Genomic DNA, 113,542 nt, shown 5'->3' with positions numbered 1-113,542 from the left:
GAAAAAGAACAAGAGGCTGCCACACTGACTGCAGAGGAGTAATGAAATGGAGGCAAAGATAAATTAGGAGCCATTCATCAGCAACTGACACGAATGCACCGAGTTTGCTGGAGTTTCAGGTCTGGGTGTGGATCCATCAAGTTTGATGCTGAAGCCCAAATTGATCTGCTTAATTCTCTCCCCGGGAGTTTTTTCCTCCTTCTATTATTGAACCATTCTATCTCTGTTTGTTTCAGTTACCATGATGAGTAACCTCAATAAACAGTGTTGTGCAATGCAGCTGGAGTATAGCATAACCTTCATTTTTCAGACATGCTTGGTCTGCTTTCTCTCTCTATTTTTAATGCACTTATTAGTAAGCTTCTAACGACTCATAGAGGTGTTGCTTCCTACTTTCAGATTTTAAAAAAATGTACCTCTAGTCTTTTATTTTAGTGCTGCCAGCGTTAATCTCGTTAAAATGACGTCAACGCATTAGCACGGTTAGCTCGTTAATGCGTTAACATCGTGCAGCCATAAGCATGGGGCGATCTGCGTTAACTCGCTAACGGAGATTTGCCGTGTTAATGCGGCGTTAACGTCATTTTAACGAGATTAACGCTGACAACACTAGTTTATTTATTTATTTATTCATTTTTGATGGATGGAGTTCTCTCATTGGACGAGAGTACAGGATGTAGTGTAAAATACATTGAGTGACATCCCTTTTCCTGGGGTTTAATATGATCTTGTCCCACCCTTTACAGCTAGAACAGCTTTAACTCTTCTGGGAAGGCTTTCTGCAGGTTTAGGAGTGTTTATGAGAATTTTTGACCGTTCTCCTGGAAGCAAATTTGTGAGGTCGGACAGTGATTTCGGTCAAGAAGGCCTGACTCGCAGTCTCCAGTCTAATCCATTCGAAAGGTGTTTTATTAGGGTTGAGATCAGGACTCTGTGCAGGCCAGTCAAGTTCTTCCACACCAAACTCACTCATCCATATCTTTATGGACCTTGCTTTGTGCACTGTGTGATAGAAAATGTGTGCTTCACCTCATCTAACCTCTGTGTACTATTGATATGTATTTGTAACTTTCTTGTACAAAGTAAGCGTGTATGTAGCTGGGGAAACAACGCACTGTAAACTTTGCTCAAGGCCATGACGTGGTTCATTATCAGGCTGGTGCCCACATGATGGTGAGAATTTCACTCCCAACCGCTGAATAGACAAGATTGTATCCACACGATGGATGGATGTAAAGGACATGTTGTAGTTCGGCCTTTTTGTAAATTCTGGTATGAAGAACCCCTTTTGTGTTGTATTGATCCATCTGCAAATGTTTTAACTTTCTTTCAGTAAATCTCCGAGAATCTTTTTGGTTTTGAAGCTCAAATAATTTTTCCACAGCACACTGGTGTGCAGCCTTGCTGGAAAAGGGGGCATCCCTAAACTGTTCCCACAAAGTTGGGTGCATGAGTTATCCAAAATGCCTTGATATGCTGAATGAAGCATTAAGAGTTTCTTTCACTGGAACTGAGGGGCCGAGTCGAACTCCTAAAAAACAACCTCCTCCTAAAAACCCCTGCTCCATCAAGCTTTACACTTGGCACAATGCAGTCAACAACAAGTTCCATTCTCATGGCAACCACCAAACTCAGACTTGTCCACTGATTTGCCAAACAGAGGAACATGATTCATCACTCCAGAGAACACGTCTGCACTGTCCAGTAGCAGCATGCTTTACACCACCTCTTCTGTCATTTTGCATTGCATTTTGTGATGCAAGGCTTGGATGCAGCTGCTCTGCCATTGAAACCCAGTCCATTAAGCGCTCTACACACTTTTCTTGAGCTAATCTGAAGGCCACATGAAGTTTGGAGGTCTGTAGTGATTGACTGATTGCTGACTGATTGATTTTATGTGGCTCTGGCTGATTCTCAATCACTTCCACTTTGTTATAATTTCGCCAATCTTTGTAGAGGCGGTCTGCATGCTTAGGTGGTTTATTTTATACACCTGTGGCCATGGAAGTGATTGGAACGTATTTTGAATCATTTGGATGGCTAAGTGAATACTTGGGCAATACAGTGTATGTTTGTGTTGTGTCATATTTTCCACAGACCTATATGACAACTTACACAGCTCTGACTTCAATCATGTAATGCTGCTTTGTTTTTCAAACCAGCATTTTGTTTTAACTTAAAACCACAGAGGAAGGTATTTTATAAAACCTGAATCTGTGGAGTACATTCACTCATGTTCTTAATCTGAGGAGACTAAATTGTTCACCTAGAAGACTGAGATCCTTTACCAAATAGTTACCAAAGTATCTCTATGTATAAAGTTTTTATGTGGGACCTCTAAATGAAGGTTCATGGGGGGGGGGAAAAACGGGGGGAAAAAACCCAGTACCATTCACAGAGAGTTGGGGAATGGCTGCAATCACAGCACTGTAAGATGGTGAAAATGTACCCTTAGGCCCCCTCCTCGATTCAGAGATGGTCTTTCCCTTTTCACATGATCAGTGGTTATTGGTCAGTGGCAGTTTAGCCACTCTCCTTTGACCTCTGATATCAACAAGGTATTTTCATCCAGAGACTTGCTTCTCGGATATTTTCTCTTTTTGAACAATTCTCTGTAAACTCTAGAGATGGTTGCGTGGAACATCTGAGATGATCAGCATCTTCTGAAATGCACCAAGAGCTCATATGCACCAACAATCATGCTACCTTCAAAGTCTCTTAAATCACCTTTCTTTCCTACTCTGATACTCTGTTTGAAATTCAGCAGCTCTTCTTGACCATGTCTACATGCCTAAATGCCTCGAATTGCTGCCATGTGATTGATTTGCATTAAGAAGAGGTTGAATAAGCGCATTTAAGAAAGTGGGCAGTGAGTGCATAGCCTCATGTAAAAATAATCGATGTGAGTCAGGAAATTTATTCTGATGGGAAAAGAAATGTCTAAAGTAACTCTTACCGCAGTCCAAATATTTCAAATATAGTCAGTCTTAAATTAAATGATGTCATCACCAGTGAGACTGGCCAGTGCTTGCATTGTGAAGGGTCTAAATAATAAACACAAATAGCATGACTGAGTATATTAATATGTTATGATGTCCCATAACACTCATGGTAATAGACTTGTTAATCAGCTGTCACTGTTTCAACCAAACGTGAAGATTTGGTGCTAATCCCGTATCACAGAGTGGTAATGTCAGACTGTCAGACTAGCACTGTTGAGCTGCTGTAACTAGAATAGAAGCAAATAGCTGGATGTCCACCCTCTGGAACTAATCACAGTTAATGAGAACAGCCCAATAAAGCAAAAAAAAAAAAAAAAAAAAACATGTTCAAACCAGCTTCACTTTATGTGACAATATTATGTTGCTAAAAACAACATGAATGCTCTGCTTTATCCTATTTGCTATGTGAAAATATAGACATCATGCTTAGCAAGAATCATTCTTACAAACTGTGTCTTCATTTCATCCTTAATTGCAATACTTTATGCAATTTTCTGGTTGCTTATTACACTTTCGAGTGTAGGGTGGTAGGTTTTTTGTTTGTTTTGTTTTATTTGTCAAAAATCCTTTAGTTTCCCAACCTAAAAAACTAAAATAAAGTAAATTATACCTGGATAGTAACTGTTGTGTGGATCAGCTGACACAGTATTTTGGTCTGACTGCGTCAGATATTTGATATTGTCACTGCAGGCAGTGTAGACACTGTTGTCCAAATTCACCCTTGTCCCCAGATTATTTTGGACAATATATGTGCTCTACGGTGTACATTCTAGGACATCGTCAGGTCTCAAAAAAAAAAGTTGTCAGGTATCAGACAAAAAAATTGTCAGGTCTCAGTTGTCAGGAAAAAAGTTGTCAGGTATCAGAACACAAGGTACCAGAGAGAAAATCTTCCTGCAGGTGGCGGTGTTGTCATGTCCCACCCAGTGTTGCCAATTTAGCGACTTTGTCGCTATATTTAGCGAGTTTTCAGACCATCTTAGCGACTTTTTTTCTGAAACGCGACTAGCGACAAATCTGGCGACTTTTTCTGGCGTTATTAGAGACTTATTTATGACGACTTTTTGGCGTGAAAGCGCGTATCGCTCTTACTCTCAATAAGCAGCGGGTGCTGCGGTGGGCACCTCGCTCGTGCCAAAGCGCTCACAGGCGGAGGATAGTCCTCCCCCAGCTGCTATCAGGGCAGGGCTCCCGCACTGACTGTAACGCAGTCAGTTCTTCTTTTACTGTTATGTTGTTTTGTGGACCACAAAGTTTAAAACCACACACACACACACACACACACACACACACAATAACTCCACCAGAGTGCCTGCTTCGGGTCACTTTTGCCGGTCCAAGCCCGGATAAAGGAGCAGGGTTGGAATTGTGACATTAAAAAAACAATAATTGCTAAAAGAAATTTAATTTGTAGTTCTAAATAAATTCTAAATGCATTTAAGACGTTTTTTACTGACTTTATGTCTCTTCCACGATGTTATTTCTCTCTCCAACAGCGTAGGTTAGAATTACATTAGCATGACCAATTATGCAAATTAGGCGATGACATCATTTTCGCTAAATGATGTCATTGCCTAATTTGCCCGTCCCATTTGGTTCTTTAGCCGTCAGAATTGTTGTCTGAAGACCAACGAGGATACCCAATGGATTTATTTTGCCAAATGGATCATCGTGGCATTGCCGTATTGGTCCATTTGATCGACCTTTGTTTTTATTATTTATTTTATTTTCAGCTGTTACAGACGGGACGGACATGAGTGAGGGATAGGAAAGGGAGAAAGAAAGAGGAAGGAAAAGAAAAACAGAAGGGGAGAGGGAAAGTGAGAAAGGGGGGAAAAATAAATAAATAAATAAAATAAAATCTCCTGGATCACCTGTTGAGAGAGAAAGAATCGAAAACAAGCAAAAAAAAAAACAAAGTAACATACTAAACACAACACCATCGCATTAATCTAGCTAAGTGTAAACAGCAGTAAATACTAAATATTCAATGTTGTTGTGCAGCACGCAGGACAGACAGCGCACAATGTGCTTTGAAGTAGCAGCCAAGAAAGGTGTAATTTAAGTCTACGAATAGTGAACACGCGTGTGCACACCTGTGTGGATCAGCGCGCTTGTATTCAAATGGTTTCCACATGTAATGGTCTGCAAGAGGGTGTAGAGAGCCATAGCCCTGTCCCCCAGGGCATGAAGCAGGCATGGAGGAGATCCAGGCCCCAGACATCCAGAGTGCGAGAGCCCAAGGAGGACCACCGGAGAGGCATCCGTGCCACCTTCATGGGAAGGGCTAAGGATCCCCAGACGAGGCGTCACCCAGTAGCCACCGAGCAGAAGCTAGAGGGGCTGCACCGGCGTGCCCGCCGGCTCTGCCGGCAGCCAGCTGTGCCAGAGTGAACCGAGCCACAGGCCTAGAGGCCGGAGGGCTGAAATCGATTTCCAAATACGTCATCAACGTGTGACAGCGGGAGAGCGTAAGGTCATTGACCTCACCGGAGTTTTACTGCGGTTCAGGCTCCTAACGACACAAGGGCTGTATCCCAATTCAGGGTCTGCAGCTTTAAAGTGCGCAGCCTTAACGGTCCACAAGGGCCGCGTACTTAAAGGCCGGAAGTGAGAGGCTTGTGAAATGGGACAGTCTAGCCTCCGTCGCGCTGCCCTGGATGCCTAGCAACCATGATACTAACAGCTGGAAACGTTTCATACAGCTTTGTTTGACAGAAATGAAGGAGAAAATCTTTTGTTTGTTTGTTTGTACATGAGCTTTGATTTGATAAGTATCTGAGGCTGACTGTGAAATCATGATTATTGGGCTTCACGTCTGTACTGAACAGTCATTTAAGATTACCTAGTAAATAACAATTAGCTAATGTTGTTCATGAGACTAAAGTCATCTCACTTTGGTAATGTAAATATAATATGGCCAATATTAAAGTTATAATTTCAATCATTATTAGTTATTACAGCAGTGAATGAACTCTGTTTCAAATACTGAGCTTCAGTAAAGATTCAAGCTGCATTTATTTATATTATTTATATTTCCTGTCACCTTAAATCTTCACTCAAAGACAGGTTTCTTTGACACAGTATATATAACTGTGTTATATATATGAGAGACAAATATTGTTCTTTTAATATGTTGGCATTACTAAATTTGTCTCAGTGCTTAATTTAAATATCCATAAAATCATCACATTCTCTGTAAGATTAAGGTCAACTATTGAACAGCGTATATTTTAAAGTAAAGGCTTTAAAACCAAGTTAGTACAAACATCACTAATGTCACATAACTTTGCCGACATTTGGCCAACAGTAATGTTTTAATGTTCTTCGTTATTAAACATTCGCACATAAATAAGTAACATAATATTCAGTACTTACTTTTAAAAGTTTACTCTTCGGTTGCCCGTCTTCCGCCGTTTTTTTCCCCGGCAAAATTATCCACACCCACCGCCGCGCTATGCATTCTGGGATATGTTGGGCCACGAAGTCTACACTGCCACGGCCTTAAAATTCAATGAAATGAAGGACACATTTGAGGACCGCATTTCGAGCAGCCTTTGAATTGGGACAGCCTTCGTCGTGTCGCTGTGACGTAATTGGCCTTAAAATGCGGCCTTTAAGGCTGCAGACGCAGAATTGGGATACAGCCATGGTAAGTTAATAAAATTATCTTGGCCTGTATAGAGGCCATCCTGCTACACATGAAACACATCAGAGTCATAATTGTTATTTTAGTCACGTGTTTGTTTATTATCCTTATTGTTTTATTGTTTTAAGCAACAACTTCAAGAGGAGAAAAAACATAAACATGAGGCAGAAAATGAGATTGAAAATATGAAGAAAGAATTGTTGGAAACTCAAAAAGTGTTGGAGGAAGAGAAAATTAAAATACAGGAAGCAAAGAAAGAAATGGAAGATACAAAGAGTTACACTCAAAACATGAAGAAGGAACTGATGAAAGTGCAAGAAGAACTTGCAGAAGACAAAATTGAGGTGAAGGCATTCAAGAAAGAAATGACCGGCTCTGCGGTGACCAGGAAAGACTGCAAAGACGCACTTAAAGAAATACGAAAGCACAAAAAGGAAGCTAAAGAGCTCCTCAAACAGAAAGTGAAAGTGGCCAAACAGCAGCTGAAAGAAAAATTTAAAGATGCCGAGGAGCAGCTCAACAAAACCTTAAAAGAACTAAAGGCAAAAGAAAAGAAAGCCGAGGACAGGAGGGGATTCTGGAGCAGACTGCTGAGAAAGAACTGACCCAGCAGCATCAAGTTTGAGGAGATCAATAGTTTCTTCCTCCTTCCCCCTCTCTCCACCTTTCTTTCACCCCATCCTTCTTCTTGGGACGTTTGTTTGTTTTTTAAAAACTCTAATCTAAATACATGTACTGAAATACACAAATAAAATTGCCATAACTTGACCTCATGTTGCCTGCTTCTTTTCTTGTGTGTCTGTGGATGTAAAACAGTAACACACTTTCTGCTCTCTCTTTAATTGTAAATAAATGCAATATGTTTTCATTTTAAAATGAAGTGCAAAAAACTTCTGCTCTAAATCTTTTTTTTTTAGCAGAAAGCTTTTTTTTTTTCCTGTTGTGGAAGTTTTCCATTTAAATAAAGCCTGCAGATGAGCGGTGAGCGGTAGCTAACATTCTTTAATCAAAACACACAAAGAACAGACAACCAAGCTTGATGAAGTCCCTGCATGACCGCGGGACAGACGGTCAGCAGAGTCTCCCTGAGCCTAGCATGGCTCTCAGTTAAATACCTTCTCCAGGAACAAAAGGCAGTACACAGCTGTTTCACACCTTAACACTAGAATTACTACCCTACTACTAGATTTACTAGCCCTGCGCAAATTTGCGTAAATTCCCCTGGCACTGCGTTGTCTTTACAGTCCCTGGCACAGCAGCTGCAGCAGCTTCAACAGCCTGCGTCTGTGCTAATATTTCCTTGTGCTACATGAATCGGCAACGAAGTTCCTGAGCTAGAAGACTCAGAAACAATCTTCTTTTGCCTGTCCACCCTGTACATGCCTTGTACAAAATGTAGGCATTCACCGCCGCCAGGTCCAGCATATTGTAGAAAACTGCTACTGACCACCTGCGTGTTGCTGCTCTTATGGAATACATCCGCACAAGTTGAGTAAGTTCATGCCAGACTTTATTCACTGTGCCCCATAACGGCGTTTTGCGCTGCAGCAGTCTGTGCGACAGTGACAGTGAAGTAAAGAAATTGTCTGTTGTGACGTTTCTCCCATCATCTAAAAACGGCTCCATCAGTTTCATGACCACGTTCTCTGCCAGCCTCTCTCCCTTCTGACGACTGGGGTCTTTTCCCAAGTAAGGAGATGCACTGCAGACATATTTGGTGTCCAAGTCCATGGCCATCCAGAACTTGATCCCAAATTTGTCTGGCTTGGTTGCGTTATACTGTGTGAATGGACAACGAACCTTGGTAGGGAACAGCTGTTCATCTATGGTCATGTGTTCTCCTGGAGTGAAACTCTTAGCACAGTTCTTGTTGAAGCGTGTCCAGATGTCGGAGATCGCCGCAAATTTATCTGTTTTCACCCGTTCTGCCCGCGTGTCCTTGTCATCAAATCGAAGGTGTTGCATAATTGAAATGAATCTATCTCGGGGCATTGTCTCTTTGATTACTGGCACCAGAAATCTTTCTGACCAGCAATCCACAATGGCACCAACAGGACACATGATTGCTCTTACAAACAGGATTGAAATGAATGCCATCAGTTCATGAACTGACAAATTCCAGTCCGGCTCTATTCTGTGGGCTTGATGGACCGTACACTCCCTGATGGTCTGCAGCATTCCCACGTCTAACAGGCAAAGGAAGCTTTGGAGCACACTTGTAATCTTACGCTGTCAGAAGATAGACAAATAGAGAATGGTAAATTTACATGGACCTCACTCTAAATGGGTTTATATAAATATCATGTGTAATATGGCAGTGACAAACCTTAGCAGACTCTGTGGGTCCAGCTTGTGCAGTGAAGCACGAGCGATTTGCTACTGCACTGGGCATTTCAATGTCCAATGTTTTTTCTTGAGAACTGAGACCTGACAATTTTTTTGTCTGATACCTGACAAATTTTTTCTTGAGACCTGACGATGTCCTAAAATGTACACCGTAGTGCTCACTTACATCTGGACGAGAATTTCCCTAAAATTTGAACAACATTACATCAAAAATGTTATTCTTTCAATACCCTCTATACCGCATATTTATATTTGGTGTCCACAGCTGTGAGTTGTTTTGGTAGAGAATTCATGTTCCCCTTAACTTAGTTTTTTTTCCCCAGAACCATCAATTATTCAATTATTTGTACTTTTTGCCAGTAAACTGGCCAGCATAGCTACATACATTCATTAACGAATTTGTACTTGCTGTTTCTTGTTTTGATTTCTATTATTATGTCTTATAGCTCATAAATGGCTTATAGCCACACTTTGTGTAAATATTTGAATATAGAATATATGAAAGTTTATCATTCTGAATTAAATGACCAAAAAAACCCTTTTTTTCCCCCTATTTTTTTGTGATGCCGTAGTACTTAATATACAGAGTGTATTAAAAAAGAATGGTCCAATTTCAAAGTATAATTGAAAGTGTTTTACAAACAATGGCATTACCTGCTTAGAATTATCAACCATTTTACAGGGAGTGCAGAATTATTAGGCAAATGAGTATTTTGTCCACATCATCCTCTTCATGCATGTTGTCTTACTTCAAGCTGTATCGAAAGCCTACTACCAATTAAGCATATTAGGTGATGTGCATCTCTGTAATGAGAAGGGGTGTGGTCTAATGACATCAACACCCTATATCAGGTGTGCATAATTATTAGGCAACTTCCTTTCCTTTGGCAAAATGGGTCAAAAGAAGGACTTGACAGGCTCAGAAAAGTCAAAAATAGTGAGATATCTTGCAGAGGGATGCAGCAGTCTCAAAATTGCAAAGCTTCTGAAGCGTGATCATCGAACAATCAAGCGTTTCATTCAAAATAGTCAACAGGGTCGCAAGAAGCGTGTGGAAAAACCAAGGCGCAAAATAACTGCCCATGAACTGAGAAAAGTCAAGCGTGCAGCTGCCAAGATGCCACTTTCCACCAGTTTGGCCATATTTCAGAGCTGCAACATCACTGGAGTGCCCAAAAGCACAAGGTGTGCAATACTCAGAGACATGGCCAAGGTAAGAAAGGCTGAAAGACGACCACCACTGAACAAGACACACAAGCTGAAACGTCAAGACTGGGCCAAGAAATATCTCAAGACTGGTTTTTCTAAGGTTTTATGGACTGATGAAATGAGAGTGAGTCTTGATGGGCCAGATGGATGGGCCCGTGGCTGGATTGGTAAAGGGCAGAGAGCTCCAGTCCGACTCAGACGCCAGCAAGGTGGAGGTGGAGTACTGGTTTGGGCTGGTATTATCAAAGATGAGCTTGTGGGGCCTTTTCGGGTTGAGGATGGAGTCAAGCTCAACTCCCAGTCCTACTGCCAGTTTCTGGAAGACACCTTCTTCAAGCAGTGGTACAGGAAGAAGTCTGCATCCTTCAAGAAAAACATGATTTTCATGCAGGACAATGCTCCATCACACGCGTCCAAGTACTCCACAGCGTGGCTGGCAAGAAAGGGTATAAAAGAAGAAAAACTAATGACATGGCCTCCTTGTTCACCTGATCTGAACCCCATTGAGAACCTGTGGTCCATCATCAAATGTGAGATTTACAAGGAGGGAAAACAGTACACCTCTCTGAACAGTGTCTGGGAGGCTGTGGTTGCTGCTGCACACAATGTTGATGGTGAACAGATCAAAACACTGACAGAATCCATGGATGGCAGGCTTTTGAGTGTCCTTGCAAAGAAAGGTGGCTATATTGGTCGCTGATTTGTTTTTGTTTTGTTTTTGAATGTCAGAAATGTATATTTGTGAATGTGGAGATGTTATATTGGTGTCACTGGTAAAAATAAATAATTGAAATGGGTATATATTTGTTTTTTTGTTAAGTTGCCTAATAATTATGCACAGTAATAGTCACCTGCACACACAGATATCCCCCTAAAATAGCTAAAACTAAAAACTAACTAAAAACTACTTCCAAAAACATTCAGCTTTGATATTAATGAGTTTTTTGGGTTCATTGAGAACATGGTTGTTGTTCAATAATAAAATTATTCCTCAAAAATACAACTTGCCTAATAATTCTGCACTCCCTGTATGCTCAGTCCTGGTTTTCAGTTAACTGGACATACATTTATTCCTCTGGCTGTGGTATGGGGCCTCTCTTCAAGTGTTCTTGGCTTCGCTAGATGTTTATTAGAAGTTAATTTTCTTAACCATAGAAATCATTCTGAGATCATCCACTTCCAGGTCTTTTGGTCTTGCTGAGCTGGGCAGCGCATTTATTCTTTTTAAGAAGGAACCAGACTCCATATCCTGAAGTTGGTTTTTTTTTCTATCTCTGTAACAGGTTTATTTTGTTTTTTTCAACCAAATGATGGCCTCCTCATAATTTCATACTGTATTTAGAGTGCCTCTGACATGATACCAAATACACGTTAAACACTTGAACTCTACTCCAGATCTTTTACCTGATTAATTCATCACAGAATGATCAGGGCCTCATCTGGTCAGAAAACTGCTGTCAGTCAATCATGCAATTAGTTTTGTGCCTCTGAAAATGGGGGACTGTGTATAAAAATGTCTCTAAAATAGTTAATCAGATAATAAGACCTTGCTTTACAGCTGAATTGCTTAATTGCTGGAACAAACTGTAGTGGTGCACAGAGACAAAATCACAACAACAACAACAAAAAATCATAAAACGTGTACAGAAACATACAGCAGATGACATACTGTATGTGGTCTCTCATAATTCAGTTAGATTTTAGTGACATTTTCAAAAAAGAAAAAGAATTAAAAAAAACACACAGGGACCACATTTAGATTTCATATATTTTAATTGATGATCACCAGGCTGTTTCCCCTTTTACAATGAATCTGCAGTAGTTCTAGTTTTACCAGTTAGATTTAAAGAGACAGAGAGATATTGAATATTGCGCTGCGGAAGAAACCATAAATTTAATACAATGCAAAAAAAAAAAAATAAAAATAAGAGAGAGAGACAGAAAGAGAGAGAAAGAAAGAATCAAACAGAACTACCAGTACAGTGTCTTTTTTTACATGTTAATAGGGCAAGCAATAAAAGCACAGCCCAGTTTTATATTAGGTCAGTACCAGTTAAGACAATTAGCTTTTTTTTTCAAATATACTTCTTTAAAATAGCATTGTATTTTTTTCATTATAATTATTATTGTTATTATTATTTCAATGTTAAACAAGTACATTCAGGATATAACTAAATAAATCACATGCAGAAAGATTAGATGGACAGATGACACCATACGTTGATTGTGATCATTTTAATGCAGGAGATGAAATCGAACTGAAAGATGCACTTTTTTTTCTTTCCATATCTTATCAGCGTTTTGTGTAGCTTCAGCTGTTTTTGATCATCCCGTCACATAAAACTGCCTAAAATAAACAAGATTCGCTTCTTCGTTGTATCTTTCAGATTTGCTCTTTCCAGAGCGATATGTACAAATCTGTGTACAGCACACAAGTGTGCGTGTAGCATTTTATTGAGTTTATCAATTTTATTAATGGTGTTTTGAGTCTGCATGTGTTTCAAGTCATTTTCAGGAAAAGGAAAAAGTTGCAGCTGCAGTTAGTACTATGTTACTGTGTTACTGTTAATATGTTGCTTGTGGGATCTCAGTTTCTTTCTTGAACCTTCCTCTTTCTTTGGAACAGAACTGAGACTGCAGTATCTGCTCGCCTTCTGCACGCCGTTACATTTATTTCTGTCTAAGTTGGTGTGAATGTTTTTTTTGTATTTGCATTTTTTTCTTTGTTTTTGTCTATTGTTTTTGATCCAGCAGCATTCATATGGTAGTACCAACTCTACATTCAGAAAAATAGATCTCCTGTATAGTGCATTCAGCTTCTGTATAGCAATACAGTTCAGTATTGAGTGATTCACAGCGTTCTACTTAATGCCTCAGGAAAAAAATCTCAAGGCCGGGTATTTGGAATCTGCCAACTTAAAAACATTATTCAAAGACAGTACAACAAATCAGACCATCCATAAAATCTGATTCGCACATTTAATAAAAAGCTTCTTCTTGCTTTGATCCCAGCTCATACAGCATCGAAAGGAGAAGTGAAAAGGACTTTTTGCTTGCTTGATCGGTTCACAGACATTTAAACATGTCTTCAGGGGAGTCATTTTAAAACCTTCATGCTAGGCTGGATATGTACTTGTGCGTACGCAGATGTTTGATATACAACCTGCATCAAACTCAGAGATTCTCTGCAGGTGTGATTTGTTTTAAAAGAAAGGAAAAACACACAGAAGCCATGTCTGCCTCTGAAACAACACAAGCATGGGATGCATATCAAGGCTTGTACAGTGCATAATGGATGAGGGCTATGATGAAAAGAAAAGGAAAACAACATTCAGTGGCAGCTGTGTGAGTTCGCCATCTTTGATTTTAAAACTAAAGTAGAGCGGGCAGAACAGCGAGGCATTGGAAGATGAGGTATAAAGTAAGGAGTCTTATGAGCAGCAAGATATTGGCACTGGTCCCAGGCTAGCCCGAGGTGATGACGCGGTCTAGCCTTAGTTTCTTCCGTGTATTGAATCCAATTGAGGTAAAGGACTGACTAAAGTTTAGCTGTGAAAGCTTTTAATAGCAACATCCTGACAAAAAGGACTTTTTGGGAATCAAAACCAGCCATGCGTCCTCCATCCTGGCCCTCCTTTTTAGCTTTAAATCAGCCAACAAAAGAAACATAACAAAACAACAAAAAAACATAAAATATTTCTTGATTTTATATCTCAAACAAAGAGCAAATTAACCTCTGAAAAGTAAATCGGAATTGGATTTGCTTTGCAGCACCAAATTTAAAGGTTAAATTGTGAATATCTTTTAAAAAACGTGCATATAAATTAGGAAATGAAACATGGCCCAATGTGAATATGAGCTGCTCTCGAGTCTGGCTGTAAACAAGCAGAAAGACCTTTCACAGTGAACTCACAGAAAACTCGCCTACAAAACCAAAACCATGCTGCAATTAAAAACAGCTACTCAGAGCGTACTGTATACTCAAGCACACAAAAAACTACTTCTAAAACATTCCTACAGTATATCTGTGACCATAACCCACATTCATGCTCATTCTCTCTCTCTCTCATATATATATATATATATATATATATATATATATATATATATATATATATATATATATATATATATATATATATATATATATTACTGTGACTAACATCAGGCAATTGCTTCATGTTGATCTCGTCCCTCGCTATTAGCAAGCTCAGTCTGGAGGAACGTCCTGTACATAGTTTAATTTATATTATTGAAAACTTCCTCTCTGCTACTACACAAACTCTCTGTGCTTCGACTTCAAACAGCGCCCCATCCCCGCCTCAGAAAAGTGCATTGCTATTTGGTGCAACACGTTGCTCTCAGACATTCATATTGGTTAGAAAGTAGTATTTTGATATGAGGATTTAATGCTTGGCTTGAATTATACGGTTCCAAAGTTTGAGCAGTGGGAGAGTACTATATCGCAGTGCAATTTACAACTTTAGTGTATGAAGAGATTGGTCCTCAGTTTTAAAGTTTTCTACTTGGTTTCTTTCTTTTTTTTTCTGACTCTGCTTCAAAATGGCTGACATGTCCATAAAACATCCTCCGCTCTCTAAAGGCACGTGAAAGAAGCCTCCTGTAACATGTTTTTGTTGTGAAAAGTACCCCCCTCCTTAATAAATAGAAATACTGCAGTTCCCGCTGGCATATCGTTACCACTGAAGGGACGAGCAGGCAAGCTTTCGTTGCTACATTTGCCACAGGTCACTGCTTGCTGTTGTGTTTTTTTCTTTCCCATCCCTTTGTGATACTAACGGAGACGGTACATTGTAGCTAAACAGGAGGAAATGACAAGAATTAAACCCTCTCACTTAAAACGCTGCGTTCGCCTCAGGATCAAATCATCACAAAATATATAATTTATTCAACAGAAACTCTGTGTTGATATGAAACATTAATCTTATATGCATACTGGAGTACACAGAACCAACAAAGACTGTGATAAAGACTTAAAGAAGAACACCCAGCAGAGATGTGATTACTGTAGAAACGTCGTCCCTTTTGCCTGGCGCCTACTGAAATCACTTGAGCGCAGACAGCCAAACAGTGTAGTAGTCTATCCACACTATACTGCATTTCACACTTGAAAGGCCGGCTAAAGAAAGGTTTAACCCTACGCAGTTCTCTCCAGAAGAGTCCGAGCTAAAACACAAGCAACATGCACCAGCTAAGCTGTGAGAGCCAGAAGAAGAAAGAGTTTTCCAGGCACCTCCTAAAACTTCACCACAAATCACAAGAAGGAACTTTTTTGTTGTTTTGTTACATAACATCAATTTATGCCGTTATCGAGTTAATCAAAACACTACTGTAGCATGAGCTGAATTGCAAAGGATGCATTTTGCTGTGTACGCCGATGGAAAAGAAAGGTTCGGATTAAGAAACGAAAGCTTTTCTAGTCTTATAAAAACACTTTGCGTATGATCTTAAGAAATAATTGATCACGGATTCGTTTAGACACCATTTTGGAGATGATGAGAATTCCTAGTTCAGTAGTGTTTTGGCACTTGTTTTGACCACTTGGAGGTCTAACTTTGCAATGTAATTTGAGTCACCTTTGTAAGAGCTACACGTGACTAATCTTGATCTTTAACTGTGGCATTATTATTCCTTTGTGGGATAATGATCTATGTTTATCTGTCAGGTGTAAATATGTTTTTGAAAAGTATTTAAATTTGTTCCACAACTGCTAGCGCTTCTATAAGAAATGTGTAAGGGCAGACATTTAACTCACAGAAGAAAACAAATATAAAAAGTACGGTATTATTTGCGAGATAGCCCCACTATCACAAAGCATATACCCAAAATTTTGACTAACAGAATCTAGTGTATTGAGGACTGCAGCAAATGGGTCTGAGACTGGTACCATGAGAGAATGAGAAGCTTTGAAGAAGCAGAGTACTGTTCGCTCTCGCTCTAATGTCATGATGAGGAGGGAGGGGTTGTTGGCGGCGGGAAAAGCGGAGCGGTGCCCTCGAAGCTCAGAACTCGATCTTGCAGGCGGGGAAGGACTCATCCTGCATGACTACGGTGCTGCTGGAGGCCAGAACCATGATGTTCAGGTCTTGCTGCCTCTCGTGCGTCTGCTGATACCATTCCCGGGTCACCTCTGTGTCATGGGTCGGGATCAGAGTAACCTGACAGAGATATAACAAAAGGAAATGAGAGGCGAGCTGGCAGGAAGGGAGTAGGACAGATTGATTTGGAGAGGACTCTGGAGTCAGAATTTGTACAGGTCCAATGGCTAGTGTTTTAACTAACAGTACATAGTCTCCAAACCATTCTCCAGACAGATCTACCTGCCAGAGATGTCTTATATCATCAATGCTGTTCATACGTGCCACAGGGCCACTGACTGTATAAGACAGCGTCCAAACCGAAAGTACTACTATTGATCCACTCAGTTACGCTCTGCACTCTTCTATTTTTGACTGACTGAGCCTCTACCTCTAAAACAGTTCTTATAATTCAATTCAATTCAATTTTAGTGATATAGCGCCAAATCACAACAACAGTCACCTCAAGGCAGACTCTGAAATACAAAAAAGAACAACAGGAAACCCTTTTCTTAGAAATACAATAGACGTGATATAAATTTTATTAGCATATTAAAGATACTCCCTCTATATCACCCTTCTGCCTCTTATGGATGCATCATATATTGCTTAGAATTTGGATGAGAAAAGGTGTCCAAAAAATGGAGATTTGTACGTGGATAGTAATCTTCTGACAATTAACCAGTAATCTCAGATATATGAGTTTTGTCAAAAATATTTTCAAAAACATGCAATTAAAACATCTGATATCATCAAAATATAGGCAATGTGAGCTGCCATGATGCCATCTTGGGTACTCTATTCTTCACAATAAGAACAGCCTTGTTTGCTGCATAGTGGTGAATCCAGTACTGACATGTGTGACAGAATACAGATGAAAGGGAGCGGGGACGGGGACGCTTTAAAACCAAATACTTAATCTATTCAAACTAGAACGAAACTGTTAACATACAAACTGCTGATGAGGAATTATATTGCACCAGTGAACATTTCTAACACATGTGTCAAATGTTTGAGGGAAAAGCCACTCTCTTTCACTGTGTATGGGACTATCCTAAATTACAACTATGCTCGAAAGCAGTTGTTTAAATTTTATCAACTGTAAATTTAAAGATTCGCTATCAGGCAATAAATGTACATATTTGGTAAATAACCCAAAATTTTTACTGTCTTAATTAATTTTGGACTGCAGTAGAACAGGAGGCCAAAACTGGATTTACCAACAATACATGCATGAGTCAAAGAAATGGCACGGCACTCTGACGGAAAGACTGACTTAGATAACAAGAGGAAGAGCAGGAGACTTTAAAACACTGTGGAAAACTTTAGCTGAATTCCTTGGTCGTCAAGGTGCACAGTTATTTTTAAAGTGCTCTGTTGCCGAGTGTGTGTTTTCTTAAATATGTTTAGTTCATAAACCATGTGAGCCAAAAGCTCAGGCTTCAGATTGCTCTAAATGCTCAATAGCCTTAATAGGGTCATGTTGTGCACACCATAGACAGCGTATAAGGTGGACATGGCTATCATGACATCGCCAATCGGTTTCTTAAGTCCAGTGAGTTGGGAGGAGCAGCTAATCAGAAGAAAGTTGGCTTAAAAGGAAATGAGGTAAAACAGCTTTTTTTAGACAGTAGGTTAATTGAGGGGCTGCACCAATTAACCCCTGAATTTATCTCACACAATTAACTGTGTGAGATAAATAAGGTTTACTTTGAGCTGTGACTCACACAAAGCTACTCTTATAGGAATATAAGAAAGGAGTCGGAAATGAAAATAGCAAACGTTTAATTTTTTTATTACAATTTGATAATTGATAATGTGCTCACTTGAGCTATAGCTGTCTTTTCTTTAGAGACAAGAATGACGTTCTAGTTATATTTGCTGCTGTGGGCCACAAGGTCAAGTAAATGTACACATTAGGTGCTCTGCAGGATACAGTGAAGTCATCAGCCTTATTATGATTATTATCCTTTTAGCTCAGATGTCTACCAACTTCTTTAATAAGAAAGTGTTGATTCCATGATTGCCATGGTTTCCCAAAGTAATGAATCTATGCTGTGCACTTCATATATGTAATCCAGCGGTCCCCAACCTTTTTTGCGCCACAGACTGGTTTATGTCCGACAATATTTTCACGGGCCGGCCTTTAAGGTGTTGCGGGTAAATACAGCAAAATAAAACTAGTACCGGTACCAGAAAAAGAACATTTATTCATAACACATGGTAAAAGACCCAGGGAAACAGTTAATGATAAAAACGATTTAAAAAATAACGATAAAAACGATAAAAACCCTGAAAACCATAAATTTCACACCCGAGCCTCAACTCTTGCTGATGTAATCTATCCATATATTATAGAGTACATATATTATAGTCATAGAAAACGTGAGAAAATATCAAAAGAGAACAAGATGCTGAAGCTAAGGCAGCGAGGGGATAAATACCTGCAAATTGGAGCCCCACTGAGCTTTGCCTTCCAGCAGGGCATCCAGGACTCCACGGCTAGGCTCTCCACTGCTTGGGTCATTCCCACTCACAACGTAGTATGCAGCCCGCACTCTCTTGAAGAATTCCTGGTCCACATTCTTGGCACTGCAGTGGTTGGGCACATAGGCCAGGTCAACATAGACAGGTGGTCCAGGGGGGACAGTCGAACTGGATTTCTGGGCGTTATTACCTGGAAGTGATCAAGGATACAAAATAAGAATTCAAATATTAAAAATGACTTTCCTGAAAATGCACAAAGGAATAAGCGCTTTCATCAAGTGAGATAATTATCTAATTCATTCATATGACGAAATTATTTTTGTTTGGATTTTTAAATGTGATCCGATTGGGACCTGAACATTCTCCATTTTGTTTGAAGTGCTAATGTTATCACCACCTGAGGAGTTATCGCTTGAAGTGATTTTTCTTAGAAAAGCTTTGTAAGTAATGAGTTCTATTGTTATACAATCAACCTTGATGTCACTGTTTTGTGTGCAACAGCCATAGACTTAAAATTCAAGACAAACATAGCCAATAATTTTTCAGCTGTGAAGCCTCAATTTGAGCATTTTTGCCTTTGTCACTTTGGCTTTTTGAAAGCAGATGCTACAGGTCTGACGAAGCTTGCCCTGCTTAATCATTCTTTTTACTCTGATGAAGGCATACAAAATGAAAAATATGAACATCATGTTTCATGGACCCCTTCTGGCCATTATAAATAATACAGGTTAAAGGAACCTTTTCACTGGCATCACTTTTCAGACCCAGAAGCTATTTCCATCAAACAGTAATACAGCAGGTAAATAAGTATTAAAAAAATCATAAATTTTCTAAGAAAAGAGGTGCAGAAAGGCATAGAAAGTCACGACACCTACTGAAATCTATCAGTAATTAGATAATGAGCTCTCTCAAGACCTTAACCTTATTGAAGAGTTGTCCAAGAGCCAAGGAGTACTTGTGGAGCGTTACAGAAAGACCTGGAATCAGCAGGTACAATTGTTTCAAAGAAAACAATAAGTAATGTATTCAACCGCCATGGCCTGTATCATGGCAATGGAGTCACACAAGACTCCATTGCTGAAGAAATGTTAATGCATGTTAAAGCACATTTCAAGTTTGCTGAACAACATTTAGACAAGTCTGTGAAATACTGGAAGGATTCAGTCTGGCTAGGTGAGACCAAAACTGAAGTCTTTAGATGCCACGATATATGGAGATCAAAAGTCACTGCATTTCACCAAAAAACATCATACCAACAGTGAAGTCTGGAGGTGGGAGGTGAAATCTGTTTTTTAGCATACAGTACTGCTTCATATAACAGAAGGAAGGATAAATGGGAAAATGTGCCAAGATATTCTAGGTATAAATCTGCTGCCATCTACCAGGATGATGAAGATGAAACAAGTGAGAACATTTTAGCAAGACTGTGCGTGTGTGGATTGGATGGGCTGTTACTGACGTCTGGTGATAATTTTATGTCAATAGCACCTTTAGAAGTTTCTTTACTTGGAAAATTGGTGACTTGTTCGATGCTTATTTTACCTGCTGTAAATGTGCAAAGTTCTTAAAGTGCTCCTTCTGAATATGCATTACACAGTAAAGTGAAGGTCAAATATCTAGGGGCAATAATGATAATAACAGCTCTCCTGATTAAATTTGGTTTTCCAAAAGCTTAGTGTTACCGAATGTTAATGATTAACCTCACCTGAACTGCTCTTGATGCCATTGACCAAGCCTTTCCCAGGGTTGAGGATCTCGCTCCTTGAACCATGGGTTTCAGACATTTTGATGAGCCTGGAGCTTCTGTCTGTGTCCTTCCTCCTGAGGGAGGCTGATCGCGGCGAGGCAGAGTCCTTAGACTGTTTCACTGGAGTAGAAGACCTCTTCCTGACTTCCCCCTTTCGAGCAGGAGAGGCTGACTTGGGTTTCCCCTTTCTCAGGCCCTTGGTGGTCTTGTGCTCCTTCTTGAGAATTTTCTCTGTACTGCTGTGATCATTGAGAAGAGCCTCTGGATCCACCATGCACACATCTGGGTGAGGTGGGTGGGGTAGAGGGTCCTTCATCGGAGCGGGAAGGGGATCGTGAGTCTTCTGAGATGACCGTGGTGATGAAGGATGGTGGCCACCACCAGCTCCAGATAATTTGTCCACCGGCAGATGCTCAGCATCTTCGTCTGAGTCCAGATTTCCCTCTGCCGTTATTGATGGACACTCCTCAGTTTCTGGAGGGACATCAGAGTCGGACTGTGACGGCAATGACTCGCTCACTGATGTCGGTGGTGTCTCCTCACCAGCTAAAGTCACAGCCAAACCAGATGACATTGCACCAGGCAGCTGGCCTTGTCCCTGTCCGGCATCTCCATGGTGACTCTGAGCATGGTGGCGCCTCTGCTTGTGTGACCTCCTTTTCACAGAGTGCTGCTCTTGATCATCCTCACCCCCTTCCTGGGAGTGGCCACTGCCACAATCAACTTCACCCTCATCACTGGAGAGCTGGTGAGGGCTGGGGTTGATGAAGGATGGAGAAAGTTCGCCTTTGCGATGTTTGTATTCACAGGAGGAGAATCCTGGCGGGGATTCAGAGGAGGAAGTTGCTCCAGTGTTCAAATCCGAAGGGCGATCAGTCTTTACATCTCCTTTGCTGGATGTTTCTGTGTGGTACGTGTCTTTTGAGGTACTGTGGGCACTTGCCATCCACTCCATTCCTTCCTCATCATCATCACCATAACCTGGAGGGGGGGCACTTGGAAAGTCGTCCGGCCTTTGTAGAAGCTCCCAATCAGATATACTGCTCTTTCTCCTTACCTCTAATCTCTCAGACGGCATCTCCAATAAGCTTTTCTCCTCCGCTATTTCGGCCTCCCTTTGTTTCCCATCTTCTACCTTTTCACTCAGTTTGGGATCACAAGTTACTTTTTTCTCCTCTGTGATGTCTTTAATGCTCTTTTCCTCTGGTTTCTTTTCTTCTATTACCTGTTTGAATTCAGTGTCTTTCATTTTGTCTGCCTTTTCATCTTTTTCACTTGATTCTTTTTCTGACACCTTGGCATCATCCTTTAGTGGTGCAGTATCCCCAGCACTCTTTTCTTCTTTTACCTGCGATTGTTTCTCTTTCACCTCTTCTGATTTGGGCAGGTCTGTTACGGCACATGAGGTTTTGGTAGTGTCAGTGTCACTCACCGGAGTGACCGATGCTGCCTGTTGAGCTGTTTCCACCGTTGCATCAGGTTTAGACACAGCGGTTGCAGAGGTAATGGCGACTGTCTTTGTTTCTTCAGAGGATGTTGTACTCTGTGCGACACATGATTCAGTTATCAATGAGAAAGTCTGTTTTTGCTCAGCTACTTGGATTTTTTGACATTCGATACGACACGGTAGGGTGCCATCCTCCATTTCAAGGGTATCAGGTTCCTTCTCTTGGGACTGTTTGTCAGAAGAGTCAGCCCTTTGGAGGGGAGAGACATCAAAGCGTGCTTCTGATGTGGATGAACTCTCCTTAACGTCTCCTGTAGTTTGTAAAAATGGTGCTGTTGTGGATGCTTTTAACACAGGTTCAAGCATATGAAAGCTGTCAGTAGAAGATTTTGCGTCTGGCTTTACAGAACTACTTTGATCTTCTGGCTGCTTGGCAGTAGTAGACAAGCCTGGAGATGATGGTTTGCTCTCTGCAAACTGACTGGGCAAGGACTCTTTTGTTTCAGGTTTTGTCATTACCTCCATGTACTCGTCTCTTTGAAACCCTCCAAAGCAGGAACTTGTTGACGCTGCCGCAGTTGATGGTTCCTCTTTGGCCAAAGATACTTCAGAGGTTGATAATTTATAAGGTTCATCTTTGCCTCCCAGCTTTTGGCTCAGATGGGTAGACCCTGAATATGAATAACTGTACGATGTTGAGGAGTACGTCGAAGCGGAGTATGTTAAGCTTGTGTATGGGCAAGGTGATGAGGTAGAGTCCTCGTGTTTTTCTGTGATACCAGAAGTACGCCTCACATCTTGACTTCCTTCTTGGACATCTCTTTGGCTTAAATACTTATCCTCACTTTGCTGGGAGGCATCTGAGAGCACAAGGGTGTCTTTCCTGTCATCCTTCAATGCTACTCCATTCTCTTCACTGTAGTAACTCTCATACCTACTATGTCCAATATCAGCATAGCTACCTGTTAGCGGTGAGGATGGACTGGACGTAGGCTTTGACATAGAATCAGTTTGGTCTGTTGCCAAAGAGCTGCCAGTTAAGCTACTCGTGGATGTCGGATGACAGGTTTCCTTTGATGAAAGACTTGACTCTGGTGATGGAGACTCTTTATCTTCAACTCCTTTTTTTGATTCTAGTACATCAGATGAAGAAACACCCTCTGCTGACGACAACCTCCTCTTTGTGGATGGCTCAGGGGACAAATGCTTTTTGTCAGTATCCTCTAATTTTATTTCTTCAGTATGTTTGGGTGTAACTGTTGGAGCAACAGAGCTTTCATCTATTTTCTGCGCACACGTGTCTGTTGATGAAGTTGTTCTGCCTTCGTCTTTACTTGCTGCTTCAGGAGGTTTGGATGTGCTTGTATCTCTAGCAGTGGCCTCCTCTTTAATTGGTTTTGGTTCAGGTGCTTTTTTACTTACATCCTGGACTTCTTTATCCACGGCTTTAAAAGCTGAGGCATCATCAGGTGTCATCTTACATACAGTCTCCTCTTTAGTTGAGTCAGGGACCTGTGACTTTTTATTTGAGTCCTCTACCTCTGCTAACCCAGCACTGTCACCAGAGCTACGTCTGCACATTTCCTTCTCAGACTGTTCTCTCGCACCTTTTTCCATATCTATGTCACTTGACTCTTCCTCTTCTTCATCCTCCTCCTCCTCCTCATCTTCATCTTCGTCATCATCAACGTTAAAATCCTCTCCCTCAACAAGTAATCTTTTGTCTATCAGGCTCTCTTTTCCTTCAGCACAACTTAAGGATTTAGATGTAGCAGAACTGCTAACTTCGCTATAATCAGATGCCAAAACATTATCATCAATTTCATGTCCTATAAATGTGGCCGAAGAGGGACTCCTTGAATCACTCGATGCATCCTCTCTCTCTAACACCGATGGCTGCTGAGGTAAAATGTCTTTTTCTGCAGGCGAGTACCGACCAGATGGAGATCCCTCTCTATGGTCGCAGGAGTCAGTTTTGTCTTTGAGTGACTCCTCAGATTTTTCTTTGTCTTTTTCTGTTGCTTCCTTTTCTCTGAATTCTCCAAAAGGTGAAGCAGTACCTGATGCTTGTTCACCAAGATCTGTCTGGCTCCATGAGGGAGAGGGTATTTCTTGTCTTACGCCTGCTGATTGAAGAGCAGCACTGCTGGACTCTAAATCACTTTCTACTGGTGCCTGTGTTTGAAAGGCTGCTGCAGCACCTTCCTTTATGTCATCTTTCTCTTTTTCTGACCTCTCTGGTTTGTCTTCTTTTGGAGTGAAAGAATAGGCCTCAGCAGCTTGAGACATTTTGTTGTCTTGCACCTCTAAAGCTGAAAAGCTTTTGTCAACATATGGTGTGTCTGCCCTTTCTTCTCTCTCACTCTCTTCCTCTTGGCCTTTCTCACGGTCTTCATATCTTGGGGAGTCACTTCGACTGTGGTGGCTGCTTCGCTCGCTCTCTGTGAGGGAAACTGGGCTGTAGTCGACTCTGCTGAATGAGAGAGGTTCTTCTTTGTACTGCTCATCCAGGAGGAACATGGCTCCTCCAGCTTCCGCCTGGCTTGATCTTCTGTTATCATCAATACAGATGTCAGAAGCATGATCAAAACCAAGAGAAACTTCTTGTGAGTCCAAATCGTGATCTCCTGGAATAGGTTTTTCATATGGATCGTACTTAGAGGCGCCAAAGCTGTGCTTCTCGTCTTCAAGCCTTCCACTGACAGTCTCCTCTGTGCTCAGTTTTTCACTTTCCACTTTTGCTGGGCCAGCCGTGCGTCTGACATGTTCAGAATCTTTGTCCAGCATAAAATACGAACAAGGTTGTGATAATCCCGGAGACGCCACCTCTCGTTCTCCTTCCATCTCTCTCTCTGTTTCTTTTACTGGTTTCTCATCCAGTTTTGTCTTCTCTGGAGCACTCTGGATTCCTGAGCTCACCTCAGCTGGTATCTGTTTCTCTTGATGTGGCATTTCCTCCACGCTAGATTGGCTTTCAGTACTTGAAAGTGTGTAGCTCATAGGTTGGCTGTCTGTGCTTGATATTGCTGACAGTGCTGGCTTTTTCTCAGATGAGTCTGACACTGGTTCTGTTTTGGCAGAGGTTGTCTCCTTTGATGTGGGAATATCAAAGGATGGCTCGGGCTTAGCGAGTGGTGCAGGTGTAGCTTCTATTTTTGCAATATTTTTGTCTGCTTCAAGGAAAAGCATGGACTCCTCTTTCCCAAACTCTTTGAAGTCCTCATCCATAGAGGGTTCCTGCATTGTAAGTGTAGGTATAATCACTGTGGGCTGTTGAGATGTAGGTGATTTTGTTTGATCACCCATCTGTACCGTTTGGGTTAAAGGCAAACCTGCAGAAGAGATGTCATGGTCAGATTTTCTAGGCTCCACTGACAAAGGTCTGGAACCTGCTCCTCCCATACAAATGTCTTCATCCTCTTCATCTTCTCTGTCTTCATCAGATGACTGAACCACAAATGCAGGTTTGTACTCTAACTTGGATGCCGATACTTCCTCTCCAGAGAGCACCAGAGCAGGTTGCTTAATGGTTTTGTCCATGTCCTTCTCCTGTAATTCCTCTTTCTCCCATTTCTCCTCTTTGGTGTGGTCTGCATCAGAGACATCTTGTTTTTCCTTCTCTGAGAGCTCATCGGTCTTTACGCTGGCAGAATCCTTTTCTTTAATCATCGTTTCGTCCTCTGCTGTCTCTTTCTTTTCTTCTGTGATGCCTTCAGATTCATATGTGTATTCTTTTTCTTGCTCTTTTTCCATTTTCTGTTCTTTGCTCAGTTCCGCAACATGTGTATCATCTTTTTCTTTTCCCATCTTGTCTTCAACACCAATAATGACCCCTGATTCTATATCTTTTTCTTTTGTATCCTTTAAAATTTGGTCAGGAGATTTACAAACGTCATCTTTTACTGACGTTGCTGCCAAAGAGTCTGGCTGCTTTTCGACTGATGCAGCTCCAAAAATATCCTTATCTGCTTCAGGAAGCTTATCAGAGGTCACTCCATGTTTATCACTAATATCAAAAACATAATCTTTCTTAGTCTTCTCCTCTTCCAAGGGCTGGGTCTGTGAAAGACCTACTAGTTTTCCATCATCTTTCCTAGATTCTGGCTCAAGAGGGGAATCATCTTTTATTTCCTTCTCTTCTTTAGAAACTGTTGGAGTGTACACCTCCTTCTCCGGTTCCTGTTTGATAGATTCTGCATCACAAATGTGATGTTTGACCGTATCGATTGTTTCATCCTTAATGGTTTCAACTTTAGATGGTTCTGTTTTTTTTGCATCTGTGGGTTGCTCGTCAGTGGTGTCGGCTTCTTTCTCTTTTGTTGCATCACCCTTAACAGTTTCTTTATCCTTCAAATCTTCCAAAATAGCTTTGTGGTCATCAGTATCACTCTTCTCCTGCTCTTTAGGCTCCTGCTTTATTTTTTGTTTCTCAGAAATGTCACTTTTTTCCACAACTTTGTCATCCTCAGTGGGTTGAAAGTTGGTATCATCAGTGTCTTTTTCCTTCATCTCCTTTATGGGTGCCCCTTCAGAAATAATCTGTTCATCCTCTTTTTTAATATCTTTATCACAAGTTTCCTCCTTTGGTATTTCTTTTGCCTCTTCCTGGATGAGTTTTACATCTGATGGAGCATCTCTAAGTTCAGCCTCCTTTACCTCGTCTGTGAGGGACTTGACACCAGCTGTGTCTTTGGTTTCCTGCACTATGGAGGGTTTTGCATCAGAAATTACATCTTTAATAGCGTCTGTATCTTTTTCTTCTTTCTTGGTGGGTTCGATAGCAACACTATGATCCTGGATTGTCTCTTCTTCCTTGGACAGTTTGACAGTCAGCATTTCCTCCTCACGTGTCGTCTTCCTTTTTCCTTCTTCTGTGGCTGATTCCACAGCACAAATATCTTTACCATTTTCTCTGTCTTTTTCGTCCTGCGCTGCTGGTGTAGCACCAGCTACAACAATTTCTGTGCTTGTTTTGACAGGAGGAATCTCTTTGCTCATCATTGCATCCTCTTCCTCCATCTTGGCGGGTATGGCAGAAGGAGTTACGTCTTTACTCAATACTTGTTCCTTTTCTTCTTCTACAACTGGTTCGACGGTCTGAAGTGTTTTCTCTGTGTCTGCTTCAGTTGGTGTAGCTGAGAAACTATCGACTTTAGATACGGTCAGGTGATCTTTTTCCATCTCGGTAAGTTTAATGGTGGCAGCATCTTTACTTTCCTCTTGTTGCTTTTCTTCTTCACCTGCTGGTTTAACACCAGAAATTTCATCTATGCTTGTAAGTTTATCTTTTTCTTCTGCCAAGGTAGGTTTAATAGCAGGAGGAGTCTCATCTTTACATATGCCCTCCTTCTTCTCCTCTTCTACAGTGGGTGTGAAGATGTAAGCGTCGTCCATGTTTGTTGTTATATCTTTAGCCAGTTCCCTGGGAGCTGTGGTGTCATCACTCTCTTTTTTGTCCTTCTCTAGCTTTTCTGTGGCTGGTTTAGCCACAGAGTCATCTTTACACACTGTTGCATCCTTTTCTTCTGACTTGGTAAGGCTTGGTGTAATATCCATACTAATCTCTTGCCCCTTTTCTTCTTTTATAGTAATGGCTGATTCATCTTTTTTGCTAATACCGTCTTCTTCTTCTTTGCTGACTTTAGGAACAGTAATGTCAAAAATCTCTTTTTTCTCCTCTTTCTGCTCAACAGTAAAGGGCTTGGCAGCAGAAGAATCTATCTTATCCATCTCTTTTTCCTCTTTATTATCTTTGAAGACTTGACTAGTATCTAATGTTTCAGTCTCCTTTTTCTTCTCCATGAAAGGGAGATCTTCTTCCTTTCCCTCTTTCCCCATGTCTTCCTTCTCAGGCTTGATATCTGAAAGGTGGATTTCTTTGACTTCTTTTTCTTGAATCTTAAAAGTGCTACTATGAAGGGTGTCACTCTTTTCTGTCTCTTCCTTCTCCTCCATCAAAATCTTGCTATCAGACACATCCTCCTTTTTAACCTGTGTCTCCTTAACCTCACCTGTGGTTTTGAGGTCAAAATCATCTTTTTGTGTTTCGTCTTTCTGTTTCTGTTCATCTGTAAGTTTTTTGTCCTCAGGAGCATCAGTTTCTACCTCTACTTCTTGGGCCACTGGGGTGTAGTCTTTTTCTGGCTCCTTGTATTCATCTTTAATATCAACAGTCAATGTGTCCTTAGCCACTTCCTCTTTGACAGGTCTAGCATCAGAAGTATCATCTATCACTGCCTCTTTCTGTGTGTTCTCATCTGTGACAGATTTAATGGCTGAAATGTCTTCCTGAATGACAGATTCCTGCTTCTGTTCTTCCTTGATTTGTTCAGCATGTAAAGTATCATCATTTTCCATTTCCCATTCTGCCTTGATGGTTTTAACTGCAGGTTTATCATCATGATCGTCATCATCTTTCTTGTTATCATCATCATCATCGTCCAGGAAACGACTCTCCCTGTCTGGAAATTTACCTGTTTCAGGCACTTTAGGTTCTTTCTCTGTGAGCCTGTCGTCAGATTCCAGTGAATTGCTCCCTAAAACTGGTAGTTGTACATCTGTTACAGGTTGTGCAACAACAGGTAAAGTTTCTGCCTGTTTTCCTTCATCTTTTGGCGGGAATGAAGCGTCTTTTTCTTGGTCTTTGATCACTGGAGCCTCTTTCATGTCTTTTTCAGATAATTTGTCCAAAGATTTTGCAGATTCTACTTCATGCTGATCTGCTTTCTGTTGATCAACCTCTGTCTCAGTTTTTGCATCATCTTTTGCGCCTTTTTTGTCCTCAGTTGTGGTCACTATATCGCCAAATTCCTCTTGCTTTTGCAGCTCCAAATCAGGGAGCTTCATCTTGTCTTCCACTGGTGACTGACGAAGTGGAGAGTGAGCTGCGCTTGAGGGTCCAGACTGCGGAGGAGAGGCCATTTTCACAGTGACATCATCTGGACTGAAGCAACGCTCTTCGCTCTCTGAAGTCACTGAGTCGGATCCGAAAGGTCTAGTAGGCACAACAGATGAAATGTCTTTAGGTGTAACTGCGTCAATATTTTCCTCTTCAACTGGTAGATGGTCAGGTTTGAGGTCTTGTAGAGACTTTTCAGGTGACCCCGAGCTAGCAACTTTTTCAATGTCTTTCTCTTTACCCTGCAACAATTGGGTTGAAGCGTAGCCCTCTTGGAGTTTTTCAAGTGAAATTTCAACATTAGGAGTTTGGTCTTCTTCCTCCTCCTCCTCCTCCTCCTCCTCTTCCTGAGTATCTACAACCTTAGCTGCCATTTGCACTTCTGCAACAGGAAGTTGTAGATCATCAGATGGAGACTTGGACTGTTTGTCTTCTTCCAAAGAAGGTGGTGAAAGAGTTCCTGCAGAAAGTGGCTGCTCTTTGCCTTGAGTAGAGTCAGGCGGAGTGGACAGGGGACCTGGAGTTTTAGGCGGCTCTTCAGATTGAGGTGCTGCAACGGATGCCACCGACTGATCTTCAGCGATAGATGTAGGAAAGGAGGATATTTTGTCGTACTCTGTTATGGATGTTGCAGAAGATACATGCTCTTCTTCTGCCAGAGGAGCAGTGATGATGTTGGTGAACACCGATACTTGCTCTTGCACACCTGGAATAAAACCTTTCTCTGTCATGGCTGCAGCTTGTATCTCCCTCATGCCGTGGATGTTTACAAATGAACCTGTCTGATCTGGAACAGAGATGTCGTAGGCACCGACGTCATACTGAAGATGTGGTATTCTCTCCTCTGCCTCCTCGTGAATCTCCTCATCAGAGATAGTCTGTTCTGTTTCAGAGTAACCAGGAATAGTTTCATCTTGGATGTAGGACATGGGTTCAGCTGCAGCAGCACCTTGAGCTACTGAGGTTATAGGAGCAGTAGCCCCTCCAACATGTGATAGGTAGCCTTCCTCCTCTTCTTCTTCTTCTTCTTCTTCCACTTTGACCTCAGTCAGAATTTCTGTGGTTTTGCTTTCATCCATATGTTCAGGTTTGATCTCTTCATCAGCTATTACATCTAAATCTTCCACCTCCTCCAGTTCAGCCTTCTCCACTGCCTCCTCCTCTTCCCTTGATGGAATCATCTGTTGCTCCTCTTTAGTCACAACCTTGGCTAAGAGAGTTTCTGACTTCTCCATTTCCTCTAGCTCGTGTTTTCTATCAAATGCTTCATCTTTTGCCTCCTTCCATTTTGACTCATCTTCCTCCTCTCCTATTCCCATGTCTTCTTCCACCTCCTCCTGTATTTTCTTTACAGCAGCTGGGGGCTCTTCCTCTTCTTCCTCATCCTCATCCTGAGTTTGTGCTCCCTCATCTTCAAACCTTTGAGCGTCTTCTAGTTCTCGCTCCTGAGTCACTTCCTTGTCTTCGTCTTTAGCTTCAGCTTTGAGTTCTGCGGCTGGTGCTTCCTTTTCAGGGGACTTTGTTCCAGGTGGGATTTCAGACACTTCTTCGTGTTTTCTTTTCTCTTCCGTTCCTGCTTGCGGCTCAGAAGAGACCTTATTGCTGTCCACCAGCTCTGCTGAAACCGTTTTAACTTGAGTCTTTTTAAGTTCTTCAAACTCCTTGGTGAGGTCTTCAGGTGTGGAGGGAACAGATGTTCCCTCAACAGCTCCATTTTCTACCGGTTCAGGTTGTATAACTTCAGGTTTGGACTCCTCTGCTTTGGGTTCAGCGGGTTCAACCTTCACCGTTTTGCTTTTGCCAGTTTTGGCTTTACTTGACACTTTAGCTTTATGTAATGTCTTCCTTACCTCTGGTGTAAGTGGTTTCAGGTCAGGCTTAGTAATTTTTCTTAGCTCAGGTTTGGATGAGTCCTTCTTCTTGTCATCCTTGAACTTTGCATCCTTCTTGTCATCTTTTTTGGCAGAGTCATCCTTCTTCACTTTCTTGATCTCCTTTTTTTCCTTGTCCTTTTTCTCATCCATCTTTGACACTCTTTCCTTGGAATGTTTTTTCAGTGATTTTTCTTTCATGATTTTTTTCTTCTCTGGCACTTCAGTTTTAGATTTTATAGTCTTAGTGGGCTTTTTCTCCTCTTTTTTCTCTGATATGTTTTCTTTCACAGAGTCACCCTTTGCCTCTGTGGTGGCTGACACATCATCCTGCCCCTCGACTTCTTTCTTTGGGGCCTTTGCAGTGGTCTTCGGAGAGGATTTGAGACTCTCTTTGCTATCCGTTCTTTGTTTTAACTTGGTTTGTTTTATAACAGAGGGAGGAGCTCCTGAGGCAATGTCCTTTTGTGTGGCAACAGGATAGCGCAAGAAGTCAAGGTGCTTTAATTTTTCAAGGCCCTCTAGGATCTTGTTTTGTGGCGCATTCCCGGGGAACAGCACCCTAACAATCTTTTCTGTAGGGCTGGCAGGAAGCCATACAACTAAGGCTGTGACTGAAGTCAGGTAGGGCACAGATATTTCTCCTTCTTTCCCGTTGGGCAGCACAATGCCAGTTTTGGCCTTGCTGTTGCCAGCCCACTTCTGCATTAAAAATTGCATCTCTTTACTGTCTTTGACGGGGTTGAGAATGTACATGTCTAACCGGCCCACTCCCATCTTGTGGAAAAGTGTAATGGGCTCAATGGTGTTGCTGACAACTCGAAAGAGAGGCTCCGGCTTGACGCCGAGTTTGTTAAGGTACTGCAAAGTAAGCGAGGCCTCTTCGATGCTACGTTTCACTTTAAGATTAGATTCTGGCATGCGAAGCTTCTCTGGCACGTTGAAGAACACAACACCTAGTTCAGGAGAAATCAGGTTCTTCATCCAGTCACTATAGTTGGTGGAGCCTTGTGACTGCTCCTCTTCCTGTTCTGCTATCTTCCTTTGAAGAAGCCCATTGATGCCCGGGAGATTGTCAGCGCCGATGTGTGTGAGGAGTATTGAGTCGATGCGGTCTAAGTGGCGGACCAGCTTCCAGAAGCAGGACTTTCGATCGGAGCCTCCATCCACTAAGATGTTGAAGCCATTCACAGCAAAGAGAGCAGAGTCTCCTCTTCCGCCCGGAAAGATGTAGCAGCATGGCTTGGAAAGTTTCAGGAAGCCTCCAGAAGTGGGAGGCTCCAGGAGGTCAAAAGGTGAAGGGACATCGACGGTTTCAGAGACGTACTCTGTGAACTCTGTGACACCCTCCATCTTGGGCAGAACAGGTTCAGGGTTTAGTTTGTATTCAAAGAACTCCCGCAGGGTCTGCTGCTGTCCCAGGGAGCTCCAGCCCACCTCCCCGCGGCAGGACACAGTAAGTGTAGCCTGCTGCTTGGGGGCTGATGTGCCCAGCAATTCACTGACCTGCAAGAAAGGCACACCCAGACATGTCTGAGTCAGTGATCATACGCATAGAAACAACATAAACTCTTATGTCAAGGGAAGAAATGACAAAAATGATATTTCAACTAAACGAACCACCAAAACTGCCTAAATAAATAAATAAATAAATAATACAGAAAATAAAAATAGGCAATTGGGGATTTCAGTTTTTAATTTGATTTTGTATTATTTTTGTGTTGTAATGAGATGCTTAGACAATGACTTGCTTAAAATTATTTAAAACTGAAGGTTCAGCTGTGTGTGCATGTATGCTGCTAATTGAAACAGACGGTAAGTCAGAGCATCCACACGAAAAAGTAAATAGTCCTGACTGACTGCACTATTTTCAGCTAGATTAGCTAAGCGCCGCAGCTCTTCAGCAATCTCCCGACTAAAGGAAGTCATTTCTGCTGTGAGCCTGGCATTGATCAACAAAGGTGACACCATGGCACACTTTGAATGACAAGCCCTCATTTCCATAATGCAGAAATGCAAAAAGTGTAAAAAGAAATAAATAAACATCTAAGGAAGCAAACAGGAAACAAAGTGAAGGGTAAATAATTAGCAAACAAATACATTATAAAATACTTTATAATTAAAGTGAACTTATGATAAAACAAAGGCAAATAAATATAGAAGTAAATTATACAGATTTTTTAAATATAAATTAATAGACGACTTTATTTATTTATAGTGCTTTTTATTTAATAATCGATTGACTTATTTCTTCTTCCTCTTCTTTCGGCTGTTCCCTTTACGGGTGTCCTGTCACACTGCATGTCCTCCTTCATTACATCCATGAAGCTCTTCTAAGGTCTTCCTCTTTTCCTTCTACCTGTAAACTTCATCTTCAACATCCTTTGTCTGCACATGTCCAAATTACCGCAGCCTTGTGTCTCTAACTTTGTCTCCAAGCCGCTCAATCTGAAACGTCTCTCTCATTTCTAATCTTGTTCATCCAGGTACTACCCAATGAATATCTTAAGATTTTCAACTGCCACATCCAGCTTGGCCTCCTGTCTTTTCTTCAGTGTCACCATCTCCACACCATGCTTCATAGCAGGTCCCACTATCATCTCAATAAACCTCCCCTCTCACTCTTGCTGCTATCCGTCTGTCACAAATCACCCCTGACACTCGTTTCCACCCATCCAGTACCACAGTTCTTCTCTTGGCACCCTATCGTCTGCTTTCACTAGACCTCTAGTCCTTCTGTCTCCATCACCCTAACTTGCTGCACATCCTTTTCCTCTTCCTTACTGTACAGCCTAACATACAACTCACTACAAGCCTTTCTTTTTGTCACTTCTTTACACCTAGTCTCACTACTTTCTTCATCTCCCTAACTATCCGACTTTGTTTTGTTTTTTTGCTAATCTTTTCCTTTAACTTACTTCCTCATTCCACCACCAAGTCTTCTTCCTCTGTCCAGAAGATCATACACATCAAACACCTTCTTCACCTCTACAGCTGTGTTTTCCCAGTCATCTGGTAACTCGTCCCTACTACCCAGAGCCTGTCTGAACTCCTCTCTGAACTCTGTGCAACACCCTTCTATCTCACTTAATTAACATATTTATTTGTTTAATTTAATTTTGCGAGCTTTGATCTTTTTTAAAAACTGAACGTTTAGAAAGTTGGGACAGGAATACTTTCAATTCTCATCATCTTTTGTGAAATATACAGTTATACATATTGTTTGTCTTTGTAGTCATTTTACAACTGATAAAAATTTGCATTTGTCCTTTGAGAGTAAACAGTTTTTAACCACACACATAACTGTGAATGCAAAATCTGAATGTTGTTATTCGTTTCATTATTACCAAAGAACAGTAGATGGCTTACCCCAGGATCAGTAAAGACACGTGAAAAGGTCTGGGAGGTGAAAACACCAGTTTGAAGGAGGAGGGCACCGTGATCTGAGCTCTGCCCACTCAAGACCAGAAGCTTGTGTCCTGCTGAGTCTGTGACTAAAGACTGGATCTGGGACACACACAGAGGAACAAAGGACAGAGAGGGACAGAGGACAGTTAAAGGGGAGCCAACACAGCCAAGATAGATAGAGAAATACCTGCATTAGTGATAAATAAAGATTCACTTAAACTGTGTCAAGGTTAACAAGATTAAACATTAATGGCCTGATTTTTTTCACGCTTCTTTCCTTTCAAAAGGGACAAAAAGATAATGCCGAATACTTGATTTAAGCAACTGAAATAATTTATTTTGTGTCATAGAAAGTCATAGAAACAACTCAAATTTGTGTGCAATAAAGAGATGAACGTAACTGAGGAAAATGACATGGAATAAAGAATTTGAATTAAGTGTATTCGTGGCCTCACCACTATGCTTTAGCTTTGCCCCAGAACCTTTGTACTTATTCTACCAATTGGGAACTCTAAAGCAGTCATAACCTCGCCAATTCCACACTACATTTGGGTAAACATGTAATATGGCTTAACATCTGTGGAAAGGTCTGCCATTTAAAAAAGGACTTTTAAGAAGAAAACAATCTCCATCTGTTAGCATAGTTTAATTTCAACATAGTTGTTAACATACATCTGCTCAAACATGTCTGAAAACCATCTGAGCACAATGAAAGCAGAAACCTCTGGAGCTGAAAACAAAATGTGACGCTGGTTCCAGAACATAGCTAATCCCCAAAGACTCCCATGTTAAAATGTCCGACTTTACTGCAATAAAAAACTGGCAAGGTTGAAATTTTTTTAAGCGGAGTAAGGGGAGTGGTCATATTGACACGTGTCAGCAGAACAAGCACAAATGCAAATGTCGCTGATTGTGTGTCTGCTAAGCGTCATCTCTGCTAAATGGTGTCGCTGAACTGGAACTCTGTTTTGTGCATTTTTGGAGCCCTTTTAATGGAATTATCAGACAAATAATGTGGCTTCATAGATGCTGACTGCTAACTAAGTTTGCTTGCACTGGCTGGTAGCTTAGGGCTTCATCTTCTCGTCCATATATAGTAACTTCTGCCTCCAAAAACATAGGGCAGCCAAACTAGTCGGTGAAATCACAGTGGGTACATCCATATTTTACATCACCTATGGTTCTGATAAACTATGGAAGGAATAGTAACAGCTAAAACCTAAACCAGAAGAAGTTAAAAAGTTCATGAATGTCATTATCCTCAAAGAGGTTTTCCATAAAATGGTAAATGGCCTGCATTTGTATAGCGCTTTTCTAGTCCCTAAGGACCCCAAAGCGCTTCACACTACATTCAGTCATTCACCCATTCACACACTGGCGATAGCAAGCTACATTGTAGTGTTACGATTCGATGTTGTCAGTGTTTTGTTTTAGGCGTGACTGTTATGTGTTTCCTGTTTTACTTTGAAGGTCTGTCTTATCTCAGTGTGTTCAGATTACGCTTCGTTGTCTCGTCAGTTCTGATTTGCCCCAGCGAAGATGGACGAAGGCCGGACAGGCCCCTCGGACCCTCCAGCGAAGACAGACGGAAGGCCGAAGCGGTCCCTCGGACCCTCCAGCGAAGACGGACGAAGGCCGGACAGGCCCCTCGGACCCTCCAGCGAAGACAGACGGAAGGCCGAAGCGGTCCCTCGGACCCTCCAGCGAAGACGGACGAAGGCCGGACAGGCCCCTCGGACCCTTCAGCGAAGACAGACGAAGGCTGAAGTGGTCCCTCCCTCGGACCCTCCAGCGAAGCCAGACGGAAGGCTGAAGCGGTCCCTCCCTCGGACCCTCCAGCGAATGGATGAGACCCCATTTATGTTACACCCCAGCCCAGGGAACCGGCGTGCGACATAAGGAAAATAAAAATAAGGAAAAATGCCCCCCCACTCCCTGCTCTTAAGGAGGACGAACCAACAAAAAACAGCTACCATGGATTTCACAACAGCCAGTCAGTTTATTGAGTCCCAAAAGGTAGCAGGCATCAGGGTGAGCATGGCCAAAACAACAAACAAAAACTCTAGAAATTAAATGCAGCTGGCTTACCTTCACAGAAAACCCCAAACAAAAATTACAGGTGTCTTACCTGCCTCCCTAACCAAAAACAGGAGAAAAGGTTCCCAAAGAAAAATGGCTTCTCACCCCTACAGCTACCGAGTAAAAACAGTATAGACAACTATTTACATCTATATACAACAAACTATTTACAACACAGGGGGAAATCACGACCATGACAAACTGAAACACAGGGCTTAAATACATAGAGGGAGCAATCAGGGAATGGACAACAGGAGGGAAACACAGCTGGGGCAAATCAGAACTGACGAGACAAGGAAGCGTAAACTGAACACACTGAGATAAGACAGACCTTCAAAGTAAAACAGGAAACACATAACAGTCATGCCTAAAACAAAACACTGACAACATCGAATCGTAACAGTAGCCATAGCTGCCCTGGGGTGCACTGACAGAGGCGAGGCTGCCGGACACTGGCGCCACCAGTAGGCTTAGGTTAGTATCTTGCCTAAGGATATTTGACATGCAGCCAGGAGGCAGCCTGGGATCGAACCACCGACCTTCTGATTAGTGGCTGACCTGCTCTGCCACCTGAGCTACAGCCACCCCCCCATAGTTATAAAGGAAAGTTAGGTAAAATAATTAGGTAAAATAGGACTGCTAAACACAGATGAACTCACTATAAGCATCTCCTTTTCTCACATCAATAAACGTAAACCAGCAAAGAACAGCAATTCAGAACATGCTGCTCTTACCTCTGATAAAACAGTGCCTTCTGAAGGGTTGACGAGCACTACGGTCTCTAAGACATCACTCCTGTGGTGGAGAGTCCTTTGTCCTGAAAGAGAAGATGGAAAACCTTTTAAAAATTTTTTTTAATGTAACAAATCTGAAGAAAGGTTATGGAGGCCCGAAAGGTCGAATGAGGTAAACGACTTGATCGAAACTGCTGGCAGACATTCAGCCATCTGGTTTGAAGACATCCTGTTTGGATTGCATCCAGACCTGATCTGGAAAACCTCTTTGAGTCAGAGAGATTTACTGTACTGCATTCTCCACTATATGTGGGGCAGTCCCTTTATAGAGACAGGCAACCCACTTGTGCATCAATGCAAGAGCAAAAGTTGGAATAAGAAAGAGGTCACAAATGTCTGTTGGGTGAAGTTTAAAATTAAAGCCTCAAGATTTTATTCGTTGTTTCTCTGCGCTCGTCTTTCCTCCCTTCGTTCTCTCCTCACCACAACCTGGTGAGGGAGATGGCTCCCCTCCCTCAGGCTGGTTTTGCTGGAGGTTTATTCCCATTAAAAGGGAGTTCTCCCCTTTTTTCTGCAAAGTTCTCGATTAAAGGGAACTGCTGGGTCATAAGCTTGCTGTATGCAAGTTGCGCTAGGATGGCTAACACCATTTTATGCAGTGCATTACAGAACTTGGGAACAATGTCCGTAAATTGGACATCATTTTTCTCTATTTTTTTGACTGAATAGAAACAGTATTTGGACATGGATTGAAAGTAAACACTAACGCACTTATACATAGAGGACATAAAACAAGCGAAACGCAAGAAAATTGAAAACACTTCCTTACATTTTTTTGTGCATTTAAATTTTTGATATTATGTGTCTCCCCCAAAAGTACACCACAAATTAAAAGTTAGGTTTTATCTCACTTATTAACAGAGAAACAATCAACACTTTAAATTCAAAGATTTAAAACAGCAGCAGCATGTCAGAGTCATGTCATGTTTAGCTAGAAACAAGCCACTACAACAGAGGCTGCTGTCCCATTTTGGAGAGCTCAGCCTAGAGTTTATATTTTAGTTAATGTGCAAAAGTTACATATGGCAAAATTCCTATAGCTGCACAGGGAGTCTATGGAGATGCTGAGATCTCTGTTGCACTGATGTTGATCACAGTCAGCTTGACTATAGTATGAGTTACAAAATCTTTACATGGATGATGAGCAAAATATTGTTTTATATTCGTGCAGATCATTTCATCAAAAGTCTTTGAGTGAATGGGAATGAATGACACAGGGACAGCGGTCAGCTTCCCTGCGTTCTCGTCTAATGTGTTAGGCTGAGGTCTGGCATTTTGTTAGCAACTGACAGCTCTACTCACATGATTGGTAACCAATGTATTGTTTATGTAGTACTAGGTGACCAATCCAGGGCAGGGCTTTTAGAAAGGTCTAGACAGGAGCTAAACGTACAGTATGTAAAAACAAAATGACATTTTAAACATTAACATTTAAAATAAAATAAAAAAAACACTTACTTACTAAATGAGCATAAAAATGGGAACTATCATATTTGTTATATTATGTACATTACTCATTTTAGAGGTGGTGTTAAGCTTTTAATTCCCCTTTGTTTCAGTGCAAATTAGATATCTCAGAGCTCTATTAATAGGAGGATCTCAGTGACTCCACCATCCGCCGGGATCTTCAGTGCATCCCCCGAGTTTGCAGAACTTTGCCTTCCTCTTTGCGATCTGTCACGTGTTTTCCATGAAAAGACTAATGTAAATCACTGCCAGCTTACAATCACTGCCATGCTGCAAAAAGAACAGCATTAAGAAAAAACAAAGTACTGTTAAGATGCAGAGGAGTTTGAATGAAACAAGTAATTTAATACATTAAAGAGAAGCTCTGAAATTATTCCACTTGAATATCAATAATGCAATCAGTGTGATATTAAGTCTAGACCATCTGTGATCACAGGAAGAAGCACTCAAATATTATATTGCACACAATAATCACAGACATATTATCTGTTTTCAGCTGATCTGATTCATCCATTTATATCCTTTTTTTTGTACCAAATGATATTAGTATAATTTTGAAAAAAAGAGTGAGCTGAACTGAATCATTTTGTATTCAACCACATTTTTCTCTTTTCTACAAATCATCTGTGACATTTTCAGAAAATGTCAAGAGTTATTTTCTCTCCTCACAGTGATTCTACCTATTCTGAGATCATGAACTCTTTCACACAGGTGATCTTTTTGTGGTGCGTCATAAGAACTAAAAGCTGCATATCACGTTTTCAATAACAATAACAATGGTTCAACGTAGAGTTAATAAACGTTATATTCTAATTAAGCTCCCACAGTTTTAACACCAAAAACCACAGCATATATACTACTATTATCAAGGAGAAGACAGGCTCTCTGGATATTTACATTAAATTACAGATGTTGGTTGTTACTTCAGGAAGTGAACAATGAACTTTCAGACGGTCTAATTGCTTCTTTTTGATTCAAATGTTGTGGTTCATTAGGAGTTACACAGGGATATGGTTGATGGTTTTTGATATCACCATTTCATAAACACAATATCCTTTTTTTATATTTGATTTATGTCATTTGAGAGTAATAATTGTGTTTAAATTACTGGCACACGTACGTCAGCTTAATCTCTCTTCTGAGTGGTCTTGGAAACAAAAGCGTTTGGACTTCTTTAAGTTTCTTGAAGATGTTTCCTCTCTCATCCGAGAAGCTTCTTCAGTTCACCTCTGAGTGAATGTTGGAATGTCTGAGGTATTTTTTTTACATGTAATTTATGTGCATAATTTAATAAACGAATACATGCCCATGCTACGATATTGGTTGACCTGTTCTTGGAACTGGATAAATGCAAAAACTGAGTCATTTTAGCCCATTGCTAGGTGGTTGCTAGGGAAAATGATGACATCATGCTATCTGATATAGATGAGACCCTTATAGATACTGTGATTTTTAGTTATCATCTATTTCCATTTTTAGTCATGTTGATATATTAAATTGTGTCAGTGTCCTTATATAGAGCCCTTAAAACTGGCTAGTTTAAAGTAGCTATACAAATAAACAAGACTTCTGCTTGCATTTAGCATTCATTATGTTTTGATTCGTTTTAGCATTTTAAGCTAATTGTTATTGTTCATTAAGCTCTCCTGTTACTGGTGCATTAAACTACAAACAGGAAATGTGAGCTAGCAATACTACTACCATAGTGAAAGACTATTTTCATCCAAAACCTCTTGCATCTTGACTGATTTATCACAACTAAGGATGCAAACAGTTTAAATTATGAAACCCATGTGAACCTATAAAGTGGATTTATTTTCATATTGCAATGTATTCTTCATAAGGCAGCATTCTGCCAGCATCATTCAACCAAATTAGAAGATGTGGCTCCCTCTGTTGATGTTACCATAGGAACACACTGCAGACCAATAGAAAGCAACGATTTCTAATCAACTGACAGCTTCATAGGGTGAGTGGCGATGAGAGGTCACTGAAGGATTTAACTGAAGAACGACACCCCTTGCTGGGACAGCAGTCAGAAGTTCTAACACTCCAGCAGATCTGCCCACAGACGCGTCCGGTTTCACAGCACGATGACTAAGCTGCGAGGGTGAGCCATGATTTGCAAGTTTGCTTTGATACTTTAATCCCTGGCAAGAGCAAAACGCAACACCGAGCAGCCTCGTCGATATGGACAATAGAGACGCTGGAACCACAAAGCTGCAGGATGAATTTGTTAATTTGCTCTCACAAGAACGAGGCCCATACACTTGGTGCTTTCCTTTGACCTCCAGGTGAAGCAGATGAGGAGAGACTCCATTAGCTGCTGCCGATGGCTGCCCGCAAGCTGATTGTTCGCTGACACTGCAGACTGGTACGACAAGATACTACAACAACAAAGACACTCTCTGTCAGTGTGAAATGCTGATGTTTCTCCTCGGGGTCACAGCACATCAACAAGCCTCTCAGAGGGCTCGCTGTCACTGCAGGATGAGATTTCTCAGACCACGTCACCTTTACTCCTAATTACTGCTAATGGGGATAATTCTGTGTAGGTGACAGTGGTGCACTGGCAGGTTAAAAGGCCCTCCAACACTCAACTTTTAGCATTTTGTTATTATGTAATTCAGGTGAAGACCCCTCCCCTCTTATGTTTTAACCCTCTCAGGCCCGAATTAATTTTTTTGCTGCTAATGCACAACCAAGTCCTGCAGTGGTACTTCTGAGTAAAAAAAACTCATAAAATATGTATGTGGGATAATCAGGTTGTTAGGTCTTAACTGTTGCAAATCTGCAACGTCTGCCTGGAGAGGGTTAAGGGGATTTAATTAAAAGAAAATGAATTTCAAACAACATTTATAATCATTTCATATTTGGAGGTATTTTTTTTAAGATGATAAACATTTTTTAAAGCTGTCCATATAAGAAAATGTGCAGCTATTTTTTGTTTTAACTATAAAAAATATAAGATTTGGGTGGTATAAACTGGAAAACCTGCGAATGGGGTACAGCAGCAGAAGACACCAGGTCGCTCCTTTCCGCTGAGAACAAAAAACTGATGCTACAGTTCATAGAGGCTCACCGAAACTTGACAACAGACTGGAACTGGTGCCAGGTCTCATGAGTCTGATTTTTTTTTCTTTATGTTAGAATCAACAACATGAAAGAATAGATCCATCCTTCCTTGTGTCAACAGTTTATGCTGGAGGTGGTATAATGATGTGTGGGATGTTTTCCTGGAACACGGCCTCTTAGTACCAACTCAGTATTGTTTAAGATTACAGCCTGCCTGAGTATTGTCTTCCTTAGTCGTCTTTCAGTGACTGCCTCTGTCACAAAGCTCAAATCAGCTCAAACTAGTTTCTTGAACGTGACAGTGAGATCACTGCTTTAAAATGGCCTCCACTGCCACCAGATATCACTTCAGTAGAGCACCTTTGGGATGTGATGCTGGGAGATTTGGATCATAAATGTAGGGCCAACAAATCTGCAACAGATGTTATCATGTCAACATGAATCAAAGTCTCTGAGGAATGTTTCCACAACCTTGTTGAGTCTATGACATGAAGACATTAAGGTAATCTTAATGCGCTAGACTTAACATACAGACATGCACAAGATAAATGTAAAAAATGTAAAACAAGTAGCAGGCAGAGGAGTTTAGATGGTTGTAGGCAAGTGAAGGTTAGGGCACCGAGTTAGTCATCCCTCCTACTGAGGAGCTGGAACATCAGTAATGAAAATTTCTTGTCCTTTAAAAAGACAAGGTATTACTACTACTGCACTATACCAAGTCACTGTTTTATCATTATCTTTATTTATTTATGTTTTTACTTTTTAACCCAATGTGTCCTAATACATGCTGTTTCTCTGTGAATTATAAAAATTCTCTTCACATACACAGTGAAACAACCGGGTCAGCATCATTATATTCCTGTCTCCAAAATAATGATGTAAGCTACATTATGAGCCAAGGACATAATGTATTTCCATAGTGTCATCTGTATCTGTCTGAACATGGGATACATCAATGCATCAGCAGGACTTCTTCAAATAAGATGAAACTGACCAATGGCAGTGGCCAATTTAGCAATGGATAAATGACTAAATCTGAATGAAACCGTTATAATAACGATCGTTTTGTTTCACAGTAAAAAAAAAAAAAAAAAGGGTAATACATAAAAACAAAATAAACACACACAAAAAAGAAATATTGTGAATAATGCTGTCCCAGCTTCCACAGCTATCCAGCCTGTAGTTCACTCCAAAACCACAAATACCAGCATGTTGCTGTACATTCAGGGCATACCATTTACCTTCAGGACAATGTTGGTGTTCTTCATCTAACCTCAGTTTTTCTTTGTACACAGGCAGGCTCAGACCCAGACACCTCGACATTCAACACAAAATGTCAGCTTGCTCCTTTATTTTCTATCCTGTCCTAACTTTTAATTCATTGTCCTGTCATGTACTTATTGTTTTACTTTTGTTTCTCCTCTGTGTGCTTGTCCGTGTCTCCTGTTTTGCAGTTTTAAAACCTCCCAAAATGAAGCTTTTACGTTCAGTTGGGTAGATGTGATCTCTTACATTCTGCCTCTATTCCTCCTGGTGATTCAGGCTATTCCTGAAGCTCTATTTTCTCCCACACTTCTGATTTCCCACGCTGTCAGAATCACCTCATTCTCAATTTCAGCATCACTACTCTTGTCCAGCGAACTTTCTGCCTACGCTCTCCGAGCCAATCAGCACCCACTCCCTGTTCTTTAAATTCATTCTGCGGTAACTCTGCCTTTGATCTATTTTGTATCCATTCTCATCTCATCCAGGTTGTTCAGGACATCCATCATTGATTAATGAGCTCTTCTTATAGAAACTGCTGTTGTCAAAAAGACAAAAGTGTTACACTGATCGGCCACGTGGACTACGAATCTGCAGGACAGTGACAAATGACAAAGTCATGTGCAAGTCCTGCCAAAGTTTCTCACTTATCTAATGAACATGATCAGCATAAAGAAAGCTGTCAAATGCTGGTGGATTTTTCAGTGGTTTAAATTAACACACAATTAACACATATATAAATCAAAATATCCAACTTTCAAGAATTTTCAAGCATTTCCATGTATTTAAAGAAACTAAAGGTAAAAAAAAAAAGGTTAATGACAAACATCATTGTTCATATCAGCCTTTTAACCCAGTGCCCTGTGATAAATTCCTATTGTAATAAATAATGAGACATTTACTGGAAATTACAGCCCGGTGATGTGAGTCAGCCTTGTGGGTCTCAGTACACCGAGAACCAAACAGTGCGAAGCTAAAGGCTCCTCAGGCAGGCCAGCGTCTGCTCCACAGCTTAAATGTGTTTGTTTAAAGAGCCCTATTGAAGACAGCAATGTTCAGCCAAGTTGCCCTCATCTATTCATCCTTGTGGCTTTCTTTTACTGGCATTGCAGCCAGCGAGGAGGCATCATCCTATCACATAAAGTGACGTCCAAGCAAAGGCAGTGAAATGAAGACTCGCGCTGTTCAGACTGGCTGATTTTCACTTTTTTTTTTAAAATTTTTAAATAACTCATATCTCTGCAGAGGCTTTACTGCTTTTAGAAGGTCCCGGCTTTCCGTCTGAGCTGAATTTGTCTTAAGTACTAATGACATACTCGTATCAAATCAGCGCTCAGGCTTTGTGATGTGTCTGCGATTTTAACATCAAAGCAGTGCATTAGAATATCATTGTCACAGATTTTACTAAGTCCACAACAAAGACTGCAGCCAAAGATAAATCTTCCTATTTGTTAGCAGTCGCTTGGTGAGTGTCGAAACTGCAAAGCACAGTTATTTTTTTTAAACAAGAGCAATTATTTTTTTTATCATATATAGTGTAACAACGGTGGCCAAATGTAAAATAATAATAATAATAATAATAATGATAAAGTCAAGTAATCCCCATTAACCAAAAGGTTCAGGCTTCAGGCTGCTCTAAACTCAGTTGGTTTTATATAATGATAATGAGAGTGGATACATGTTGTCACCTCTGGCACGCAGAAGCCCCGCCTAACACAGTGGATGAATTGAGAGACTGCTCCAGGGCTATAATTAAGGATTATTATAAACAGTGAGTCATGCAAAGCTACTCAGTCTGAGCATAAAACTATGGAGATGAAAATGAGCAGATATTGAAGGAAATATTCAAGGAAAGCCTTTCTCCTTGGTGGCCGTTCTACTTAATCATCTGTTAAGCTTCTTTTTAGGTAGACAGTTTAGATGATGCCACCATTGTTAAAAAAAAATCATCTTAATAATCATTTAAAACAATCAAATACAGATAGACTGACCGATGTTGTTTTTATTTCACATTTTACAATGTTACTATTTTACATTTGACTATTTTACTAAAACTGGCCTATTCTTTAAAACGATATATTAGAAGTATAGCCAGTAATGAACAAGATTGTACATTTTATTGTATTTGGTGATTTTTTGTGTTGTTTTTTTTTTAATTATACCTTATCTAGCATTGTCTTTTAACTTATTTTGTTTCTATATTTTTACTTTATTATTACTAGGCTGCTTTATTTGATGTTTCATCTTTGATTGTTAACTGCTGCACATTATTTGTTTTGTTTCATTACATTTCGCTCCATCTGATTATCCGATTGTCACCGTTAATTGCACTAACCTGCAAGAAAGGTGTTAGACAAAGAGTTTGATTAACTAAATTGAAACTCTGCTCTGAGGTTTTTTTTTTGGTTTTTTTGGTTCTTTTAAACAGCAAATACGTCGCAGGGCCAAAGTATTCAAAAATAAAGTTTCCTTTCTTATGAAAACTTTGTGATTACTTGCAGCATCTGGGTACAGTGGTTAATATTCAAATAGGAGCACATTAATTCAGCAACTTCATATTTTTTGACAATGTGTGACAACAGTGTCTCTAAATAAACAATCCATTGAGTGGATTTTGCTTAGAGGGCTCACTGCAAGGTGCAAATCTGTTAAACTTCTGTTTTTCCCTATGTTTGTTCCTTGTTTCACCCTGAACTTCAAAACTGTTACATATAAATTTCATCAGTTCAAAGAAGTACTCGGTAATCCATCGGAGACATTCGTGCTAACACATGTCTGCAGTGGTCCATCTTCTTGACAAAAATAACTCTGGCAGCAGGTTCCATGCTGGGTGTCATCTGTCCTGCTTCCATCGGTTGAGTTTGGGGATCTTGGGAGATGTGAACTCTTCGCTTCCCCTCAGTTTTTGCACGACTCTGCATGTCAGGCCCAGAGGAAGGAAGGTCATTTGTTAGACAGGACTCAGTGTTTCAGCTCTCGACTCTCTCTTCTCAGCTGACCTGCTTGATATAAATATCCACGTCTGAACTCCCAAAATGAGAACGCTCTGTTTAAAGGCGACTAAAACGGAGCACTGATCGACCGAGGCCCAGCCACTGCACTGCTCCATATAGCATGTTCCACATTTACAGCAGCGGGCTGGCGTGAGGGGGGGGGGTTCAAGGAATTTAAAGACAACAGCTTAAAAAAAAAAACTTCTAGGGAGATTGGTCTAACAGAGCTTAGAATATTGGGTTTTATTTATAGTGGAAAACAAACTTGAAAAATGGACCACAGCATTGGATCAGAGGCTTTAAAGCATTCATGAGGAAAAGAGTTGAAAGTGATTCGGGAACAAGGATCGCTACTTTTTTATATTTAAAAAATAATCATAAAATATCTACAGGGAGATATTTTTTAATATAAAACCACTGAGTTTGAGAGCGTACCTACAAACCTTGCTTCTGTACCACCTATGCTATTTTTTTACCTCGACCACGTACATTCTTTTAATCAATATGATACATAAAATTTTTACCAATTAATAAATTAACAACTTAATTTCTATTACTTAACATCTTTCATGCCTATGGCGTTAGAAGAAGTAGCCTCAGTTATTAAGAAATATAATAATGTTAATTTAAAAAGAAAGCCATCACATCATGAGAGAGTCACTGCTGGAGTTATTTTACAGGATCTTTAACATCAGATCAAACCTAGCGTGACTGGAGGTGACTAAGATACCGTAAATTTCAGAGCAGCCATCAGAAAGGTGTGTGAAAATCTGGGATATATACTTTATGTGACAAATTAAAATAAATAAATAAATTCAAAAACAGCACTTGAACCCTACAGTGAGGGGATATGGTGGCTCTGTTATGTGGTGTGGGGTGTGGGGTGTTGGCATTGTTTTGATCCCCTTGTTCCCTTAGCTCAGTGTTTCTCAAACTTTTTTTCTGGCATGCCCCAGTTTCCAAGCCTAAAAAAAGTTCATGCCCCACAAGAGTAACAATCATTAAGGATCCATAATGAATTTCATTTTAATGCTTAGCACAATAACACTTCTTATTTTTCACCTGGTTGTTCCTGGTTGCTTAGAAATTGGTACTGCAAATCACTACAGTCACTGTTGGTTCTGAATGATCACCTTTATCATACAATCAAACACAGGAAGGGAGTAGACACTCAAAGTTCTTCTTTGGATGTTGGCTGGCTTCGATAATAATAAGGTCGGGGATCTGGGGAGGCCACTGATCCTGCTTCATTGCGTGTTTTTCTATCCAGGTATGCTTTTGCTGCACTGACAGTATGTTTAGGATCACTGTCTTGCTCAAACATAAACCTTTCACCATCAGACACTTTCCAGATGGTATTGCCTGGTGGATCAAACTCTGTCGGCCATTCTCCGAGTTCATAATACAATTAATGTAGACAGGAGCCCCAAAACCACTCACTGAAATCCAGCCCCAAAGCATCACAGAGCATCTACAGTGTTTTACAGATGCCTGCAGATATCAGTGTTGTACCTCTCTCCTTACCTTCTCCATGCATATTTATGATGATTTCAACCAAAAAGTTCAAATTCGAATGAGTTCATAAGACCTAGGCTGAAATAAGAATTTTCATTCAGTTCTACAGTAATGTGGCATACTTCAGCTGTTTCTCTCTTTTCCCCTTCCTTAAGAATGGTTTTGTGACAGCCACCTTTCCACTAAGACCATTTCTGTGTTCAGTGAACAGTAGATGGATCATGTGAAGGACCGGATACATCGCTCAAGTCCTCTGTCAGATCTTTATTTGATTTTTCTTCTTAAGGACATGACTATTAGATATTGCTCATCTGCTGTAAATATTTTTCAGGCCAAACACCATTTTGAGATATACCAGGTTTTCAGGCATCACCTTGTTCGTACAGATATACTATTTTATGCCTCTTAGACTGTCCTCTTTGTAATTTTTGTAGATTCAACTATAGAAATATTAGACTGTTAGCAATAAAATGCCAAGAGACAAAATGTAAAATTGGTTATTTGCTAATTTGTCTGTTATGTGGGGAAACAATACTGGTTCATGATTTGAGAACTGGACAGAACAAATGAGTGAAATAACAGCCAATGTCCAAAGAAAAACTTCACAAAGACCTTCACAAAGCCTGAAGTTCTATTGCTTAACACCATTATTTTGCCTATACACACAGACACACATAGCAAGCTAGCTGTATGTGTGTCTGTGTGTATAGCCAAAATAATGCCAAAATAATGGTGTGCTAGCTAGCTAGCTAGCTAGCAACCAGCCAGCCAGCCACATAGATTTCATACTCAAAAAGGTAAAAAACAAGCAGTGGTAGGAAGATTTCAAAATCTGTGACGTGTGTTCATGATTATTTGTACTCCATGAACATCAGCAGAGAGCTGGGTCAAAAAACCAAGCACTGGCAAGAAAGCAGCTGGAGTCTCATTAGCTTAAAATGTTATGCAATTTAAGCAGAAACATTTTTGATTTTTCTGCTAGTTATTTTCTCCACAAACTATCGTTTTCATCTATGAAAAAAAGAAAGATCAGAATTAACAATTTTTCAAAGACCAAGATGACATCTTAAGATGCATGATTTTCTCAAACCAACAGATAGAAGATACTGAGTTTATTATCGTGGAAGATGAAAGAAATCAGCAGAAATTAGCATTTAAAAAGAGTCAGTTCATTTTTGACACTTCTGATGAATAAACGTCTTAAATACTTTGTCATGACAGGCCAGGACTTCTTGCAGCTGTAGGCCTGGACATGATTTCTCCCGAGGAAAATAAAGTTAAAAAATCAACGAGTTAATGAGGAAGAACCGATGCTTTGGGCTTCATCTTTATATCCCTGTCAGGACAGCAGAGGTTGACTGAAGCAACATCACAAAGTCATTACCCTGCTTTTAATCTCATTTGCCTAATGTGAGCTTATTCCTTCCCTAGGACCGAGTACTATTGTCTGTACTTATAGATAAAGAGGTGTGAAGTGGGCTGGAAAATTAAAGAAGTCAATACAGACATTGCTTTTCCCTGCTCATTTCAGGACTGTGTCGGCTTTGAGCAGTAAAGCCATGCATCAACACTACAAGGCCAATCGTCTGTTTTTATCTAAAAGCAACGAGTGACTGCTGAGTCAATGTTGCAGTCTGCAATCCACTGAAACAGAGCTGCTATAGCTGTTTAAGTTTTAGTAGGTTTTCATCATTTCTAAAGAGCGCTAACTGAATGACAGAAATGAAAATTATGGGATGAATACTGATGAGAATAATTAGCTTCACACACACAGATTTGTCCTGTTCTTTGAATCTAATAGCTCAAATCAATGTCATATTTCTACACTGCCGCTTACCGTGTTTAAGCTGACTGTGTAGTTATGACTGCCTCATCCACTGTAATTAGCCCTAACCTCAGCTGCTTTGGGTTGTTCTTGTTAATATTTTCAAGGACATCCAGGCATCAAAGCTAAGGTATCAAACCAGCTCCTCGAACTATAGTCATTATCATCAGTTTACAACAGCCACAGAAAGCCACAGTCTTAGTTTCTGATGCTAATCCAGGTTCTGTGATTTAACATCTGAATGTTTAGGATGATAAGCCAGATAAGTGTCTGTCAGTGACTGCTGGGTGTCAGTGTTGGGGATTCACTGTATTTAATTTGGACAAAATCATAGATATTTTCCACAACTTGCACATTAATGTCTTTAGGTCAGTGGATTAGGTTCTGTTATAGTAATTGTTAATCTTCCTGGAGTCACCACTTTAAAAATGACTAAATAGAAAATAACAAATGAAAATATAGACAAAACTGAACTAACAAAAATTAAACACAGCATAATATAAAATGCAATATTGTGTCCAGGGGCAAAACAGTGTGCTTGAGCATCAGAGCTCAAACTGATGGCTGGACATTCTCCTTCAGGATTTTCTGGTACAGATCAGAATTCATGGTTTCATCAATTGAGACAAGTAGGGATGGGTATCGTTTAGGTTTTATCCGATACCGGTGCCAAATCGGTACTTTTGAAACGGTGCCGGTGCTCAAACGGTGCTCAAACCGGTGCTTAAAGAATGGAGAACACAAAATTGGTCCAAAAACCTCTCATGGTCAGCTGGTTTTTTGTAAAAAGATAACAATGTTAGCCTTTTCTGCAGCTATGGGGCATATATGGTATCACTCTTAGCTGGAAGCAGTGCTTAAACAATGGAAAAAATACAAACTTTGTCCAAAAGCCTCTCATGTTTAGCTGTTTCCCTCTTTTTCTTTGGTCATTTTAGCCTTTTTGGCCAGGGTGAAGGGAGTATCTGCCATCAAACAAGAAGACAGCCGCATGTAGCTATGATGATGTTTGCTAGTTCACCTTACATGCATTAATGTAATAACGTGGTTAGCCTACTCAACGTAAATTACACACGAACAACATTAAGCTACTCACGCAGAGAAGAACGGCTGCTGCTGCCATCAAATACGGCGCATTTCTCGGCTTTTAAAAAAAAACAAAAAACGCTATGCGTCGCCAGGTGTTTCATCGGATTCGAGGTGTTACTTCCTTTGACAGTATCAGCTTAAAGCACTTGTTGCAGGCTGCTGAGTTTGCATCTTTTGCTGTGAAGTACAGCCAGACTTTTGACCGCTTCGCCTTGGGCATTTTTAATCTGTAGCTCTGCATAAAAGAACTCACGTACCTGGCCCCGCCTACTATCCTCGGAAACGTAAAATGATTGGCTAGAAGTGTATCACAGCTCAGGAAAAAAAAGCACCGAAATAAAGCACCGAAATGTGCGCTGCTTTTCGGTCTGGTTACTACCGTTTATGTCAGAACCGGTGCCATCATGGCACCGGACACCGGTACCCATCCCTAGAGACAAGTCATCCAGGTCCTGAAGCAGCAAAGCAGCCGCAGACCATCACACCACTACCACCATGTTTGACGGCTCGTCTGATGTTCTTTTATGAAATGAAAAACTTCCAGAAAGTTTTGCTTTTGTCTTGTCAGTCCACAAAATATTGGATCATGTGCATCATTTTTATGACTTTTGAGACTGTTTATTTTTAGTATTCAGACTATGTTTCATGTATGTGTCCTACACGTGGACTATAAACAGAAACCTAAAATGAACATTTAGCTCTTTGCCAGCAGATTCTTCTCTTGTAGAGAACAAAACTGCAAGAAACAGTACTACAGCACTTAGTAACTGTGGAAACATATTTAAAATGAATGCGGGTGATACTATTTCATATTCTTATATTGTTTGTAGGAGTGGGGTAATGGATACTGAACACAACAGAGTCCACTCAACTTTGACTTGTAATGCAGGAAATCCTTTGCAGCATCTTTTTCGAGTCAGCTGGTTTAATAAGCGGACCGTGTGTGAGCTACCAGATATCCAAATCCCTGCAAACTCTACAGATTTCCCCACAGGGATTCATTAAAGTGTATCTTATCTTTAAAAAAACACTTAAGTCCCACTTGTCACAGCCTAAATATGTGCACAGAAGTGCCAGTATTGGATTGTCTCAAAAGTAATCTTCTACTGAACTCATACCAAGGCCCATTGGTGATGATAAATGGTCTATTATAAAAGTACAAAGCCAGCGCAGTGATGGCTTCAGTAGACTTGGCTTGCTTAAGACTCCAGTCAAACAATAAGCCATGAATGTAGTGAAATGCACCTTTAACACTCTGAAAGTGGTCGAATGCATCACAAATCTGGTTAAAAAAAAGGTTTTGTAACTTCACACGGGAACAATAAATGGCATATGATTACGACAAAATTTTAACTTCAGTTAAAAATATTCACCTGCCTACTGTAACTGTTTTTTCTAAATACCTGCAAATCATTATCACCATATGAGTCACTCCCAAGTCAATAAGGGAGATGAGAACACAAAACATTAGGCCACCAATTGCAAAGTGCTTCACTAACTTTCCCAGTGTTTCTGAAGTGGTGAAGCATTAGCTCACTGTCATTATGTCTGAAACAGTGAAAGGAAGAAATCAGTGGGAAGAACAAGAGGAGACTGAGGTCAAAGAACCATGAAGGAAAGAGACACAGCTCATTGGTGCTTCAGTATGTAAGTATTGCAGCGTTTTGAGTCTAAACGAACTTAGTTTCATACCAGCCTTCCTTTCTGCGCCCTCCTTGAAGGGCCTCTGAGCTGCTTTTGGAAGCCTATCATTCAATCTTTGTTGCTGCAGACTGCCATGGTGATGCCTCGCAGCTCAAACATCCACACACAAACCCAGAGTACCTGCGCCACATGCCTTTATGTGAACACTGGAGTCTGTATACTAAAAGTCTTTTTTTAACTGACATTGCAGATTCACTATCTACAAATACTGTTTTTTATTTAGTAGAATATTGACCATAACACTGGCCTCAAAACAGGCTATACTATTTTATATGCCCAGAATTTCACTTTTTATTCTTGTTACAGAGAAAAGCCTCTGAATGAGGCATTTATAACAATAATTAAATGATGGCTCAAAATAGAAATAATAATAGCAAAGCCCCGAACAATCGCATGCCTAAACAACATACTAAAAATAGCTGTTCAGGGATTAAAGTAAAATGTTTAAATTGTTTACGCAGCAGTGGCACAGCCTGCACAGGCACATGCCAAAACAAACGCTTTAGATTTCAACCTTCAAAGTGAACTGTAGTAATGATGCAGATTATTTAAACCATTTTAATAAGTCTAGCTTGACAAAAGACCTTTAAGGCAGACTTTATAGGACTAACAGAGAGTGAGAAAAACAACCAGGCCAACACGCCAACTGACCACCCTGAAAGTGAGGAGCGGCATGAAAAAGCTGCTGCTAGAAAAGGGCAGCGGGAAGATATTGGCAACGTGTCATCGTCTCTTAGAGTCCAGTCCACAGTGTGCCAACTATGACATCATTGCTACCCCCGGTACTCAGACCATCTAAATGGCCCCAAATAGGTGCTCAAAACAGTAAACGTTCAAACAACATACACACATAAAGAGACACAGACACACACACATGCTGCCAAAAACATCACACCAAAATGTGTCAGTCCATCCTTTTCAGGCCACCACAAACAGTTTCTGTCCAGCAGAGAGGAAGACCCATTCAAACATGTCTGCATTATTTGTCCTAAGTCAGCTTGTGTGGCAGTGTGTATGTTGCAATGCCAAACTCTGGGAATTATAAAATCCAGTTAAATCCAAGCAGCAATCCCAAAGCTGAAGTGATAAAACTGCAGTTCCTACACATGACCACTTGAGGCTGACTCCAAAAGTGAGCCATCATTGACTCCTGTGTTAAAAATGCCAGAATTTAATGCAAAAATGAAAATGTTTGTATCTTGCTACAAAAAGCAGTTCTGATCTGTACAGTGGGCGATTTTTTTTAGGTTTAATGCACTTTGAGTGATATATACCACAATGGGTGGTATATGTCAAAGTAGCATCCACATGGACGGCAGGACCCAAGGTTTCCTAGGAGAACATTGCTCAAAGCATCACTCTGCCTCCGCAGGTTTGCCTTCTTCCCATAGTGCATCCTGGTGCCAGGTGTTCCCCAGGTAAGTGACGTAGATGCAGGCAGCCATCCACGTGATGTAAAAGAAGACATGATTCATCAGACCAGACCACCTTCTCCCATTGCTCTGTGGTCCAGTTCTGATGCTTACGTGCCCGTTGTTGGAGGTTTGGAGGTTGTTGGAGGTGGACGGGGTCAGTAAACTGTGATACTCCATGTATTCTGACACCTTTCTATCAGAACCAGCGTTAAAGCTGGAAGGGTGGACTGAGCTAAGTTGCTAAGTCTGAGTTAAGTAACTGAGACAACCTTTCACTCCCCTCATGCATAAATGAGCCTTAGCTGCACAGTTTGGCCCTCAAACTCGCTCAGACCCTTATACTTGTCCATTTTTCCTGCTTTAAGGGCAAAATGTTCACTTTCACTTTCTCCCTAACATAGCCCATCCACTAACAGGTGCCATGATGAAATCAGTGTTATTCCCTTCACCTGGCAGTGCCTGTCCAACAACTTAATAAACATGCTATTCATTTAATATCATATACTTTGTGATTACAGCAAACATCTGTATTTTTATCGTTTGTTAAAAATACATATTTGCATGGTACTTTCATTCTACTTTTTTCTCTTTGAGCATAGTTAATGGCAGCTTTGCATGTAGTAATTCTTATTACTTTGTATTTCTTTTCAGAACAAAGTGAAATATTTTAAAAACATTTCATTTTTCATTGTGGCATAAAAATATATGCACATTTACGCACAAGCTCACATGCTTCTGGCTTGTTTTTTAAAAGGACACTGCTTATTTTTCTCGCTCAGGTGTCAGGAGGTGAGGCGCATTGATAATAAACTAGCTGTCAGCAATATATTGACAAGATAAGGCATCTCATTCATCATGGAGATGGCCACAGGACAGGCTCCCTGGGTCGCATACATCCAGGTGAGTGAGAAGGCAGTTTGGAAAAAAATGTGTGTCAATGCGACCTTACCTCACACAAGGACAGTGTATTTAATCCTCCAAGGTGGGGAAAGACAAAACGAAGGGCACGGGAATGACAAAGCTTTCCTTGTCTGTTTGAGAAGACAGGCCTGAGAGAGAGTAAATGGGAATGGAGAGGTGGGAGAAAAAAGTGTCATTCAGAAGTCACAGGCTGTTAAATTGGCTGCAGATAGACTGCTATTTGTTTGGAGCTCTTTCTGCGGTAGCTCCTCTGTGAGAGGCTTTGGCCCTCAGGGATTTACTCTCAGCTTAAGGTGCTTTTCAAACCACCAGAGCACAGGTTCAAGTTACTGGCTGGTTGCTTGGTAATAACTTGTCGAAAACAACAGCCCTGTGGATAGATGTCTCTGGGTGGAGGATGACTCACATGGTGATCCACTCTAACACACGCAGAAGTTTCTCGAGCTAGAAGTATATACCGGTACTATGACTCTGTATCTCAGAGCTTTGCCAGGAAAAGCTGATGGAGCTCCAAACTAGATGAGCTTGAAAGAAAACTGGAGCACACAGCTTCTGCTTCCACTGTTATTTATTGCCTCCATTGATTTCAAAGTAATAACGAAAGAAAAAAAGAGGTGTTCCAGTTTCTTTATGGACCCAGAAATTCATGCCTTGAGAGCCTATGAGGAGTAACGCTTGAAGCTCTTTTCTGAACTGTTTTCTATCATATTTCAGGCTTGCTTATAGAACAAAATGACAGAGTATGCCTCAGACATTAGTGAGACTGCAATGTTCAGCAACATGAAGGTCCTGAGGTTAAGCTTCGTAATTTCTTACTTGCAGCGTTTCTTGTCCTTGCACAGTCTAATGACTCACTGTGTTCACTTCAAGTGCAGGAGCTTCATAAAAGAGAGGCGGTAAAATGCTGCTCTTTGAACCGCTGCACATTTAGTCCAAATTTAAAGAAACAACCTTGGCCACAAATATATCTCCTAACTAAACTTCTCAGTTTATTAAAAATGAATTTGCCAAGTGTGGTAATCTACTTCACTGCTTCTTCCACCAGCCTGCATTTTGTACACCTACTTAAAACAGCATTTCCTCCAACTCCCAAAAAAGCCCTTCAAAGACGTCCAGGAAAAAGCCGACACATTTGAGCTTAGGGTTAATACTACAGGTGGTAGGCAAAGGCTAAGGCCTGGGTGTGTGGGCACTCAGCATCGTAGGAACCTGAGCTAGAGATGGAGTGCTATTGACTAGAGACAGACCTCGAACTCACTGGAGAGATTATCTCTCTCATCTGGCCTGGAAATGCCTCAGGATCCCTCAGCACACAACAAACCCTACTGTTGTGTGCTACATATGAGAAAGGAAAACTGCAGACAAAATTAAGACCTGATTCTTCTAACTTTGTCAGAGTTCATTTATTAAAACTATAGATATAAAAGATGGATGTAGCCATACTGATATCACTGTTTGGACTGTGCATTTTGAAGGCATAAGGTCATGACTGACCGACACTGTTGATTTTTTGGACATTGATGTGACCATATTTGGATGACAGGGTGGATTGCTATGTTATTTGCTAAGAAATTCTATGGATGCACAGCAGAGACACACATTTCTGCTAATTAGTGCTAAGTAGCAGACTAATAAAATACTAGAATGGTACTCATAAATACTAAAGCCGAAACTATTTGGATGGGCTGGACCCAAAGACAGACATATTCATTTAACATGAATAGTAACTACGACAAAGAGGTCCACTTCTGTGAGGTCTAAGCAGCAAGCAACTACACACCATACCTGCCAATCAAATGTTAATGGACTGGTTCTTATATTGTGCTTTTCTAACATACTGGAGCACTCCCAGTGCTTTATACAGCTTGCCTTATTCACCCATTCATACAAGTACTTTTCTCTATACATAAGTGCTTTCCATCTAACATTCACACACAATCATTCTCCAGTACAGAGAGAGCAGCTTGGGGTTCAGTATCTTGCCCAAGGACACTTTGGTCAGGTATTGAACCACCAACTTTTCAATTAATTAGTGGGTGACCTGCTCTACCTCCTGAGCGACAGCTACCACTAATTTTAAGCACAATCCAAATGTATGACTTATAAAAAATAATAACAATGCGTTATGAAGTCTGCAACTATCCTTAAAGCATTTTATCTTTACAACATTTTAACTATCTACAGAGATTAACTCACTTTGGAGCCGGCCACGAGTGACCACTGCAGGAAATGCAGCTTTCGTATTGACTAAATAGTTGCTTTAAAGTGATTTAATTATGGCTCAGTACAACTTTACTCTTTTAGATGCCCATCTTTTTTTTTTTTCTCAGAGCATGAGATGGAAAAGAGTAGACTGGACAGCACCTTCACTTCACAGCAAGAAGGACCAGTAGGTCCTTGCTATGTTCTTTCTGTTATATGGTTCCTCCCACAGTCCAAAGACACACATGTTAACTTGTACAAATCTCATTTCAAGTTCAGTAAGAAAGATGTTTAATCAAACATCTGTCTACTACCTTTGGTGTTTGGTGGCTAGTCTATGATTTTCATCACTTCCTCTTTCTCATTGCTGACATCATCTGTACCAATCCTCTTTCTGCCCGCCATCTTCAAATCAATTAGCCTCCACTCCACGTACTTTAAATCTCACTGCTCACAAATCGTTCTCCCTTTCAGACTCTTTCGCGCAATCCACCTCCTCCCCATTTCCACCTCTTTTACATTCCTCAGAGCTCCATCTCAGCCTCCATCTTTATCAACACCACCAGCATCTACACTCTTGGGGGTCCTGTCTAATTCCTATCACCACTGGAATTTGTGGTGAAAACCCTGCGCTGTGGCCAATCGCTAAATAGCTTGACTGAATTCTGTTTATCAATAAATCGTGTTAAATCCATCCTAACAATCTCTCCTTATTAAACTGTTAGGGTGGACCTTCTTTTTTCCCCCCAATGCCACATTTTGCAATGAAGTCTGATGAAGCACAAAGCAAATGTGGCTCATTGCAAACTTATCCTGCAACATCTTCCATCTGCAATGCAGCTACATCAAACTAAAAACACTTTACCAAAAAAGAAAATAAGCCAGACAACAAGAAGCACAAGAAAATGTCTTGTCTTGTTTAGAGGTGTGCTAAAACTCATGGTAAAAAAAAAAAAAGATAAAACAATTTATTCAGATTACACGGCTGAGAAACTGGGTGTGTCGGGTGCACTGCACACGTGGAAGCTCTGTCAGCAGTTCAGAGGGGACAAAGAGATGGAGGATGAGGCAAACAACTGCTGAAGGAGGAATCAATGTTTACTGCTGCTCTGCACCATCAGGAGGCAGGGGGAAGGCAGCAGACACCGTGGCATCACCAATATGGCTACCCTCAGCATGAACTGACTGTGGAGTGACAACTTTCCCTTACCCTGCCCTGTTTTTATCATTCAGGTCATTCCCCGTCAGTCTGTTGTTGTCGTTGTTAGTCAGGCCGTCTTTCTGTCAATTTAGAGCCATCTCCTTCTCTCTCTTTTTCTCTCTCTCTCTCTGTTGTGTCATATATTTATTTCTGTCCTCTTCTCCTTCTCCTATCCTTTTGCTTCATCATTCACACTCTTCGGTCTTTGCAGCGTTTTAATGAACCTTCAAGTGACATAAGATTTTCCTATATCTGTTCCTCTCTATTTCTGCTCCACGACCCCCCAGGGTGCATGGAGAAAAAGATGAAAACACTTGGTTGTTAACCCTCTATGTGCCTGAGCTGCTGGCTAGTGGACTGCATGTTTCAGAATGTGGGATGAGGGTTGCACAGGTCCACAAGTATAAAAAAAAAAAAAAATATATATATATATATATATATATATATTTTTTTTTTTTTTTTTTTTAAACAACAGATTTTTTTTAACGTTGGTAAAAAGGCAGGTGGAAAGCTTCTGCAAAAAGCTCGTCAAGCAGAACGAAGCAGAGGTAGAAAATGAACAGAGGGACAGAGACCGTGATCTACATTTTCTTCAGAGCAGAAGACATTTTCGTCTCAGCAGGAGACATCGTGAAGGGTCTGTCGCACATTGGTCTGAGCTGAGGGTCGAAAGGGTCTCTTTTTAGACAAACATAAGACAAACACAGCGAGAAAAATTTCTGCATAACTGTACATTGTCTCTCTGTTTCTGTGTGTGTCACACACTCCAGCAGCAGAGAGAGCTGGCAAAAAAGCAGCAGAGCAAACAGGGAGGTGCAAAAACACTGCAAAGACTGCTCACTGCTGCATTTTCTGAGCCAGAGCCTCCCTTCTTTTCTCTCCATTGTTGTCGATGAGTCCCGAGACTCTCGCCTCAGTACCCCTTCTCTCCGTGCTCCTCCTTTTGTATTACTGAAACAGCGCAGTGTTTTCACAGGCAGAATAAGATACGGATGGCCATTTGTGCTTGGCTGTCATTCAGGTACTGAGCTCTTCTATTTTGGACATGAATGTCATAAAGAGATAGAACTTGTATTTTTTGCTGTGAAAAACAAAGCAGGCCATGCAGCGGTTTAAACAAGAAGAATTTTGACAGTCTTTTAAACATTAACATGTTCTGGAAATGGAAATTTCATGGCCCCAAAAGTACAGTACTTCATGTTCGTTCTGGCACATTGGTTCAAAAATCAGACACTAAAACTGCCCACTCAAACCAGGAAACAAGGCTTAGGCAGGCCAGACACTCCTTAAGTAGAGTGATTTTTCTAAGTCTCTGAAACTGGAAGATTGGAATATTAATCTTTCTCATTTGGTGTCTTGATGCTCCTGTACATGTAGGTATTCATCTGGATCTCAATCTGTGATTCACATCATTATCAACCCCGTCAAACAATTCCTTGACACCGTGTCCTTGTGCCTTATGGGTGGGGTTGTCGTCCTGAAAGAGACCACTTCTGTCAGGGAGAGTCACTTTGTACTGATTAGCAGTGACTATTTCCCCCAAAGGAGACCATCAAAGTGTCCACCAACAGCATACCATAGCCACCAGATGCGTGCATACCTACTAAACAACCATTCATGAATACAAATCTATGCCCTACTGGTTTAACATCACTCTGCACTAAACAGAATCCAAAGAAAATGCTATATATGCAAATGCTGACAGCCAACATCACCGTCAGCAGTTTAAATTTGTTAACTGGTAATAAAACTTTCACAGACAGCTTCAGTGTAAATTATTAAACACCCTAATTTCATATTTATACAGCCATTCATTGGATCTTTGCTAGCCCTCAGACTTACTCTATTCCAAGCAATGTCCACCCAAATCAAAGCCAAACAATGGCTCTGTCACAACAGGACAAAGAGTCTACAGTCACACTAGCAGCGCTGTAAAGTTGTACTTGGGCACAGTGTTGCTTTCAGCTGTATATTCACACTGGCATACTACTAAGACCATAGTAACAATAACACAGTGTTACAGATATTTTTACTACATCCACAATGTTTGTTTAATGTCTGAGCATGCTAGCATTCGAAAACTGGCACCAAGTGGCTGACAGAAATCTAGTTAATGGACCTGATCATGAAAAGTCCGAAACTCACCAGACGTAATCATGGTCCCTTCAGGAACAAATTCTATACGATGACATGAAAACACAATGTAATTCAATGGTAATTCATCATCAAATTGTAAATGGACTGCTACCAGTAGGGCATGTTTCTACTCTATTTGAGCACTCAAAGCACTTTTCACTAAAAGAATCATTCACCCAATCACACACACATGTTCATTCAAGCACTTTTTCCAGACCTTAGCAACTTGTCTAATATTTGTGCTACACTCACACCTCGGGTCAACTCAGGGTTTAGTAACTTGTCCAAGGATATTTTGACATGCAGATTGGAATAGTCAGGGATCGAACGGCTCCCTCTATTACCTGAACCACAGCTGCCCCTCTAAAGTCAAATATTCCCAAAGAACAGTTCAACTGTTATCATCATTACTAAGATATTCCAGTGTTTTATCAAAGTCATGGACTCCCACTTCCACGCTACCATCCTTAGAGCTGCTACCGAGGCTACCTTTGGCGTTTGTCCTGTGTAGTTGCCCCACACAACTGGCACTACCGAACCTACTGTTCATAATTGAAATTTAGTTTAGTTGAGGATAAAAGTTTCTATGTAAAAGCTTTAAAGCATCTGTGAGGCCAATGAAAAAATATCCTGACCCTTAAGTTTTTTAAATTAATCTCTGACATGTTGTGTTTCCATATAGCACCTGATTCCTCATGCATGCTTACAGGGAAACTGACACATCTGGTGTGGAGAAAAATAGGCAATGTATTCTATTTACATTTATTTTTAAATGACCTGCTGGAATATAAGCCAAAAATAACTCTAAAAATAGATTTTTGGACACATGCTATAACCAATTTTGTAATGGCAGTGAACCAGCAGCATGGTGATGCCAGTTTTCTGGACTGCCCTTTATGATGTCGACACACTTCATCTAACAATGCAACACAGTCCTGGTATTTCTGAACATACTGTTGAGGATAGTGAATGCTCTTATCTGAACTGAGCAGGTAGGGGCTCAGTGTCTGCAGAAATCATGGAAGCACCTTAGAACACACATGCATCAACATTACAATGAGCGGGTGGAGGGAGGTTTGGAGTCTTCTCTCACCCCCGTTCTCTGCGACCTGCTGGAGCAGGGGGGCTAGGAGGAGGAGTTGGCCGTCCGACTGCGGTCTGGAGTGTGGAGCCTTCCTGCTGCTGCGGAGTCGGGGCGGTCTGCCTCCCCCCACCGCAGGGAAAAGGGAAACACCACCTGGGTCTGGGTGCAGTTCCCCCCTCCAGGGGGGGGAGGGCACCTAGACCCGGTTTGTAGAGTACGCTTGGGGAGTGTGATCGTGTGTACAACGTCTCTTTATGTCTGTCTCCACGTTGGTTGAGTGTGGAGTAAGTGCATATGAGAGCATGAGGGTGGGAATGGATGTTTGTATCTGTGTGTGCCTGTATGTCTGTGTCTATATGTCAGGTTGGGTGTCAGGCGCCACCTCTCTGGGGACATCTCAGGCCCTCCAAGGTTTGGAGGCCTATCTCCCCCTACCACCACTTCCCCTGCCAGTGGCGGACCCCCTCAGACATCGGTGCGTTGGTGGTTCTTTGTGTCCGGGGATGGGCGTCCAGGTACACACCGGCTCACTCCTTGGCGGCCGCTTATCGGGGCCTGGAGCCTGGGGCTCGCTCGGGCCACTTCGGAGGTGGGGTGCCCCCGGCCTCTCGGCCTGGGGCTCGGTCACTCAGGCGCAGCTGGCTGCCAGCGGAGCTCACGGGCACGTCACTGCAACTCCCCCTGGCTTCTGCTCCGCGGCTGCTGAGTGAGCCCTCATCTGGGACTCTCCTCAGCTCTTTCCGGGACAGTGGCGCAGCTGCCCCTCTGTTGGTCTTCCTTGGCCTCTGGATGTCTGGAGTTTTGATCTCCTCCACACCTGCTTCACGCCCTGGAGGACGGGGCTGTGGCCCCCCCACACCCTCTAGCAGATTATTACATGAAGGAACCTTTTAAAAAAACAAAAAACAAGCGTGTCCATGCTCACAGGTGTACACACGGGTGATCACACCCACAAACTACACCCTTTTTGGCTCCTACCTCAAAGCACACTGTGTTCTGTTGATCTTATGTGCTGCACAATAATGTTTAACATTTAGTATTTACTGTCATATTCCCATATATCATTGTGATGTTGTTTATTCTATTACTCTTGTTCTCTTCTGCTTGCTTTCTTTTTTCTTTCTCAGCAGGTGATCCAGGTGATTGATATATGCATTTTTTTTTCTCTGCCCGTTCTGTTGGTTTTTGTCTTTTGCCCTTCTCCCCCGTCCCTCTTCTCAGCTGTTTCTCTTTCCCTCTTTCTTTCTCCCCTTCTTTCCCCCAGTCAAGTCTGTCCCGTATTCAGTAAGTGAAAATAAAATAAACAATAAAAGGTGAATCAAATGGACCATTACGGCAAGGCTGGGATGGTCAATTTGGTAAAGTAAATCCGTTGGGCATCTTTCTTTGCCTTTAGACAACAATTCTGATGGCAAAAGAGCCAAACGGGACAGGCCAAAAAAAAAAAAAAAAAAAAAAAGAAATCATGGAAGCCGCCAACAAAGCTGGGACTTTCCTGCTAGACATCTGCCTCTCTAAGAAGTCAGCTGGGCCTGTGGAGAGCAGATAGTAGTAACTGGATGCCTCACTCTGTGAGACAGGAGAGAGGGGAAAACAGAGAAATGTCTGTGCAGGTTTTTTGCAGTAAGTAGAAGTAATAGTAGTGGTTGTAGTAGCCCAATTAGCAGATCAGTGGACTTCGTTACATAACGAAATAAGTGTTTTGTTTTGGGGGTTTTCTAAGAAACAACAGGTCCTTTCTACAACCCAAGAGGATTGTTCAAAGTCCAGTTAGTAAAAGAACAAAAAAAACAGGTTCAAGCTGATTTCAGCTGCACTTACATAATCTGGTTGGTCACTAATTGGAAAGCTATCTAATGTTCCCAACCGAGCATTTACCCAGTGACATAAGACGGCTAATACTTTAATAAGATGGCCTAATGAAGTGTGTCAACGATCACAGTGGTCGCCATCTCGGGCTCTGCCAAGTGGTCCTGCGAGAGTCACGGGGGCTTCGGGGGGCTTCATAATGGCCAGCAGTTAAGCCTTTTAGAGACATTAAATGGGATCAAGGTGGGTGGGTGGGTGCCACATATGAGTGAAGCTCATGTGTGGCACACACATGTATGTGTGGGTGTATGATTTTAATCAATAACATTTATATAAATGAGGTGTTTGGTCTGTCATACGATCTGCCCCAACCCCCACCCCACCCCCCACACGCATTTCCCTCCCCTCTGTGTTAAGCTGGCCAGCAGCTAATCCGTGAGCAAGCACAGCTCATTGTCTCCATCACAATCCCAAATCCTCACAGTTTAACAAGCAAACACCTTCTCTTTCGGCTGAGAGTTAGTGATTTGAAAACATACAGTGAGGTAAGTTGTGTATAATAAGTGAAGTAAGCATAACTGCATTTTAATAAACAAAGATAAACTCGCATTCACAGCTTTGGTCACTTGAGAATCACCAGTTAACCTAACATGGGGGTCTGTGGACTGCAGGAGAAAGCCAGAGTACCCAGAGAGAAGCCACACAGGTGCAGGGAGAACATGCAAACTCCAAATCCAAAGGCCACAGCCAGCCAGTGGATTTCACCCCAAGCGTTCTTACTATGAGGGAACAATACTAACCACTGCATTGACCTTGTGTAGCAACACAAGACTTAATCCCTTTACTTACAATAAATTCAGATAAAACTCTTAAGTCTATTTTTTATGCATGACTCTCAAGCATTCTCAAGCTCCAGCAAACTATGAGAAACTGAGAGAATTTCTGCTTTTCTTCAGCAACCTGAATATTTTTGGAGTTTTTGTCAGAGAAATCAAGCTTGTTGTGATGGACACTATCCCCCCAAAAAACAGAACAAACAAATAATTGATTCTTTAACATAATAAATAGCAAAATAATGGTTTTGGTCCCGGTGCGTAATTGAGCAACATCCATGTTTTTCCTGGGCTATCGATGTCATTGCAAAGACCACTGAAGGTTAAAAAGACTACTTCCTACTTCCTACTTGTTGGTTGCAAATTTGCTTCTGTGATGGCTCAATATAAATAATGGGGAATCACAAAACATGCAATTTTGATCAAACAACTCTGAACAGCAAGATTATAGTTTTGTCATACTTAGTTTTTGACCCCTTTGCTCAGAAACAGCAGCAACTTCTTAAGTGTGTTGAGAAAGCCACACACATGAATAATTATGTGTCCGTGCGTCCTATCAGCAGCTCAGGTGAAGCAGTTGAGAAATGATTCACTTTATCAGACGAAGCTGATGAAACGCACCAACTGCTGACTCATTAATTTTTCTTTCCCAACACAGATTAATATCATGCAGTCTGCTCCTCTAACCTGGCGTAGCTCCAACATATTAAACCAGAAGACCAGATTCAGAGCTCTGAATATCGACTTTTTCTTTTACAATTAAATATTCAAACAACCGACCAGCATCTAAGACATCATTTCATTTGACAGCTCATCTAATGATTTGTTTTTCCTTCACAGGTCATCACAGTTTTTAGAGTTCATGTAGAAGCTCTGAAATTATGTAGAGGCATGTGAAGACTGAATCACGTGAAGCAAATGTCACAAAAAGTGATTCAGCACTCTCACCACCGCTACTTACAGTTGATTCACTGGTAGCCAAAGTAGCCAGGACTGTATGCTATTCCTGAACTTCACTGATCAGTGACTGAGAGAAGCTCTGAGGATTTAAACCATGCAGCTTTAAGCATATTTTTCATTGTCACCATTGTATAAGAACATGGATAGAACCAGCAGGAATGTTACTTTAATGTACATTTAACCAGGTACTTTCAGCTACTGAAATACAGGTTTACTGTTCTGTATTTTATTGAACTATTTCTATATTATGCTACTTTCTGATACTAAACAAAGAAAAAATGTAGAACCAGTGGGAAAAACTAGCTAATATTCAGTAGCTTGTAGAACTACATATAGGATCAATAACTTTTTTTGGCCCACTCTTCTTCACTCTTCTTTTGCCAAGCTGTCAGGCAGGTGGTCCCACATTTTACTCTGGTAAACAGAGGAATGCATGATCTGCTCAATGATTGGAGATCATGATCTGTGTCTGCAAAACAAGCCGCCACCATGCTTTTAGCATAACCGTAATTACAATTGCATCACTAACTGATAAATATAACCCATTCTTATTCATCACAATTAGTGTCTTTACTGTACTCTAACTTTTGCTCTATGAAGATAATTAATTAGGATTAGAAATTTGACTTAAGTGAAAAGTAAAAAGAAAATTTCCACTTTGCAAAAGAATTACTCAGCATAGAATGACGTTTAAACTCTTGTGGAGCACCACTTGAACACAGGGCTGTGCATAAACCTGAAAACCATGCCCAAAGTTTTGTAGATCATTTTCTACACAGATTTTACTCCTGATGAAAAGTTCTGACTTGCTGTTAGAACGTCCTTCCTCTTGCCCCCGCTGATGCGACCTTATTTAAAATCATGCATTATAAATCTCTCTCTTACTCCTCGGCACTACCTAGTCTGTGGATTTTTGTATACTTGGAAAGTTAATCCATGTGCCTCCACTAGAAAGCACTTTGGTTCAACTCCAGCTGTGCTCTCTGCCAAGGAGTGTTATGTGATTGGTTCAGTCTGTCTGTTTGTTTTGTCTTTTAGCAGAATTACTCAAAAAGCTATGGATGGATTTGCATTAAACTTTTTCCAGAGATGGGACTTGTTCCAACTTAGAAGTGATTAATTTTTGGAGTTGATCAGTATGAGCATTTTGATTCAGGAATTCCTTCCCACTGTAAGATGGACATAATTATATTTTTTGAATATTAAAGTAAGTAAAATCAGAGACATTTATTTGATGTTCCACAGAAAATACCACAAACTAATTAGGATGCAGATATCCGGGTGGATCCAGGGATTCAATTTAAGCACGGCATGAAGAGAACTTGGAGCTGCTCTGTTTAAATGTGGTATACATTTATAAAAGTGGCTTTACTTAACTTGACCTGGTAACAGCTGATTGGTTTGGCAGTCACGGCTAAAAGTTTAGAGTAGCCTGGCGATCAAAGCAGTGCGACGGATTCCCAGAAAATTGCAGATTCCTAATTCTGCTTAAGAGAGCATCAAGGTGTCTCAGTGTAAGTTTTGACACAAACTTTGACACACACACACACACACACACACACTACTGCAGGACAGTACTCATCAGCTAATTACAGCTGTACGTCTAGCTACTCCGAGATAGCAGCTAGTTAACGTCAAGCAGAATATTAAGATATCATCTTCCTATGACTTCATAAGTAATGCAAAAATAAAATATAAAGTAATGCTGCGTTTTACAAAATCTGATGGGTCGATTTTACCCGAAAATGAAAGTTGGGATTATTACACTGCAAAGTAATTACAGACACAGCCATGCATGCAGACAATCACAGTTCAGATCGCAGAGCTAAAATCATCCTGCATGCAGACAGACACTCATTTAGATCAGTAACAAACACACACACACACACACACACACAGATACAGATACACACAAAGAGCCTGGGTCGAACCACCTTTGCTGAGTCACTGGAAACATTCAGTACCAAACCTGGTACAGGAAACTGGAGCAGACTATTACATGATGATAACTTAATAGCACAGGATGAAAACTGACTAATGGGGAAAAATAGGAGCTTTTCCATCTGTCATCGTCACAGACAGCCCACAACACACTCGCAGACACACACTCGCAGACACCATAGAGGAGGATGGCTTCAGAGCAACGGCAGTGGCAAAATGCTCGGCATGAATGAATCATCAGAAACACAGTTATCTACCCTAGAGTACAAATGACTGGTTGGTTGTTTTGCCACCGCAACATATAACCCTTACACACACACACACACACGCACACACACACACACACACACACACACACACACACAGTCTCAATCTCCTTCTTTTGTGCTCTCAAGTTTGGTTTTACATGGTCATTTGTCTCGTTCTGGACAAACACGCAGACAACATCAGTCTTCCCAGCATGCCAAATGGAAACCATAGCAATGTCTCAACTAACACAATACAGACTCTTTGTTATGTTTTGATTTTTTTTCCACCCCTCTGGGGGAGGGGGGAGGGAGCAATGGGTTCATCTGCATCACCTGCATGTAAGGTGTCTTTCAGATTTACGCACTTTAACTGGCAGTGACAACACAGGAGAGAGTCATTTCAGGGAATCAAACCTGTGTCCCTGCATATACAGGGCAGCTGCCACATCCACCACATCATCCTTTAAACTCTTACGTTTTGCCTACCGTTCTTTTGATTAGTATTTCACAAAGAAAAGGAGGTCGCTGTGTTGGCTTTTAATGATCTTGTGCCAAACAGACGGTGTATTTTTACGAACAGGTTAAAGGCTCGGCTCTCCTAAACACCTGCATTAATCCCGTCACTTGGCTAAGGAAAGGACTTGCTTAAATCCCCGACTGAACCTTGCGTGCTTCTTCTTATGTCAAGGTAGATTTAAGAGGACCGGCTGGTTAACGAGTTTATGTGCTGTCTCATGCCCTAATTTCTTCCAGACATTTCTCTTTCCCCTGTTACGCACCACCAAAGGTAAAAAAAAAAAAAAGAAAAAAAAAGCACTGCGCATAAAAGTAAATATCTGGCTACCGGGTGATGTATGCTGGATCGGAATTATGCAACAAAACCAGACGAAACGAAAAACCAGCTCACAAGCAGTGGTTTGAGAAGAAACGTCACGTCTGTGCGGAGAAGAGGAAAAAAATCTTAGCTGAGGACGGAGGGGGGGAAAAAACAAGCAACATATGCAGCAGTCGCTCCACAGCATCCCACTCAAGCAATCTGTCGCTGTAATCAACTCCGAGAAGAAGAAAACAAGGCAGAAAAACACACAGCATACATCGTTTTTTGGTTTTTCACAAACACTTTACGTACCGTTATGGGTGACGAGCCACTTTAGCGGAGTGTTGTGCGTCTAGAAACCGGAGAGGAGCGTCGGCGGTGCTTGAGTGTGTGTGTTTGTGTGCGTCAGGCGGACACAGGAGGACAGAGGAGGAGATTTGGCACATTTGGAGAGGAACGCAGCCTGGTGGCGGAGCGCAGAGCACCGGGATGCGGCAACATCCGTCTGCAGACGACAGACCAGCGGCGTGCACTCCTACCAGGGAGGGGCGCACCAGGCACACACACACACACACACACACTGCACCAGCAGTAACTCATTCACTGCCAGGGCGGTGTGGGTGGGTGGACTGCTTTTGCAGAGACAGAGAGAGAGAGCAGTTCGCCGTGTCTGTGTGCGAGTGTGTTCATATGCGCCATATGTCACAGCTCTTTATCAAAACACCAGCTCGGTTTAACACTTCTATGACGATATTCGCTGACAATTACAGAAAAAATACTTCTGGACGAAAAAGCAGCAAATTTAAAGTATGACAGTAAAAATCTCATATATGTAAGGAATAAAACAGGACAAGTTCCACATCAGGTCTACAAAAGTGATCTTTTGTTTCTGTAAAAGTTTAAAGTAAGGTTCTGGCTCTATACTTCTACGTAGTCTTTAACAAGTCGAGTGCTGTCTTTGAAAAATAAATGCTTTTTTTTTTTGGTGCTACAGGAAAGATCTGAGTCACCCAAACTATTGTAAATCGGGCAAAGAAAGACTATGAAATCCAAATGTCATGCCCACAAGCACAAGAGGGTTACAAACAATTACCAAAAGGATAAAAGCAGCTGAACACACAGAAGAGTCTGGAAACAAAAAAGGAGGCCCCGTGCCCCTTCACATTTTTCCTACACTAAACACAGATTAATAGAGAACATGCAGTTTGTAGCACAAACGCCTTTAACTCAATGACTTACTATGAGAGACTGGGTCTTGAGATTGCTTTGAAAGTATACGAAATGCAAAGACATGTTGTTCCTGCCGTTTAATCAAATCGCCACAGTCACCTCAAAGCACTTTAAATTGTAAAGTACAACAATAGAGAGAAAACCCCAATGATAAAATGCCCCCTATGTGTTAGGATGCCTGGGTCGTTGACCCAGGGTGTTTGAGTTTATGTTATTATTTATACTTTCTAGTTTTTGGTTTCTTTGAGTTCCGTCTTATGGCTTATGTCTCCCCTATCACCTGCATCCCCTTGTCTAGTTCGCGTCTATGTGTATCCTAAGTTCCTATATCCCCGTGTTCAGTCAGTGTTTGTGTCTGCCCTGTTCCCACGTCTCTGTTCCCTTTGTAGTGCCTGCATATGAGTCTGTGTCTTTGTTCAGTCTGTGTTATGTGTTTCCTGTTTTACTTTGAAAGTCCATGTCTGATGTTAATGTGTCTGGTTTTGCTTCCTCTTGTCTCATTAGGCCTGATTTGCCCCAGCTGTGTTTCCCTCCTGTTACCCATTCCCTGATTGCTCCCTCTGTGTATTTAAGCCCAGTGTTTCTCTGTGTCTGTGTTGCGATCTACCGTTTTCCTAGCTGTGTGTTCTGTCATTTCTCTAGTTTAAGTTTGTTTTGAGTTTTTCCAGTTATGTTATATTTTTGAGTACCTAATTAAAGCCTTTTTGAGTTCACGTCCGTCTCCGGAGTCTGCACCTTGGGTCCTATTCCTGCCTGCACACAGCCACACCTAACAGAAGATCGCGACCAGAACATGGACCCAGCAGACTCCGTGTGGTATCAGCGACCCGCAGTTTCTGCCTTCCTCAAGGAGATCGTGAGGGAGGAAGCTGAGCATGCCCAGGAGCTCCAGTCACCCTTCTATGGGTCACGTTTGGCTTTGGGAGGGCCCCGCAGCCTCCAAATGGCTACGGCCGAGCCAGCGTCTATGCCTCGGGCGATCAGGTTGAGCACGTGCTCCTTCTCTCCAGTCGCTACACCTCCGCCTTCACCCCTGGATTACCAGTCCGACAAGAGAGTTAAGCGGCGGAGAAAGAGAGATTATGTGACACCGGACGTTAGACTCACTCCGCTGCAGTCCTTCGCTCTGTTTTTGGGTCTGCCACGTTCTGAGCTTCACAAACTCTCTGCTTCCTCATCGCAGCCCGGTCCTTTGGAGGATTCGCAGCCCAGTTCGCCACTTCCCGGAGGAGGCGACGCTCACACCGTCACCACTCTTTTTCTGCGGAGCAACTCCCGGTGGTGAGTTGTGATTGCTGTCGTTCCTCGGAGCTGGAAACTAATAATCATATGAACACTGCTAAGACTGAGACTATTAAGACTGTTAGACGTGGTGGTGGTAGGAAGTTAAAAAACGTTTTAGAAGAGTCTGTGTTTGCTGAGCCTGCTCCTTCGCACCATTGTGTTCCTGCTCCCAGGGCAGCTCAGGCCCAGCATTCCCCTGCACCTGTTTCAGTGCTTCAGGTGAGGGAGGCTGAGGTCCAGCTGGTCCCTGCTCAGGTGTCTAGGCTGGCTGAGCCTCTGCCTGTCGCTGCACCCGTACCAGCTCCTCGGGTGGGGACTGCAGCTGCCCAGCCGTTGACTGTGCCTGTCCCGGCTCCCAGGGTGAGGATGACCGGGAACCAGTTAGCTCCTGCACCCGTACCTTCTCCTCGGGTGGGAGTGGCTGGTGTCTGGCAGGTACTTGCACCTGTTTCTGACCTCGCTGGAGGCTCAGGTGAGCCCGTCCAGCAGTTTTCTGTAGGATCCGTAGGCTCAGACAACCTAGTCCAACCATCTGCTAATCCACCACCTCACCCGCCATTACTGCCATCGTTACAACAGTCAATACAACTTAAACTTCTCTCCATAGCTCAGACATTAGCTCACCTATCGGCTCAGTCACCTGCTCAGTTACCGCCTCAGTTGTTTGCTCAGCCTCCTGTCTCCGCTGGGGGGTCCGAGGAACCGCTTCAGCCTCCTGTCTCCGCTGGGGGGTCCGAGGAACCGCTTCAGCCTCCTGTCTCCGCTGGGGGGTCCGAGGAACCGCTTCAGCCTCCTGTCTCCGCTGGGGGGGTCCGAGGGGGCCGCTCAGCCACCACCGGCTCCGCCTGGTCCGGCCTCCGAGTCTGCAGCTCCGTCTGGTCCGGCCTCCGAGTCTGCAGCTTCGCCTGGTCCGGATTCAGCCTCAGCCTCTGTTCCTGCTTCGCCTCCGCCTGGTCCAGCTTCGGCCTCAGCCTCTGTTCCTGCTTCGCCTCCGCCTGGTCCAGCTTCGGCCTCAGCCTGTGCTACGCCTGGTCCAGCTTCGGCTTCTGCTTCGCCTGGTCCGGCCTCAGCCTCTGCAGCTCCGCCTGGTCCAGTCTCCGAGTGTTCAGCTTCGTCTGCTCCTGAGGTCTCCCTGCTGTCTGTTCCTGTCCGGCCTGCTCGTCCTGCACGTCCTGTCCGGCCTGCACGTCCTGTCCGGCCTGCTCGTCCTGCACGTCCTGTCCGGCCTGCTCGTCCTGCACGTCCTGTCCGGCCTGCTCGTCCTGCACGTCCTGTCCGGCCGATGTCTGGACGTCGTTGCCGTTATGGACAGCCCTCGGAACTACGCCGCCGTCATGGACGGCCCCCTGAACTACTCCTCCACCAGTGCCTCCCGCCCGGCCGGCCTCCTGACCTGCTCCGTCGCCACCGGTGCCTTCTGCCTGGCCGGCCTCCTGAACTGTTTTCTGGGCTCTTGGACCATCAGCCTCCGGGCCGCCCCCCTGAACTTTTTTTTTTTTTTTTTTTTTTTTTGAGACTATTGCCTGGGCCTCTGCGCCTTTCGTGAGCTCTTGTTTGTTTGCTTTTGGACTTTGCCTGGGCCTTGGTGCTGTTGTTTTGGACTTTGTTTCTGTGTTTTGTTCTGTTGCTTTCCGGGCTCCAGTGTTTGCACTTTTTTGTTTTGTTGTTTCTGGCTCCTTGTTTTGTTTCGAGCCCTCCATCCTGTTTCCCCCGCCGCCCACCCTGGTTAGGTTGTTTTTGTTTTTTTTTGATTTTGATGTTTTGGTTTGGGCTGTCTGGAAGCCAGCCCTTAAGGGGGGGGGGGGTCGTTGACCCAGGGTGTTTGAGTTTATGTTATTATTTATACTTTCTAGTTTTTGGTTTCTTTGAGTTCCGTCTTATGGCTTATGTCTCCCCTATCACCTGCATCCCCTTGTCTAGTTCGCGTCTATGTGTATCCTAAGTTCCTATATCCCCGTGTTCAGTCTGTGTTATGTGTTTCCTGTTTTACTTTGAAAGTCCATGTCTGATGTTAATGTGTCTGGTTTTGCTTCCTCTTGTCTCATTAGGCCTGATTTGCCCCAGCTGTGTTTCCCTCCTGTTACCCATTCCCTGATTGCTCCCTCTGTGTATTTAAGCCCAGTGTTTCTCTGTGTCTGTGTCGCGATCTACCGTTTTCCTAGCTGTGTGTTCTGTCATTTCTCTAGTTTAAGTTTGTTTTGAGTTTTTTCAGTTATGTTATATTTTTGAGTATTAAATTAAAGCCTTTTTTGAGTTCACGTCTGTCTCCGGAGTCTGCACCTTGGGTCCTATTCCTGCCTGCACACAGCCTTAACCTAACACTATGAGCAAGCACTTGGTGACAGTGGAGAGGAAAAACTCCCTTTCAACGGAAATAAATCTCTGGCAGAACCAGACTCAGGGAGGGGCAGCAGACTGGAGTGACGAGAGGGAGGCGGGACAAAAAGACACACTGTGGATCACATGACCGTTTTTCACAATGCTCAGCTGGCCAATCATGTGCAAGTAGGAGTAGCAAAAGGAAGCAAACTGCACTTAAAGCCATGGATGTTTTCTGAAAGTTACACAGAACTCTAAACTTAACTTTGGGGAAAATCGCTTTTTAAAAAACTTAAAGTTGCTTATCAAATTAAATTGGTTAAATTAAATTCGATGTGGAGTTTATGTACTGGTGACTGTTTGAATTACAATTATGATTCCTCTCTATTTATTTAGAGGAGGCTTTTAAAAACCTGCCCTGGAGGCTTTAACATGATGGTTGCTGAGCGGCAGGAGAACCTTTGACAGATTCCAACATCTCATACAAGGACATGCTTTAGAATTAGCTATGAAAAAATGTAATGATTTGTAATGACTGTTTTTCTTGCTCTAGTTGAATAGAAAACTATAATGTACACATAGCCCTGCTGTGGTCTGACCTAAACAGGCATAATCATAATCCTGCATGCATAATGTACACCCACAATACTGATGAGTCTATATTTAGTTGCTGAATACGTATCATGTTGTGTGACAAGCAGGACCGGCCCACCCTCATGTCGTTCACGTTTGCTCTGAGCTTTTACACCTTGCTCTGCCTCTGTGCTGTTTTATTCTTTGCTCCTCTCTTCTATATAGCAAAAATATCTTATAGTTATAAAAGTGATGACAATATTTACACTCCAGTAAAGGGGACTGCAAATGTGTTTGCTTTATAAGCTGGATGAATAATAATGTTTGGATCCTGTTTTAGTGCATGCCACTAGAAGCTGGCCGTTCTTCTGTGTGCTCCTGTACTCTTGCCATAAAAACACGGCACAAACTGCAGTCCAGTTTTATCTCATACTTTAAAGACCCACATGCCATCCTTTTCCAGACCGTATATAAATTTCTCACCAGAGTAAATTCTGTCAGTCGATTAGGTCATATTTCACAAAGCCCATTCGGGAGATGGTGAGACTGCGCCGCTTCACCCGGCATGCCCAGCCAATCGAAAGAAGCTGAGTGGCTGCTGGATACGTCCCTGAATACATATAGGGGAGCAGTTTCGAACAAAGTTTCTCCTTCCTGTTCTTGGCAACAAAGCAGCTTAGTCATGCCCGTAGGTTTGCTGTAGCTCTTCCTAATACCCAAAAGGCTGTAGCCTGTAACTATAAATACGCGTTAGCATTTCCATGATTGTTTTATTTTGTAAGAGGTTGTTTTGCAGTATTGCCACTGAGAAACTGAGAGCTCAAAAAACATAAACACCCAACAAACACACACACACACTTAAGCTTTTTAAAACAGACATCAGGGACACTGGCCTGCACGGTAATTAGCTGATGACTTTTCAGTCACAAAACAAAGCCTGCTTCATCGTCCTTTTTGACTACCGACTTAAATTCATGCTGCTTTCAACAAGCCTTAAACCTAGTGACTAAGACCATAAAACTTGCCATGAAAATGTTTACGGAGGTCACAGAGCACACAAAGTGAGGGATATTTTCACAAAGGGTTCTGCACAGCTGGACAACTCTTTGCGCAAACAGAGGAGTCGCCCCCTGCTGGCCATTAGAAATTATATCACATAAGCAACTTCCACGCTGACCCAAAATTTACATCCAATCACAAGTCAAGGAGTTAGAAGATGATACTTTTGTTTTGGGACAAATTTCCAGATCATTTCTTAATAAATATTTTTGTGGTTTTTTTTTAAAATTACCTAAGCATGTGTTTTTATTATTAGCCATTTGATTGTGTTTATGTGCAGCCACCACTGAATAGAATAGAATAGAATAGAATTCAACTTTATTGTCATTGCACATGCACAGGTACAGGGCAACGAAATGCAGAAGCAGTCTATACATGACAAAAAGAGTGTGGAATAGGATAAAGGGCCCTCTTTAAAATATGATTCATGAGTTTAATTAGTCAACACTGGGTAACACTCTTCTTTATTTTGAATTTGTAGTACTTAAACTCATGCATTCTGCTGCCACAGCGCTAATTCCTTTTCACACTGAGGCAGTACTGCTCCTTTGATCAATCACTATGCAGAGTAAAGCATTAGGACAGCTGGTTGTTGTTCAGCAGTACATCAGTTTCTAACATTTCAGTCTTTAAAGTTAGTGTTTCTCACTTGATGTGGTAAACCCCGACTGAATTTTCCCTGATGAACCTGTCAACCAGGAAAACAGTCCCATGGAGACTGACTCGATGTAGGAGTTGCTCTCTATAAAACCAATGCTGATATAAAAGACTCAGGTTTTACAACATATTCTAAATGGATCATGTGCTAAGACCACCTTACTGTTGGCCCTGTAGGGACACCTTTCATGATATGTGAAGTAAAAAGCTCTTCCCAGAGGGATAACATTTATCCTAAATATTTCTCTCTTTACTTTCTCTTCTAAAGCACTTTCTTTGTTCTCTTAACTTCAAAAGTAACTTTACAACTTTAAGTCTTATCTCTGTTCTTCAAAGCAAACTTCCCCGGTGCTGTTCTCATGCACCATCTTTGTCTTATTTTGTTTTCAGCAGGTTCCCCCACTTTCATCAGTGCAATCTCTCTTACAGTATGCACGTCTCTTTCACTACTGCTAATTTCCTTTAGTTACTTTTTCTCTCTCTTCTTCCCTCTCACTCACTTTCTCTCCATCCCACAGACTGCAGCGATGGCAAGCCCTGGGATCAATATCAAAGCTTTGCATAATTCAGCAGCTGCTTCAATAATGAATGACGCAACGAGCCACTTTGGAAGGAAGGCTCCCTCTCTCGCTCCCTCGTCCTGACTCTGTCAGTGTCTCCCTCTCTCTGTCTCGCCTGGCCTCCCTTAGCCAGATGAAGTCAACCTGCTTTACTGTCTTCATTAATGAAAAATAACGGGCATAGATCTGCTAATGAAAGCTGGAAGGCTGCACGTCTGACTTCCAGATTAAGGAGTTAAAATTTTAACAGTTAAAATTGTTCCTTCTCTTACTTAAATACCAATGACTCAACAAAATGTTATACAACTACAAAAAAAGTGGGTGACTCACTGAGATGTGAATCGTTGTGTTGAACGTTGCCTCAATGCTACAATTAGCAATTTTACAAAGATTATCTTTGAGGGAAAAGAAGGTTTGATTCCAGATTCAAAGTTGTTAGATGAGCTGCAGCTAGGACAATACAGAATAGATGAGTACTTACGTTACCAAAGGTTCACAAATTTCACAAACTTCAAAGTAAGGCAACAATTTTGTTTAACCCGAAGAAAATCTTTATCTTCTTTAGGACAGAAATTTAAGTTGAAAAATACGTCGTAACAACCTCATTTGCGCCCATGTGGGAAGGGTCAGGCTGGTGGCTGAACCACCTAAAAGAGATTAGAGTAGAGCTGTCTGTGATGACGCTGCGCTCTAAGCACTGCTGGATTAGCATTAGTATAAACGCAGTTGTAGATTGACTCCATTCAGCACCCATGGGAGCAGCTTAAAATATATCCTCAAAGATCTGAGCTTTTTAAAAAAAAATAAATCTTTCTGAGGACTCCTTCAAAGAGTGACCTGTTATCTGCAGTTACTGCGAATCTGTGGATTCATTTGAGCCTGCCAGTCAAAAATCAACCACCACAGCGTGTTTAGAAAGCTACTACGCAGAAGGACTTTGATGCATCCATTAATCACAATGACTCATTTCAGACTGTAGCTTTTTATTACCAATGGTAAATAGCCTCTTACTTTATTCAATGCAATGTGAATTGATTTTTTGTTACAAGTGAAACTTGAGAAGTCCTTATCTTCCTGTGGCTTCCAAGAACTTAATATAACCAAATAAGTAAAGACCCTGACTACCAGGATTTTTGCCAAAGTCTGACAATATATTTTCCATCTTATTCTGTGTTTATCCAAAGAGTTTTTTTTATCCAGTTGCAACGTATAATGTCACCCCCCATTTGAAATGGGATAACAGTTGGCATGGCTGTTTGTGCCACACTGCATTCCTTTGCTTTTTCCCACACTCTGGCTTCCTAGCAAACCAGCAACAAGGATGTTCACTAAAGACATAAAGCAAATTTGACAATTAACCTTGGTTTATGCCTGGTGCTATTAACCCTGCAAACAGCAGTAGACACCAAAAGTGGCTACCGCTGCTAATGTATATCTTGTGTTCATTTCTTTTTAGCTTCTTGTAGAGGTTTCAGTTTCCTGGCCTGGGAATCGTGTTGATGAGTGTTCAATCATGTTGGTTTTCACTATCATTTCAATGATATATCAGTACGGAGCTCAGAGGTTTCCAGGTTACAGAGAGGGAAATGCTGCAACAGTTCAAAAAGATGAGACTTTCTTGAGAAAACTTTAAAAAAGATGATTTCATTGCTTCCTGTTTCAATTTTGTCAATTCAGGAGACAAGTGTGATGACCCTTATAGCAATGCAGTTGGCAGTCGGCGCATTCTGTGGTGACCATGTGAAGGCAACATAACTTACAACACAGGTAGCAAAAAAAAAAAGAACATTAAAAAAAGTATTAGAGAAAGTGTGACTGTTCATTCGTGCTGTTTGTCTATACAGAAAATGAACAACACAGATTTTTGATTTACCAGTAAGTCACGTTACCTAAAATAACCCCCTCCTCCCTCTTCATAGCTCGTGTTCATAGACAGTGAAATGATTTGAAATGTTCCTCAACAGCACTCGTATGGGACTGCATCTGGTGAAACTATTCAGGCGAACCTGCCAAAAACACGAATACAAGAAATAAACATGAAATTTTCATGTTCCACTAAGCGACAGAAGCCTGTGGCACTTACGAACTTTTCACCCTCCTCACCACCTCTGGTCGCTGGGGAGTGTCTTACTAGAAAGAACAAGACAAGACGATGTGCAGAGAGGCAGAAAGAAAAGAGTCGACTCGGCGCAAACAGCCTTTCCACACTGGTTCATCTCAGGGCCAGAGAAACGGAAACCGACAGCTCCTTGGATGCATTTCCAGCGATATGGCTGACTCTGGGAGTATTTGTAGAGCAGATTGTCCTGCAAATCTAAGTGTGTGTGTTTGTGTGCCTGCATGAACATAAGCATATGGTACACACATTGGGACTGCTGCATGAGAAAGAAGCATCTATGTGAGAGTGTGTGTGTTCCTGTCCAGCTATCTTTGTGAGGACCAAAATCTGCATTCTACTATACTTGTGAGAACCAACAGTCACTTGTGAGGTCCTCACAAGCTTGAAGGCCTTTTTGAGGCTGTTACGTTCCCCCCGAAGGGGTCTAGGCATATGAGTGAGGGGACCAGTAACAAATGAGTCCGGAATCAGAATGAAAAGGAAAACAGACAGAGTTGTTCTGTATTAATAGAACTTTATTACGAAATGGTACAGGTGGATTACAAACGACATTAACATTAACTTAAAGGGCCGGCAACGCCGTCTTACCAACAACGCCAAAGAAACAAAGAAAACGCTCGCAGCCACGAAAGGCAGGAAGACTACCAAACAAACTAGGGCTGGGCGATATATCGAGTTTTTTAAAAATATCGATATATTTTCATACGAGATATAAGATGTGACAATATCGTTTATATCGATATAGTCTATGTTACGTTATAATTATACTTGTGGAGCCGCAGGTTTGCCTCTCTTTCGTCCACTTTTGTCTCTACGCTGCGTTACTCGGCCTCGCCTCTCCTTCACTGAACACAACTCCGCCTCCCCCATAGCTTCACCTGCAGGCAATGACAAGATGAAAGCGGAAAATCTCCGTTAGCGAGTTACCGTGCGTGGGGCTGGACGGTGTCAACGTGTTAGCGAGCTAACCGCGCTAACGAGCTAACCGCGCTAACGACATGCAGCCCGGAGGTGCTGCACGGCCTAAAATCCTTTCATTTTCTCAGAAATCGACAGTGCACCTTATGTATGAATTCTGGTTGTGCTTACTGACCGCGAACCGATTTTATGTGGTACACAGCGCTCAGCAATCTGTCAAAAAATGTTTTAATATGACTTTGCTAAGCTACGGAGTTGCACCGCTTGATGGATTGTCAGAGGACTACGGCTACCGAGGAGGAGCCTCGCGGAGTGATACGTGTTCAGAGACCTGTTCAGAGACGTGGTGCAGCTGTGAAATCTATCTCTTTGTTATTACGCTCAGCATCTATTAGTTTACATTTTGACTGCACAATTGTGAGCTTTTTGTTATGCACAAAAACAACATTGTTTTCTTTTATTTATGGACCATGATTATTTAATAAATGCTAATAATTTATTTTTGAGTAATTTCTTCATGTACATCTACGCTGTATGTAAATAAAAGTGCCCGTGTGACAGCTGGGACACAGTGTGACTAAGAACTCTCTTTTTGTTCTTAACTTATGGCTTAAAAAAATAATAATATCGAGATATATATCTTATATCGCCATCCAGGTAAAAAAATATCGAGATATGAATTTTGGGTCATATCGCCCAGCCCTAAAACAAACACAATAAAAAAGGCGGCACTTCCCACACTTACTACCCTACTCCCCACCACGGGGAGACACTCTCAGGGCCCACAAGCCCGTCTGCTCACTGGTCAGAAAGAGGCTGTCTGTCCAACATCTAGCACCGAAACGCGTAGAGCCACCGAGGAAAAAAGCCACCCTGCTCACAGCTCATCCCCAGTTTAAATAGCCTCAGAGGATGATTGCTGACTGGAGTCAGGTGGCAAACGAGGCTAATCAGCAGCACCTGTGTCTTGGGGAGAGAGGAGAGTGAGAGAGACAGAGAGGGGTAGGAGTGGCAAGAGGGGTGGAGGCGGGGAGAGTGGGCAAACACCCCACCCACACACTCCCACAGCCTCACAGAACGTAACAGAGGCTTAAAATGTGGTTTTAGTGTCAGTGTTACAATTAAGTTATGGTTAGGTGTAAAGAGAGTTTGATTTAGTTCTCTTTTGCTAAAGCTTTTGATGCACAGTCCTAGGGGCTGCTGGATCATCCATACTCTCCTTTAAGGTTCCTGATAAACTTTTCTGCTCCCCTTCTCCTTCCCTTGACGTTCCTCTTTGGTGTATACTGTAGTTGATCCCTTCTGACCATGTATTAAGTTAATGCGGAAATATTCAGCTTTTGAGTAAACAGAAAGAGTGGTATCTTAGGCATTAATTTTTAATGGTTAGGGTAAGGGGCTAGGGAAACCATTATGTCAATGAAGGTCCTCACTAAGATAGCTGAATGGGCTTGTGTGTGTGTGTGTGTGTGTGTGTGTGTGTGTGGTCGGCAGGTCTTTTTAGGAAGGTTAAAGTGTCCCAGAAGTGAGTCGGCATGCCGCTCTCCTATTAAAGCTGCGACAAGGTGAGAGGACAGAACTGCTGTATCACTGTCAGGACAATGTTACACAGCAGAACTCACTGAGTGTAATTAAAGCCAGCGACACAGCCGGGATATGATGATGAAAATGAAGATGATACTAAATATTATAAATCTTTTTATGTCAGGTTTTACCGGTGTAGTAGACTGCCCAATGACACCATCTGTGATAAAAAATAGAGCACCACCTGTGATTTGGTGATGAAATTCACAGGGGGTTAGCACTTTTTGCTATGTGTCTTCATTCTTCAAGACATTTCACGAGACATTTTGTCTGCTTCCAGTCATTTTCCATATTCAGTTTCTTCTGTTTTGACTGTACTGACCACACAGTTTAGACTGTAGAAGCAACACAAGTCTGCTTTTATTACTTATCGAGCCAAAAAGTTTTACCCTAATCATCCATCCAGTTTTCCAGGCCCTTGTTTTATCACACAGCCACACCACAGTTCATGAACACACTTCATATCTAACAATTCAATGTTCAGATAAAGATAAAAGGAGAAAAGGTTCATATTTAGTGGCTTGACAGTGACATTAATTTTTTTCCCACTCACATCTGGAAGACTGCTGTTTGAGTCCCAGATGGAAATGATGATTTTTATTTTGTATGCTTTAGAAAATAAAACTACTTACTTGGGAAAAAGCTACAATGGTTGCCAGGCACCAGTTTTGCACACTTCCTCTGTTCTCTTTCATCTCTGCTCTACACCCCTGAACTGTTAATTAAAGGCAAAAAGCCTGAAAAAAACACGGTTGCCACTTTTTCCAAAGCTCTGATTCGTTGGTTGACAGGATGACACGTCAACTTTGACTCTCAACAACAATAACACGTGCTGCTAACACTGCGCGTACTTCCAACTCTTGTGAAAAAGTGGAGCAATCTGTGTCCATGCACATGAAAAAACACAACACGCTTTGTTGTGGCAACTTTAAGTTTGGTATTAAGACCAGACTGAAAGACCAGAACAAAACCCAGAAGCTGTGCAGTTTACCATTAGCATGAACAGGGAAAGCTTTATATTTCTACTTCTGAGAAGCATAAATAAATAAAAGGTTGACACAAATTTAGATTTTTTAGATTTTTAAAAAAAATAATTGTTAATTAACTTCTGGCGACTTTTCCATATGATCCCCATGTGTAGCTTAAACAAATCCCCAGAACAAGCAGAAAATAAAATCCTGCACTTTGTGTGACTTTGTCATGCAATAGCAATAAATACATTTAAAGCCACTTATTAGTGGGAAATCTGGGGGTGGTACTGAGGACACTGGAGGGTGAGATGTCAATTGTGTAAAGAAAAACATTGCACTTCTTCTTCATTTAGTTCTCATATAATAAATATCTCTACGCCTACATGTCTGGCCCAAATTCAGAGACTAAGACAGCAAATCACTGTCAAATAATAGCAATTCAATTTTGGTGTTCAGTAAAGATCCAGTTCTGTCTTCCCTTTCTTGTTTAGTTTCTTGGGGTTTTTTTATGTTAAAGTACCAAAAGGCAGCCAAAATGCAGATGTGACAACCTTCCATGGTCCTGGGGGAAAAACCCTCTGTGCTTGCTAACCATAACTTCTTCTCCTACCGCGCTCAATCGATTTCTTCAAGGGAATCTAGCAGTGATGAAAATGTCTCCTTTCTACCATCCAGTACACAAGATGAACACAGAGATGGACACAGGAAGAAATATTTCCCACACTGGAGGTGATAGGCGAGGACAGAGCAATGATGCCGTAAAATTTAGAAACAGCTACGTTTTTATAAGGGTTTAGACATCCTCTCACTGTCGTCCTTCAAAAATTGGTACAACATGATGAACATCACACACGTCACTGGCAGAATGAAAGCTCTGACTCCAACAAATCTCAGGACCAATAAGTCAGTGAGAAAGCATGACCTGGATGAAGTTTGGATTGAATTGTAATTAGGCAGTCCACCTTTTCTTCCCTTCCAAGATTTTACCACATACCATAGCTGGCAAATTTAAAAACATAAAACAAACAATGCAACCTGAAATCCCATGCATCCCTGAATAATTGTGTATTTTTTTTTTTTTATCAAAATTGCATGGAGGTTTCAAATTTTAGTGCAGAGGTTGTTCTCCTTTTATGCTTCCCTCAAGTATGTAGGAGAAAAAGAACTTGACAGAAACATCAGTATTAGATAGTACAAGATTTCAAAAGCATGGCATGGTCCTTGGCGCAAGACAGGTTGCTGATCTACTGGCATTTTCTGGGATCAACTATCTATAGGGTTTACTGAGAATGGTCTGAAAAAAAGAGAAAATATCCAGTGAGCAGTCGAAGTCATGTCAGAGGTCATAGAGGAATGGCCAGGCTGCCTTAAGCTGATAGGAAAGCAACAGTAACTCAAATATCCATTCATTGCAACAAGGAAGAGCATCTCACAACAACGTGTATGCTCAACACGTCAAACCTTAAAGCAGATGGACAACAGAAGACTAGAAAAAAACTCCTGGTCTAGCTGATTTCTGCAGCCTCATTCAGATGTTAGACTCAGAATTGGGTATAAACAACATGAAAGCATGAACGCACCCTGTCCCTAACAATATTTCAGGCTGGTGTTGTTGTTAGTGGTGGTATAAGAATATGAGGGATATTGTCTTGGCACATTTTGGGCTTCTCATGGCTGCTTCCTGTCATGAACTGGACGGATGGCAGGCAGATAAACCAAAGTAGATTTTAATTCACAGCTTTGTTTACATTGAGAGCTGAACAGGAACTTGAGGCTCAGACACCATCAGGGAGGACACCACAGAGAACAGAGGGAGACACAGACAGTGTATACACAGGGCAGAATGGACACATCTGGGTGCACAGCTGAACAGAATCTAACTAACTAGACAGGGGACAGCACACACAAGACAAGTGACAATCAGAATAAAACACAAAGTAACAAACAGACACAAGACAAAGGACTATCAAAATAAGACACAAAGTAACACACACACACACAAACACACACAAGACAAGTGACAATCAGAATAAAACACAAAGTAACAAACAGACACAAGACAAAGGACTATCAAAATAAGACACAAAGTAACACACACACACACAAACACACACAAGACAAGGGACTATCAGAATAAAACACAAAGTAACAAACAGACACAAGACAAAGGACTATCAAAATAAGACACAAAGTAACACACACACACACAAACACACACAAGACAAGTGACAATCAGAATAAAACACAAAGTAACAAACAGACACAAGACAAAGGACTATCAAAATAAGACACAAAGTAACACACACACACACAAACACACACAAGACAAGGGACTATCAGAATAAAACACAAAGTAACAAGGATCAGAAACACGGAGATAAGACTGATGACCACAAGAGACACTGAGGGCAAGACACAAAGACAAAACTAGGACAGACTGGGCATGAAAGGCCACCAGTGTTGGGACTAACGCGTTATTAAGTAACGCGTTACAGTAACTACATTATTATTGTGGTAACGAGCACGGTAACTAGTTATTATGCCAAAACCAGGAACGCATTACTCGTTACTGGGATTTAGATAGGGTCGTGTCAATGGAAAATTGTATTTAGTAGTCAGTATAATCTTTTAGTGATATAAGTTTGCATATGATAGAATACTGCATGTAGTTATTTGTATTAGGAAATATTCAACCATGTATACTTAGAGGCATATAATCAATTGTGTGTGATCTCTAACAGGCTGCAGGCTTGGTGTGCACTCCAGGAATGCACCCCCACGTCCTGGGAGCATGAGAGTTCGTACCTGGTTTTATTGTTTTATGGCAGGATTAACGTAGCTACGTTTGTTCTAGTCTAAGTGCTTTTTGTTTAGATGAACTGCAGGACTTCCTCACCGTGTTATCTAGGGTGAACCATCTAGGGTGAGGGGGGGTCTACCCTTTTCCTCTCCTAGGATGTTTGCCTTTTGTGCTTTTATGTATATGACCCTTTGATCAGCAGTAACACACACACACACACACACACACACACACACACTGAAGTATAAAATAAAGACCAGGGCAAAGCTCAGCGCGAGTCACTGAGACTGCCCTTGCTAGCAAGAAGTTCTGTGTGTTTCTCTTCTCTGAGTCTTTACTGAAGAAATGTTTTAGAATATTTTCCCTAACAGGTCGTTATTCGTTACTTCGTGTGGTGGCTATCGCGGAGCTTCCACAGATTCAGTAACATTCGCAAGTGGTGGAAGCCAGCAGGTGGATGAAGGAAAAGGGAGGCAAGAGGAGAGACCCGAAGCGGCCGCTGGTCCGAGAGTGTCAGGTGAACTGAACTTCAGGTAAGAAGTTATGACCTGCAGTCCATCTGGGTCCGATATGAACCAAGTTTAGGTGGAGTTTATTTTCGTTATGCTGACTTTTCCGTACTGCGTGCTAGCTAGCATGACGGAGTTTCTATACAGCTGGGTGGGTGCTATGAAGTTAATGACGCTGAACTTTATTTTGTTCATAGGTTAATTATTAGAGTTTCCAACCGTCCCGTAAAAAACGTAATCATCTGGTATTCAGAGAAAAGACACAAAGCTGGAGTTATTCTGTGTTTACGCTGCACAGCTGCCTCTTCTTCTCTCATCCGCTCACCCTCCCTCTCCTGATTCTACTTCAATCATGAAACTGATCAATGATCAGCTGATCGGCTTTTCTCTCTTGTTTGTTTATCGCCCACTTTGCGCCAGAAAGAGGAAACCAGCGGATGTCGCGCTAAACAACAGCAGCACGTTTAAGCTTGATCAGCTGTTGTTAGAATTTATTTAATATTAATTTCTAGTATCAGCTGAAGTTTGCTGGAGCCACAGCTGTAAACCTGCTGGTCATAAAGGTTTGGTTATGTGATGAGAGGGAAACATGAAGATGAAACCAGGACATGTCCTTACTGAATCATCAGAGCTGTGATGGAGAAACAGGTTTACCTTTTAGTTAACATGAATGAGTTGAAGGGAAGTTGTGAACTGTTTCTGAGAGACAAATAACCCCAGGATCCTTTTCTAAGTAGCTGACAGCTGGTAACTGTGCAGGGGCGGGTCTAGCAAAGTGTTGCCAGGGGTCCATGTAGGGCATTAAAAGGGAAAGGGGGGCACAAAGAAATACTTTCTTATTCTCATTTAAAATGTCTCACTTTTAAAAAAAAAAATTATCTGAGTCTTGCAACAAACAATTGATAGATTGATACATATATACCATCAGAACAGTGTACATCACTGTCACAACAGAGTTTATTTTCATTCAAAGGCTTTAGGATTTTTCCTATAATGGTGGGCCAGTCTCTAGTCAAAATACCCGGGCTAATTTTCTGTCCCAGTCCAGCCCTGTAAGCAGCTCATCTGCAGTCTGGTGTTACCTACATCTTCCTATTCAGAAGGCAGAATTTCCGAGTTGTGAGTACAATCGAAAGCACCACGACTGCAGTTTTTGTGTTGGATGTAAAAAGCAGGCTAGGATAGAATCAGGCGTGGGATTTCTCTTGTGGAAATGTGCACATTATTTTTTCCTTTCTATTGGTAGGTGGCACAGTGCACTTGTGGCAAGTAAGCAAGCTAGAAGACTGGCAATCTTGCTGGGTATCCAGTTACGGAAGCAACACATTAACAAGAGAATTCTGAGTAAAACCAAAGTTACTTTCCCTAGTAACTCGTTACTCTGAAAGTAACGAGTAACTTGAAGTAACCGAGTTACTTTTGATAGAAGTAACTAGTAATGTAACTAAGTTACTAATTTAAAGTAACTTATCCAACACTGAAGGCCACTAACATAATTATAAGAGCATAGAGAACAAAACTCAGAAGCACTGGGAAGCAGGGAACAATATAATACTTAACAAGGTAATCAGTTATTATTCAATATGTAAGGGGGCTGGTACTACATTGTTCTGTGGAAACAAAGAAAATAGTAAATCAGAGTGGGTGCAGTTGTAAGCTTAAGATATGTATGAAAAAATGAAATAAAAACAATGGAGTTGATTTGCTAACCTCTTTTTTACTAGAATTACTGCCAATTAACCTCTATTTTACCTTTAAGTTATTTCAAGTAAAGGTGTGACCTAATAAAGTGGTTACTTAAGATAGTTGCACTTAGTCATTGACAGGAGGTAACAGCTTCCCAACCTTTTTATTTACCACTGCAGCAGGGAGTGAAACCACTGGGCCTCAACTCAAATCCTGCTGGATTACATTTTTCTCGTGTCTCCCCCTCACATATTTCCCCGACAGCTCCTGTCTATGAAAAGAAATAAAAAAATATGGGCAGACAAGCAATTTTCCCTTAAAAAAAAAAAAGACATCAGAAATGATCAGCAAAACTGTTATTTGATGTTGAGATGTTATTGAGGTAAGAGGTCACGATGCTGACTTTTGGTCAGTGCAGGTTTTTAGTACGCACAAGTGTCAGAGGAAGATGAAAGCTGTGAAGTATGGGCCACAGCTCTGGTGTGATTAGAGCTCTGAAATCTTTGTGGCTTTCCCTCTCACATCCACATTCAAAGTACCGTCTCCAGCATGAATGATCCTAAAGCTCCAACCGTACAAGCAACTAATACCGGACTGATTCTGAATCAAAAAGACCCAGAGCGATGGTATTAGAGGTTAGAGAGAGAAAGAAATAATATGGAAACTGAGGAAAGAGAAAAAGTCTTAATGCAGCAGTTAAAGCCATCAGCTGCTTAGATTTTAGGTGTAAAACTATCAATTTAAATCTAAAAGGACAAAATTTGATAAAAAAGGAAGCGAGAGCTCATAAGAGGGTTGCTTTTGCTTTCAGATAAGCATTTTTTAGAGCCGTTTAGATTTGAATTTGAATTTGGAGAACGTCACAATGGGACGTGAGATAATGCCAGAGGTGTGGACTCGAGTCACATGACTTGGACTCGAGTCAGACTCGAGTCATTAATTTTATGACTTTAGACTTGACTTGAAAAAATGTTCTAAGACTTGTGACTTGACTTGGACTTTTATACCAATGACTTGGGACTTGAATTGGACTTGAACCGGTTTACTTGAAAAGACTTGATATTTCACCCCAAATATAAAATTTAACATGCATATTATATAGAGATTGAAAATGTGACGTCATTCACGGGTAGAACCGCAAAGGATTCTGGGAACTCGTGGCAAGCGGTACTAGCGCACGCAGGCTTTCAATTGAAATCAGTTACACAGCGATAAAAAGAAACACAAAAATGTCAAGAAGCTGTTGTATTATTAACTGCAATAGCCGGTCACATGACAGCCACGGGAAGCCGACGGGTAAAGAGATCAGTTGTTATCGGATTACGTCGTTGAAGAGAAATTGTTCGAGCCATGTTTCCGAAGTAACAAAGAGGTGACGGGTGGCCTGGATTGCAGCCATTCAAAGACAAAATATAACGTCCCAGAACACTCCAGCTCACAGGTTAGTCTGCTCCAAGCATTCCCACAAAGGTCAGTCTGCTGTTGTAGTTAATGCGTCATTTTTCTTAACATAATTGGTGATATAGGTTACAAGCAAGTCTGGCGCTGAACAGAAATTGTCGCGCTATGCTCCTTTGTTTATTGTGCATAAATAGTGAATTGTCCTGACACAATATTGCGTTTCGCTTCTGTTATTATGGTACATTGACAAAAACACATACTTTTATTCACAGGATAAAACAGGTTTTTTGTATCACTAATTGCCCAGTATGATTACAGCATACAGTATTATTGTCACTGCTACATTTCTGTGATGCTACCAGAAATTATTTCCACTGCTAATTAATTACCATTGAGCTCAAAGGTCCTATTAATAAACGGTTAACGAATGTGTATTTATGACGACGATTTGTGAGACTGGTAAACTTATGATACGTACGATGGTCTTTCGTTCTACACGGTGCATTTCAAGGTCCTGTACCCATCCGTCAGTAAACTGTACCTGGGCTTGTTGCAGTGACCGGAAGTTACTAAACTTCATGAGTGTATGCACTCACTCCAAGAACCGTATGATTATAAATATGCATATAAATATGCTACGATGAGATAGCTGACTTCATCTAACTAGCAAATGTTTTCCAGGCTACGTTGGTGATGCAGTTTTTTTTTTTTAAATGATATTTTTTTTAAAAAAATCATTTATTTATGTATGATATTTTTGTCATGCGATTTTAAAGCCAGTCCTACAACCGCATCCAAGAATAACATGCAGCTTATCTCAGAACTGTCGGTGAAAATTATTCTTGGAGTTAGGTTTAATTGAGCTGCATTTTAAAGAGGTGCAATTTCACAATTTGTGTATATTTTCTAAGTTCACTATTTTGTCATGTGTTGAGAAAAACACAGATTTAAAAATTACATGGTCTTAGAGATAGGGTGAGAGGTTCGGCCATCCGGGAGGGGCTCAGAGTAGAGCAGCTGCTGCTCCACATCGAAAGGAGCCAGCTGAGGTGGTTCGGGCATCTGACAAGGATGCCCCCTGGGCGCCTCCTGGGTGAGGTGTTCCAGGCATGTCCCACCGGGAGGAGGCCCCGGGGCAGACCCAGGACACGCTGGAGAGATTATATCTCTCGGCTGGCCTGGGAACGCCTTGGTATTCCCCCGGATAAGCTGGAGGAGGTGGCTGGGGAGAGGGAGGTCTGGGCCTCTTTGCTTAGGCTGCTGCCCCCGCGACCCGGCCCCGGACAAAGCGGATGAAAATGGATGGATGGATGGATGGATGGTCTAATATTTACATTTAGCATAACTGCAACATGCTTTTTTTCGTTTTTTTTTTTAAAGACTCGAAAGGACTTGAAATTCAAAATTTCAGACTTGTGACTTTACTCGGACTTTTACACCAGTGACTTGAGACTCGACTCTGACTTGCCTGACATTACTTGAGACTTGACTTGAGACTTGAGGATAAAGACTTGAGACTTACTTGAGACTTGCAAAACAATGACTTGGTCCCACCTCTGGATAATGCTTCCAAAAATTTAAAGCAGTAAGACTAATAAGACTAATGAAAGGCTGACCACATGATGAACTTTCACATTAGCTTAAAAAATGATGATTAAAAGCTCACAGCTCAAGCTAATACTTCAGAGCAGACTGAGCAATAGCAAAAGGTTAGCATTAACCAAAGTAAGAAGATTGTTTTGAATGAAATAATCAGAGATTCAGAAGGCAAAAAAACTTTAATATCTTTGATTAAATATAGCATCATTAGGAATAAATGACATACGTAACTGCCACATGACAGGGACAATTTTTTGCTGCATAGCCTACTGCAGACCAGAAACAGCCCGACACAGAATCCAACCCACAGTGCGTAAAGAGGACTCTCCATTTACATCAACAAATTGGAGTCTATTAGATAGATATCATTCAAACCACTTCAGCGCATTACATTTAATACCTACAGCATGCTCTAATCACTTTTATAAATATAACAGTCAACGGTATCAAATGCTACTGGTGCATGTGCAACAATATGTCTCAGTTTTTCCAGTTTTGCACAATATGTCCACTATCCCTCCTCTGCATGTCGAAACCATCTCAACAGTGTCGCTTTACAGTGAAGTGTTCAAGGAGGAGAGATGTTGAAGGTACACGAGTTTAAATAACTGGGGTCAACCATCCAAAGCAACAGAGAGGTGAAGAAGAGAGTGCAGGCAGGGTGGAGTGGGTGTCAGGGGTGATTTTTGACAGAAGCATAGCAGCAAAGTGAAAGCGACAATTTACAAGATGGACGAGACCTGCTATGATGTATGGGTTTGGAGGAGGAGGTGCTACCAAAATGAGAGGAGGTGGAGCCGGAGACGGCAGAGCTGAAGATGTTACATTTGCAATGGAAGTGACCAGGATTGAAAAGATGAAAAAGAAGAAGAAGAAGATTTAGTGTGAGTGTGGCCAAAGGTAAAGGGTTTGTCAGTAAGAATGCTGTAAATTGGTTGAATCCAACTACTTGCTCAGATGAGTCAGACTGATGACGTGAATAATTCTGAATAATTTCTAACACAATGCTCTCAAAAATTATGCTCTTCTTCTCTGAGATTTTTTCCCTCTACAAAGGCATCCAGTTCATCAGATGATGATGACAATGAAGCTCATCCAGTTACTATAAGCAACCGTTTTTTTCTCGTCTTCACAATGAAGATTTTTACATAATATGCAAGAATATGTAGAACAATATGTTGTAGATGATCATAAGCACAAAAACACCATGCACTTTTTTTATATATGAATTCATGATTGCCCCAGGATAATTCTATTGACTTTGGTAATTCCCTGAACTGCCATCTTTAATAAATACCAAGTTAAATTTTCACTTACATGAAATATGACTGTAATCGTTTTTTAAGATTTTACGGCAATAACATCCACTCTAGATTAATTTTTAACTTAACCCTTAAATTTTAATTTGGCATCTCTATCAGGTTAAAACAGAATTGCATCCACTTGGTTTGTGACCAGTCCTCTTGACACCACCAGCAGCCTCAGTTGCTCTTTGTGTTTATTGGTAACTATAAAACATTAGAAGACTAAACAAGCATTGGAATGCCAGCATTTTACATATACTATAGCTTTTGAATGCGGCTTAGCCTGTTTGACTGGAGCTCATTGTTCACATCTTAATTTAAAGGAACATACAGTCCAATGTTTTCCAGATTTGCACAAGTAGACATTAAACTCAAAAATATGCCTATCATTCACAGCGAGGCTTTAAAATTTTCACACTCATTAATATCACGTTGTACCTGATTACACATTAATGATTACACATTTTGGAGCTCTTTGAGCTGCAGATTATATCATATTTCTCAAACCAATACCAGCTAAAGTGCATCCTCTTATGGAGCAAGGTCACGCACGGTGCCTCCTTCTTGTGACCTTCAGCACGTGCTCTGCCCATCCTCAACCAGTTTGACTTTAGCCACAGTTAATCGATGAAGGTCATGCAAACCTCTTTAACATTTCATCTTTGACACCTTCAGGGTCATTAGAGCGTTATTCCACTCGGGCCCTGATGGTGAGGTTGCTACAGCAACAGTCATGAAAGGCACATTTCCCTGGGCGCCAGAGCTAATTGGCTCCACCATCAAATATGAATCTTTAATCACCCGCAGCTAACTCTCACCTCGACCACATCTACGTCAGGCGCCACAGAGATGACGCTCCGCCGTGTGTGTGTGTGTGCATACATACACAGGTCACACACAGGTCGGGCTGAGGGAAACATGTTGGAGGAATTGAATTCTCAAATGATTATGTTTGATTTTTTTTTTACTGTATTCATCATAATCATGTTGAATTCATGTATGTATTTATGCATTTTTCATGCTAAGAGGTCACATTTAGATGCAGTCTAAGTCCAGTAATATGACTACCTTCATGAATTAACTGCAGTAGTTGTAAAATGACGTCTATCCTGCAGATAATTTTGGAAGCCTCTTATTAAGGATCGGATCAACTATGTAGTCTATCATGAGCCCCCCTGCCTGGGTAAGCCATCTTACTGAGCTCACCCTGCCTCTGCGTGTATGAACGTGTGTGGGAGGGAGGATCCAGGCGTAACGACTGCATTGAGTTTATTCCCACCGATTCTTTCACTTTTCTCCTTTTTCTCCGCCCACACCTCCCTCAGCAAGATTGAGCAAAGGAGAGAGAGTCAGGAAGAAACGAGGAACGTGATGCTTCACATCTCACTTCAAAGCATCTCTGGACCTTTGGGACGTTCAAACACGTTTCCCGCTAACCCAACGCACAAATTCTCACTACCTTGTTCACTGTGTTTCAGATATGTTCCTGCGTTGATGGACTAAGAGCAGCAATACATGCCGTTAAAGCTGCTCTCATTTTAAGCTACCTTCTAAAGGTGTCTCCTAAGAGTTTTGATGTGCTATTGAAACAAATGTGCCTCTATTTAGACCCTGGGAGACGTACATGCTGCCAGCTAAATAATAAAAACCTGTTTCAAAATGTTCTGATTTGTGATCTAGACACACTGTTCTTTTCCACAGTTTGACTGCGGGCATATGAAATAAGACTGAAATTAAATAATAAATAGACATACTAATCATTACTAGAGTCATATATCTCGCCTTTGCTTCACTTCATTTAGCCTAGCAGCTTTACAATGATTCCTGTTGCACAATGAAGAAAACACTTATTTCATAATCAGGCCCAAACATTAAAAAGATCAGACAGACAGAGCAGTTCAAATAATAAATCAAAGTAAGAGCTCTGATACTCGAAACTCAAACACTACAAATGACACGCACAAGTAAACTAATCAAAGAAATTAGGGACACACGCAGAGATACTTGTTAATTCTAAATAGGAGGGTTAATCAGTTTAAATCGCTCACACAGGATCCTCAGGCTCTCTCACCCGCTCCTCACCTGGGTATCTGTGTGGCAGACCCTTCGTTGTGTGTCTGTGTGTGTTTGTGTGTATGCATACAAGCTACTGCTTCACAGAAAGTGCATCACTTAAGGGCTTTTTGATTTGTCATTGTTTAAAGAGTAGGACCAGAGAAGTAGGCAGCGTCTCTGTGCAGAAATATCAAGTCATCCCTGCAGTACTCCGTTTCAACACTGGGGGGCCACTGTGTAATATTAATAGGCTGCAGAGTGGATATCTTGAGTACAGCCTGTGTTTTATAAACGTCAGCTTATAAAGTGAACCCTCAAACACCTATCATCAAATACATTGCCCTCAGTTACTGACACGTCGTTCTGCTTTTTCATCGTGACAGGCAGATGTTGTAAAGCACACTCGAGCATCTTTTTAACTGGAAAGGTGATTGTGTTCCCTTAACTGTAAGGCTCTGTATTGAACAGCAGTGTCATCATGCTCCTACTGAATGCACCCATTAAATGAAAAGCGATCACCATGGAAAACCTGATGTAACATTTTATATGTTAGATCAATTTTCTATCTTCCATATTTAACCTCAACTGTATTACAGTAACATAAAACTTCCCAGTATGGCCCTTCAAAGATGTTTCTGAACTTCAAATACAAAAGCACTGCAGTGGGTGTTCCACTTATTTAGCAGTATAGTTGGCCTCTGCTTTCAGGAGATAAAAACAGACCTGAAACATATCTATAGACAAACAGCAGCTGTACTCTGGATACAGTAACTGTATCATGTTATCAGTGGGAATGGGTAAATCTCGTGGGTGAATCCCTTTGCATCCGTATTGTGATGTGACCTTAAGATCAAGATAAAAGGAAGCCACCCTCCTCATTTCACAAGAATGCACAGAGCTTCATAGATGTTTATTACAGAAAACAGAGTACTGTGAAGTGTGAAGACATAATTCCAGCTAGTTTTGAACAGCATGCTGTGTGATTCTAAATAATAACGGTGATTAGAAGTGCTGTACTCTTCCCATTTAATGACACACTAACAAGCAAAGCTTCCAATGCTTTTGTTAGTTCACACTTGGATATGGTTACTAATGCAACAAGGAGGCTTCATATCTAATTGTTGACAGTGCAACCAACCTTGGTTGTGGTAGCACAACCTTGATAGTTAGCAGGATCTGAATAATCCTGCAATGTTTCCGTTTTCTCTGCAGTTACCATGAAGCTCAGAACTGGTTTTGAGGGCAGCTAATCTACGTCTGAAAATATAAGTGACACCTCCATATACTGTTGTCCCAACTAGCTGACAACAGCCCCCTGGAGAAAACCGTGCTTTCATTACTGAGAAGAGACCAGCTGCTAGAGCGTTATAAGATAAATGTCCCCTCACGGTGTTTTACCACCAGAGAGTTTGGATACAAAGAAGAAATCCACCAAAAAACATTGTGCATTTCAATGGGGCTGGCAGCACAAAGGCTTATCTGGAAAGGAAAAATGGTAGTAGAGCTGTAAGTTTCAGAAACAGGCTCACATTGGGCTGCTGACTTTTTAAATGTTCTCTTAATACTTCCTTTGCTTTAAATATTTCCTTAAAAATAAATCAACTTTACGCTATTTCAATTAAGTTCATTTCAATTATATTTATATAATGCCAAATCACAACAGTCCCCCCAAGGCCCTTAATATTGTAAGGTAACAACAATGCAGTAATACAGAAAACCTCAAAAGACGATTCCCCATCAGCAAACACTTGGTGACAGTAGGAAAGAAAAACTGCTTTTTAACAGGAAGAAACCTCCAGCAGAACCAGGCTCAGGGAGGAGCAAAACAGGATGAAAGACACACTGTGGAAGACAGCCAGAGATTGATAATAACTAATGATTAAATACAGAGTGGTGTATAAACACATAGTATTTCAAAAGTCTTGAATCATACATTCCATTATATTTTGAGTTATCTCGACTTATCTTGAGTGGTCTTGATCAACACTTCTCCAGGCTTTCTGAAGGTCTTTCAGAGTTTTTTCTTTGGGCATTAACACTGACCAATGAATCATTCAAGTATAAATTGGCACCTTTCTCAAGGGATGAGCCAGCGTTACTTCTAAACGTAACCAGAAAAAATTAAATTGGGTGGTAATTTTTCATGTTTAACAATTTCATGTTTCTATAGTGAACATAATTAAATCATGTAGGATCTGCATGAAATTCAACAACTTAATTTGTTCTTGTTGAGATGACATGATGCAATCTAGTAAGTGGTCAGTTGCCTGGACAAGATCACCTGAGATTTCAAACCACAGGAAACTCTCCGGGGGAAAGACAACCACAACACAGACAACACAATGCCTGTGTATGCTATTGCTATTTATTGTGGTTTAACTTGTCAAGGACAAAAACGTAAAGAAAAGTTTGTATCAAGTATTGTAACCATAGCTTTCCTACTTTATTTGTCCAAAAACTGGACAAGTGGAGGACAAAAGGAGAAGTGGCAGACCTAAAAAAATGGCCAGAGGCAGAGCTGGAGGAGATGACCTGGTCTGGACATCTCTGTTGAAACTACTGGAAAAGTGATGAACTGAAATTGAACTGTAAACAAAAACATATAAAAATGAATACAAATCAAAACAAAAACTACAAAACCAAACTGAACTATAATTTGTTTGTCCCTGGCACACCTGCAAACAGCAGTCTAATACTTTAACTTAAAAGGACTGCAAGATGACATCTTGACAAAGCAGAATATAATCGATGCACCCTGTTGACCTTCCTACATCTGATCAGAGAAGCGATTGGCCCTCCCTCGCCGTATCAGCTCATTTCCAAGAGCAGCCCACAGGGTAGCACTACTGCCGATTTCCAACAAGGGAAATTTTCCATCAACCCAACGAAATGTGATCTCCACATCTATTTCTGCAGTGCAGCCATTGGATTGCTCTGCATCAAAGTGCTATTGATTTAGCTTGTTGTCCTGCACTGAGGAAAGGATGGTGGGATAATCAGGAGCAGTCAATACTCCCAGTTTCCATCCTCGGCCCTCTGGTCTCGGTGGCCACAGTTTTCAAAAGGGATGAGGGACTTTCAGTGATCTCCCTTATCAGTTGTTTGAAAGCACGCCATTGCTTTTCAGCACAATGTACAGCATGTAAGAATGAATAAATGGTTCTTTTTATAAACGTAGCCCCTAAATACTACAGACAGTCTCACAAGGATCCTGTAGTCAGAATTAAAAATACACTCCCTCTACACATGGTTAAGCATTGAGTTGTATCTGTTGATATCACAAACACATGAATTCATCAACAACAGGGAGTTCCACACTTCTCCTTCACCTCATCTCTTTTCCAAACAAGAAAAAAAAAACAGCCATACACTCAGTGTGTTTACATTCTTTCATGCACCGTGTTAGTGATCAGTGCTCACTTTGAGCACATGGTTTACACAGGAGATGGCTTTGCTAGATGTGTGTTATGATCTGTGAAAAGAAAAAGAAATAAGGAGCCTTTCCTCGGCTCCCTTAACAATGCCGTTCCTATAAACAGTCTCTGCAGAGTCCTGAGATTTAGGAGACGGGAGAAAACACAATCTGAAGCTTAAAGGTACAGTATGTATATTTAACAGCTAGATGCTTTTTCCACTGAAGAGATACCATATTACATACATTATTACATGGATTCTTTTTAAAGGAAACCAGGTAGCAATTCGTCTGGTAGGAAAGTCTGAGAAAAACACCATATTGCCAAAAGTATTTGTTCAACTACCTTGACACATATATGAACTTGAGTGCCATCCCGTTCTTAATTAAATTAGGGTTTAATATGAACCTTTGCAGCTAGAACAGCTTTAGCTCTTCTGGGAAGGCTTTCCATACGTTTAGGAGTGTTTATGGGAATTTTTGATCATTCTTCTAAAAGCACATTTGTAAGGCCTGGCTCATAGTCTCCATTCTAATTCATCCCAAAGGTGTTTTGTCAGGTTGAGGTCAGGACTCTGTGCAGGCCAGTCACGTTCTTCTACACCAAACTCACTCATTCAAATCTTTATCTTTAATCTCTGTGAACTGGTGTCATGTTTAAACAAGAAGGGGCCATCCCTAAGCGGTTCCCAAAAATTTAGGAGCATGATATTGTCCAAAATGTCTTGCCTTTCCTTTCACTGGTACTAAGGGATCGAGCCCAACTCCTGAAAAACAATCCCACTCCATAACCCCGCCTCCACCAAACTTTACACTTGGTACAATGCAATGAGACAAGTACTGTTCTCCTGGTAACCACCAAACCCACACTCGTTCTTGAGTAATACCACTTTGTGTATAGTACATTTATATCACTACCAAACTGTTCTCAGTCCAACACGAGAGGGAAAAAAGTAGCGTAGTTTATGACTAAGACCTCTCAGTGAAGGAGAGGTGGTCAATAAATTAAACAACCAATAAATAAAACAAGGATCAAACCTCCGACTGTACCTATGCTTCATCTCTCCTCTCAGAGAACTAGAGGCCTGCTTGGTTTTTTGGGGTTTTTTCTGGTCCATAAAAAAACATTTTTTTCTATATAATATATTAGCAGTATATAATACTTTATTTGTTGCAAGTTAGGATTCGGGGGGATTGGGGTCTTTTGTTTGTTCTGAGTCTAATCCCTAATAATAAGTCATCCTTTATTAGTTTTAGAGAAGTATTAGTTTCTTTTTTTTGTCTTCATAATAAAATTGAAGAATTGAAGTGACTGAAGTTTTGAAATAAAGCTACAAACTCAGGCGTGCTGAGGGTATCACCGTTAGAAAGAGCGCCGGAGCAGGTAGAAAGAATGCCTTCCTTCACATTTCTTTCAGTTTTATGCTAACATTTAAGCCACATCAGACTCTGAACAAAGTCATACTTTTATTTTTTTAAATGTAAAAATACTGAGTGTGAGAAAAAAAATCATTAGTTGGTTCATTTTATCCACTTTGCTTCACAGGTGGGCTCAAATGGTGAAAATGCCATCCATGCTGTATGTTTTTCATTTGAAAAATATTAAAATCACTTGTAAAAACCTAAAGTTTAAATAAAAGCATTTTGTTAAGTCAATGAACAGCTTTATTAAATAATCGAGATTACACTTAATGACTAAAAATACTGGTGATTATGTTTTTTGATGTATTTGAGCACAACTTCTGCTGATTAGTTAGTTGTGGTTTCTAAACTCTTTCACTTCCACTGATTTGTTGCAATGGCAGCATCCTATTACAGCACCACGCTCAAATTAATAGAGCTCTTCAGAACGACCCATTGCTTCACAGTGTTTGGAAAAGCAGACTGCATAGCTAGGTGCTTAACTTTATATACCTGTACCAATTGAACTGAAAACATTGAATTTAAAGATTAACAAGTGTGAACAAGTGTAGCATAGCAACAGCTGTTTTAACATAACTGACACATCACTAAGACTCAGAGCACAATAAGAGGATATTGAGGGTATGCAGTGATAAGATAGTTCAGGTGCAAGGTTTGTGGATAAATTCTGACAATCTCCAAAGAAAACACAACTTACAAACATCCAGTGTGCACACAAAAGGATTCAGCAATGCATCCACGGGGACAATGTCTCTCAAATCAATGACAGTTAGAGTCATAAATCAATACTGCTTCTTTCAATACAATATGACTGCATTCAAGATGCATTCAGTGTCAAAGTAACACTGACATAAATATATCCAAAAAAGTGCTGGGGCTCGCTCGGGCCACTTCGGAGGTGGGGTGCCCCCGGCCTCTCGGCCTGGGGCTCGGTCACTCAGGCACAGCTGGCTGCCGGCGGAGCTCACGGGCGCGTCACTGCAACTCCCCCTGGCTTCTGCTCCGCGGCTGCTGAGTGAGCCCTCATCTGGGACTCTCCTCAGCTCTTACTGGGACAGTGGCGCGGCTGCCCCTCTGTTGGTCTTCCTTGGTCTCTTGTGTTCTGGGGGCCTCTGGATGTCTGGAGTTTTGATCTCCTTGTTACGTCCCTCTGCAGCTTCTAATCGTCTCAGTGTTTTCAGCTGGTGCTAATTGGCCACACCTAGTCAGGTGTGGATAAAAGCATACCTGAGGCAAGCTTTCCGGCAGTGCACTAGTCTTTGCCTTGGTGGCACCAGCCATTTTAGCCAACCTGGTTTTCCATTTTAGGATGAAACCTCTTCTCACCCACACTCTGTTGTTCGTCTCCTTTTTTTTTTATGTTGCGGCTTTTGAGCCGGGTCGTAACATAAGTGGGGGCTTGTCCGGGATAATTGAAAAGGGAGTTCTGTGTTGGATTTGGGTTTTTTTTATTATCTCGCTTTGGCACCTTTTAGAGATTCATAACTTCCCAGTTAAGGTAGGTGAGTGTCCAGCTGAGCTTAAGTTCCTCCTTCGGGCACTCTTTTGTTATTTTGCCTTTATTGTTTTTGGAGTAATCCTGGGTGGGGATTAATTCTCTGTCGGGGGTAGGCAATTCAGGGCTCCGGTCGCTGAAGTTCTGCCTTTAAAGTTGCCTCGAGCCCAGCACGCTCCAGAAGATAGGTAGGTAAAGTGTGTGTGTGTGTGTGTGTGTGTGTGTGTGTGTGTGTGTGTGTGTGTGTGTGTGTGTGTGTCAGAAGGTAAGTTGGTCAAGGAGAATAAGTTGTTCGGTTACCATTAATTGTTGGCTAGCCTGTGAGAATTGGCACAGGTGTGTGTGTGGTGGGTTTTTTTTTCAGGCTGGAATGGCGTTCCAGTTGAATCAGCTGGAGCTGACGAGCACTGGGCCTACATCTGTTGGTGAACAGGTGTCCAGAGGCTCGTTTATGAGCAATAACATCCACCTGGTTCCAGTTTTCTGTGAGTCCAGTGTTCATAGCTTCTTTATTGCATTTGAACGCATAGCGACTGCACTGCAATGGCCTCAAGACATGTGGTGCGTGATGTTGCTATGTAAATTGACAGGTAAGGCTCAGGAGGTTTGTTCTGCTTTGTCGATGGAGGACTGCTTAGTTTATGAAAAGCTTAAAAGTGCTGTCCTCCAAGCCCATGAACTCATACCTGAAGCCTATAGGCAGCACTTTAGAGGTTTGGAGTTGGCACAGGGCCAGTCCTACCGTGACTTTGCCAGGGAGAAGGCAAAGCTCTTTGATAGGTGGTGTTCTGCAAGCCAGGTTAACGATGTGGGGTCCATACGTGAGCTTATGCTGGTGGAGGATTTTAAAAACTCGGTTCCTGAGTCTATTTCTTGTTATTTAAGTGAGCAAAGGGTTTCCACTCTACAGCAGGCTGCCATACTGGCGGATGGGTTTACCCTAACTCATAAAACAAAAGCGGTGGAATGTGACATCCCTTCTCACGGTAACACATCTTGGAGAGCTAGGAGGGAGCCAGCTAACAAGGCTGAAAAAGTTGTGGTTTCGAGACCCAAAACAAGCTTTGTTTCTTCTGCCACAACCCTGGACACCTCATTGCTGACTGTTCGAAATTGAAACTCAAACGGAAAGCCGACTCAAAGCAAAAAGTGCCTGCTTTTCTCAAAGCAGGCTAGTCGTGGTTCTCAAACCGACCAGGTTGCCAGGCCTAGTAAAAGGCTACACTTGGAGCATAATTGCTCAATAGTGTCATGTAGTCAGTGTGAGAGGTCAACTAACCCTGAGCTGCTGCTGGTTGACAATGTCCCAGTTCCTCAAAATGACCTGCAGGTGGACAGATCGTGTATAACACCACCACTCAGACCTGCACCCCTGACTGACAAACATGCCTGTACCCGTGACCTGAGCAATCGTCTGAAACCTGTTGCAGTAAGGTCTTCTGACTACCTGCTGTGTTCTCCACATGTGATGGCTCAAAAAAGCCCTGGCTATCACATGAGACATTGTTTTGAGGGTCTGCGGCCACCCTCAGTAAGTATTTTGAACCCATTGAGATGGGGTTGGCAGCTTCCGCGGGCAATGCCTAACCGTTGCTACGCGGTTTGGTAGGTGGAAAGCCTGCATTTCGTCCTGACACGGCTATGGACTCACTTTTGGTTATTGTGATTTGACAAACCACGGGTTTGCATTTATGGGAGGGGGTGTTACAGCCCTAGCAGGGCCTCTCTCTCCTGAGGGTGCCTGTGTGGGCGTGTCCCACTACCTCCTGCCTGAGATGCCACCTTTCCCACCGGTACAGCTGATTCCCATCAGCAATTAAGGGTATTTAAGCCCAGAGCAAGGTGAGCTCTGGGCCAGAGTGCCATTTTGTGTGGGTACAGCTAGTGAGCTGAGTGTTTGCGGTGGTTTCCAGCTAGTGAGCTGTGTATTGTGGTTTCCAGCTAGTGAGCTGCGCTTTCCTTTTGACTTTTTGCCTTACTGACCGACGCCTGAGTTTTGTTTGTTTCTTTTATGGTGATAACGGCTTGTCCGTCTCTTTTAGTTGAATTACTTCAATAAAACTGTTTTATTTAACTGTTTTGCCTCCCTGACTCCTTTTTCTGACCCGGTCACTTTTGTTACTTCCCCCTCCCTGCCTAGACCCCTCAGGGGAACGTAACACTCCTCCATACCTGCTTCATGCCCTGGAGGACGGGGCTGTGGCTCCCCACACTCCCTAGCAGATCGTTACATGGAGAAACCTTTGGAATGCAAGCATGCTGATCCACACAGGTATGCACACAGGTGTACACACGGGTATTCACAGACGCGGACTACAGCTTTCTTGGCTGCTGCCTCAAAGCACATTGTGCGCTGTCTATCTTGCGTGCTGCACAATATCATTTATTATTTAGTATCTACTGATATCTACTGCTAGCTAGTTTATTGTGATGGTGCCGTTTTTTTTTATTATGTTGCTCTTTGTTGTTTGCTTTCTCTTCTGTTTTTTTTCTCCATACAGGTGACCCAGGTGTTTTGTTTTTTTGTTTTGTTTTTTTTCTTTCTTCCCCCCCCTTCTCACCGTCTCTTCTCCCCTTTGGTTTTCTTTCTCTCCCTCTTTCTTTCATGTCTGTCCCGCTTGTAGCAACTGAAAATAAAATAAATTCATAATTATAATAAAAGTCAATCAAATGGACCAATATGGCAAGGCCATGATGATCCACTTGGTAAAATAAATCCGCTTGGCATCTTTCTTGGCCTTAAGACAACAATTCTGATGGCTAAAGATCCAAACGGGACACAAAAAAATAAAAAATAAAAAATATATATATATATATATATATATCCAAAAGAAACAGGAACTTAAGCTTCATATGTACTTGTCATCCAGCGTTCAAAGCTGAAACACTGTTACACGTGCAGCAGTGGTATTAACAAACAGCAGCTTTAAGTCTGTGAAGGTTCTCAGTCATCCAGGTCATCGTAGTCAAAGGAGCTTGCAAAGAAAAGCGTCTGGACTTCTTTAAGTTACTTGAAGACGTTTCACCTCTCATCCGAGAAGCTTCTTCAGTTCTAAGGTCAAATGGTGGAGAGTCCTTTTGTCCCTCTGTGGGGGGTTTCTCCCACTAGGTTTATATCTGGGACTCTCCACCATTTGACCTTAGAACTGAAGAAGCTTCTCGGATGAAAGGTGAAACGTCTTCAAGTAACTTAAAGAAGTCCAGACGCTTTTCTTTGCAAGCTCCTTTGACAGCAGCTTTAAGCACAAAAATAAGGTGAATCACACCGATTCAAATGAGTGGAGGAGTCGTTCCTTAGAAGAGTAACCCTTTAAGACAGACTGCATAACAGATGGTATGAAAGACAGTAATGTTTACTGTTTCACAGGAATTCCAGTGTTTCCTTTGAATGTGTTCTCTTTGTTTAGCAGTTGTCTTGAAAAACGCTGTGTCACTTTCTGCTGACTGCAGCTCCTGCTTAGCATTTGCCACCTGTGCAGTTTTGCTGGTCTTTCTTCTGCATATTTGTATATGTTTGATCCCTTCAGGCTCTTACCTGGAAGATGATTGAAATAATTCCCAGTTCAGCATCCACTGCATGCTCAGCCTGGGCTCTGAGCCTAAAGTGCTGCATTATATAGATGGGTGAGCAAGCACTCTCTCTCACTCTAACACATGCACACATACATCTAACACAGCAGGTCCACAGCTCTCTGCAGAGTCGCTGTGGTGATTATAGTCACCGCACAGCTTTGATGCAATGCAGATAAATTAAATGCCTACACGATCAATAGCTCAAATAATTACAATAAAAATTGATTTCTGTGACAGTAGTAGTAGTTTGATGTGCTTTGTTATCATTTAAAATCCTAATAATGAACTAATCATGGTTAGCAGTAAGGTAAAAACTCTGAAATGATGTAAATTTTTACCAAAAGATCTCAACATATCATTTTTTTAGAATAGAATAGCCTTTATTGTCATTGTACAGAGTACAACGAAATTGGAGTGCCACTCCCTTGGTGCAAGTTTCAATAATAAATATAAATGTAAAATATAAAAAGTACAAAAAAAAACCAAAAACAATCGTAAGTACTCAAACAATAGTATGTACAATATATACAGGGATAGCAGCATTAATATAATCAATGTAATTAAAAATACTTAAGTAAATAGGTTAGGCAGGCAAATAAAGTCATCCAATTCAAGTAAGTGTCACTAAACCTCAAATAAGCCTTAACCTAAATTTATTTTTTTTATCAACAAATCTGAAGCAATATTAAAGTGGTCCTGTTATTCTTTTCCTTTTTTGCTACACAGAGGGCTGTGAACCATATTCTTATATTGCTTCACATTATTTTTAATTTTAGACAAGGATAACCTGAGAAAATATAAAATGCAATTTTGAAATGATGACTTTATTCATTAAGGGTAAAACTATTCCATCTCAATCTGATTTAAGTCCAGACTTTAACTAGGCAACTCCAAAACCTTTTGGGGGGTTTTAGCGATTCGGAGGCAGACTTGCTGGTGTGTTTAAGATCATCGCCCTGCTGCAGAACCCAAGTGTGCTTCAGTTTCAGGGCATTAACTGAGAGTTGTAGATTGTACTTCATGATTTTCTGGTAAAGAGCAGAATTTATGTTTCCATCAATTATGGCAAGTGGTCCAGGTCCTGAAGCAGCAAAGCAGCCCCACATCATCACACTACCTGTTGGTCTCTTTTCATGAAATGCTGTGTTAGTTTTACACCAGATATAACGCGACTCAAACCATCCAAACTGTTCAACTTTTGTCTCGTCAGATCAAACCACCAACCTTCCGATTAGTAGATGACTTGCTCTACCACCTGAGCAATTCCAGTGAGCTCCTTAATGAGCCGACTGTGCGCTCTTGAAATAGTTTTCGTAGCCCACTCCTGGGAAGTTTCACCACTGTTCCAAGTTGCCTTTGGATAATGGCTGTCATTGTGGTTCACAGGAGTCCCAAAGCCTTAGAGATGGCCTTGTAATCCTTTCAGGACTGATAGATGCTAATGACTTGTTTCTCATCTGTTCGTGACACAATGTGTTGCTTTCTGAGATCTTTTAGCCTACTTCACTTTGTCACACAGGTTCTGTTTAAGTGATTTCTTGATTTAACAGGTCTGGCAATAATAAGCGCTGGGTGTGAAATTCAGTGCATTTAAAAAAAAAGATTTAATAAGGGGTAGCAATTACTTTTTTTTTTACTGCACTCACTGTATACTCTCAGTGTATACTGTCAGTAAGTGGACACTTAATTATTGTCCACTTACTGACAAATAATGAGGTCTTCCCATTGTGATTATGATGATTGGGATGAAGCTTTCCATGTCTGCTGGGGGCATGGAGCTAAAACAGCTAATTTCAAAGATGACGGACAGGCCCAGCGTGAGATAAATAACATTATTTTGAAATGTGAATCATCCAAGGTTACTCTAGCAAAGTCCAAGAATAAAAATATGGAGTTGTTGTTAGTATAACAGACCCCCTTTAATGATCTAGGTGCGTTTGGCAGCTTTGAATGATAGCATCTATTGACCGGATAAAGAAAAAAATCCATAAACTGAAAACTACACACTAGGGCTGGGCCATATCATACCGTTCACGGTAATACCGGTATAATGTTGGGCAACGGCAAGAAAATGAAATATCGCGATAGGATATGGGTAAAACGCGCATGCGCAGTGCCTTTGTTTACATACGCACATGAAAAAGGCACGGCGGCGAAGGGCGAAAGCGGGTCGTTGAATGAAACGGATGAACCAGAATTGGTTTGTAAAAATGCTGCAACTTCAGTGGTGTAGAACTGGTTTTGTCCGTCAGATAGACAACAAAGCACAATTTTTGGTAGAGCATGCTAGTGGACTGTCGTTATTACCGTGTTTTTTGGAAAATACGGCACACTTAAAATCAATCCTTTGATTTTTCTGAAAATCGACAGAATCCTGTGTGCCTTATGTATGAATTCTGGTTGTGTTCACTGACCTCAAAACGATTTTATGTCGTACACGGCGCTCGAAAATCCATCAAATGTTTTAGTACGACTTTGCTAAGCTACAAACCCGCACCGCTTGATGGATTGTCGGAGCATTATGGCTATATTAGGCAGGAGCCTCGCGGAGTGATACGTACGGTGCTTCAACATAATATTACCGTATTGTGTGTTTATAACCTCTTAAGTTTTGTGGATATTATACATGGTTATGCTGAGGATATGTCGGGAAATTTCCACTGGAAATGCCTTTTGGTTAAACTGTCAGCAAGGAATTTGCATTTGCACTGTTACATTTTTATATAACTTTAATGCAAAAAACAGCTGCTTGTTTAAGTGAAAATGCATTGATGGGTTTTTTGCACTAATAAAATTGTGGAGTTGTAAAGTATTTTGTCTAGTGTCAATTATATTGTCAGTTATATCGTTATCGCAAATTTTCAAATCTATATCGTGATAAATATTTTTGGTCTTATCGCCCTGCTCTACTACACACAGAATGCTCAGTGGTGAACAAATAAACAAAGAAGGTCCCACTTTGTCAGTCACTGCTAGCCTAAAATCCATCCAGAAACACACAGAAACCAAAAAAGATCTTCACTTGATTAAACTGAGCACATCTACAAAATATCACACAGGTCGATAAAACACTAATGATTTATTCTGTATTTTATATCTACTTGCATTCAGTTCAATTCTTGCTAAATGTTGACTTTAAAGACTGGAGCTACATCGTCACGATAATACAAAAATATACAAGATAATAAAAAAAGCTTCATTGTTTAGAATGTTATTCAGAATACGTTGCTGGTTTCTGTCAAGTCATCTCCAGGCTCATAAAGAGCCACATCACACTGACCTCTGACCTCGGAGGAGAAGTGGGCAGAGTGGCGAGTTATAAACAGCTGCAGCTGCTGATCAAGGTCGCAGCACTTGAGGTCGACGTCCCAGGATCGAATTCCTGCCAGGAAGAAAGACAAAGATTGTTCAAGGACAACGTGATGCAGTGAAGCACAGGCATTGGTGAAACTAAGCAAACTTTTCTGAGCCTTTCTTTTATCTGTGTACTTGAGGTAACCTTTTATCAGATGCTGCTGTCGTGTCTTGTCTTTCCTCAACTCGCTTTCTGAATTCTGTTTGGGTTTTGGGGAAGGTCAATGACCTGAAACCACTTCATATGTTCAAAATGTCCAGAAACTCAAAGCATCACGTGCTTTTCTCATTTCAGAAATACTAACCTTAAAAACCAGTGAAAGCACATTATATCCACAGCAGTATTACAGCCTGTGATGACTTTTAGTCAGCTAAAGGTTTCTGACATGACATCATGCACACATTGCTTGAAACTTGTCCACTATATTGGATGTAATACATTTTTATGAGAGTGTGAACAGGGTCTTATTCACTTTACCCTAAAAGTGAATAAAATGCCATTGTGTCACATGTCCAAAATGGCAGACGAGTTAATGTCACATGGCTAGTGGTCAGTTCTGTGTGGTAAAGGTAGATGTGGAAGCTAGCTGCTCAATATTGATGGGTCTAGCCTTGATTTTGGTTTTGGTGATTTTATGAAGGTCTTTTGAACAGTTTACACCCTGTTGTATGCTAATCTGCCTCATTTGTCTGGTGAACACTGTAAATTAGTTACACATAAGGTGAAATAATTCAGAAATCCAATCCGTTCTTAGATTTCTTTAAAGCTCTGAGTGTTTGTAAAACCATCGGTGGGCTTATTAATTGTAATTGGAAGCCACAGGACTTTGCCTAGAGTTGGATATCTGACCAAACTGAGTAGAATAAGAAAAATCCCACGATCGCCAAGCTTTAGACGCCCTCTGAAAAGATGGGGTAACATAACAGAGAAATGAGCATCTCATCACACCTTTTCATTTAGGCTTTCATAGCTGACTAGCTATGACTGCCTACTTAAAATATGGTAAACTATCTTTAAAAGATTCTGAGAGTACAACAAGACAAATAATTGGTCTTCTTCTGTAACCCTTTCTAACTTTTGTTATGACATTTAAGAGTAAGCAGGAGTTCCTGTATTCTCTGGTCTTACAGGTCAAAAAATAAACTGTTCGGGCAGTTTTGTGTTTGTCAGCTATGTGTCTGACAAACACTCACCATTACCTGGCTAATCCCATTCCTACAGTATAGCTTGTGATAGTAGCAACATGTCAGGGGTAGGCTAATCTAAACTAAATCTATATTTGGAAAGAAAGAGAGAGAAAAAAATCCCATTACTCCAGCAATGCATGTGTAAGTCTTTCTTTGTAAGAGCACAAAAATCCAAAAGGGGCCACTTCCATGAGAAAAAACAAAACAAAACAGTATACTGAACATGTACATGTACTGCTTGTCCATTTTTTTCCCATATGGGCAGAGAGGTCCTTGAAGAAAACCTGCTGAGATTGATCCAGTTAAGTTCAAGACTGAATCTTATTGACTCTTCAGTCCTTTGAATTACAAGGCTCCAGTGCATCTGGCTACTAACCATGTGTTAGCTTGTTAATATGTGTAAATGGAGTGTTGATGGCTTATAACAAAAAAAGGCACGCTTCAACAGACAATAGATATCAAGAAGGTACTGAGCAGGTACTGCATTATTATCAGATAATCGGGGCAGCTCTCTCTCTCCCTCTCTCTCCCTCTCTCTCTCGCTCTCTCATCGTCAAACTTCAGAGGGAACTTATGTCAGATCTCATCCAGCAGGACTGAAACCAATGCACACGCCTCTCTCATCTCACCCACTTCTGGATTCCTTTACTCACAGCAAGAAATTAGATTTAAATTTTTTTCCAAATCCATACCCCTCTGCTTAAATGCCCTTAACAGAGTAGAAAAAGTTCCATGACTACAGACTGCAGTCTGTGCACAGAGATGCTGTATCACTCTTACTGTTCTGTCTTTCTTTGCACTACCAGATGCATAATAATGATAACCTTCTAGAGGCACAATATTACATTTTCATCACAATCCCCATGACAACATAACTGTTGGCATCGAGAGAAGACTAAAGGACAGGGCAAATTATGATAATAACAAAGGCCTTCTTATTTTTGATCGACCCATCATAGAGGATGACATCTGTCAGCAAGTTAATAGAGTCAACATTTCAAACACTGTAATTAGTCTCACACATTAATGGCTGTTTATAGGCAAGAAAGGATTCACCAGTTTCTGCATATGCTGGCGTGAGGAGTTCCAGTCGAGTACATTTTTAGGCGTTTCTAAAGAAACCTCCTTTGTGTCTGTGCAAAAAACAGATGTCTGGATATGACGCTGCAAAATACGTAGGCAAGGAATACGATCTCTGGTACTGGAAGCTTTCTGGGTTTGGCTTCAGTTTGTAGTTCACTTTTAGTTTGTATTTTACTGATCAGCCACGTTTGAACAGGTTTTTGGTTGCATGCAGGTAAAACTGTCAATGTGGAGAACAAAAGAGGAAAACGCTTTTGCAGGAATGCAGTCTCAGAACCATCTGCTGTAAACTGACCAATTTAGCTTTCTAATAGCCTATATTTAATATCTGAGCAGCTGGGGCTGAAAATTGCCTGTTAGGCCTCACCTTGCTGATTGAAGTCACTGAAGTGGGCGTCTCGATCGCGTTTGTGTTACTATTTTGTTTGTTTTAATGGAATTATCTGTCAAACAATAATAACACTGAAAATAATAAGAGAAGTTTGTGCTTCAGCACTGGAGAATGAAATTCTACAACATTATTATCTGTTGCTTAGCACTGACTTGTGTATCTGTGCACCGAAACCACTCAGTTTGCCAGCTAACGTCTCAGCACTCCACCCTCTCTTCCAGTGTGAAGAGTTGCTGCTTGTATATCACAATAGATTTGATATTTTTGGGTTTTGGTTTCCCCACATCTTTGTAACAATAAAATAAATCATTAATTTAAAAACCTTAAAAATATTTACTTATTTACATATCTATAAAAAGTAATTCGTTAACTGAACCCATTCACAAGTTCAAATAAGTCACCTAAACTAATGAGAAGCCTGGTTGGACTGACTTTATACATGCAGAAGAAAACCTCTGACTTCTGGTTGTCGGCATCTGCTCAAAGTGAGTCTCTCAGACAGTCCACGTTAATTTCAAATAAATTACTTATTTTTAAAAACGAACAATGCTCTTCATCACATGGATTGTAAGTTAATCGTACCTGTAGTTCCTAATCTTACTGTATGTAAGGTCTTCTTGTGAAACCTCTCCAAGTAAGGCATAGTTTTCATTCCCATGTTTAATGAGTGGCATTAAAATATCCTTAATGAGGCTAAAATTATGAATTAAACAGTTCAGCACACCGCAGGAAATGTGAAATATAAAATAAAGTCATTTGGTTTAGTCTTGTCAATGTGCAGAGTCAGTAGTGGGTTTATGAAAAATTCATGTTCATCTGAATAAGACCTTAAGCAGAGCACGGCCAGTAAAGCTGGCCAACAACCACCCTGTGTACTCTGGGAATGTCCCTATAATACAGTGTTTGGAGCTGCAGCAGGACAGGAGAATGGGAAGGTTGTTAAAGGCTAATAATAGCATAAAAACAACATATAGTTTTTGAATGAGTCATTTACTACACTATGTGTAGAATATTTCCTCTTTCCCCACTTTGAGATACGGAGAAAGGATTATAACTGCTTAATGCTGCAGACTGCCTACAGGTAGGCTTTATAGCAAAGTTTTTCAATAGTGTCTAAATGAATCAAATCCAAAATATGAACTTGCAGTTTTTTTCCAGCTCGCAGCACATTTGAAGAAGAAATTATAGAAATTAAAGGATTTAAACAGAAAAGTTGGGCACTGATTCTGATGTAATAATCATTAAGCTGAGCGAGTGGTCAGCTTGTGTTCAATAATAAATACAAGTTGTTTCATGAACTACTGAAAGCCTTAATACTTCAATATCACAGGATATATAATTTTTTTTAAAAGCCAGCCTCAGTGTTAACTTTCAAAGCACCCATGGGCAGACTGGGGGCCAATAACCATCACAATCATACCTAACTAAACACCCCCGCTAAACATTATATTAATAAATCTTGCAGTAAATGGCAGTAATGAGTCTGTACTAGTGTTGATTCAAAAAAAAAAAGGCACTACACTTGTCATGACCCTCTGAAACAAACTGTAGATTAAGTATATAGGTGTATGCATTAGTCTATATGTATAACAGAATGTGCACGTAAGAAATGAGTTAGATCTAGGTGATTGTAAAGGCTTATATGACATTTACACTAAGTGGATTGTTTTATCTAAGCAATCTTTTCATTTTTAACATCAGAAGGAGCCAGATACCCTGTAATCTGTAAAAAGGTGAATTTGGTCAATAGCCTCAACCCCAACTGGTGGTGACAGATGGCCCCGCCCCTCCCTGAGCCTGGTTGTGTTGGAGGTTTCTTCCTGTTAAAAGGGAGTTTTTCTTTGCCACTCCTGCCAAGTGACCCCAACAATCAGACAACTCTTGTAGTTTTCTGATTGTCTGGGTTTTCTCTTTTTTATTGTAAGATCTTGTTTTGATGTGATGCTATATAAATAAAATTGAATTGATTAGTAAAATAATCCAGTGTGTCTGCTGCATTAATGGAGTTTTAGAAAAATGCTTTATCTATATCTATATCAATATAATCCTCGGGAAAAATGTTGCCCATCCTTGTTTTAAAGCGCAAATGTCACTTGCTACATGAGCACCATGTTTGCTGATAATATAAATCATAAATGACCAAAGTGCTCAGGGGAAAAAATGGCATAAATGTGACATTTGTCAGTAGTAGGGAGATGTAGATCTCAGTCATTCAGATTTCAGTCAACTGATTTCGCTGTCTTACCCCTCCCAATAATCCTAACTACAGTGGTTACTGTATATATAAAAACAAGTTTTTTTCCATCATGGCTGGCCAGCGTGTTTTCTCCAATAGTTTGGACCAGATCCATATCCCCTGAGATCCCTATCGGTGGAAGACTGTTTACCTCAGCCGCCAATGCTGCATGAGAAGCATTCCCATCTGTTCACATCATTCTGGAAAAGGCTGTAAAATTTTGTGAAAAGAGTCCAGGTATGGAGTCAAAGAACCTCACTTCTGACTGATGACAGCGATACTGAGGTGAGCTGTTAAGGATATCGAGAACTTTTCTGTCAGTAAGCGCAGCTGCTGTTAGCTGCTGTTAGCTGCTGTTAGCCAGTGTAAGTGAAAGTACCTTTGAAGAAAATGTAACTCATATGTTTGTGAGAATGTAATCAAACTCAGAGGGAAAATGTGATTTTTGAGGCAAATAAACCTAACATTAGTTGGTATATTGTTAGTTTATAACCTGCTGTTGTTGGTGTTTACTCAGCTCTTGTTTTGGCACCTGTCTGCAAATCTATCTCCCTTTGCATTTTTGCTTCTTTGATGAAGGGAACTCCTTTGATGATAAAACAGGTATGATGCTTCATATCTTAAATTCTGAAGGTGCAGACAGGAATTGAACTCTCCCTCCACATGGGAATTTCTACAAACTGCAAACCCACTCCTCTGTATTTTAAATGGGTTCAATGTAAGTTCATTGAAACACATCAATTTGTTGGAAGACATAATCATACACTACTCAATGTATGTTTGTCAGTGTATGTCCTTTTTCTATTAAATCACCATAAAAACATAAACCGGCTGTACCTTTAAGATGATCATCTGTTTATCTCATTATTTTCATTCGATCTTTTTTAGTTATTGTTAGTTTAAAAAAAACTGTTAAGGATGTAATCATTTTTCAGTTCCTAACTTTTATTTTTCTTTAGAAAGGTGCCAAGTGTACTATGCACTTGCAAAACTAACCTAATAAAATAAGAATATAAAAGAACCTGTCATTATTTTTAATTTTTCAGTGTTTTCACATCAAATTCATTATCAGAACCTGTCTGATGAGGTTTTCAAGTTAACTGCCTTCATAAAGATCAGCACTGCAATGCCAATTTCTCATTATATTCTGACCTTTTGTATAAGCATTAGCCTGTTGTTTCAAAAGACTTGGGGCACGTCATGTCAACCAAAGGATTAACCAAAATGTGGCCATTTAACCAGCAATGAAATGAACCATCAGCTTTAGCAAAATGAAGATTCTGGCCTTTTGCTTTGATGAAATTACAACACTGCAGTAAGGGTGACTTGTTGCAGGCCTACACGGGGACCCTGCAGCTGAGGTGTAATGTGAGTCGACAGCAGGTCTTTTACTTTGAGTCACGCTTAAAACACCGACCTGGGAAAATCGATGCAGTAATGAGCTGAGTGGGTGTGACACTGAGCTTGTGATCACAAGAGGAGGTCAGACGGGACGCACAGGGGTTGATATGGCGTTGCAACGGGAACAGCTTAGATTGGCAACGGTGGCGCAGAAAATAGCTGACAAGCGTGCTCCTGAAACATCTTTCACACAACAAAGCATTTACTCTCTAAACTTCAGACAGCCCTCAGTGACAAGAACGACTGCAAGCTGCTGCAGTTCCACAGGAGAAGGAAGAGGAGGAGGGTTTCAACTCAGAGTAGCGCTGAGATATTCACCCGAGTAATGATGGCAAAATAATCAGTCCAGCAGGAAACTGAAAACTCTTCCCTCATTGTGTCTGGGAAACAGTTGTGTTCTTGTTGCTGGGCAAAGCCTACAAAGTTTGTGTGTTTACTGATTTGACTTGACATCACTGCAACAAAGAAGGAAAAAAACAAAAAAAACAAAAACACTATAGTGACACTCCAAGCACAAAAACACACTCGGATGCCTGAAAACACAAACTATTTTCTTTTCTTTTTAACTAAAGACTTCCTGTGCAGATTGTGATCTGCTGACATGCTGATTTATGTCTCTTTATCTGGTAAATGGTGAGTGTTTGTAGGTGTTTAGTGCAGTATTTGGAGCTCCAAGAGAGATTTTGGCCAAACTGCTGCACTATTAAATTCCATTCTGCCTCTTATGAGTCTGCAGTTTTTACAGCAACACTCTGTGGGTAAGGAAAATGCGTAGTGTCCCATGGTGCAATGCTGCAGTAACGGCTTCTGCCTATGGATACTATCCCATCATTGCGTCAAAACACGTCTCTCCTGTTGCTGTTCCATGTTTGCTGCACACTGAATCACGGAAGACACACGGGTAATAAAGCGGATGGACGTCCGTCACTCACCCCGCTCTATCTGCGCTCTGGCGGTGTCCAGCTGGTGCTCGGTGCCGATCTCCCCAATCACTAGCAGCATGTAGTAGCTGCCCCGGTTGAACGGCACCCCTCGCCGGCGTCTCCCCGCGCCTCTGCGGTGCCCTAATCGCCCCTCGCACCCCGGCAGCGGCGCGCTGAAGTCCTCGTCTTCCTCCACCACCGGGAGCGCACCTCGCACGGGGATCTCCATGGCAACAACCCCCGGAGCCGACGCCGGGGCTGACTCCATCGCCATGACAACTACCGGTGTGAACGAGGGGAAGAGCCTGGTAGGGTGGGGGCGGGAGTGGAGGATGAGGATGGAGGACGCTGAGAGGTGAGGAAGGGGAGGGAGGTGAAGACAGGTGATAGCAAACGGGCCAGAAATCCAAAAGAAATTTCCGCCTAAACTTTCAAAATAAGAGCGCTTTCGTGAAAGTGCTGTTTTATACATTTAGCAAGCCGGATCCAATCCGTTATTTTAGTTTTGTTACATTTGTGATGTTTTACTTATAAATCATATAAAATTATATTCAAGGTGCGATGTGGGGGGGGGGGGGGGGGGGGGAGAAAACAAATCTGAGCTGCTGTCAGTGTAATGTTTATCAATTCTGCAAGTCTCAATTTAATTTTATTTATACAGCACCAAATCACAACAACAGTCGCCTCAAGGCGCTTTGTATTGTAAGGTAGACCCTACAATAATACACAAACTTGAACTGTGAACTTGAACTAACGGCAGATGAAAAAGAGCAGATGATTCTCTGCTACAGAGTTACGGTGAAGGAAATAATAATTTGATGATTATGATGATTATGATTATTCTGAATTTTCTCACCCTCAAAGAAAGGAACAGTCTACAATGTTAGATTCATTTTAATAGAG

At 41.3% G+C, this 113,542-nt stretch overlaps 1 protein-coding gene across 2 annotated transcripts; it reads right to left on the bottom strand.

Moving 5' to 3' along the window:
• Nucleotides 1–16,216: 16,216 nt before the first annotated feature.
• Nucleotides 16,217–112,913, bottom strand: map1ab (microtubule-associated protein 1Ab). Of its 2 annotated transcripts, XM_085359440.1 has the most exons (8): nucleotides 112,649–112,913; nucleotides 105,344–105,445; nucleotides 36,976–37,058; nucleotides 34,124–34,261; nucleotides 28,223–32,260; nucleotides 20,497–28,132; nucleotides 18,749–18,981; nucleotides 16,217–16,385 (listed from the first exon to the last, which is right to left on the bottom strand). In XM_085359440.1, exons 1-8 carry the CDS (start codon nucleotides 112,911–112,913, stop codon nucleotides 16,230–16,232), a joined length of 12,651 nt encoding a protein of 4,216 aa, XP_085215566.1. In that variant the 3' UTR covers nucleotides 16,217–16,229. The 2 variants fall into 2 exon arrangements, with proteins under 2 accessions (XP_085215566.1, XP_085215565.1); XM_085359439.1 differs by having other exon boundaries at nucleotides 20,497–32,260.
• Nucleotides 112,914–113,542: the final 629 nt, after the last annotated feature.

Source organism: Diplotaxodon limnothrissa, linkage group LG7 (assembly GCF_057381915.1).
Source record: "Diplotaxodon limnothrissa isolate DT_005_m linkage group LG7, D_limnothrissa_male_GT1.1, whole genome shotgun sequence".
NCBI lineage: Eukaryota > Metazoa > Chordata > Actinopteri > Cichliformes > Cichlidae > Diplotaxodon > Diplotaxodon limnothrissa.
Note: the sequence above shows the minus strand (reverse complement) of the source record. Positions and strands in the feature narration are given on the sequence as shown.

Bases quoted from the DNA above. Each gene is read 5' to 3' on its own strand.
- map1ab (XM_085359439.1), bottom strand. From the start codon at position 112,913: ATGGCGATGGAGTCAGCCCCGGCGTCGGCTCCGGGGGTTGTTGCCATG. The intron at 105,446-112,648 runs GTGAGTGACGGA...TCTTCCTGGCAG, and splicing joins CAGAGCGCAGATAGAGCGGG to GAATTCGATCCTGGGACGTC. The intron at 32,261-34,123 runs GTAAGCCATCTA...CCTTTCTTGCAG, and splicing joins GTGTCTTTACTGATCCTGGG to GTCAGTGAATTGCTGGGCAC.